Source organism: Dendropsophus ebraccatus, chromosome 1 (assembly GCF_027789765.1).
Source record: "Dendropsophus ebraccatus isolate aDenEbr1 chromosome 1, aDenEbr1.pat, whole genome shotgun sequence".
Lineage (NCBI taxonomy): Eukaryota > Metazoa > Chordata > Amphibia > Anura > Hylidae > Dendropsophus > Dendropsophus ebraccatus.
The window spans coordinates 226,070,277-226,214,455 of NC_091454.1; the positions used below are offsets into that span (position 1 = coordinate 226,070,277).

A 144,179-nucleotide genomic window follows, 5' to 3' on the forward strand; every position below is an offset into this window, starting at 1 on the left:
TGGGACGTGAAAATGAAAAAAAAATTATTTTTTATTTTCTCTGCACATGTTCTACGTAAGTGCCCGTCACCAGTGGGGTCCATATGCTCACTGCACCCCTTTTTAGATTCCTTATGGGGTTTAGTTTCCAGAATGGGGTCACTTGTGGGGGGTTTCTACTGTCCTGGCAGCACAGGAGCTTTGTAAATGCGACATGGCCTCCATCCTCCATTCCAGCCTCTAAATGGCGCTCTGTCCCTTTGGTGACTTGCCCTGTGCCCATATGGCACATTATGCCCACATGTGGGGTATTTTCGTACTCAGGGGAAACTACCCTACACGTTTTGTGTTCATTTTATTTTTTAACCCCTTGTGGAAATGGAAAAAATCAAGGCTAGAGCAACATTTAGTGTAATTTTTGTAAAATTTTTACTCTAAATCATTAATCTTGTCATGATTTTTTCATTTTCACAAGGGGCTAAAAGATAAAAAAAAACACTAAATGTGTAGCGCAATTTCCCCTGAGTACAGAAATACCCCACATGTGGACATAAAGCGCCATGCGGGTGCAGGGTAAGCCTCCGAAGGGAAGGAGCGCCATTTGGTTTTTGAAGGCTGGATTTGAATGGAATGGATTTCGAGGGGCCATGTTGCATTCAAAAGGCCCCCGTGTTGCCAAGACAGTTGAAACCCCCCACAAGTGACCCCATTATGGAAACTACACCCCTCAGTGAATGTAACAAGTGGTGTGGTGAGCATATGGACCCCACTGGTGACGGACACAAATGTGGAACAATGTGGCGTAAAAATTAAATATTACATTTTTTACACTATAATGTTGGTTTAGCCTTGAATTTATCATTTTCACAAGGGGTTAAAAGAGGAGAAAAAAAAAATGTGCAGAGCAATTTCCCCTGAGTCTGTAAATACCCCACATGTGGACATAAAGCGCCATGTGGGCGAGGACAGGCCTCCGAAGGTAAAGAGCGCCATTTGGATTTTGGAGGTTGGATTTGGCTAGAATGGATGATGAACGCCATGTCGCATTTAAAAAGCCCTCGTGCTGCCAAAACACTGGAAACCGCCCACAAGTGACCCCATTCTGGAAACTGCACCCCTCAGGGAATCTAACAAGAGGTGCAGTGAGGATATGGACCCCTTGATGACGGGCACATTTGTGCCATGAAAGTGAAAAAATGAAAATTTTCCCTTTCACGTCACATTGTTCCACATTTGTGCCCGTCACCAGTGGGGTCCATATGCTCACTGCACCCGTTTTTAGATTCCTTGAGGGGTGTAGTTTCCAGAATGGGGTCACTTGTGGGGGGTTTCAAGTGTCTTGGCAGCACGAGGGCTCTGTAAATGCTACATGGCCCTTGAAATCCTTTCCAGTGAAATTCAGCTTCCAAAAGCCAATTGGCGCTCCTTCCCTTTGGAGGCTCGTCCTGCGCCCCCTTGGCACTTTATGTCCACATGTGGAGTATTTCCGTACTCGGGAGAAACTGCGCTACTTATTTTGTGTCTTTTTTTCCTCTTATCCCTTTAACCTCTTAAGGACATAGGACGTACCGGTACGTCCTATGTCCTCACTTGCACTTCAAAGCGGGGCCGCGCGGCGGCCCCGCTTTGAAGTGCCGCGATCCCGGGTGCCGCGTGTAGCCCGGGACCGCCGCTATTAGCGGGCACGGTCTGATCGCCGTGCCCGCTAATTAGCTAATCGGAGGCAGCTGTCAAAGTTGACAGCTGCCTCCGATTACCGGAGGCAACGTTTCCCTGGTGTCTAGTGGGGGAGATCGCTCCTCCGGGACCTTGACCCGGAGGAGCGATCTCCGTTACTGATGCCGGCCGGGGACGCGTCCAAGATGGCGCCGTCCTCGGCTCGGCACTCGTTTACTTCCGGCTGCAGCAGCCGAAAGCAAACGAGTGCCGATCTCATGGATCTCTGCAGCATATCTATGCTGCAGAGATCTCAATGAGAGATCACAGTGTATATACTAGAAGTCCCCCAGGGGGAATAACCCTAATCCCAGGGGGGAATAACCCTAACCCCAGGGGGAATAACCCTAACCCCAGGGGGGGAATAACCCTAACCCCAGGGGGAATAACCCTAACCCCAGGGGGGAATAACCCTAACCCCAGGGGGGCTTCTAGTATATGTGTAAAAAAAAAAAAAAAAAGTGTTGTTAATAGTAAAAAGCCCCCTCCCCTAATAAAAGTCTGAATCACCCCCCTTTTCCCAGGTTTTAAATAAAAGTAAACAAATAAATAAATAAATAAACATGTTTGCTATCGCCGCGTGCGTAATCGCCCGAACTATTAATTAATCACATTCCTGATCTCGTACGGTAAACGGCGTCAGCGCAAAAAAATCCGAAAGTGCAAAATTGCGCATTTTTGGTCGCATCAAATCCAGAAAAAATGTAATAAAAAGCGATCAAAAAGACGTATATGCGCAATCAAGGTACCGATAGAAAGATCACATCATGGCGCAAAAAATGACACCTCGCACAGCCCCATAGACCAAAGGATAAAAGCGCTATAAGCCTGGGAATGGAGCGATTTTAAGGAACGTATATTGGTTAACAACGGTTTGAATTTTTTACAGGCCATCAGATACAATATAAGTTATACATGTTATATATCGTTTTAATCGTAACGACTTGAGGAACATGCATAACAAGTCAGTTTTACCCCAGGGTGAATGGCGTAAAAACACATTTCCCCCAAATAAAAGAAATGCGTTTTTTTTTTTTCAATTTCACCACACTTCGAATTTTTTTCTGGTTTCGCAGTGTACTTTATGCAAAAATTCAGCCTGTAATTGCAAAGTACAATTAGTGACGCAAAAAATAAGGGGTCATGGGGGTTTCTAGGTGGAAAAATGCAAGTGCTATGACCTTTTAAACACAAGGAGGAAAAACCGAAAACGTAAAAACGAAAATGGGCCATGTCCTTAAAGGGTTAAGAAAATGAAAAATTGAAGGCTAGAACAACGTTTTAGTGTAAAAAAGAAATTTTTCTTTTTTCACGCCATATTGTTCGGAAAATCTGTGAAGCACCTGTGGGGTCCAAATGCTCACCGCACCGCTTGTTACATTCCTTGAGGGGTGTAGTTTTCTAAATGGTGTCCCTTTAGGGGCGTTTTTTAGGTTTTGGCACCCCAGAGCCTCTGCCAACCTGAAGTGGTACGGTCAAAAATGACTAAATATAACGGAGGCATTGAAATTCACTAGGCGCTCCTTTATATCTGAGGCTTGTGGTTGCGTCAAATAGCGCATTAGGGCTACATATGGGGTATTTCTATAAACCGCAGAAACGGAGCAATAATTATTGGGGTGCATTTCTCTGGTAATAGGTTTATAATTATGAAAAATATTGGATTACAATAAATTCTCTGCACAGAAAATTAAAATTTTCAAATTTCTTACACACATGGCTTTTATTTCTGTGACTCCCCTAAAGGGTTAAAACACTTTCTGGATATGCTTTTGCAGAGTGTGGGGGGTGCAGTTTCTGAAATGGGGTGCTTTGTGGGGCTTTCTAACATACAGGCCCCTCAAATACACTTGGGGGCTAGGTTCACACTATGTAACTGTGCGGCTGTATTTTTTATGCGGCTGTAAATGTGCGGATGAAACTAAGGCCGTGGGAAAAAATAGACATGCGGCTCAAAACATACGGTCATTTACTTGGAAATCTGGTTCAACTAAAAATAACAAATAAAATCTTAAGAAAGTGATGGAAACACCTCTGGATGCATCTGGGAAAGCAGGGAACACAGTTTACATGAATTGCTATTACCGGGGTTTGCGATCCTCTGCAGTAATGCCGATGTCTCTCATGGTTAATCTATTAAGATAATAAAACTCATTTTCGTTGTAATAAAGTCCCTTTCGTTGTTCAATAGTTAAATTTAAACTAATCCATCATTTTGCAATTAAATATACTGTTAAAATAAATATATATATATATATATATATATATATATATATATATATATAAATAAATAAATAAATATTTATATATATATTTATTTTTTGACAGTATATTTAATTGCACAATGATGGATTCGTTAGAATTAAATTATTGAACAACGAAACTGAATTTATTTCATCGAAAATGTGTTTTATTAATTAAATATTAATTAGTACAGGAAGCTCCATAAGCCGTTAATTCATATTGCCGGCAATAGAGCTTTCTGTACTAATCATCACTTTACTTTAATGAAAACATCAAATGTTTCTTCTAATTATGTTATCACAATAGCATTATTAGAAGAAACATTTAGAATTATATGTGCGCTCAGCTGATTGGCTGATCGGCTGAGCGCACATATAAAGAGCCGGTCCGCAGCACAGTGACTTCGTTGTGCTGCGGACCAGCGAAGAGACAACATCGGGGTGAGTATAGAGCTCTCCCCACCCCCTCCCCAGCACTGCACCCCTCCCAGCAAGGAAGAGGGGGGGTCAGTTAACCACTTCCTTGCTGGGATGGGTGCAGTCTGACATCAGTCTGGCCCCCAAGGGGTTAAGGGGGATACAATACATCCTCCCTTAACCCCTTGGGGGCCAGACTGTAAGCAGCGATCTGTAAAGATGCTGCATACTGTAAGGTGCACAACACCGCTCACAATGATGGGTGTTGTACTCCTTTTTTTGTGTTTTTTGTGTGCTTCTCCCTTTTTGTTTTTCAGATATCGTTATCCTGGGGATTACGTCGGATTCCGTGGACTACGTCGATGACCAGCGTTTTTTTTTTTTAAATAAAATGGTCAATCAGGGGTGTGGGGGTGTTTTTATTTGAATAAATATTTTTTTTAACTTGTGACTTGTCTTTATTTCTTTACTTTATAGACTTAGTAGTGGAAGCCGTCTAATAGACGGAATCCATTACTAAGTTGGGGCCTAGTGTTAGGCGGTATAAAATGGCTAACACTAACCCCCTATTATTACCCCAGTACCCAATGCCACCAGAGGTACTGGGAAGAGCCGGGTGCCAGTGGTCCCGGAGCGTCAAAATTGGCGCTCCTGGACTGGGCGGCAGCAGGCTGGTAAGATTTAGGCTGGGGAGGGCCTAAACCAATGGCTCTTCCCACCCTGGTGTTACCAGGCTGCTGTCGTAGGGTTTTTAACCCGGCTGGTTATAAAAATAGGGGGGACCCTATGCTTTTTTTTAAATTATTTATTTATTTATTTAAAAAAAAACGCATAGGGTCCCCACTATTTTTATAACCAGCCAGGTTAAAAACCAAACGACAGCAGCCTGGTAAGAGCCATTGGTTTAGGCCCTCCCCAGCCTAAATCTTACCAGCCTGCTGCCGCCCGGTCCAGGAGCGACAATTTTGACGCTCCGGGACCACTGGCACCCGGCTCTTCCCAGTACACCTGGTGGCATTGGGTACTGGGGTAATAATAGGGGGTTAGTGTTAGCCATTTTATACTGGCTAACACTAGGCCCCAACTTAGTAATGGATTCTGTCTATTAGACGGCTTCCACTACTAAGTCTATAAAGTAAAGAAATAAAGACAAGACACAAGTTAAAAATTTTTTTTTATTCAAATAAAAACACCCTCACACCCCTCATTGACCATTTTATTAAAAAAAAAAAAAAAAAAAAACGCTGTCTCTTCGCTGGTCCGCAGCACAATGAAGTCACTGTGCTGCGGACCCGCTAATTATATGTGCACTGAGCCGATCAGCTGATCAGCTGAGCGCACATATAATTCTAAATGTTTCTTCTAATAATGCTACTGTGATAACATAATTAGAAGAAACATTTGATGTTTTCATTAAAGTAAAGTGATGATTAGTACAGAAAGCTCTATTGCCGGCAATATGAATTAACGGCTTATGGAGCTTCCTGTACTAATTAATATTTAATTAATAAAACACATTTTCGATGAAATAAATTCAGTTTCGTTGTTCAATAATTTAATTCTAACGAATCCATCATTGTGCAATTAAATATACTGTCAAAATATATATATATATATATATATATATATATATATATATATATATATATACATTTATTTATATATATATTTATTTTAACAGTATATTTAATTGCAAAATGATGGATTCGTTAGAATTAAATTATTGACCAACGAAAGGGACTTTATTACAAAGAAAATGTGTTTTATTAATAAATTTAATATATTAACTATTAGAGGCATCGGCATTCGGCATCATTGCCGGCTATTTTTGAAGTACTCCGTACGGACCGCCCGTCAATCCACGGCCGCGTTTCCAGCCGCAAACAATGGTCTTGTTCATTTTTTACGGGTCCGTTTACGATCGGGCCGTAGATTCAGACATAGTGTGCACTGTGCAGCCGTATATCCTATACTTTCCAGCGTACGCATGAACCACCAAAAATACCGCCGCACAATTACAGCCGCAAATACAGCCGCACAGTTACATAGTCTGAACATAGCCTAAACCTGAACAGGTCCCTAAAAATATCTGATTTTGAAATTTTACTGAAAATTTGGAAATTTGCTGCTAATGTTTTAAGCTTCCTATTGTCTAAACAAATGAAAGATCGTTTAATAAATGCTGCCAACATAGAGTAGACATGTTGCTAATGCTATTTAATATATAATTTAGGTGGCATAACCCTTTTCTGTATAAGCAAAAAAGTTTCAAAGTTGGAAAAATGCTTTTTTTCACATTATTTGTTTTTTTTTCATAAAGATTCGTTATGAGTATCGACTCCAATTTACCAGATATGTAAAGTACAATATGTCACGAGAAAACAATCTCAGAATCAGCCGGATAGGTAAAAGCATCCCGAAGGTATTAATGAATAAAGTGACACTGGTCATATTCATAAAATTTGTCTCTGTCATTAAAGAGAACCAATCACCTAAATGTAACTGTCCCTATTATGACAGTACATCTCTCCCTAAGTCTATTCATGAAGATACAGACTGCATTTGCAGTCTGTATCTTTATACTTTACCTGATCCTCTGTTCCCTGGCTGTTCCGGTGGGCGCCGCCATCTTGATGACGTCACTTGCGTTCCAGCGGTGCGTTCCAGCGTGACGTCATCAAGATGGCGCCGCCGGAACAGCCAGGGAACAGAGAATCGGGTAAAGTATAAAGATACAGACTGCAAAGGCAGTCTGTATCTTCATAGATAGACTTCATGAAGATACAGACTGTATTTGCAGTCTGTATCTTTATACTTTGCCTATCCTCTGCTTCAGTGCTGCACGGCCGGGCGCCGCCATCTTGATTACGGGCCTTGCGTTCCACCGCTGGAACGCAAGTGACGTAATCAAGATGGCGGCGCCGGCCTTGCTGCACCGAAGAAGAGGATAGGTAAAGTATAAAGATACAGACTGCAGAGGCAGTCTGTATCTTCATAAATAGATTAGAGAAGAGGGACTAGAAAATACACAGCGATCTTGCGCTGTATAGCGCAAGATCACTGTGTATTAACAAAGCGGCGGGCAAAGGATCATGGGAACCTTTCCTGCCGTTCTGCATGACGGGAGTTTCCTGTCTCGCGCCGGCTCTTTTGAAAAGAGCCGGCTCGAGACAGGAAAGTAAAAAGTGAATAATTAAAAAACGTGGCAATAAAAATAATTAATTATATTTACAAATGTCAATAAAATGATGATTTACATCTAATTAGGGAATAAAATTTTTTAACTTTCGTCCATGATTGGTTCTCTTTAAGGCCATTTCAGGCTCTGTCCTTAAGGGGTTAATATGTAATGCAGAAAACAGTAAAGTGTGTACACTCCTCAACATTAAATCTGTAACATCAAGAAGGAAAACGATTATGGAAATCACATAATGGGTAGACATGAAGAGGTTATTCATGATTGTCTAATGAATGTTCTGCCACACTGATTAACTTTGGAGCGCACATCATCAAGATTTGCTGCGGGCAGCTCCCTTTACAATTGTTGACCAATGACGTCCCATATGAGCGCCATGGGAGACACATCTGAAACTCTGCATGCCGCATGGTTGCATGTTTAGGCCACAAAGTACTATGAGCAACGGGCAGCCTCACATTGTTGTGATCAAAAAATTCTCTTGGGACACTCCAAACAATTTGTCTGTCCCACTGGTTCCATGACTAGTTGAGCTATTAGTGTATCTGGAATAAGGTTAAGAAGACCAGTGTAACGTTCTTTCTTCATGATGTTTTAATTTCAACATTGAGCTGTGTACTTGGTGTCAACCCAATATTTTTACTCAAATTGAACACAACAATAATAGAAATAAGTAAAATCCTTTAAACAGCATTTAACAAACAACTGGTAGATTATTTATATTTAATTTTTTTTAGACAACAGTCACAACAGAGAAAGTTTGTTCCTTGTTTTCTGTAAGGCATTTTTAATGTCTTTATTTCTTAAGCTGTATATGATGGGGTTAATAAATGGGGTGAATACAGTATACAGAAGAGATAGGATCTTACTGACAGTCAATTTTTGCTCCCTTGTTGGGAAAACATAAACACTGAATATAGTCCAGTAAAATATGCAGACAACGATGAGGTGGGAGCTACAGGTGGAGAAGGCTTTCTTCCTATCAATATTGGATGGAATCCTTACAATGGTGACTATAATACGTGCATACAATACTATAATTATAAGGCTTGGGAAGATGACTAGGGGCACGCTAAGTAATGTTACCTCAAGTTCAACAATGAAGGTGTCGGAACAAGCATTTTCTAGTAAAGGAACATAATCGCAGAAGAAATGGTCAATGACGTTCGGTTCACAAAACTTAAGCATGGATGTTGTTATGATGTAGGTCAATACAATGGAGAAGCCTAACACCCAACACATGGAGGCCAACCTCACACAATGCCCACTTGTCATAATAGAAGCATAGCGGAGGGGATTACAGATAGCCACATATCTGTCATAAGACATCACTGTTAGGATGAGACACTCAGACGCCTCTGTGGCTCCAAAAAAATACAACTGAGTGATACAGTCATTAAAGGTGATGGTGGCCCCATTATTCAGCAGGATACGGAGCATCTTAGGAACAACATCTGTGGTCAAGAAGATGTCATTGATGGACAGTTGTGCGAGGAAGAAATACATTGGGGTGTGGAGGTTCTTACTGATGGACACTAATAATATTATCAGGAGGTTCCCACATATTGCGGCAGTGTAGATCACCAGGAGAAGACAGAACAGAACAAGTCTTAGATGTCGGCTGCCTTGAAATCCTAACAAGAAAAACTCAGTGATCAGCGTCAGATTGTTCTGCTGGAAATGTAGAAAAAAGAAGATAAGTAAAGCAGACCTTGAAATGTAACAAACTATGCTGTAGATTAGACTAAAACAATAATTATTATCACTATTCATTGTAGTCGTAGTCGTGATGGTGGAGGAAGTAGTAGAATAATAAGAGTTGTATAAATAGAATCAGTAGAGGTTTAATATAATATAGATAGATCACGTAATGGGCCATATAGGTGCCTGTAATATCATATAGTAGTATACAGAGTTATACATGTCATGGTTCTTATATTCTGGCTCCCTTAAAAAGTTGATCAGCCGACGCAATTTCCCAGTTCTTTCCCGTGACCATGGTTTTGACTGATGTACTTAGCTGACCCAAGGATTCAGGTGCCCTTAACTGGTCCAAGGTTTTATTTGCTGAGTGACATCAAACAGATATAATGGGAATGGGTTGTGCATTGCAGTGTTGGAGTCAAGCATGGTAAGAAATGGATGATGGAGAATACAAAAAGTAGTTGGCAAAGTCAGGTCCCAATAGCTGAGGGTTTGTGTTAAGGAGAAATAATAATCACAAATGAAGCCAGAGTGGAAAAACTTCAACCTAGTGTACAAGTCTAGTATAGAGCTTGTTTGAATGGTCTATAAAAGGGTTGTCCGGGGAGCAGAAGACCACTGAAGCCTTCTTCTTCTGAGCTCTCACTTCCCACAAATCCACATCCAGGACATGAGCCTTTCTAGGCACGAGAGTGTGGGTGCATATCCGAATTTTTGGGTACCATTGATGACATTGTGCAACTATTCGACTATTGGACTATAGGGGTAGTGTATATATTCCAGGAGCAGGAGATTTCACCCGCATGACAACTCCCAGAAGGCAGAGATATCAAGTCCTAAATTCACACATAATCAATTTAATAGTGCTCAGCTTGGTTATAGAACAGCCCATGTGTAACGAAGTCAAAAAGATAATGTCTGGTGGTACGTAATCTTTATTCAATATCCAAATGACATCCACTACAGGAAAGTTTTATGGTGAGTGCCGCTGGACATTATGTTTCTTAACTTAAAAATCTATTTTAAAATCTATGGGGGGGGGGGGGGGGGGGGTATCATGCCAAGTTTACTTGCATATAAAATGTTTACTGAATAAAGTTCTCTTTGTCAGTGCTGGAGGAAAATCCTGACCGGGGCTCCAGAGTGTGGATCAGGGGGTACTTACATTGGGAGCGTTCATGGTCCAGGAGAAATGTTTTCCTACTGATGAATTGAAATGTACAGGAGGATTTCTAGAGTCGTGGAAATGAAGATCATATGGAAAAGACTGCTTGTATTTATACACAGAGTGGAGGCAAAGGGACCACGTATCACAACCCCGAGGATATTGTTATCATAGTCTCCTATGGTTTTCTCCACAAAGGAGTAAAACTAAAAAATAAATTGAATGTAAATCAAATCATGTAATATCCTCCAAAAAGAATAATGAATAAACATGAATATACATGAATATACATGCAATCCATCAGGCCCTGGAGCTTTGGTTACATTGAGTTTGTAACTATGTAACTATGTAACTATTTAAGGCCTTGCCATTTTAGTGTCCATTTCTAATGGCTCACACCCCTCTTTCTAACAAGGCATACAGTCCTTTTCTCCTTGATACTCTCGCTCCCCTCACACAGTACTTAGTCCTTTTTGTGCCTCCACCTAAGTTTTTTTCCTTGTGCCAACACACACAGCAGTTTGCCCATTTACCTTAACAAAACATAAACAAAACTAACACATTTCCCGTACCACTCCGTAACTGAGCACTAGCTCCACTTTCTACAGGTGGCCCTTTCCAAGTGCAGCCTAAACCTGCCCAAAAGCTCCAACTGAGCAATGAACAAAATTTTGTGATTTTTTTTTTTTTTTTTCATGTGATCAAACTTTAATCTCCCCCAGGCAGTTTTTCTGGTGTTCTAAATTTTTGTGAAAACCACTATAGGGAACATTTAAATAAAGCCCCGCCCCTGTTTGCCCTTTTCCCCGGCTGGATTTACAATGAGATGCCTGCCTCTTAGTAAAGCAGGCCAGCCCTGAGCCTGGCACAGGCATTGCGAGTGAAGATGAACAAACTTCAATATATGAGTTTGTGCCATACTGAACTTTAACGAACCGCAGTAAAAGAGCTAAATGCCTGCAGGTGTTAAGCTGTTTTACTGTGGCCTGTAAAAGCCGCTCATTTTTTTTTTTTTTTTTTTTTGAATAATATTTTATTCCAATAACAAATAAACAAACAATGACAGTGGGTCAGGTGATCATACACAAGGCATACAAAGATAAGACCAGAAAAATCTCAGCAGAGGCGCCATTAAGCATACCACACAGCATCAAGAAACGTACAGAAGAAGGTAAAGTAGTGTGTTCCACATTTGTCCCAGATGTGAGGACAAGGAGTGCCCGTAGGCCAAGATCAGGGAAGAGTCGTAACGACTGGATGTCAGTCCACGAGGGTATGTTGAGTCACTTGTCAACACCACCATGTATCCCACAGTCATTAACAGGTAACCACGAACTGGGGTTTCACAATTATCCCATACTCATGGGAGTAGAGAAAGAACAGACAAACAAACAAACAAAACAAAAGCAACAAAAAAAAAAAAAAAAAGAAAGATAGGAAAAGAAAGGAGTGAAGAACAGAAGAGAGAGGAAAGTACAAGACCGACCAGACTTTCGCACTCAATATACCATAGTAAGTCGTGGCTCAGACTCAAGGCGAGACGGCAAGGGGATGTCCTGAGGGACAGCGTCCGAGGGTATGAAGTATGCAGCGACACTTACGTAAGTCATATTGGATCATGTCCACCTCCCGCGGCAGACACCTGCAGTGGGTGGTGAGCACGTAGGTCAATTACAGGGTGTACGTAGGAGTAGAGGGGGGAGGAGGGGCCAATGGGCTAGGGGACCAGGGAGGCCTAATAAATTTGAAGGGTCCCAATGCCGCTTTTAAGTCTTCGGTCAGATACCAGGTAGATTGCGTAAACGGCTGCACTATATGTTGTAATTCAGGGTGCGAAAAGTACGCCGTAAGGAATCGTTTCCATTTGCGGAATAAAGGGGCCGTAAGTGTTTCTTTGTTTCGTAGGGCTAGTCGGCGCTCAACGTAAAACAAATGTTGTAGTTTGGATATCACCCGTTCTAGTGTGGGAGGAGTAGGACGGATCCACTCTTGTAGGATGCAGTGTTTTGCCATGGTCAGTATGGGGTGAGCTAGCGCCGGAAGGTAAGTGTATGTCTCCTCCGAGCCTTCCCTGGCTAGCCCTATGTGGAATAGAGCCTCCAGCGGGGTCAAATTGGACGAAATTGAGGTGACTGAATTAAGAAGAAAGGTTACATCCTTCCAGAAGGCTTTCAAACGGGGACAGTGCCATATACCATGGAATAGATCCGTTTTTGGTGTATTGCATTTCGGGCACATTGCCTTACGGTCCGGAAGCAAGATGGAAGGAGGCAGCGTGAAAGCATAAATGGCGTTGTGAGTGAGTTTAAGTTGTGTCTCCCTCCACTTTTCATTGACTATTTGTTTCCCGAAGGCTGCCAAACCTGTGTGAATGTGTTTAGAGATATCCGGAATGTTAAGGGCTTTGGCCCAGTATTTATATGGGCAGTGTGCGGATGAAGCCGCTCATTTTACTGACGTTAGCTCACTCCCCGGAAGTCTTTCTTCCTCGGTCTCTTTTTTGGTAACAGTCTGCTCAACCAATCCCTGGCCATGGGTGCTGTCCATTCCAGTCAATCAGTGAATGGGCTGTCACTCTTGTCTCTAGAGTTACAGCCAGCTCAGCCAATTACTGGCTGACTTGGACTGGACAGTGATTGGCTGAGTGGGCTGTCACTTTATAGACAAGAGTGACAAGCCGCTCAGCCAATCACTGGCCATGGTGCTGTCCCATCTCAGTCAGTGATTGACTGAATGGTCTGAAGACTCGAGGAGGACACTGGGGGAGTGTGGCAAACTTTTTTTTTCTTTTAGACTATGTTCACACAACGTATGAGACCGGCCATTCCGTGATGATCAGCGCGCGCCCGCATCAGAGCTTACCATAGCACACAGTGAAGCGAGCGGCCACTGAATTCCGTCCGCAGAAAACTGACCTGTCAGTTAATTGCGGGGTCGCACAGATCCCGGCCGGAGCGTATACCATGTGTGTACGGTCCGGCCGGGATGCCATTGCTTAATAGGCTGTGTTCCACTGCACAAAAACTATGGCCGTTGTTGCCATCGGCAATAACGGCTGTAGTTTTACGTAGTGTGAACATAGCCTTAATGTGCGAGTGCCATCTTCCCAAGCTTGTTACAAACTTTGCAAAATATGTTTGCAACTTTCGAAACTGAACCTGGGTTCGGCAGGCTCGGTTAGCCTCCCGCCTTGCTGTGGAAGGTGTGCTGGGGTTACAGCTGGCATATGCCAGGAAGTTTGGGTTATGGCTGGTATATGCCAGAGAGAAGACAAGAACTTGCACCTAGTGGCTGGCATATGTCAGGGGCGCAAGCTAAATGTATTCACATTGTCGCAGGTGACCTTATTGCCTTCTGCGCTACATTAAAAATACAAATAAAAAACCTCCTATTGCCATACGTAAAACTTACCTGACTTTGCATTAGCACCTGTCTTCTTGGCTCAGGGCACGCGGACAAGACTCCGCTGATGGTCAGATTTTATTATGCACTGGGTAGTCTGTACACTGGCCTATTTCACTGCCTCTGTTGCCTCTGAATTTATGTTTCCAAGAAATGAGCATGCAACTCCTATTGACTTCAATAGGATGTGGGTTTTGATATTCGATCAAATTTTCAAGCCTTGAATTTTGAGCTTTCAAAGTTTTTACTAATCGCTCTATCTCTAAGGCCCCCTTCACACGTCCGGAAAATCTGTCCGGATTTCCTATCAGGAAATCCGGACGGATTTCCGGACTCATAGACTAACATTAGACACGGACACCCTTCCGGATTTTTTAGATCCTGTCCTATTTTCGTCCGGAAATCCGGCACGGACGCCCCCTTAGAAGTCTATGGGAGCGCCGGAATCACGGGCATTTTCCTGATGTATATCAGGAAAGTGCCCGCGATTCCGGACTGGTAGAGAGCCAGCCCCGGCCGCCGGCCGATCACCCGCACACCCCCATCCCCCCCGCACCGCACCGCACACTCTGCCCGGCACTACAGGGCTGGCCGGCCAGAGTGCGGTGCAGATCCCCCCCCCGCCGCCTAACCCCCAGTACCCGTTAGCCCCCCCCCCCCCCCCGCCCGCCCCCCGCCGCCCCCCTCACCACTGGAGCACCGGCTCTCTTGCATCTGACCCTCTCCCCCCCGGGAACTCACCACCGGGCCGCCCGCCGGATGCTCCGCACCTCCGACCGCCGCCGCCGCCCGGACCTCAGCACTGCACTCTGACCCGGACCCCAACCTCGCGGCCCCGACAGAGCAGGATCCAGGACAGGTGAGATTACCCCTTAGGACTACTACTCCCACCATGCTGTGCTGGCAGGCCATGTTGGGAGTTGTAGTTCTGCAGCCTGTGGCCATCCAGGTTGCAGAAGTACAACTCCCATCATGGCTCTGCTGGCAGGCCATGATGGGAGTTGTAGTTCTGCAGCCTGTGGCCATCCAGGTTGCAGAAGTACAACTCCCATCATGGCTCTGCTGGCAGGCCATGATGGGAGTTGTAGTTCTGCAGTCTGTGGCCATCCAAGTTGCAGACGTACAACTCCCATCATGCCTTGCTGACAGGCCATGATGGGAGTTGTAGTTCTGCAGTCTGTGGCCATCCAGGTTGCAGTGTACAACTCCCATCATGCCTTGCTGACAGGCCATGATGGGAGTTGTAGTTCTGCAGTCTGTGGCCATCCAGGTTGCAGACGTACAACTCCCATCATGCCTTGCTGACAGGCCATGATGGGAGTTGTAGTTCTGCAGTCTGTGGCCATCCAGGTTGCAGACGTACAACTCCCATCATGCCTTGCTGACAGGCCATGATGGGAGTTGTAGTTCTGCAGCCTGTGGCCATCCAGGTACACGGGTACCTGTGATTTATGTTGGCATACTAGACCATATTATCTCATCAGGAAATCCTGAAGGTTTTTCCTGATGGTTTCCTGATGGTAAAAACGGATTACTGTCAGGAAATCCTGATACTATCCTGATGACATTTGAGGTCTCCTGATCAGGATTTCCTGTTAGTAAAAACTGACACGGACGTGTGAATGGGGCCTAATAGAATAGAATTGATTAGAATACAAAAGAATTGATTAGAATAGAATAGGATAGATTGATAGATAGATAGATAGATAGATAGATAGATAGATAGATAGATAGATAGATAGGAGATAGATAGATAGATAGATAGATAGATAGATAGATAGATAGATAGGTAGGTAGATAGATAGATAGATAGATAGATAGATAGATAGATAGATAGGAGATAGATAGATAGATAGATAGATAGATAGGAGATAGATAGATAGATAGATAGATAGATAGATAGATAGATAGATAGGAGATAGATAGATAGATAGATAGATAGATAGATAGATAGATAGATAGATAGGAGATAGATAGATAGATAGATAGATAGGAGATAGATAGATAGATAGATAGATAGATAGATAGGTAGATAGATAGATAGATAGATAGGAGATAGATAGATAGATAGATAGATAGATAGATAGATAGATAGGAGATAGATAGGAGATAGATAGATAGATAGATAGATAGATAGATAGGAGATAGATAGATAGATAGATAGATAGATAGATAGATAGATAGATAGATCAGAAGAATACCGCAGCACTCATGGGATAGAATTCAACACAACGTGTTTATTTCCCCAAACCACGACGTTTCGCTCTCCACACTGAGAGCTTTTTCAAGCAGACCACTGCTTGAAAAAGCTCTTAGTGTGGAGAGCGAAACGTCACGGTTTGGGGAAATAAACACGTTGTGTTGAACTCTATCCCATGAGTGCTGCGGTATTCTTCTGATTTATATTACCTATACCGGGTGGTCGCTGGTATATACCGCCTGGCACCACATTCATCGCTACACGAGTGCTGCATTCATTCTGAATTTCTTAGATAGATAGATAGATAGATAGATAGATAGATAGATAGATAGATAGGAGATAGATAGATAGATAGATAGATAGATAGATAGATAGATAGGAGATAGATAGGAGACAGATAGATAGATAGATAGATAGATAGATAGATAGATAGATAGATAGATAGGAGATAGATAGGAGATAGATAGATAGGAGATAGATAGATAGATAGATAGATAGATAGATAGATAGATAGATAGATAGATAGGAGATAGATAGATAGATAGGAGATAGATAGATAGGAGATAGGAGATAGATAGGAGATAGATAGATAGATAGATAGATAGATAGATAGATAGATAGATAGGAGATAGATAGATAGATAGATAGATAGATAGATAGATAGATAGGAGATAGATAGATAGATAGATAGATAGATAGATAGATAGATAGATAGGAGATAGATAGGAGATAGATAGATAGGAGATAGATAGATAGATAGATAGATAGATAGATAGATAGATAGGAGATAGATAGATAGGAGATAGATAGATAGATAGATAGATAGATAGATAGATAGATAGGAGATAGATAGATAGATAGATAGATAGATAGATAGATAGATAGATAGATAGGAGATAGATAGATAGGAGATAGATACATAGATAGATAGATAGATAGATAGATAGATAGATAGATAGATAGGAGATAGATAGATAGATAGATAGATAGATAGATAGATAGATAGATAGATAGACAAATTGAGGTGGATACTTGGCAAATGGCTCTGAGGTACAATGTATGCTTGAAGATGTAGTTTCCTGGCCAGCGCCATCTTGGATATAGACCAGCTTCTAGAAAAATATGGAACTCAGGAATGGTGGCAGCATAGAATAGTGTGTATAGAATAACGGAGTGTGTATGGCGTCCTCTGCAGCCGCACAAAATAATTGACAGGTCTATTTGTGTGGGCACTATTTAGTGAACACAGGACAAGACAAGATAGCCTGTACTTGCAGTGTAAAGTACAGCTCCTGGCCATACTTTATATTGTGGTCTATGTCTAATTGGAGTGCGGGCACACCCAAAAGTACACCCGAATGTGCCGGCATTCTAATTGATGTCTATTCGCCCGATACTGTAGTACTGTAGTATTGGCTGGGTGAACATATGAGACAACGGTTGCTGTTCTTGTCTTGTGTGAACAGGACCTAATTATGAAAACCTTTCTTCTTTGGAACATAAAGGTGGAAGCTGAAACCAGGGGATCTTTTTTCTTGTATATTGTGGCTGAAAAATATAAAAAACAAAATCTGCTTACACATAAATCAGCAGTGGATAATACCAGGTGTAGTTGCCCATGTGTCCGCCAAGTCTACAATAGTAAACATTCAACATTTTATGCTGAAACTCCGCTCTCCATCCATGAGCAGAGCGGATATTTCATGTCTGAACCAGAAGTCCCAGGGACCAGGAAGAAGCAAACAACTCCATCCAAACAAGTGGCAGAAGTTCGGGGCCAATATATTTTTAATTTAATTTCCAATGAACTTAAGGACCTGGGGTAGTGTTGTAGAGAGAGTCATTGAGGTAGACCTAATAAGAATCTGATGCATAAGCCAGAGCTATCACCCACTTGGGACACTGTGATACACCATTAGGCTGTATTCACACAACGTATATATTGTAGAAATCACAGCCGTTGCAACAATGGCCATGATTTATACAGAACACACGTTGTATGTGAAAGCATTAAATCCTGGCCGGAGTGTATACACATAGTATACACTCCGGACGGGATCCCTAGCAGCGCTGCAAGAAAGTGACATGTCAGTTTTTTGTGGTCGCTATTCAGTGAATAGCGACCACAGAAAACCCTGTCAGTGCACACAGTGGAGCGAGCGGCTCTGCAGCGGTTAAGATCATCCAACCGCTACTGCAGTACTGGCCAGGATCACCTTCTCTGACACCGCCTGTTCTGTGAATCGGCCGGGTTACAGAATGGCCGGTGTCTTACACTGTGAGAACATGGCCTTACCCATTACTCTGAAAACTATGTGCAATGGAGTGGGAAGTCACACCTAAGATCAGAACCCATGGGGGACGGGGGAGAGTCCTTATACAGAGACCCAGATCTTTGAACCCTTAGCTGTGGTTCTTCTTATAATGGAAGGAACATATATTTGGCTTTTCTTCTCAAAATTAACATTGTTTCAGCTCCCCGTCACTCATTCTGTTCCTTATGCAAAATCCAGATGAACTCATTAAAGATATTTTTTAATTAATTGAAAAAAAAAAAAAAACTATTTAATATTCCTTTTAGAGCTTTACTTATATTATAATTTTTTAGACTGTATATAATGGGATTGATGAAAGGTGTAAATACTGTATATAGTAATGATAGGAGTTTACTCATAGTCAAGGTTCGGTCTTGTGTTGGTACAGCATAAACACTGAATATAGTCCCATAGAACATGGAGACCACAATGAGGTGGGAGCTACAGGTGGAGAAGGCTTTCTGTCTACCGGTACTGGATGGGATCCTTAAGGTGACAACAATAATCTTGACATAAGATACAATTATCATGATTGTGGGGATTATTACTATAGGAGAACTTAGAATTGTGATTTCGAAATGAACAGTGAAGGTATCTGAGCAGGCAAGGTCCAGGAGAGGGTTAATGTCACAGAAAAAATGGTCAATGATATTTGGTCCACAATATTTTAACATTCCTGTTGTGATAGAAGAAATCAGTGTAATGAAAAAACTGAAACACCAACTAAAAAGAGCCAAGTTCATACAACAAGTCCGGGTCATTATAGAAGTATAACGGAGGGGATTACAGATGGCCACATATCGGTCATAGGACATCACAGCCAGGAGAAGACACTCAAACATTTCGGATGCACCGAAGAAATAATATTGAGTGATACAGCCAATAAATGTGATAGTCGCCCCATTATTCAGTAGGATGTGGAGCAGGTTGGGGACAATATCTGTAGACAATAAGATATCACTGATGGAGAGTTGTGAGATGAAGAAGTACATTGGGTTGTGGAGGATCTTGCTGGTGGACACCAGGGTGATGATCAGGAGGTTCCCACATATTGTCCCCCAATAAACAAACAGAAAAAGACAGAACAGGAAAATACGAAACTGTTTATTGACCTGAAATCCTAAGAGGAAAAAATCTGTAACGTTGGTCATATTCCTTCCCTGTCATTAGAAAAAATGAAACACCAATGGAAAAACTGGTTAAGGAGATAGGTACAGCCTGATGTATACACACACACACACACACACACACACACACTCGTCATTTTGTGTTTTAAATCCAAAAAGTGAAAGTGTCCCTTTAAAAATCAATATAACCTGGACACTTTAATACATTTTGGACACTAAATGCTGATGTCACAATCTTAGTAAATGAGGGCCATTTTAAAGGGGTTGTCCAGTGCTACAAAAAAATGGTCACTTTCTTCCACAGACAGCCCCACTCATGTCTCCAGCTTGGACAGGGTTTTCCTGCTCAGTTCCATTGAAGTGAATATAGCTTAATTGCAAACCGCACCTGAACTGGAGACTAGAGTCGTGTTGTCTCTGAAAGAAAGTGTCTATGTTTTTGTAGCACTGAATATCCCCTTTAAACAGGGCTACACATCCAAGGAGAGTTCATGTTTTGTGTGTTATCTATGCCAAAACACAGTACATACAACTGTATCCAGTCAAGTAACTGGAATGGGTAGTATTCAGCAGCTAAACAGTTGGGGATAACTCAATAGGTAGGTTGTGCCATGTATCTGAAGCAATTCTGACTGCATCCTACAGCTGCTGGAGGATCCTTAGAGGCAACACCACCTGTAGAATTAGGGGCCAGAGTACTACTTGGAAGTTTTGGTGACATTTCTAGCTATTTGACATGTCACATTATCTTGCTTCCAGCCCAGGGAAGAAAATCGGCATATACAGATATACATGATCTGCAAGAATGGATTCAATCCCATATTGGATGAGCAGAAAATATGACAGGTCGGAGAAGACAACCCTTTATCAATCAGCGCAGAAGACAAATCTTTAACAACCAGCAGAGAAGACAACCCTTTACCAACCACTAGAGAAGACAACCCTTTACCAATCATTAGAGAGGACAACCCTTTACCAATCATTGGAGAAGACAACTCCATACCAATCATTGGAGAAGACAGCCCTTTTCTAATCATTAGAGATTACAACCCTTTACCAATTATTAGAGAAGACAACCCTTTACCAGTCATCGGAGAAGACAACTCCTTACCAATCATTGCATTGAAGAAGACAGACCATTACCAATCCACGGAGAAGACAACCCTTTACCAATCATCAGAGAAGAAAACCTGTTACCAATCACCAGAGAAGACCACTCTTTACCAAACAATACAGAAGACAGCTCTTTACCAAAAAGTCCAGAAGACAGCTCTTTACCAATGAGCAGAGAAGACAACCCTTTACCATTCAATGGAGAAGGCAACCTTTACCAATCACCAGAGTAGACATCCATTTACCGATCATCAGAGAAGACGACCCTTTATTGATTAACAGAGAAGACAGACCTTTATCAATCAGCAGGGAAGACAGCCCTTTACCAATCACCAGAGAAGACAACTCTTTATTGATTAACAGAGAAGACAACTATTTACCAACCAGCAGAGAAGACAACTATTTACCAACCAGCAGAGAAGACAGCCCTTTACCGATCATCAGAGAAGACAACTATTTACCAACCAGCAGAGAAGACAGCCCTTTACCGATCATCAGAGAAGACGACCCTTTACCAATCAGTGGAGAAGACAACCCTTTATTGATTAACAGAGAAGACAGACCTTTAACAATCAGCAGGGAAGACAGACCTTTACCGATCACCGGAGAAGACAGCCCTTTACCAATCATCAGAGAAGACAACTATTTACCAACCAGCAGAGAAGACAACCCTTTACCGATCAGCAGAATCCAAATCAGACACTGCAGCAAAACATTAATCTTTTTTTGCTGAAACTACTTGGTTATCAGAGGAGCAGAGGCCACCTGTCTACTCCGGAGCCCCATGTGAAATAGAGATCACTGATCTGTTATGTTTGACACATATGTTGTAAAAATGCCATCTAGCGGGGGTCCCAAGGCCGGTCCCGCCACTAACTAACAAGAGTCAGGGAGAGTTCCTACTCGTTATCAAATCCCCCTCCCCCCAGCTGTTGGATTTTAAAAATGCTCAGACTAATCCTTTAAAGATGAGAGGTTCTCAAACCAATAGTAGTAGGGTGATGATGGATGTTTGGCCCCTGTGTATATTGTTGTTTTAGATGTAGTTCGGATTGAAAACCTATGATTAATGTAATCTGTGTCATTCATGGGCTATATCAAGTCTAACAGATGATATTCCCCTTTGTTGCTCTTCCTCCACCATCTGCAACACAAGTGACTGCTGAGGTGTCAGGAAATGATATAGATGAGCGCCTGGTCATGTGAACTGATGCCTGGTGATGAAGACGATGGCGAGTCACCCTCTAGATAAGGCTTTATTATTGCAGAACACATCACATCACTTACATGGCTGCATTAGGATAATGGAGAATACTGACTATGAACGTTGTCTACGGCAGGAAGAATCTGTAACACTACTGGACTTACATCAGGTATTTCCATCTTCTTCTACTGATGTAATTTGGCAGAATTGTCTCTATTCTGCCTGGAATATAGTTGTTGCAATGAAGAAAATTTCGGTGAATAAAACGACAAGTGCCGTGCAGTAATCAGCCATATAATGCTACACGAGGGCCTCTATATATACAGGTGACAGAAGAGACCTGGGGGATGTGCGGCTTCTCGTGTCTCCTGCGGATCATCCCAATGAGGGAATAAAAAAGATGAGGAATTATGAGATAATTGGCCCCATAATCATTTGCTACAAGAAAAAAAAAAAAAAAACAAGAAAAAAATGATTATATAATTAAAAAAAAATGAAGCCTAAAGGAAACACAGCAGCTGAAAAGAAGGTGATAGTAAAATATAATGACTTCATTCTACCCTTTAATGGATTCTTAAAATCCATCAGGCGGCAGGGGGGAATTTGATCAGAAGTAGAAACTTACCTCTGCCCCCTCTGTCCATGTCAGGAACTGTCCAGAGCAGCTTAAAATCCTCATAGAAAACCTTTCCTGCTGTGGACAGTTCCTGACATGGACAGCGGTGGCAGCAGAGAGCACTGTGTCAGACTGGAAAGAATACACCCCTTCCTGCAGGACATAAAGAAGCTGATAAGTACTGGAAGACTGGAGATTTTTTTTTTTTTTCACAAAAACAAATATTAAATCAATATAACTTTCTGATACCAGTTAATGGGAGTATATATATTCACACACCGGTCCTCAAAGGAACCTGTCAGCTGCTGACACTGTAAGATACTGGTTAGAGCTAGAAAACACATGGTACCATTCATATATCTGTCTGTGCTTCCATAACATAGAAAAAAAATATTTTATTCTTCAGTCCGAAGGCTTTTATAAGGTTATAAATGATATGGTAATCTCGCCCCTTAACACACTTCCAAAACCTATATCTATAGAATACGTCTCTGCTCAGTATACCCCCACAAACATACTTTGATCAATTCCCGCGCTGTGTGCAGATTGATGTCAGCTAGTCATCTGGGCATTTCTCCAGGGTAGTAGTCACGGTCACCAGGTCAGGTTTTGCTATAATCCCCCCTCTATGGGCCTCTGAGGCCGCCCTAGCAGAGCATAGCAACCCCAACGTCTTTATTCTGGCGGATGTGTGCAGTACAATGGTGTCCTATCCCCACTGTACTGCGCATATTACTGTAGTCCTTCTGTTATCCTGCAGCACAGAGCATCAGTGGATGAATCAGTTTGACTCTGCTGCAGGCACCAGGAAGAAGACTCCTTTAGGGTGGGTTAACATTGAGGAATTCTCGCGGATAAACTCCGCGGACTTCCACCGGCTGTACACGCTCACGGACATGTCAATTCTTTTGTCGGAATGCGGAATCAGCCGGCCCACAGAATGATGTCTATGGAGCCAGCGGAAAGGCGCGCGTCCGTGAGCGCGTACAGCCGACGGAATTCCGCAGAGCTTATCCACGAGAATTCCTCAATGTGAACCCACCCTTAGTCCCTGAGCATTTCCTGTGGTGGTGGCTTTGTTGGACATGCACAGTACAGCGGGGATAGGATGCAGCTATGCAGTGCACGTCTGCTGGAACAAAGTTGTCGGAGCGGCTATGTGCTGCTAGGCCGGCCTCACAGTGACGATTCCATGGCACAGTGATGTGGATCACACCTATTGACTGCGGTTACATCAAAACCCCAGCCCTGAAAAATTGCCCAGATGACATCAATTGGCATACACTGCAGGAAATGATCAAAGTATGTTTGCAGGGTATAGCGGCCAGAGATGTATGCTATAGATATATGTTTGGGAAGTGTGATTTTTCTGATGATTGGTTCCCTTTAAATAATGTGCCCCTCTAAGTATCAGATCTGCCCGAAGTGCACACCTCTTATGGGGGCAGATCAGTGGCTGCCCCATGGATCTCTGACTGAAATCAAAACTTTATACTTTTTGGCTTCTTTATACTGTGTTCTGACCAATTTTTATAACTTATTCTATAGTTTTAATTCTAATAGCACAAATAGGAGGAAAACATGGTGTATTAAGTAAATATAAACTAAAAGGACTTCCAGCTTTAATGTAATTGCTCTAGTGCTCCTCTTTTTAGTTTATATTTACTTAATACAGCATATTTTCCTTCTAATTCTGTTATTTTTCATTTTTTCATAGCAAAACTATAAATGAATGAATGTAAATGTCTGATGAATAATGCATTCAGAACGTGTAGTTACAATTAGTAAGAACATATATAGTATGTACTCTAGCAGTGTCGGACTGGGGTACCTTGGCCCACCAGGGAAATTGATTCTTGGGGCCCACCCGACATACACAAACAAAGGCAATGTTCACACTATGGAGGAGACCGGCTGTTCCGTGACTCCGGCCGGGTCACGGAACGGCCGGTCTCAGCCCAGATCATCACGTCCGGTACTTAAGTACCGGCCGGATGATCTTTCCTCCGTGGAGCTCTGATGCGGGCGCATCAGCGCGCGCCCGCATCAGAGCTTCCCATAGCACAGAGTGAAGCAAGCGGCCGGAGCCGCTCGCTTCACTGTGTGAACTGCCAGGTCCTTCTGCGGACCCATAGCAAACAATGTTATGTTCCACGCCGCACATTGATTGAGGATCAGCTGATTGAGGATTCTCACATCAAAGATGATAGGAGTTGTAGTAGACGTAACAGTAAGACTTTAATCAATGGATATTTTGAGAGGAACCTTCTTCGTCAGATCTATTGAGGGTTTTCTACAAAACACATTATCCATTGATTAAAGTCTTACTGTTACGTCTACTACAACTCCTATCATCTTTGATGTGAGAATCCTCAATCAGCTGATCGGCGCCTAAGCCTCACAGATCTCCTGCACAACTAGGAACCTCCAAAAGGCGAACGTCTTCTCATCACATACACATACATACATACACACAAAATGACATACTGCAGAGATACACAAACATGCAGACACAACACACCTTACATATATACATCTAATCATACTAACACACACAGACACAGGACAGACAGATACAAAAGCATGCAGATTACATATATACAATATAATATCTATAGAACTACATTACATAATATACACTATAAACATGGTAGATGCACACACACACACACACACACACACACACACACACACACAGGCACATTACATAGATATAACACTCACATGCATAAACACATGACACAGATGTACAAACACACACAGATGACAAAGACAGACAAATATACAGTAAACAAAACTCACATGTTAAGCAGGGCAGGAAGCTCCATGGAGTCCTCTGGTCTCCATCTTCACTTCCTCTTCTCCCAGCCAGACCCGGCAGCCTGCAGCCCCTCCCCCTTCTCTTCTGCACCGACAGCACACACAGTGGCAGAAGAGAAGAGATGTCACTGCAGAGGGGAGGGGGATGGAGGGGCCCTGCAGCTGCTCCTTCTCTCTGCATCTTCCTGATAACAAGCAGGAAGAGAGCAGTGCCGGGAGCTGGGCCACACTGACTGAGTGCAGGGGGAGGGGAGGGCCCATGATAAGCTCACCAGGCGGTGCTGATGCCGATCTTTACTCCCCACAGCAGTGTGGGAGCCAGCAGGGGGCCCCCTTGAGCTCCCCATACTAAACGGGATCTAAACAGGAGGCCCCTCTCCGGCTCAGGGGAAGGGCCCAGCAAGAGGGAGGAGGGGGCGGGGCCCACCGGGGAATCCCCCGGCTCCCCGGTGGCCCAGTCCGAGCCTGTACTCTAGTATATATTGGCCATTCCTTCTTCTATAGTCCGGAGCATGGAATAGCATATCTGTGTATCACATGTGGTTAGTATGCTGCTGGGTGCAGTAGTTCTACATTCAGGGATGCTGTGTGCCGAGATTCCGAGCTCCTACACACCTGCAGTCACATTCGTCCTTAGTGTCCTCTGAGGATCGCCTTGTAAACGCCAGGGATGGTACAGGACAGTATGTCTGAGTTTGGTACTGACCCCAGCAAGACAAAGCTGCAGTTTATGCCTACATATTCTGCTGTAACGCACGGCTGTTCTGTAAAGTTTCAGGATGTCTAGTCAACCTAGCAAAGGCACCTCATACTACCCTAATAGGATGGGTATCCAGACACTGTAGTACATAAGGCGGTGAGATACATGAGTTTGAGTATCTTCTTCTTCTCCTCTCTACTATGCTATTCTGGTAGAGTACACAGCTACCTTGGACAGGGCCCTCAAAGCGCTCCTCTACTCTCACTTCCACAGTTACTCCTTCTTCTACCTCTCAACTGCACCTGCAGTCATGGAAGCTTTATTTTTTGTATTGCAATGAAAAATTGAGGTAAACGAACATTATTCTGGTTAAGCTACTGGATTATCTATCATTTTGCCTACACACCAGGATACACTTGGGTTATCCAAACCTGTGGAAGCAGTGCATGTCTGACAGGGGGTGGGTAGCAATGCCTCCATAGGCTACCGTGACAATTGCCTACGTGACCCTTAACCCACCTAGCAGCCACAACACTGCCAAAGCTACTCTGACCAATGGCCACATTTGGAATGGCTGCATTAGCTGTAAAGCATGTCACTAAATGCTGTTAAAAGTGGCTCAGGCGTGATGGTTGCCCCCATAATAATGTACCTAAATTACAGTTAAAAAAGATGTTTTAGTATCTTGTTATAATCAGTAAAAAAAAGAAATCTAGGTGACACAATTACTTTAAGGACCCGAGGTAGCAATGTGAAGAGATTCATTGTAACAGCAGACGTCATGGACCTGAGGTATAACCGCTAATTGCCGCAAAAGCCGCACCAGGAAGTGGAGTCTAAGGGGCTGCTGGTCTTTTCCCGGTGCCAACTGAAAGAGGGGATGGACTTGCTGCGGCAGGCAATCCTTAGGTCGCTACCCCTGTCTTGGATTGCTAGTGGTGGCAGGCGAGGTGCAGCTGAAGACACATAAGCAGGCAGGCAGAATTACAGCACGACTCATGGATTGAACCAGAGCAACAGGCACAGGTGGCAGGAACCATGGGCAAGAACCATGGGCAGGAATTGCAGGCAGGAATCATGGCACTGGCACCACATGCAAAGGGACAGCATGCAGAGTCTACAACGGCAAGGTCAGGACGGGGTAGAAATTTATAGGAAGTGCTTTGGTGCAAACAACCAATTAAAGGCATACTGCCTCTTTAAATGAACAAGAAACACCACACGCACATCAGCACTGGGGAGACCGAGCAGGGTCAAGGACAAGTAAGGCATCTTGAGGAGCCAAATTAACCCTGCACGTGGGCTCGGGCATCAGCTAGGGACAGAGCGTGGGGGTAGCACATTCAGCAGTGGCCTGGAGTACGGTACGCCATGGTACGCCATGGTATGCCACTGCAGCCATGAGACACATTGAGGTAGACCTGGTGAGAATCTGATGCTGTAGCCATTACCGAGATACTGGAAACACACATGAGAACTTTGTCTTTACTAAAGCCAGAACCCATGGGGGGCACTTGTTATACAGAGGACCCATATCTTTATACTCTCTGCTATGCTGTGGATCTTCCATACTGAACAGTACATATATTTGGTGGACTAAACTTTTGTTTTTTGCTTCTTCCCGTTGGGTCAGTTTTAGTTTAGTATTTATCCTTAAAATAAACATTGGTGTTTCACCTCTCCACTCACTCGGTAAATATGTCAATGTTTTTAAATTTTTTTAGAGCTTTACTTATATTTTCATTTCTTAGACTGTATATAATGGGGTTGATGAAAGGTGTAAATACAGTATATAGAAGAGATAGGATCTCAATGATGATCAAGGTTTGCTCTTGTGTTGGTACAGCATAAACACCAAACAGCTTCCAATAGAATATGGATTCCACAATGAGGTGGGAGCTACAGGTGGAGAAGGCTTTCTGTCTACCAGTACTGGATGGGATCCTTAGGATGGCGAGCATAATCTTGACATAAGATACAGTTATCATGATCGTGGGGATTATTACTATAGGAGAACTTAGAAATGTGATTTCAAAATGAACAGTGAAGGTATCTGAGCAGGCAAGGTCCAGGAGAGGGTTAATGTCACAGAAAAAATGGTCAATGGTATTTGGTCCACAAAATTTCAACATTCCTGTTGTGATAGAAGAAATCAGTGTAATTAAAAAGCTGAAACACCAACTAATAAGAGCGAAGTTCATACAACAAGTCCGGGTCATTATAGAAGTATAACGGAGCGGATTACAGATGGCCACATATCGGTCATAGGACATCACAGCCAGGAGAAGACACTCAAAAGCTTCTGAGGCACAGAAAAAATAATATTGAGTCATACAGCCAATAAAAGTAATGGTGGCCCCATTATTCAGTAGGACGTGGAGCAGATTGAGGACAATATCTGTAGATAATAAGATATCACTGATGGAGAGTTGTGAGATGAAGTAGTACATTGGGGTGTGGAGGATCTTACTGGTGGACACCAGGGTGATGATCAGGAGATTCCCACATATTGTCCCCCAATAAACCACCAGGAATAGACAGAAGAGGAAAATACGAAACTGTTCATTGACCTGAAATCCTAAAAGGAAAAAATGTGTAACAATGGTCATATTCCTTCCCTGTGATTAGGAAGAAAAAAATGACAATGAAAAACCTGTTCTAGGATATAGGTGCATCCTGTGGTCCATAAACATAACTAATCTATTATTTACAGTTGTCACTCTATAACAATAGGCACCTGAGCTTTACTGCTTCAACTCCCAACTTTGTGGAACTTTTGTGTTTTTCTGCATGTTTGTGGGGTTTCATTATTTTTGTTTACGTTCACAGAATGAGGATGAAAAGCTGAGGACACTCACCGATATCATGCAGTATTCTTTATTTCAAATGCAGTTCAAATTCATCAGGGCTTATCATTTCTAGCAGCAACCGCAAGACACGTAGCAGTACAAACATGACGGTGAGTGGGTGAAATGGCTGTCATGTTTGTACTGCTAAAAAAAAACCTAAAAAAAAAACAGAGTTTGAGTCCCGGTTGTCTTGGTGCTTCAGTTACTATTCATCTTGAAAAAACATTCAGGTGACTGATGGGGCTGAAAAAGTGTGCGTTCACCGAAGCTGGTGTTCCTTCTGCCTGCTGCCCAACAAAGGACTGGGCTTTGTACTGACTTATGAACTGTCTAAATTTAACTTTGAGGTTGACTTTTATAAATTTTGCAGATCACTTGAATTAAAAATGCATTCTTCTGAGGTAAAATGGAAAGATCAGAACGAACAGTCACCCGAATGTCAAGATGAACAATAAACCAAACATGAAGACACCATAACCATGAGTCAAACTCTGGTTTGTTCATTCATTCAAAGACATAAGATGATTACCATTGAGCGCGCCAGGACAATTAGTCAGTGCAAGTTAAAACTTTTTTTAATCTGCTGATTTTATTTTGGGGCAAAAAGAATTACCTTAAAACCATCAGGAGCCTTCACAGGTAAGGCAATCTATAGATCTTATTGTCCTTTTTATATCAGTCAAGTAGATGTAGTTTGTATTTAACATTACTCTATGATTTATGTAATCGGTGTCCCTCATGGGCTACACAACGTCTATCGGATGATATTCCTTTTAATGCTCCCTGTGATAATATTGACCATGAACATTGTCTATTCCAGTAAGGGCCTGTAACACTATTGGACTTACATCCGGTATTTCCATCTTCTTCTACCGAAGAGCATGAATGTAATTTGAGTTGTCCCCAATCTGCTTGGAATATAATTGCAGCGTTAAAGAAAATCTCAGTAAATAAAACAAGGTGTGCCATGCGGTTATCAGCTGTATAATGCTACACAAGGGCCTCTATATATACGAATACAGGTGACAGAAGAGACCTGGGGGATGTGCGTCTTCTCGTGTCTCCTGCGTCTTATCCTGCTAAGAAAATAAAATACATTAATGAATAGCTAATTGTCCCATCAATAACTCGGGTCATTTGTTACAAGAAAGCAAGAAAAAAAGATAAGGATGACATAATTTAACAAATAAAGCTTAACACGAATGTACCATTAGGTGCATATATATATATTTTTTACATTAACAGCCCATCACTGGTACAGGGATGCGCCTGTCTATTACCAAGCACTGGTCCACCCCGAAATATTGGGGGTAAGCACGCTGGCCCCCAGTGTGATGACACCCTCTCCACTCTGTGATGTGGCTCCATTACAGAGGGGGGATTGTCACTCTGGGAGACGGAAGGCCTACCCCCAGTGATTCAGTGTGGCCAGGTGCTTGGGAATAGACGAGCGCTGTACAGTAAAAAAAAAAAGGACCACACCACCCACATTCCCTGAGCACTTACTTGTCTATTCTACATATTGTTAGAGATGAGCAGACTTTTCGGATTTCTGGTTCGTGAGAACCAGAACAATCGGCATTGGATTCCCACTGTCTGCTGGCTCTGTGCAGCGGGTGGATACCTCCTAAGGAACGTCTGGAAAACTGGGATACAGCCATTGCCAATGAAAGTTCGCTCATCTCTACATATTGTGCGTTAAAAAGTCAATTAGGTGGTCCTATTCAATGATTGACAGCTCTTTCTACCCATACAGATACACACAGAGAGCTGTCAACCTCTGAACAGAGAAACAGATCGCAGATCTCAGGGAGACCAGCTAAACGATAACACTGTCGTCTGCTAGTGAAAGCACTCAATGCAGTGAAATCCTAGTTCCATTGCCCCCTGGGAAACATGAATATGCAAAAGGAAAGCCTGTGGGGCCTTATTCAAGAGTCTCGCAACACAGGAATAGCCAGATATTCTACGGGGAAGGGCCCAGCCATGGGGTGGCTCCTGTAGGGAAATCACCAAAACACCATATTAAGTCCTATAAGTACTGAATGAAATGACAAGGGAATAACCAAGACCAGTCATCCATCCACATACAGCTGTTTCGGGGTGTTGCTTCTGATCAGTGTGGAGCAGGATTCTGGCTAGGTGGGAGCAATGTCTAGTAGAGCCATAAGAGACCAGCCAAACTATATCACTGCCAGCTGGGAAACATGGGGGCAATGCACCTAGGATTTCACTGCATTGAGCGCTTTTAATAGCAGCCAGCAGTGTTATCGTTTGGCTGGTCTCCCTGAGATCAGCGATCTGTTTCTCTCATGGCTCTACTATGCATTGCTCCCACCTAGCCAGAATCCTGCTCCACACTGATGAGGGGAAACACCCGAAACAGCTGTATGTAGACTGATACCTGGCCTTGGTTATTCCCTTGTCATTAAAATGACTTATAGGGCCACTTAAAATGGTGGTTTTGGGGGTTTCCCTACAGGAACCACCCCTTAGCTGGGTCCTTTCTGGTAAGATATCTGGCTAGTCCTGTGTTTTGAGACTCTTGAATGAGGCTCCACAGGCTTTTCTTTTGCATATTCAAACCTCTGAATAGGACCACCCATGTGACTACTTAGCCCAATAAGAGCAGACAATTACAAGGGTAAAAGACAAGTTATCCTGGAACATTTCCTTAAAAACTATATATTAATCTGCTCAACTCCTCCTGCTCTATAACATGCTGCCTGCAGGTTGGACAGCATTTTCAGTGGGACAGATTTTCTTTAAAGGAAATACAGTAGGTAAAGAAAGAATAAAGCATAAAATTTACTTTGTTCTCCTATTCTTCATATAAGGTCTAATGTCCATGAGCCTGCAAAGAGTAAGAAACCATAATGTGTTCCCTGCAGTGTCCCCCAATATACCTGGGGGGGGGGGGGGATTTATTAAAAGGCTAAAATGCCTTTTTAGTCGCAGATGGGCCCGATCGCTGTAAAAATATTAGAAAATAGACCATTTGGGAATATTTTATTTGCATCTGGCTGATCTGCGCCTTCTGTGCCAATGGGGCGAAGAGAGGGTGTTACGGGGGTGGAGGGTGGTGGGGGGGGGGTTGAGGCCTCTGCGTGTGCCGCATTTATAATTTTTCGGGGGGAGGGGGAATGATAATTTGTCGCATGGACGCTCTCCGCAGTGAGCCTCTACATAAATCCTCTGAGTTCCGGAGCTGCGGGGACATTTGGAAGCCTGGCGTAGAAAATGCTGGACCTAATAAATGTCCTCCCAGGTCCGTATACATTGAAAAAAAAAGTTATGCATGTTCCATCAGATGTTGCAATAGGGAAATATACTTCCCCGGAAAAGGGCATATTACATAACCTGATGAGTGGGATAAGTGAGCGCTGATCTGATACATAGTCAGGGAGATGGATGTAAGATTGGCCATTACTTACAGACTATTAGATGGCTCGATGATCGTGTGGCAAGAGCTGCGGGGATAAAGATGTCCGTGCAGCCCTTACTTTGTGTGCTCAATGTCAGTATGTAGAAAATATTGAACATGTGAGCTTATCCCTTCACGCTTCCCGGGTCTCCTCTTGCCTTGTCTCTGCATCCCAAGGTGATCGCACCCGCTGAGGACACTTTCGAACTTCAGTAACAGCCTACTTAGCCAATCAGTGGCTGCGATACTGTCCCATCTAAGGCAGTGATTGGCAGTGAGTGTTTGTGGAGGTAGGGGATACAGATACGATGCAGAAGGACTACGTGGGAGTGTAGAGAGGTTAACATAGCTTGTTTATTTTTTTCTATATGTTGAATCAGCTGCCATGACCTATTACACGGAGAGATGATCAGCTGAAGAGAGAGCGATTGCTGTCTTTATTACATGATATATGTGTCAGGAGAAGAGCCAAGTGCTCAGCTCCCTGCACTGCCAAAACACACATCCGGCTCTCTGACAGCATCGTCAGCTTCCCTGGAGGCTGGCCCAGTCGGTTGCTAGGTGCGCGCCAATGGTTTCCTTAGCAGCAGGCTGGGTTACTGGGGACGCATTAATAATTCGTTGTAATGCTGTCGCGGCCAGGGCATCACAACCCTAGTCCAATCAGTATTAGGTGTGTTATATTGTTAACTTACTGACGGCAGGCACCACCAGTCAGAAGTCTGTACTTGCCCTAGGGCCGGAGTTTTGCCTGGGACGCCTGGGACTGGAACTTTAGGCCTCATAAGTATCCTCTTCTTTCGCACTGTGTAAAAGGGCCTTTACTCAAGGATCACATTTCCTTCTTCTTCCCCCCCCCCCCCCCCCCCCCCCCCCCCCCCCCCCCCCCGCCACAGTACAGTATTGGTTAGTGTATTCACTGCTCTTACTGACAGTGTACCCCATAGAGCTAAAATTTGTGAAAATATGCCAATGGTGGACACGGAGGGAGGACTTTGGTCACACGCTACTCCATGCTAGGCCTTTTTTTGGACAGGATTGTCGTTCAGCATCCAGATAAAGATGAAACAGCCTAAAGGAGGGGTGCCTGATTTTAGCTCTATGGGGCACACAGGGAGCTGAAAAATACATACTACTACATAGTGCCAAATACGGCCATGTAATGCACATAATAACCCAGAGCAGTGCCAAATCAGCACCATGGTGCAGTAATACATACTTGTTTCTGTTGTGGCCCAGGGTGATAGACAGTAATAGCAGGTGGGCTTCTGGTGTTTCTACTGAGGCACATGTCATGGTTGCTAGAAATGGCATTACCCACCCCCGGACACAATGGCACTGGCTTTTGTAAAGGGTAGCACAGGGTATGGGTGCAGGTGCAGCAAAGTAAAAATCAGAAATAAATATGAGTCCAGCACTTAACCAGAAAATAACTTTTACTTAGAATCTTCAGTTAGGAAAGTTAGGAAGGGCAGGTGTTGGTAGTGGTTGAGGTAGTAGCTGATAGTAGGAGTAAGAGGTAGAAGAAGTATTGCTTGTCTTGTTAGGTTCTTCCTAGACTGTTTCTCCGACAGCTACAAAGGAGATTAAAGTTTGTTTTCCATTTCACGTAAGGCTTTCATTATATCCTTGTTCCTTAAACTGTATATGATGGGGTTGATGAATGGAGTGAATACAGTATACAGAAGAGATAGGATCTTACTGGCAGTCAAAGTTTGCTCCTTTGTTGGGAAAGCATACACACTGAATATAGTCCAATAGAATACACAGACAACAATGAGGTGGGAGCTACAGGTGGAGAAGGCTTTCTTCCGACCAACATTGGATGGGATCCTTACGATGGTGACAATAATACATGCATACAATACTATAATTATTAGACTTGGGGTCATGACTAGGGGCACACCTAGTAATGTTACCTCAAGTTCAACAATGAAGGTGTCGGAACAAGCATTTTCTAGTAAAGGAACATAGTCACAGTAAAAATGGTCAATGATATTCGGTTCACAAAACTTTAGCATTGACAATGTTATCATGTAGGTCAATATAATGGAGAAACCTAACACCCAACACATGGCGGCCAACCTCACACAGTACCCTCTTGTCATGATAGAAGCATAGCGGAGGGGATTACAGATGGCCACATATCTGTCATAAGACATCACTGTGAGGATGAGACAGTCAGACGCCTCTGTAGCCCCAAAAAAATACAACTGAGTGATACAGTTTTTGAAGGTAATGGTGGCCCCATTATTTATAAGAATATTAAGCATTTTGGGCGAAATATTTGTAGATAATATGATGTCACTGATGGACAGCTGTGAGATGAAGAAGTACATTGGGGTGTGGAGGATCTTGCTGGTGGACACCAGGATGATGATCAGGAGGTTCCCACATATTGTCCCCCAGTAAACCATTAGGAAGAGACAAAACAGTAAAAGTCTGATATTTTGGCTACATTGGAATCCTAAAAGGAAAAAATTTATAGTTGCATTGTTCTCCTGTAGGAAAAGCAATTAACAAGATAAAACGGAGATGTCTACTTCTACTGTATTTTACATACAGCTAAGGATTAATATATATATTAATGGCTGCTTAGTCTATGACATATTAAACCACTACCATACAAGCCAGCCCCTTAGTTGTAAGTTCTATGAGAAAACAGTCCTAGACCCCAGCAGTAATAATATCAAGTGACCCCTGAGGAAGTCTCAATGTGATACGGAACACATGGGGCTCGGTGGACCCCCAACACTTACCCTCTCCAGATGAGCAGATTGGCTGATACAACTTCATACTGTACTTTTTATTCTGATTTTGCACTTTTCACTTGCACTGTATATGGTTACATATAGGTTTTATGTGGGCTTCTCATTACACTATGTATTAGTACTGTCAGGAGGTGGTCACTTGAGGTGCTGGGATCTTGGGACTTATTTTCAACATAAATTGTTTCTCTGTAAGTTATACTCTTTTTATGTTTTTTTTTTTTTTTTACAAGGGTCGGAGTTGTGTAATATGTATATTTGTGTACCTGAATACAACTATTTCTAATGTGGTCACCGGGCCATTTGCAGCTCTACCTGCCTGCAGGCTCTAACAATTCTAAAATGTATAAATTTTTCTAATTGCAGCGATGTTGTTCAGGTTCTCTAGAGTAAAAAAAAATAAAATAATTAAGACTTTTACCATGAAAAAGTTGTAATATAATGAGTACAGGTAAAAGAATCAATGGTTCATGTACAGCCAAGGTTCCATTGGATGCAGACGTTCTGTGTGATAGTCTACATTATGGTCCATACCGAGCTCCCCGTTGTAGGACAGGTAATGGGTTTACAGTCTCTTCTGACAAGAACCCTAAGGAGGTACTGTATACTGAATTAAGTTTTTTATTGTTTTGTTGGTGTCAGTGTGGTATAGATGACCAGCATAGTTGTATATTATTCTCTAAGAAGATATAATTCGAACAAGGATGCCTGGGAAGTCTGCGAGGAAGAGGAGAAGGCAGCCTGACTGAAGAGCATGATACAACCAACATCACTAACATTTCTTATTATCAGCCACTTGTGAATGTCGATGGAGAAGGCATTGTTGTCTGTATATACAATGTCCCCATGTCCAGCATAGGGGTCTTCCTATTGATAAGTACAATGCCGGATTGATAGAATGTCCCAATGTGTACGCCAACACATCATTTATGTAAGCAGGACTAGACACTGCTTGCATCTATATATACCTAATAGGAAGCTGTGTCTATACGTCTATGGAGGTTCCTGATACTGTCTCCAGTGATCGATTCCAATTAGAGACTGTTAGCTAGAAGCATTCTGGTCTCAAGGAAGTCAAAAAAGGAAAAACAAAAAGAAGGAAAAACAGAAGGGGCCTCGCATAATGTATATTACATTCATGCATCAAAACACACAGTCAGGTTCCATTGTTAATACCACTTCCTACTTACAGCGTTAAGTTCATGGAGGAAGTGAGAGGCTTGATAGATTATTTATAACATGTAGGATATTCCGTCTGCACATATATTCCTTGTTGCTGTCTTGCGTAGTGATAAATGGACCAGTGGATATCCGAGTTTGTTCAAACTTGGGGGGGGGGGGGGAGTTTGCAGATCCGGACTTTAACACAAACTTGTCCATGAACCTGAACCTCATTGACGTCAATGGGGACCCCAACTTTGGGACACCAAAATGGCTATAAAATGGGTGTGGGAAGGAATAGAGGGCTGCAAATGGATGTTGCCAGAGACACACACATAGTGCTGTAACCAAATATTTCAACTGTTAACAAGTTAGTCAACTAAATGAGCGACAGTCTGGAGGTGACCCTCTGAAAAAAATGGTTACATTAAATAAAAAAATAATTGAATCTGACATTTAATTTTAATTTAAAATGTAATTTTGATTTTAAATTTAAGTTTAATTTTGATCTCGAAACAAAGAAATTGTAAGAGACAAATCTGAAAGTAGTCCTTGGTTGGAGCGACAAGGGCCAGGCCCGGAAGAAAACTATCCCTCCAAGAGGGTATAGGTTTTTAGGGGTAACAGAGGAGACAATGTTACAGGGAAGTGGGGATGATAACATTAAATCATCGAAATTTGTGGATGTTTTCACACCCTCCTCTTTTTTCTCATATTTTCTTTCAGCCACCAGCTCCTCAACACAGACTACCCCACTGTTATACCTTCTAATTCACTAGACTTGAACCCAAAGGAGCATCTATTGGACCACCTTGATCATGCCTGTGACACCTACCAGGACTTTTCTCTCCTGCATCTGAAAGTTACTTTGGATATTAGTTGCTGGTGGTGGATAATGGAACTTGACTGGGCATATGTACTCATTTGGGTCAAGCTCAGTGGCTCCATTATAATAGTTGGAGATTTTCACAACTGTGACCGGGTCTATAAATCAGGGGGACCAGAGGATGACTGAATCCTTCTGCTTCCCAGCACCCACTTCCTCTGAATCCAGGTGTCCAGAAGCAAGCCTTCCAAGAAGTGGCGACAGCAGACATATATCCTGACCATTGCATGGGGTCAAAACCATGTCCAATAGCAATATGGTGTTGCAGCTATTCTGCACACAATGATTGGCTTATGCACTCACCCTTCCATGTCTTAGAAGGCATACTTCCAAGATGTGAAAATGCTGGAAGTGAGCGCTTGAGAGCAGAAGGTTTCAGCCGTCTTATGCTTCTTTTCAGTGTAGAAGTGCTTTTTTATCATCAGTGGAAAGTTTCACAAGGTGGGCATTTGTGGCCTCTGTCGTGTAGCTGAGACGTAAGACGTCGCTTGCAATATATTTGTATTGGCAATGTCACACGGGGTGGGAAGGGTTTAGAGCACTAGACCAAAGCTGGGAGAGAGAGCTGAAATTCCACATAGCCCTGTTTCAGTGAAACTGTCTAGAATAGAAGAGAAGACTATTAAAAAATGTAATATTTATTAGAGGTAAGTCATGGACATGAGCAACGTTTTTAAAAATGATATTGGCAAACTGCACTAAGACAGCTTTATGTTTTATGTTTGGTGGTTTTAGTGCAGTTCTGCTGTTCGCACTACAATACTTACCCGTCTATGCTCTCCTGGGGTCCTCCTCTGTGTCTGGTGTATTCAAACGCCTCCAGCCTGTTTAGCCAATGACTAACTGAGACGACACAGTGCCCAAACAAGAGTGACAGACTGCTCAGCCAATCACTGGCCACAGCGCTGTCCTGTCTTAGTCAGTCACTGATTGGCTGAGCAAGCTGACATCTCTGGCAAATAGCGCCATCTAATTAAGTTTTCTTGTATTTTGTTTTCTGGGATGTGATGGTAACGAAATTCAACAGTTCTGATGTTCTGTATTTTATTTATTTATGGTTCACATGAAGGATCAAGAACATTTTAACTTATACAGTGGGGAAAAAAAACTATTTGGTCAGTCACCAATAGTGCAAGTTCCACCACTTAAAAAGATGAGAGAGGCGTCTGTAATTGACACCATATGTAGACCTCAACTTTGGGAGACAAAACAAATCCAGAAAATCACATTGTCTGATTTTGTAAGAATTTATTTGCAAATTATGGTGGAAAATAAGTATTTGGTCAGTAACAACATTTCATCTCAATACTTTGTTATATATCCTTTGTTGGCAATCACAGAGGTCAAACGTTTTCTGTAAGTCTTCACAAGGTTGGCACACACTGTTGTTGGTATGGTGGCCCATTCCTCCATGCAGATCTCCTCTAGAGCAGTGATGTTTTGGGGCTGTCACTTGGCAACACAGACTTTACACTCCCTCCAAAGGTTTTCTATAGGATTGAGATCTGGAGACTGGCTAGGCCACTCCAAGACCTTGAAATTCTTTTTACGAAGCCACTCCTTCATTGCCCTGGCGGTGTGCTTTGGATCATTGTCATGTTGAAAGACCCAGCCATGTTTCATCTTCAATGCCCTTGCTGATGGAAGGAGGTTTGCACTCAAAATCTCACGATACATGGCCCCATTCATTCTTTCATGTACCCGGATCAGTCGTCCTGGCCCCTTTGCAGAGAAACAGCCCCAAAGCATGATGTTTCCACCCCCATGCTTTACAGTAGGTATGGTGTTTGATGGATGCAACTCAGTATTCTTTTTCCTCCAAACACGACAAGTTGTGTTTCTACCAAACAGTTCCACTTTGGTTTCATCAGACCATAGGAAATTCTCCCAATACTCTTCTGGATCATCCAAATGCTCTCTAGCAAACTTCAGACGGGCCCGGACATGTACTGGCTTAAGCAGTGGGACACATCTGGCACTGCAGGATCTGAGTCCCTGGCGGCGTAGTGTGTTACTGATGGTAGGCTTTGTTACATTGGTCCCAGCTCTCTGCAGTTCATTCAATAGGTCCCCCCGCATTGTTCTGAGATTTTTGCTCACCGTTCTTGTGATCATTTTGACCTCACGGGGTGAGATTTTGTGTGGAGCCCCAGATCGAGGGAGATTATCAGTGATCTTGTATGTCTTCCATTTTCTAATTATTGCTCCCACAGTTGATTTTTTTACTCCAAGCTGGTTGCCTATTGCATATTCAGTCTTCCCAGCCTGGTGCAGGGCTACAATTTTATTTCTGGTGTCCTTTGACAGCTCTTTGGTCTTCACCATAGTGAAGTTTGGAGTCTGACTGTTTGAGGGTGTGCACAGGTGTCTTTTTATACTGATAAGTTTAAACAGGTGCCATTACTGCAGGTAATGTGTGGAGGAAAGAGGAGACTCTTGAAAAAGAAGTTACAGGTTTGTGAAAGTCAGAAATCTTGATTGTTTGTAGGTGACCAAATACTTATTTTCCACCATAATTTGCAAATAAATTCTTACAAAATCAGACAATGTGATTTTCGGGATTTTCATTTTGTCTCTCATAGTTGAGGTCTATCTATGATGTAAATTTCAGACGCCTCTCATCTTTTTAAGTGGGAGAACTTGCACTATTGGTGACTGACTAAATACTTTTTTTCCCCACTGTAGATGTATAGAGCAGACTCAGGTCCTGATACTTTACCATACAACCCTCTTCATTCCTGTCAGATTAATTTGCATGTGGGCTTGTGTGTAGCGAGTTTTGGATCCACTATACTGTACCACTGATAGCGATGACAAAGCTTCACCAGGGAGCAGAGTCTAAGAGACCGCTGGTCTACATCAGAGCCCATCGCAAGGTGGGATGGCCTGTCTTCAGCAGGTGACCCACAGGTCAATATCCCTGGCTTAGCTTGCTAGTAGTGGTGGGTGAGGTGCAGCTGGAGACACATAGGCATAAAGGCAGACAGAAACCCAGCAGGACTCACAGCTGGAACCCGGGCAGCAATAACTGCCTAGAACCAGGACAGCAGTCACAGACTGGAACCAGGACAGCAGTCACAGTCTGGAACCAGGACAGCAGTCACAGTCTGGAACCAGGACAGCAGTCACAGGCTGGAACTAGGACAACAGTCACAGTCTGGAACCAGCACAGCAGTCACAGTCTGGAACCAGGACAGCAGTCACAGTCTGGAACCAGCACAGCAGTCACAGTCTGGAACCAGGACAGCAGTCACAGTCTGGAACCAGGACAGCAGTCACAGTCTGGAACCAGAACAGCAGTCACAGGCTGGAACCAGGACAGCAGTCACAGTCTGGAACCAGCACAGCAGTCACAGTCTGGAACCAGGACAGCAGTCACAGTCTGGAACAGGACAGCAAACATGGGCTGGGACCACAAACAGCAGGAGCCACATGCAGGCAACAGGAACCACGTGCAGGAATCACAGGCAAAGCTGGGACCACACACTACAGGGTGGAAGGAGGCATTGTAGGGAGTGCTTGGGGTAACTACTGTAGCCTCGTTGTTGAATTTTAGTGGATGACCACCATTTAATGACAAGTACTTACCGTTATTTTAAAACAACTGCCATTGTTTTAAAATAATTGCCTTTAGTTACCGTTAAATGACGCCCATCTACTAAATTTCAACAGTGAATGAACAATGTTTCCTGAGCAGCTTTCCTAATGTCTTTATTCCTTAGACTGTATATAATGGGATTAACCAAAGGAGTAAAGACACTATAGAGCAGGGAGAGAAGTTTACTTATGGTGAGGGTCTGTCCTCTTTTTGGGACAACATAAACACTAAACATCGTCCAGTAGAATATGGAGACCACAATGAGGTGGGAGCTACAGGTGGAGAAGGCTTTCTGTCTACCGATACTGGATGAAAGCTTTAATATGGTCAATATAATTTTAGCATAGGATGAGATTATTATTATTGTTGGTATAATAACTAAAGGGAGGCTCAGAAAGAAGACTTCTAATTCAACAAGAAAAGTGTCCGAGCAGGAGATTTCCAGTAAGGGAACAAGATCACAGAAGAAATGGTCAATGATATTTAATCCACAAAATTTAAGTTTAGATATTGTTACAATGTCAATCAATATTATAAGATAACCGGCCAACCAGCAGAGAGCAGCCAGCTTCATACAACATGTACTCGTCATGATGGAGGAGTACCGGAGGGGATTACAGATGGCCACATATCTGTCATAGGACATCACTGTAAGGAGGAGACATTCTGTTGCTATTGAAACACTGAAAAAATAAAACTGAGCTATACAGCCAGTAAAAGAAATGGCCGCTCCATTATAGAGTATTATGTGAAGCATAATGGGGACGATGTCTGAGGTCACCAAGATGTCACTGATGGACAGGAGTGAGATGAAGAAGTACATTGGGGTGTGGAGGATCTTGCTGGTGGACACCAGGATGATGATCAGGAGATTCCCACATATTGTTCCCCAGTAAATCACCAGAAACAGACAGAATAGGGAAAGTCGTACATTTTGGTTACAATTAAATCCCAAGAGAAAAAAATGTGTGACCACAGTCAGGTTTGTCTCCTGTATGGGGAAGAAAAATATGTCAAATGACTATAATATATGGCAAACTTAAAAGACAACAGTTTAATGTATAGATGTATAGAGCAGACTCAGGTCCTGAGCCTTTACCATACAACCCTCTTCATTCCTGTCACATTAATTTATATGTGGACTAGTGTGTAGCGGCTAGAGTTGTGGATCCACTGTACCACCGATAGCGATGAGAAAGCCGTACCAGTAAGTGGAGTTTAAGGTCTACACCAGAGCCTACCAGGTCGCTACCCTTATCTTAGCGCTTGCTAGTGGTGGCAGGTGAGGTGCACCTGGACACATGTAGGCAGGAAGGCAGCCAGGAACAAAGAAGGACTTTCGGCTGGAACCAGGACAGCAGTCACAGGCTGAGACTTCGGTCAGGCGAGAGGAACCACGGGCAGGAATGAAGGGCAAAGCTGGGACCACACTAGGAAGCATGCAGAAGCTCCAACACAGGATCAGGGTGGAAGGAGGCCCTTTTAAATTTCAGAGACCCGGCATACCCGCACCCTAGGATATGGGAACGTGCATGCCAGCTTCGAGGAGAACAATCATGAGCATGGCGAGGTAAGAGTACACACACGGAGAACAAGCAGACCCAGCAACGCGGCGTTCGCAGAAGACAAAGAGAGAAGAGCAGGGGCGGCCGTGACATAGTGACCTAGCATCCTGGGCTATATAGTCTTAGCAGGAGGTTATATTGCTCCAAGTCGTCCAGTAATTCTCAAATTACTAACAGCATGCAAGACAGTTATAGCGCTTCTCTTCGCTTCACACTCGGCACTAGATCGAATTGAACTTCGAGTTCCTGTCAGCAGAAAGGATGGAGCAGGGCAGGCATCTCTCTTCCCTCTGGAAGGTTCTTAACAATGTGTGTGTGTTAACCTTCCGATGCTCACAGACCAAATTACCAAATCATAATGGTTTCAGCACTTCAAAAAGTATATAAAAAACGTATTTAATGTCCATGACAAAATTTTAAAGACTAAAATGACACATGACACACATTGTACGACACAGACTAAATAACATTTCTCAACAAAGTCAATGGCAATAGAAAAACTCCTTAGAAAGAAAAAGTAAAGACCAACCAAAAGTGTTTTCAAATGGGGGAAAAAAACAAAACAAAACATTTAGGGTATGTTCCCACAACGTACTAAAGATCGTAACGGCTGGAAATAATGTTCATAAACATTTCTGGCCATTGTTTAACTATATAAACAATGGGCAAATAGTCCAAAACGAGCACAAAAGCAGTCAATTTTCACTCGAAAGAAAAAACCTGAGCAGGCTTGCTTTATTACATGTGCTGTTCTAAGCCATAATGCTGTAGATTAAGTTTCTGAATGTTCCAGTACCTGCTTTAATATCCTGAATCATACAAAACACTGAGAGTAAAGTATACTTAAAAGTGAACTCCGGGCTGGAATTTTTTTTGCAATATGGCCAAGGAGGGGGTAGGTGAAAACAATAACATCCAGCCAGGGGCTGTAATAATGCACTGTGGGTGTCAGCGCTGGAGATGGGGAGGTAAGTGGATGGTCCTCACCCACACCCTTCCTGGCCATATTAAAAAGAAAATTTCTGCCCGGAGTTCTCCTTTGACAACGCATCCACAGTATGCATAGATATTGTCAGTCTATTAGCTTGCAAACTTCATCTTAAAAAAAAAAAAAAAAATATATATATATATTAGAATTTGTATTTTTACCATTTAAAAGTTATCAGCAACAGCAAATCTATGATGAATGTTACATCGGCTAAAAGATTCATCTTGTGATGCCAACAATCAGACCCAGAATATTCCCCTCCCGTAATGGTGTTTGTAAGACGTGACTGATAATCGGCCAGCCAGGGATAAAGCCTCAGAAAATCCACATCCAGATTTTTTATAGTTTTGTGTCAAAGTTTTTCTAACAAAAATATAAATGAATTTTAATTTTTTGTGAATAACTCAGCAGACAATCTCATAAGTTGAATCACTTACGACTCACATCAATATATAGCACACACTAACCCTTCTGTATCTTCTGTAAGTCTGGAGAGACTGTGATGTTGTCTCCTGTGATCCGGCCCCAGAGGGACTTATGCAAAGAAACTGTCTGTTTTTTTTTTTTTTTTTAAGATAAATACATAAATAAATACTAAGATGGTTGATATTGTACTTGTAAGTTTACAAATCTACTTTAGCTAATATACAATATCTCCCAGAAGTCAGTGCACCCTTTACATTTCGGTAAATATTTTATTATATCTTTTTATCATCAATGAAGATCAGAACGTGTGATACAATGTAGAGTAGTCAGTGTGCAGCTTGTATTACAGTATCAGGCTATGTTCACACAACGTTTTCCCAGCTCCATTTAAAGTGACGTCCGTCATTTTGAGCCTAAAATAACGGACGTCATTTAGCTTTCTGGTCTTCCCTTCCCTTCCCTGACGGGTGTTGGTACATTATTCTAGTTTAGGTGAACTAATTGGCCTTTGGGTGCGGCTTAATTGAAAAGTATATTGAATTTAATAGTAAAAATGGTGACAAAAGAAAAATTGTGTGTAAACAACTAATAAAATGTCCAATGTTTGCAAAAGACGTCCGAAAATAATGATCATGTTCATCATTTTGCTGTCCGTGGTAAAAACGTCTGTTATTCAATACATGGTGCGCATTGGACATCCGTCTTTCCATTGACTTCAATGCATCGCCATTGCAGTCAGTTAAATCGCGGCAATAACAGACTTTTTTTTACATATAAAAATCGGGTTTCTTTTCTCTATTTTTGACATCGTGTGAACATAGCCTAAATGGGTTGTGTCCTCAAAATAACTCAACACACAGCCATAAATGTCTAAACCTCGGACAACAAAAGTGAGTATGCCCCTAAGTAAAAAAGTCCAAATTGTACCAAAAGTGTCAAAATTTTGTGTAGTAGTGATGAGCAAATACTGTACGATCGAATAGATATTCGATCAAATAGTAAGGTATTCGATCGTATTGAATATTATCGAATAGTTCGCCAATATTCGATAAATATTCAATGAGCGTTCAAATCCCCCTTCTTCCCTGTTTTTCAGGTTTTTTTAGCCAATCAACATGCAGGGAGGCTGCCACAGCCCCTTGGTGTACGTAGCATCACGAGAATAACAATGATTGGATAGCATAGTCACATGACCCAACATATATACGTGTGTTCATCCAGTGCTACATGCTGCTACATCATACATAAATACAAAGGGTAGTGCAAGCACTCTGATCACCAAGTGCTTTGTGCTGCTGATACGTGCTAGACTGCTAGATCTAAAAAAAAGAGTAGTACGTGTCTTCATCCAGTGCTACGTGCTGCTACGTCATACATAAATACGAAAGCAGGCTGCTGTGCTACTATAAGGCACTCTGCTCACCAAGTGCTACGTCCTACATAATACAGCCGTCCAGCTTTACCTATAAAATATTCATACACCGTTTAATAACCATAGTCTATGTTCCCAGAGACTTTAATGGGATCGAATATTCGATCGAACAGTCGAATATCGGAGAGATATTCGAAAGAATATCGAAAATTCGAATATTTCACTGTTTGCTCATCATTAGTCGCTAGAAATCCGCTTTCACTCCTTATGACATCGGAGAGCTGGTGGATGGTGAGACCTTGGGGGACATTTATGAAGTCCTGCGTTTTTTTACGGGTTTACAAATGTCCCTGCAGCTCCAGAGCTTAGAGGTTTTATGTAGAAGCACATTGCCTCTACATAAATCCTGTGCGCACGGAGCCCGTCCATGCGAATATTTTGAATGATATTTTCAGTATAATTTTTCCACTGGACATGGGAGGGTTGAGGAGCACAAGGGGGGACATTTATTAAAAGGCGACAATGCTTTTTTAGGCGCAGAGGGGCCTGATCGGCGTAAAAAATATTCACAAATAGACCATTTGCAAATATTTTTTATGCCTATCGGGCCCATCTGCACCTAAAAAAGCATTTTTACCTTTTAACAAATGTCCCCCCTTGTGCTCCTCAACCCTCCCACAGATGCTTAATAGGTTTTAGGGTTCCAGCACCCACAGTTTCTTTAGCAACATAGTGGTGGTCTTGGAAGTTTGGTGTTGTGGTTAGGATGGGTATTATGTTGGAATACTGCCCTTTGACCCTGTTTCTGAAGGGAGGGGGTCATGTTCTGCTTCAGTATGTCACAGTACATGTTAGCATTCATGGTTTCCTCAATGATCACCTAATGAGCAGGAAAATACCTGATCCTCGCTGATCACATCTTGATTAGGCTTTAAAATTTATCGTTATCAGACGCTTATCTTGCTGTGTAAACAGGAGTTTTGCAGCCAATAGCAAAGGGAAACTGGCAGCATGAATATACACATCCCAGAACCGAATACATGCTTATATTCATGTGGTCAGTTCCCAGATCACACAAGCAGTGCGTATTTAACTTCTGCTCTGCTGTGTGATCCGGCATCCCATTCTCTGGCTCTTCATCCTTCTCTCTGGCTGTCAATCATTCTGTAGGAGGCGGGGCAATGCCTTGTAATTACAGCTGAGTGGGAGCTGACAGTGATTGATCACACAGCAGTGCTGAAGGCATGTATGCACTGGGTGTGTGATCTGGAAACTGACAGCACTGACAAATGCATATCTGTGCTGTCAATTTGTGTGCATCCGTTTTGATCTGTTTTTCCATTGACTTCTATTATTAAAAAAAAAGGATTAAAACACATCCGTTTTTCTAGTGTACATAAAAACATTTGGTTGACCACATTTTTGTGTACGCTAAAAAAACTGATGCCTTTTAATCTGTTTTTGATCCATTTTTTATAATGAAAATCAATAGAAAACGGATAAAAATGGACGGAGTTGCATCTGTTTTTTAATCCATTTTCACCCCCCCCCCCCCCATAAAATGGATGAAATAATGGATTGAACACAGAGTGAACGCAGCCTAGCACTGTATCACACTATTGTCTCACAAAATGATATGATAAAAAATTTACAAAAATATAAGGAGTCTGCTCATTTTTGTGAGATACTTATATAAAATATCACCACACAAACTTGTAGCTTTTATATGAGGACATTTACAGCCAGGTGGACAAAGGAAACATTTTCATCCATATTCTTATAACCCCCTCCCCTTCCCAAACTTTAGTTAAAAGGGAACTATCAGCAGGTTAGATGAATCTAATCCTGCTGTTCTGTCCCTATTTAGCAGGAGACACAGAGGATGAAGGTATGTCTCTTATAGTATGTCTCTTACCTTCCTCCTCGGCGCCGTTTCGGTGCAGTTAGTAGTTTTCTCTATGGTCCAGTAAGACCATTAGGATCACTGGGGCACCTGTAAGGAGCACTGCCCGCCCCCATAGTTTAGATTTGGCCTGCCCCCAACTGGTCCGCTCCATTGATTATAATTAGATGGGGCAGATTGGTGCTATGGTGGCGGGCAGTGCTCCTAGTGGTCTTACCCGACCATAGAGCAAACTACTAACTGCACCGGAACAGCACTGAGGAGGAAGGTAACAGACATACCTTCCTCAACGCCTCCTATACAATAAGGATTTATCAGCAGGTTAGATTTATCTAAACCAAAAATAGTTCCCCTTTAAGAAATCTAATTTCTTAATTTGTTCAATACAATATCAAGACTAGGTTATCAAAACACTCATAAACTTTCATTGACGTTCGTGTCCACACTTAGACAAACACAAGGAATACATTTATTGATACAGTGATGGGCCACGGCCACACACCTTTTTATGGGAACAAGAAAAGTTCTGTTTCGTTCAAACCAAAGCTGAATTTTGCATCAAAGTTTGGCCAACCTGCTGAACGAAATTTTGAAATGTTTGTTCATCTCTTCTTTTGATCTCTTTACATGTCAAAAAAGTAAAAAAATAAAATAAATTAAGATTCTGTTCCTACAGGGATATTTATTTGGTTTATATGCCCGGCTCATTGTCTTACATTCAGAAAGACCTACACTCACCGGCTACTTTATTAGGTACACCTGTTCAACTGCACGTTACCACTTAATTTCTAATCAGCCAATCCCATGGCGGCAACTCAGTGCATTTAGGCATGCAGACATGGTCAAGACAATCTCCTGCAGTTCAAACCGAGCATCAGTATGGGGAAGAAAAGTGATTTGAGGGCCTTTGAACGTGGCATGGTTGTTGGTGCCAGAAGGGCTGGTCTGAGTATTTCAGAAACTGCTGATCTACTGGGATTTTCATGCACAACCATCTCTAGGGTTTACAGAGAATGGTCTAAAAAAGAAAAACCATCCAGTGAGCGGCAGTTCTGTGGGCGGAAATGCCTTGTTGATGCCAGAGGTCAGAGGAGAATGGGCAGACTGGTTCCAGCTGATAGAAAGGCAACAGTGACTCAAATAGCCAACCGTTACAACCAAGGTAGGCAGAAGAGCATCTCTGAAGGCACAGTACGGCCAACTTTGAGGCAGATGGGCTACAGCAGCAGAAGACCACCCGTTACTAGCATGGTGTACCTAATAAAGTGGCCAGTGAGTGTATATTTCACAGTATGCACACAGATCTACAGGACATATACCTCTACTGTATTGTCTATACCAGCGACTTTATTATATCATTTTAAGAATGTTGTAATAAAAATAAGAAATATATACATTTTTTATTAGTTTCTTGTAAAGCTTTCCTTATATCTTTATTTCTCAAACTGTATATCATGGGGTTGATTAGTGGGGTGTACACAGTATACAACAGGGATAGGATCTTACTGATGATTAATGTTTGTCCTTTTGTTGGAAAAACATACACACTGAATATAGTCCAGTAGAATATGGAGACCACAATGAGGTGGGAGCTACAGGTGGAGAAGGCTTTCTGTCTACCAGTACTGGTGGGTATACGTAAAATGGTGCCGATGACTTTTCCATAGGAGACTATGATAATACAACTTGGAATGATTACTAAGGGTATGCTTAGCAAATAAATCTCTATCTGGACCATGGAGGTGTCTGAACAAGCATTTTCTAGCAGAGGAACATAATCACAGAAGAAATGGTCGATAACATAGGGTTCACAAAATTTTAGCATTGACGTTGATATGGTATAAACCAACACAAGGGAAAAGCCCAAGACCCAGCAGATACTAGCCAGCTTTACACAAGATGCACTTGTTATAACTGAGGAGTAACGGAGGGGGTTACAGATGGCCACATATCGGTCATAAGACATGACTGTGAGGAGAAAACACTCAAAGGCTTCAATGGCACCAAAAAAATAAAACTGAGTGATACAATCAATAAAAGTGATGGATCCCCCATTGTTCAGGATGATGTGGAGCATCTTGGGAGCAATATTTGAAGTCAACAAGATGTCACTGATGGAGAGTTGTGAGATAAAGAAGTACATTGGGGTGTGGAGGATCTTGCTGGTGGACACCAGGATAATGATCAGGAGGTTCCCAAATATTGTCCCAAAGTAAACCACCAGGAGGAGACAGAACAGGAACATTCTTAAAGTTTGTCCACCTTGAAATCCTAGGAGAATGAAATTAATGGCCACAGTCAGATTGTTCTGTATATATAGACAAAAAAAAAAAAAACATATAGAATTAACTTCATGTAGAAGATGACAAAGTGACAGCTTTAATTTAATATACTTTAAGCTTATGTTCCTATGACGTATTAAAGATCGATAACAATTGTTGTTAAACAAGAACCGGAAATAACGAACATGAACATTGTTTCCAGCCATTGTTTAAAGTATCTCTGTCGTTATAACTTTCAAAATCTAAATCAACAGTAGATCTGATATAAAACAAATTTGCAATTTTATCTTCATGGTTTATCTGTTGGTCCTATACAAATAAACATTATTATTATTATTATTATTATTATTATTATTATTATTTAGTAGTTATCATGTTTTCTGACTCTTCTGCGCTCACAGAGAGAAGGCTGTCATGTGATTGATGAACACATTGAGCCTTGACTCTCTGTACTGGCCAGAATTCCTCTCTTTTTTTTTTCGACCAGCACAAACCAGACAATCTGCCTTCAGGAGACTGGACCTGGATAGAGTAAGTATAGCTGTTATATAGCTGCCTTCAGGAGACTGGACCTGGATAGAGTAAGTATAGCTGTTATATAGCTGCCTTCAGGAGACTAGACCTGGATACAGTAAGTATAGCTGTTATATAGCTGCCTTCAGGAGACTAGACCTGGATACAGTAAGTATAGCTGTTATATAGCTGCCTTCAGGAGACTGGACCTGGATACAGTAAGTATAGCTGTTATATAGCTGCCTTCAGGAGACTGGACCTGGATACAGTAAGTATAGCTGTTATATAGAAACCTTCAGGAGACTAAACCTGGATACAGTAAGTATAGCTGTTATATAGAAGCCTTCAGGAGACTAGACCTGGATACAGTAAGTATAGCTGTTATATAGCAGCCTTCAGGAGACTGGACCTGGATAGAATAAGTATAGCTGTTATACAGATGCCTTCAGGAGACTGGACCTGGATGCAGTAAGTATAGCTGTTATATAGCTGCCTTGAGGAGACTGGACCTGGATACAGTAAGTATAGCTGTTATATAGCTGCCTTCAGGAGACTGGACCTGGATACAGTAAGTATAGCTGTTATATAGCTGCCTTTAGGAGACTGGACCTGGATACAGTAAGTATAGCTGTTATATAGCTGCCTTCAGGAGACTGGACCTGAATACAGTAAGTATAGCTGTTATATAGCTGTCTTCAGGAGACTGGACCTGAATACAGTAAGTATAGCTGGTCTATAGCTGCCTTCAGGAGACTGGACCTGGATACAGTAAGTATAGCTGTTATATAGCTGCCTTCAAGAGACTGGACCTGGATACAGTAAGTATAGCTGTTACATAGCTGCCTTCAGGGGACTAGACCTGGATACAGTAAGTATAGCTGTTATATAGCTGCCTTCAGGAGACTGGACCTGGATACAGTAAAGTATAGCTGTTATATAGCTGCCTTCAGGAGACTGGACCTGGATACAGTAAGTATAGCTGTTATATAGCTGCCTTCAGGAGACTGGACCTGAATACAGTAAGTATAGCTGGTCTATAGCTGCCTTTAGGAGACTGGACCAGGATACAGTAAAGTATAGCTGTTATATAGCTGCTTTTAGGAGACTGGACCTGGATTTCTGCTAGGTTCAGCTTTCTTTTACAGCATGATAACAACAACAAAAAATAAGGAATGTTATGAAAGAGACACTTGAATAACAATGTGCATTATTTTCAATCTTTAGTACATTGTGGGAAACTAGTCTAAGAAAGATCTACTGTAGTTGACATTGTTTGGTCTTTTCTTACCCTTGCCAATCAGCTGTAATCTCTAAGAAATTGCTTTCTTCCTGTGTTTTACCATGCTGTGTATTACATGGTTTTACAGTAAAGGTCATGTTCACACTATTCCTTCAATGACTGTTCACAAAGTACCTGCATAGGGCATTACGAAGGTCTCTACTGTGGGTCAAAAGTTAACTTTGGAATAGATGGTATATATTGTGGCAATTTTATTGATCTCTACTTACATCTGGCATTTCCATGTCCTGTAAAAAGATTATTATTGTAATTATAATGATTTTTCTCTGTTTTTATTTTCATTCATGTCAGTCCTGTGGTTAGTGTTCATATGGATCTGGCCCCATCTATTTGAGGTAGAGGTGGTGTAGTTATCAAACACATAAACCATGTAGAAAAAGGAGCCAACCTGTATATATACACACAATCTGTGTGATAGAACTATAAAGAGATTTCCCAGCGGTCTCCTATGGTATGGTCCACGGAGGATATGTAAGTATAATTCAATGTGGTCTTAAGAAGCCAATTAATTCTTTTTTAGAAAAAAAAAATTACATAAAAAGGATTTCAGTGCATACAAGTGGTTAAATCTACAACTACTTCTACTACTACTACTACTACTACTACTACTACTACTACTACTACTCATAATGATAATAATAATAATAATAATAATAATAATAATAGGGGTGTCATTAGGTGTGACTGTCCTACCCACAGGGAATCATCCAAAATGGAATCCGACATTTTATAGATAAGAAGAAGAAGGACCATATGACTTATGGCAGCGCCCCGCCCCAATAAACTCTCTCAATGATTGTATTATCCGGTGAATTAGAATCCGCCTGTGAGTTGTATAGTGAGGAGACATGAAGAGAATAGAAAATGTATAGATTAACTTTAAAGATATAAGAGATATAAGGGTGAGAATAGCGCCAGCAAACAAGCTGCAATTTTTTTTTTACAGCGCTGTTATACTTCAGCTTTTGTCCAAATGACAATTTTAATCTTGTTGACCTTGTTCACTACCATGATTCTTTATCCTGTTTCCTTTTAACAATTTAAATCGTCTTGATGATAGCTCCATGCACTGACTGTTTTACATATAATTGCATGTGCCACTAAAACTATGTTGTTTCGCATCAAAAAAATATTTCTGCAGTTCAATTAAATGGCAGTCTGTGTTGATACATGGACCAGACAGTTTTACCAAGAACTGTGCATGTGTTTCATGGTCCTCTTGGTGAATATTTTTCATGGTGAATTATTTTGAATGTTCAACCACAGAAATTACGCAGCCAGGTGCTAGTAGTGATATCTTCATGGCTGTGTAGGTTTGGTCTCCACCCCAAGCACATATGAACCTCCTCCATATCCTCCTTATTGAACACTGTTCCTCCCTATTTTTGTGGGAGCTGAAGCATTTTCATTCAGCTTTTTACATTTACAACGGTCCTGCCCAGAGAAGCAAGTCTCACACTGGATGTCTTTTCTCATCTACAGGCAATGCAGTCAGCCCAAATTTATCAGTCTGTCTGAGGACAGATATTTTTCAGATTTTACCATAGCAACTAGAGATGAGTGAGTAGTACTTGATTGAGTAGGTATTCAATCATATAACACTACACTATTTGAAATACTCATTTTTCATTGAGCATCTGACCAAATATGCAGTAAGAATTTGATGCTCCCCTCACCTTCCCTGGGATCGTGAGAGCAGCTTCTACGTTCATTGGCCGGCTTTCTCATGTGACCTCCAGAGTATAAGAACTTTGGATTTCCTGCTCATTGTCACATGCCATGTTTGACCTAGAGAGGTAGAGTGTATGTAGCAGGGATAGCTGGTGTGTATTCTGACAGACAGGCAGCTGGTGTGTATTCTAACAGACAGGCAGCTGGTGTGTATTCTGACAGACAGGCAGCTGGTGTGTATTCTGACAGACAGGCAGCTGGTGTGTATTCTGACAGACAGGCAGCTGATATGTATTCTGACAGACAGGCAGCTGGTGTGCATTCTGACAGACAGGCAGGTGATATGTATTTTGACAGACAGGCAGTTTGTGTGTAATCAGACAGACAGGCAGCTGGTGTGTATTCTGACAGACAGGCAGCTGGTGTGTATTCTGACAGACAGGCAGGTGATATGTATTTTGACAGACAGGCAGTTTGTGTGTAATCAGACAGACAGGCAGCTGGTGTGTATTCTGAACGTGTTGCACTGGGTTTAGTTACTCCTACAGTCTAACTGTTTCACTGTCTATTTGGGACAATAAGGATTGTCAGACATTTTACACTGGCAAGACTCCAAAACCCTTTGTTAGGGCTATAGCATATACCTATACTCATACGGCGCATAGACTACCAGGAATAAGCTACTTAGACAGGCAGGCAGTGTATAATTTTCCTGTATACACATCTGGTGGCCTATTACGTGTAACATCCAAATTGTCACAGTGCAGTGCTCTGCATATATTTAAAAAATAAAAAAAAGGCTTGGTATCTGTTGGCGTCATACGTCCATTTTTCTAACTATACCGAATACACCAGTATACGCCAATGTTTGTTAAGCTACTGTTTGCTAAAAATTGTCACAGTAAAGTAAATTATAATAAAAAATAAATAAATAAAGGGGAAAAATTGCTATGCATCTGCTAGCGGGATACATCTAATTTTTTAAATATAGTTTATAAGCCAGTATTTGCTTAGTGTTTCCTTAGCTAGTCCTACTGTTACCTAACAGTTTTTTGCAGAACATCTAAAAAAATACAGACTTATGAAATGCGTCAGGCTAGCGCAAAGGGACGAGGACGGGGCCAGGGAAATAAGGCAGGCATAAGCGACAGACATGTGCGTGGGGCAAGAATGTATAGTGCTGAGGGACAGACAAGTTTGCGCTCATTTAGTACTAGAATATATAGAATATATAAAGAAAAATTCCGTTCTAGTGTATACGCCTGTATACAGCTTGTTACAAAAAATAAATAAAAAAATGTTGCAATACTTTTTTGCGTTCCCTGTTGCCATATGTAAAAGTTGACATACAGTGTACACGCCTCTCTTGGCATTGTTGCTGCTGTCGCCTGTTGGCATAGGTAACATTTTTAACCCCTTAAGGACAGAGCCCATTTCCATTTTTACACTTTTGTTTTTATTCTCCTTGTGTTTAAAAGGTCATAGCACTTCCATTTTTTCACCTAGAGACCCACATGAGCCCTTATTTTTTTGCACCACTAATTGTACTTTGCTCTATTACCATGCTTATGGCACTTTTTATTTTTTGGTTTATGGGGCTGTGTGAGGTGTCTTTTTTGTGCCATGATCTGTACTTTCTATTGGTACCTTGATGCATTTTGGTCGCATTTTTAAATAGCATTTTGGAATTTTATTGCCCTTATGCCGTTTGCCATGTATGCCCTGTGTCCTTAAGGGGTTTATACAGTGTATCCTGCTGGATTGCCATAGTTTATCTTCTTTTTTTCTTTTTTCTTTTTGGGTGGGGTGTTTGCAAAACTTTTATAAAATCTACAAATCTCTTTTCATAAATTATAAAACATTTTTAACAAAGCATACTACAAAGCTCTTAAAAGCTACCAAAACCGCGCTAAACATCATTACACCGGGTACACTACAGAACACGCAAAGTGCAATACGCAACACTTTAAATCTGTGATAAAGGTGCCATAAAAAAGTCATATGGCATGTGACAGGGCCGGGCTAGTGATATGGTGTGTGACAGGGCTGGGCTAGTGATATGGTGTGTGACAGGGCCGGGCTAGTGATATGGTGTGTGACAGGGCCGGGCTAGTGATATGGTGTGTGACAGGGCCGGGCTAGTGATATGGTGTGTGACAGGGCCGGGCTAGTGATATGGTGTGTGACAGGGCCGGGCTAGTGATATGGTGTGTGACAGGGCCGGGCTAGTGATATGGTGTGTGACAGGGCCGGGCTAGTAATATGGTGTGTGACAGGGCCGGGCTAGTGATATGGTGTGTGACAGGGCCAGGCTAGTGATATGGCGTGTGACAGGGCCGGGCTAGTGATATGGTGTGTGACAGGGCCGGGCTAGGGATATGTTGTGTGACAGGGCCGGGCTAGGGATATGGTGTGTGACAGGGCCGGGCTAGGGATATGGTGTGTGACAGGGCCGGGCTAGGGATATGGTGTGTGACAGGGCCGGGCTAGGGATATGGTGTGTGACAGGGCTGGGCTAGGGATATGGTGTGTGACAGGGCCGGGCTAGTGATATGGTGTGTGACAGGGCCGGGCTAGTGATATGGTGTGTGACAGGGCCGGGCTAGTGATATGGTGTGTGACAGGGCCGGGCTAGGGATATGGTGTGTGACAGGGCCGGGGTAGTGATATGGTGTGTGACAGGGCCGGGCTAGTGATATGGTGTGTGACAGGGCCGGGCTAGTGATATGGTGTGTGACAGGGCCGGGCTAGGGATATGGTGTGTGACAGGGCTGGGCTAGGGATATGGTGTGTGACAGGGCCGGGCTAGTGATATGGTGTGTGACAGGGCCAGGCTAGTGATATGGTGTGTGACAGGGCCGGGCTAGTGATATGGTGTGTGACAGGGCCGGGCTAGGGATATGGTGTGTGACAGGGCTGGGCTAGGGATATGGTGTGTGACAGGGCCGGGCTAGTGAAATGGTGTGTGACAGGGCCGGGCTAGTGATATGGTGTGTGACAGGGCCGGGCTAGTGATATGGTGTGTGACAGGGCCGGGCTAGTGATGTGGTGTGTGACAGGGCCGGGCTAGTGATATGGTGTGTGACAGGGCCGGGCTAGTGATATGGTGTGTGACAGGGCTGGGCTAGTGACATGGTGTGTGACAGGGCCGGGCTAGTGATATGGTGTGTTACAGGGCTGGGCTAGTGATATGGTGTGTGACAGGGCCGGGCTAGTGATGTGGTGTGTGACAGGGCCGGGCTAGTGATATGGTGTGTGACAGGACTGGACTAGTGATATGGTGTGTTACAGGGCCAGGCTAGTGGTATGGTGTGTGACAGGGCCGGGTTAGTGATATGGTGTGTGACAGGACTGGACTAGTGATATGGTGTGTTACAGGGCCAGGCTAGTGGTATGGTGTGTGACAGGGCCGGGCTAGTGATATGGTGTGTGACAGGACTGGACTAGTAATATGGTGTGTGACAGGACTGGACTAGTAATATGGTGTGTGACAGGGCCGGGCTAGTGATCTGGCTTTTGACAGGGCTATGTAATCGGGGAAGGGGGTCATGCCACGGTCCTGATCAGTCTAGTAACTATAAAAAGACACGAGTAATTTCTGTTATCTGGTTCTCACAGGATTACGTCGCTGTCTCTTTCTGCTCCATCCTCTTTTACCTATCTCCATCAATGGCGTTTCGTCATATGGGAATTTTAAAACAAAAATTATAACCCTGGGTTGAGCCTTCCATTAATCGAAATTGAGTCCCTTTAAGTCAACTCTGTAAAAAAAATCAATTGACCACTCTGGGTTAAGTCCTGGGAAAAATCTAATTTGAGTCCTTTTAAGTCAACTCTCCAAACATTGAAATGGACACCCCTGGGTTGAGTCTTGTGTCATTTCACTTTTTTTTTTTTTTTTTTTTTTTTTTTTTTAACCCTTTGAGGACCAGACCCAAAATGACCCAGTGGACCGTGCAAATTTTGATCTTAGTGTTTTTGTTTTTCCCTCCTCCCCTTCTAAGAGTTCTAGCACTCTCAGTTTTTTATCTACAGGCCATGTAAGTGCTTATTTGTTACAGGAATAGTTGTATTTTGTAATGGCGTCATTCATTTTACCATAACATGTATGATGGAACCCAAATATATTATTTATGAAGATATAATTAGGTGAAATCGTAAAAAAAGGGGGGGTTCCTGTGTCTACGTAATGCACTATATGGTAACAGCGACATGACACTATTATTCTATAGGTCAGTCCGAACACAACCATATGCAGGTTACACAGATTCTCTAATGTTATCTATATTTTTTTTTATGAAATCCTTTTTTTTTGGCAATTAAATATTAATAAAATGGGCCTATTGTGACGCTTATAACGGTTTTATTTTTTCACCTACGGGGCTGTATGGGGCGTCATTTTTTCCGCCATGATCTCTAGTTTTTATTAATACCATATTTGTGAAGATCGGACGTTTTGATCAATTTTTATTGATTTTTTAAAATATATAATGTAACATAAAATCGGTAATCCGCGCACTTTTTTCCCTCTTTTCGTGTACGCCTTTCACCGATCACAATGACGCTTGTTATATTTTAATAGATCGGACAATTACGCACGCTACGGTATATTATATGTTTATCTATTTATTTATTTTTATATGTTTTATTTATATAATGGGAAAGGGGGGTGATTTCAACTTTTATTGGGGGAGGGGTTTTGGGGTAGTGTGTTAGTGTTTTTAACTTATTTTTTTTTTACACATTTGAAGTCCCTTTGGGGGACTTTTACATCCAGTACTTTGATTTTTACACTGATGATTGCTAAGCCATAGGCATAGCATTGATCAGTGTTATCGGCGATCTGCTCATTGAGCCTGCCTGTGCAGGCTCAGTGTAGCAGATTGCCGATCGGACCGCACGGAGGAAGGTGAGAGACCTCCGGCGGTCCTATTCAACGATCGGGACCCCCGCAGTCACACTGCGGGGGTCCCGATCGGTAAGTGACAGGGGACTCCCCCTGTCACTTACACTTAAATGCCGCGGTCGCGCCACGATGGCGGCGTTCAAGGGGTTAATGACACGCGGCAGCGCGATCGCTGCAGCGTGTCATTACCGGTGAGGTCCCGGCTGCTCACTGCAGCCGGCCCCCACCTGCTATGAAGCGCGCTCTGCTCCGGAGCGCGCTTCATAGCGGGAAAAACACCCAGGACGTAGAGTTACGTCATGGGTTGTCTGGGGACAGACTTCCATGACGTAACCCTACGTCCAGGGTCGTCTGGGGGTTAAAGCTGGTGGTTAAGGAGGAGGAAATTAGCTGAACCATGCACTTCATACTGTAAAATATACTAACTCAATTAATTATTAATCATTAGTTGGGGATAGTATGGACCATGCTAATCTGGAGCATATGTTACAAATTATAGTGTAGTTACTGTATATAGTACATTTGTACAAGCAAGACTGAGGCCATGTTGTCTCAGTATTAACCCTTAGGCGACCCTGGACGTACCCGTACGTCCAGGGCCGCCTCCCGGCGCTCAGAGCGGGGCGCTCTGAACCACCGCTGTCCCGGGTGCCAATTATAGCCCGGGACCGCAGGTATTAGCGGGCACGGTCCGATCGCTGTGCCCGCTAATACAGTAATGGGATGCAGCTGTCAAAGTTGACAGCTGCATCCGATTACCAAATGCAGCCGTTCTGCAGCAGCTGGAAGCAATCAATGTGCCTTTCTCATCGATCTGTGCTGCATATCTAGCTGTGCTGCAGTATACTGTGCTGCAGTGTACTAGAAGTCCCCCAAGGGCAATAACCCTAACCCTAGGGGAAACAACCCTAACCCCAGGGGGGGATAACCCTAATCCCAGGGGGGCTTCTAGTATATGTGTAAAAGTTAAAATAAAAGTGTTGTTATTAGTAAAAGGCCCCCTCCCCTAATAAAAGTCAGAATCACCCCCCTTTTCCCATGTTGTAAATAAAAATAAACAAATAAATAAACAAACATGTTTGCTATCGCCGCGTGCGTAATCGCCCGAACTTTTAATTTATCCCATTTCCGATCTCGCACGGTAAATGGCGTAAGCACAAAAAAAAAGAAAGTGCAAAATTGCGCATTTTTGGTCCCATCAAATCCAGAAAAAAAACGTAATAAAAAGTGATCAAAAAGTTGCATATGAACAATCAAGGTACCGATAGAAAGAAGACATCATGGCGCAAAAATAAACACCTGACACAGCCCCATAGACCAAAGGATAAAAGCGCTATAAGCCTGGGAATGGAGGAATTTTAAGGAACACATTTATGTTAACAATGGTTTGAATTTTTTACAGGCCATCAGATACAATAAAAGTTATACATGTTACATATTGTCGTAATCGTAACAACTTGAGGAACATATATAACAAGTCAGTTTTACCCCAGGGCGAACGGCGTAAAAACGAAAAAAAAAAAAAGAAAGAAAAGAAATGCATTTATTTTTTTCAATTTCACCACACTTTTAATTTTTTTCTGGATTCGCAGTGTACTTTATGGAAAAATTCGGCCTGTCATTGCAAAGTACAATTAGTGGTGCAAAAAATAAGGGCTCATATGGATTTCTAAGTGGAAAAATGTGCAATGGCCTTTTAAGCACAAGGATTAAGCACAAGGAGGAGGAGCACAAGCCAGGTCCTTTAAGGGTTAAACAAAAAGGCAAGTTAGCTACTGCTGCAGTGTAGCATGTCTAAACTTAGGAAACATGTGGTAGCCATCTATCAGGCAAGAACTTGTTTTTAAAGATGTTGAGACAGGCAGAATATTCTAGGATGCTGCTAGACAATCCCTGAAGGTTAAAGACCAAATATGTAGAGGTAAAAGAAGAGTGGACCTCTTGCATTTTGTATATAAGGAAATGATTGAACATCTGGGGGGTGGGGGGGGGGGTGAGCCATGGAACTTCTTATCATCTGAGCACCACGGTAGCAAGATCTTCCCAGGGACACAAAGCTTCCTCCTACAACTTATGAACTTTGCTGCAAACCAACTATTCTTGTAAGACAATCTCTTGCCTTGTCTATATGCTTTTTATATGTCACTCTTGTAACCTTTTTTCTCATTATTTATTATTTATTTTTTTTATATTTTGAAACGGACTACGCTTATTTTTATTCTCATCTATTGCACGCTAAGTAAAGTACGTAGGGGCCCACAGTCTAACACATACGCTTTGTTTGGTTGATAGGGGTGCATTGGAATTTGTTTGTCAAAGCTTTAGAATACTGTACATATGGCATTTCCTGTTTTGCTGCTTTCCACCCTCACAGATACAAAGTCTGGGTTAATCCAGTGGCTGTTTATTTTGCTAAACATCAGCCTGTCAGTACTGTCATTTGACAAGCGGTTCAGCTTATCCGTCATAATGCCCCCGGATGTGCTAAATAACATCTCAGAGAGAACACTAGCGGCAGGGCAGGACAGTAACTCCTAGGTGATTTAAGCTTGGACACCCAATAAGTGTAGGGCACCGAGGGATCTGGGAGGACAGGTTTACAGTTGGCCAGGTACTCCTTCGACACCCATGGATACTTGTTCCTCCTACTCACAATAGGCCCAACAGTGTTGGAAGTTTTCTGAGGGGGTGCAATGAAAGTGTCCCAGACCTTAGAGAGTGTTCCTCTGCTGGATGTTTCCAAACTTTGCCCGGAACTCTCGTCTCTGCCGCCAGCCATGTTAGATGTTTCTCCTCTCTTCTACAGGAATAAGAGAGGATATGTTATCCTTATACTGTGGTTAAAGGATTGAGAACATCCAGTCATTTTTTATCTCCATAATGTTGGAAATGTATTTGTCATGGAAAAAGCAGCCAAGCCGGAAGTCATCAATGTGTGCCAGACTGTGAATCGGCATGATTTTGCTGCCTCCACCAGAAGGCTCTCCATCTCCTCTGCCACCTCTTTTCCGTATCCACACTGATCAAATTGAAAGGACCCAACTTGAATACTACCCTCTGCAGTATATCTTACAACCACCTCCTCTTATTATGGCGTGCATCACCTCTGAGGTGCTGTGCTTCTTCTTGCTCCAGCTGATGAGATTCAGCACATCCTGTTGACACCTCATCACACCAGTGCTGCAGCAGTTCCAGCCAATGGCTGAGGGCCATGTTAAGGATGATGAGGATGATCCCTGGCCACAAGCAATTGTTCATGTGTCGGTGGTCAAGTGGACCTTTGCGCTAACCGGGTTACTCAGGGTCCGTCAGATGTCATGGCAGGGGTGGATTAAAGGTATCATTGGCCCTGGGCTGATCAGAAATTGTGGGCCCTGTGCTAACCATGTCCCTCTAGCCCTGCCCCCAAGCAAACATGAAGGGAACATACAAACTCCATGCAGATGTTGTCCTTAGTCATATTTGAACCCAGGACTGTGCCGCTATTATGCAGCGGGAAAGGCAGGGTTATAATGTAGACAATGTTCCCAAGGTCCCCTGTAGCCAAAGGCCTTGGGAGGTAGCCGGTTTGCCCTCATTATAATCAGCCTATGCGTGCTGTTGCAAGGCAAGGACGGCACAGTGGGAAAAATAGGGGGGGGGGGGGGCGAGGGACCGAATGACAGTGGCCGCCATTAGGTTGCGGAAGGCTTGCTTTTCCACAAGCCTAAATGTAAACATCTCCAGGTCCAGCAGTTTGGAGATGTGGCACCCATATGGGCTTGCCCATGTGGGTGAGTTGTTTAAAAATTTAAAGAGGACGTGTCTGACCACATCTCACACACACACAATGACAGTTAGTGGTGGGTGCTGTTTGATTTCCCCCTTGCCTACGCCATCTGCGGTTGTCATAGGCAACGTGATTTCAAGGGGTGCTGGGAAATGTTTCTAAGGCTTACAATTTGGCTTTCTGTCCATGCCAATGTAGAGAAAAGAAGGTTTCCGGTGCTAACCATGTCCCTCTAGCCCTGCCCCCAAGCAAACATGAAGGGAACATACAAACTCCATGCAGATGTTGTCCTTAGTCATATTTGAACCCAGGACTGTGCGCTATTATGTAGCGGGAAAGGCAGGGTTATAATGTAGACAATGTTCCCAAGGTCCCCTGTAGCCAAAGGCCTTGGGAGGTAGCCGGTTTGCCCTCATTATAATCAGCCTATGCGTGCTGTTGCAAGGCAAGGACGGCACAGTGGGAAAAATAGGGGGGGGGGGGGGGGGCGAGGGACCGAATGACAGTGGCCGCCATTAGGTTGCGGAAGGCTTGCTTTTCCACAAACCTAAATGTAAACATCTCCAGGTCCAGCAGTTTGGAGATGTGGCACCCATATGGGCTTGCCCATGTGGGTGAGTTGTTTAAAAATTTAAAGAGGACGTGTCTGACCACATCTCACACACACACAATGACAGTTAGTGGTGGGTGCTGTTTGATTTCCCCCTTGCCTACGCCATCTGCGGTTGTCATAGGCAACGTGATTTCAAGGGGTGCGGGGAAATGTTTCTAAGGCTTACAATTTGGCTTTCTGTCCATGCCAATGTAGAGAAAAGAAGGTTTCCGTATGTATTTTTGACTTTGCAAAGAGGTTATATTGTGTTTGGAGTGTATTATGGAGAGGCTTTGATAGTGGCATAATGCTGCGACTTTGGCATGTTAGATGCAGCCAGGCATGCTTCCCCTGCTGTCCCAGTTGCAGTCCAGAGGTGTTTGCATAAATTTCTGAGGTGCCATGGTAGACTTGGAAACCTAAATTTGACCACTTGGAGATCACCAAGTCACAAGCATTTTTCTCCCATAGACTTTAACGGGATTCGATATTCGATCGAATAGTCAAACTTTGAGGTCTGCTCGAATCGAATTTCTAACTTTTGAATATTTAACTACTTGCTCATCTCTAAAAAGAACCCTTATACAAGCTGACTTCTTTAGGCTGGATTCACACTGCGTTTCAGCATTTTTTTTTTCATCCGTTATATGCAACCACAAAAAAGGATGAAAAATCCTGGATTTTTTTAATCCATTTTTGCATTTATTTTCATTATTAAAAAGATTAAAAACAGGTCAAAACACATCAGTTTTTTTAGTGTACACAAAAACAAAAAATGTATGTTTTTTTTTTATAATAGAAGTCACGTGCACATGCATCAATTTGTCATCTGTTTTTTGCATGAATGAAAAAAATTGATATGTCTCTTACCTTCCTCGTCATTGTTCCTGTCCACACATAGACAAACATAAAGAATACACTTATAGATACAATGATGGGCCACGGCCACACACCTTTTTTTGGGGGATTAAGAAAAGTTCTGTTTCGTTCAAAACAAAAATAATATTTGCATCAAAGTTTAGCCAACCTGCTGAACCGAACTTTTAAAAAGTTTGTTCATCTCTTCTTTTAAACTCTTTACATGTCAGAAAAAGTTATACAAAAATATTGATATTGAAGTTAAACATAAATATTCAGATTCTGTTCCTACAGGGATATTTACTTTATATGCCCAGCTCATTGTCTTACAGTCATAAAGATGCACTAAGATCTACAGGACATATACCTCTACTGTATTGTCTTTACAGAAGACTTTATTATATCATTTTTAAGAAAGTTGAAAAAAATACATAATTTTTTATTAGTTTCCTGTATGGCTTTCCTGATATCTTTATTCCTCAAACTGTATATCATGGGGTTGATTAGTGGGGTGTACACAGTATACAACAGGGATAGGATCTTACTGATGATTAATGTTTCTCCTCTTGTTGGAAAAACATACACACTGAACATTGTCCAGTAGAATATGGAGACCACAATGAGGTGGGAGCTACAGGTGGAGAAGGCTTTCTGTCTACCAGTACTGGTGGGTATACGTAAAATGGTGCCGATGACTTTTCCATAGGAGGCTATGATAATACAGCTTGGAACGATTACTGAGGGTATGCTTAGCAAATAAATCTCTATCTGGACCATGGAGGTGTCTGAACAAGCATTTTCTAGCAGAGGAACATAATCACAGAAGAAATGGTCGATAACATAGGGTTCACAAAATTTTAGCATTGCCGTTGATATGGTATAAACCAACACAAGGGAAAAGCCTAAGACCCAGCAGATACTAGTCAGCTTCACGCAAGATGCACTTGTTATAACTGAGGAGTAATGGAGGGGGTTACAGATGGCCACATATCGGTCATAAGACATGACTGTGAGGAGAAAACACTCAAAGGCTTCAATGGCACCAAAAAAATAAAACTGAGTGATACAATCAATAATCCCCCATTGTTTAGGATGATATGGAGCATCTTGGGAGCGATATCTGAAGTCAACAAGATGTCACTGATGGAGAGTTGTGAGATGAAGAAGTACATTGGGGTGTGGAGGATCTTGCTGGTGGACACCAGGATGATGATCAGGAGGTTCCCGCAAAGTGTTCCACAGTAAATCACCAGGAGGAGACAGAACATGAACATTCTTAAAGTTTGTCCACCTTGAAATCCTAGGAGAATGAAACTAATGCCCACAGTCAGATTGTTCTGTATATATAGACAAAAAAAACCCATATAGAATTAACTTCATGTAGAAGATGACAACAATATAAAATACTTTAAGGCTTTGTTCCTACGACGTACTAAAGATTGAAAACAATGGCCGTTGTTAAACAACAGCCAGAAATAATGATCATGAACAACAATGTACATTATTTTTGATCTTTAGTACATTGTGGGAACCTAGCCTAAGGGCCCTATTCCACCGGACGATTATCGTTTGCATAATCGTTAACGATTAACGATCTCAAACGACCGCTATTGCGAAAGACCTAAAAACTTTCACTCATTTCTATGGAACGATAATCGTTACTTATGATCGTAATTGCGATCGTTTTTCTTCGCTATTTATTCGCTATTGCGTTCGTATCTATTGCAAAAGACCGAACGATGTCTTATTCAATGCGAACGATTTGCGAACGTTTTGCGAACGAGCAACGATAAAAATAGGTCCAGGTCTTATAAAGCGATCAACGATTTCTCGTTCGGTCGTTAATCGTTAACTACATTTCAACCAAACGATTATCGTTTAGATTCGAACGATTTAACGATAATCTGAACGATAATCGTCTGGTGGAATAGGGTCCTAAGAAAGAACTAATTGACATTGTTTTCTCTTCTCCTACTCTTGACAATCAGCTGTAATCTCTGGGAAATTGCTTTGTAAAAATGTCATTCTCCTTTCCTCCTGTGTTTTACTATGCTGTGTATTACATGGTTTTACATTACAGATTATGTACACACTTGTTCCTTCAATGACTTTTCACAAACTACCTGCATAGGGCATTACAAAGGCCTCTACTGTGGGTGAAAGTTAACTTTGGAATGAACAAACTCCTATATATGATGGTGTATATACAGTACTATGCTGGTATACTATATGATACTGTATATATTGTGGCAATTTTATTGATCCCTACTTACATCTGGCATTTCCATGTCAGTCCTGTGGTTATTGTTTACGTGGACCTGGCCCCATCTATCATTTCAGGAAGAGGCGATATAGTCATCAGACACATAAACCATGAAGCATAAAGAGCCTACCTGTATATATACACAAAATCTGTGTGATAGAACTATAAAGAGATTTCCCAGGGGTCTCCTATAGTCTGGTCCATGGAGTATCTTGGTCTTAAGAAGCCAATTAATTCCTCTTAAGAAAATAAAAAAATGACACAAAAAGGATTTCAATTTATACATTTAACCCACAGGAGGTCCCAGTTAGAGATGAGCAACACAAATTGGTTTCATCTCAAAGTTTACAAACTGTTTGAATGTGTGCAAATCCATTTTTTTTCTATTTCTGATGGAATCGTCTAAAGTGGAATCCAACATTTTACAGATTGGAAGAAGGGGGACCATATGACTTATGGCAGTGCCCCGCGAGGCTTCCCAATAAAGCCTGTCAGACAGTCCCTTCTTGTATTACAGCCAGTTATCAGGAAGTATCACATTAGTGATACAGAACACAGATTTTATAGTAGTGTTTTATAGTGAGGAGACATGAAGAGAATAGAAAATGTATAAATTCATTTTAAAGGTATAAGAGATATAAGGGGGAGAATAGTGGCAGCAAACAAGCTGTGAATCACCATCTTTTTCAATAATATATTTACCCTAATGAGGAAAGCTGCCTCATGCGTTTAATATTTTTTTTTACAGAGCTGATATACTTCATCCTTTGTCCAAATGACAATTTTAATCTTGTTGACCTTGCTCACCACCATGATTCTTTATCCTCTTTCCATTTTACAATTTAGAATGTCTTAATGACTGTTTTTCATATAATTGCATGTGCCACTAAAACTGTGTTGTTCTGCATCATGCAAATATTTCTGCAGTTCCATTAAACTTCAGTCTGTGTTGATACATGGACCAGCCATGAACACCAAGAACTGTGCATGTGTTTCATGGTCCTCTTGCTGAATATTTTTCATGGAGAATTAGTTAGAATGTTCAATCCACGGTGGGGGGAGATGAAAAATGTCCCCTCAGACCCCAGATCAGCCCCCCGATCAGACCCCAGATCACCGTACCCGGGCGGCCATCAGATCCAAGATGGCCGCCCCCATCCCTGCAAACAAACGATGTTTGTTCGCAGGGATGGAAATAAAATAATGATCAAAGCCCCATGCTCTCTGCCACCGGAGGTAGTGGAGAGCACGGGGCAGTGATCGGGGACCCCCCCGTGTGGTCCCGGAGCAGGCGATTGGCGGTATATACTATATACCGCCGATCGCCTGTTCCCAGTGCTGCCGGCACTTTTTATCCCCTGTCACCATAAATCATTGGTGACAGAGGATAAAAAGTGTTACAGTGTCGCCCCCCAAGTCGCCCCCACCCCCCCTGTCACCCCCGTCCCCCAGTCACCCCCCCTTCCCCATATACGTTACCTCATCCTGGAGTTCCTTCCTCCTCGACGTCCTGGCTGGTTGTGAAGTGCGCATGCGCTTCACAACCAGCCAACTCTGAAAATTTAAAGTGACAGAGACCAATTTGGTCTCTGTCACTGAACTATGATTACTGTAATAGAAAATATCACAGTAATCATAGTAATACAGTGAAACAAATGTGTAAAAGTACAAAAAGTGACAAACACACAAAAAAATAAAACACACACTTTTTTTTATTATAGTAATAACTGAAGTTTACTCCCAAATTACCCCTAACCCCCCAGATTACCCATAACCGCTCCAGGTTGCCTGTAACCGCCACACGTTGACTGTAACCACTGCACACTGCCTCTAACCACCCCACGTCACCTCTAACCACCGCATGTCGCCTCTAACCACCGCACACTGCCTCTGACCACCGCACGTCGCCTCTGACCACCGCACGGCGCCTCTGACCACCGCACGCTGCCTCTGACCACCGCACGCTGCCTCTGACCACCGCACGCTGCCTCTGACCACCGCACACTGCCTCTGACCACTGCACGCTGCCTCTGACAACCGCACGCGGCCTCTGACCACTGCACGCTGCCTCTGACCACCCCACGTTGCCCCTGACCACCCCACGTTGCCCCTGACCACCCCACGTTGCCCGTAACCACCGCACGTTGCCCGTAACCACCGCACGTTGCCCCTAACCACCGCATGTTGCCTCTAACCACCGCACGTTGCCTCTAACCACCCCAAATTGCCAATGAACCCCTCCAGATTGCCCGTAACCACGCCAGATTGCCGTAACCAACCCAAATTACATATAAGCACTTTAGTTTATCCGTAACCAACCCAGATTGTCCGTAACCACCTCACGTTAGCCGTAACCACAGCAGGTTGCCTGTAATCACCTCAAGATTACCCGTAAACAACACCAGGTTGCCCATCACCACCCCAGGTTGCCCGTGACCACCCCAGGTTGCCCGTAAACCACCCCGCATTACCTGTAATCTCATTTTTTTATTGTATTTTAGTAACTGCGCTGTTCTAATAACCATTACTAGCTGCGGTTTTGCTCCAGCAAATTGGCGCTCCCTTCCTTCTGAGCCCTGCTGTGTGCCCATACAGCGGTTTATGCCCACATATGGGGTACTGTTCTACTCAGGAGAACCTGTGTTACATTTTTTGGGGCGAATTTTTTCTCTTATTCTTCATGAAATTTAGAAATTTTAAACTAAACCAACATATTATTGGAAAAATTCGAGTTTTTCATTTTTAATGGCCAATTTTGAATACTTTCCTCTAATACTTGTGGGGTCAAAATGCTCACCACACCCCAAGATGAATTCTCTGAAGGGTGCACTTTCTAAAATGGGGGGACTTATGTTTTTTTTTTTACTCCGCTTGCGCTACAGGGATGCTGCAAACGCACCTGGCGCTTAGAAACTTCTTCAGCAAAATCTGCACTGAAAATGCTAATTGCCGCTTCCTTCCTTCTGAGCCCTCCTGTGTGCCCATAGAGTGGATTATGCCCACATATGGGGTACCGTTCTACTCAGGAGAACCTGCTTTACAGATTTTGGGGTGAATTTTCTCCCCTGTTCCTCGTGAAATTGAGAAATTTCAAACTAAACCAACATATTATTGGAAAAATTCGAGTTTTTCATTTGTACTGTCTACTTTTGAATACTTTCCTCTAATACCTGTGGGGTCAAAATGCTCACCACACCCCAAGATGAATTCTCTGAGGGGTGCACTTTCCAAAATGGGGTGCCTTATGGTAATACTTTACTCCGCTGACACTACAGGGGCTCTGCAAACACACCTGGCGCTCAGAAACTTCTTCAGCAAAATCTGCACTGAAAATGCTAATTGGCGCTTCCTTCCTTCTGAGCCCTCCTGTGTGCCCATACAATGGTTTATGCCCACATATGGGGTACCATTCTACTCAGGAGAACCTGCTTTACAGATTGTGGGGTGAATGTTCTCTCCTGTTCCTCGTGAAATTTAGAAATTTCTGACTAAGCAAACATATTATTGGAAAAATTAGAGTTTTTCATTTTTACTCTCTACTTTTGAATACTTTCCTCTAATACCTGTGAGGTCAAAATGCTCACCACACCCCAAAATGAATTCTTTGAGGGGTGTACTTTCCAAAATGGAGTGACTTCTGGTGAGATTTTACTCCGCTAGCACTACAGGGGCTCTGCAAACGCACCTGGCGCTCAGAAACTTCTTCAGCAAAATCTGCACTGAAAATGCTAATAGGCGCTCCTTCCCTACTGAGCCCGGCTGTGTGCCCATGCAGTGATTTATGCCCATGTATGGGGTACCGTTCTACTCAGGAGAACCTGCGTTACAGATTTTGGGGTACTTTTTTTCTCCTGTTCCTTGTGAAATTGAGAAATTTCAAACTAAACTAACATATTATTAGAAAAATTCAGGTTTTTCATATTAACTGTCTAATTCTGAATACTTTCCTCTAATACCTGTGGGGTCAAAATGGTCACCACACACCAAGATGTATTCTTCGAGCGGTGTACTTTCGAAAATGGGGTGACTTATGGGGGGGGTTTCTCTCTGCTGACACTACAGGGGCTCTGCAAACACACCTGGCGCTCGGAAACTTCTTCAGCAAAATCTACATTAAAAAAGCTAATTGGCGCTCCCTTCCTTCTGAGACCGGCTGTGTGCCCATACGGTGGTTTACGCCCACATATGGGGTACTGTTGTACTCAAGAGAACCTGCGTTACAAATTTTGGGGTGGTTTTTTTCTCATGTTCCTTTTGAAAATTAGAAACTTTAATCTAAACGTATATATTATTGGAAAATTTAAATTTTCCATTTTTTTACGGCCTAATGGTGAACACTTTCCTCCAGCCCCTGTAGGGTTAAAATGCTCATTATACCCCTAGATTAATTCTTTAAGGTGTCTAGTTTCCAAAATGGGGTCACTTATGGGGGTTTCCAGTATACAAGCCTCCTAAATCCATTTAAAAAAAGAACTGGTCCCTAAAAAAAAATCCATTTTGGAAATTTCATGAAAATTAGATATATTTCTAATAAATTTCTAAGCCCCGTAACACCTTAAAAAAGTAAAATATGTTTACCAAATTATGCCAGAATAAAGAAGACATATTGATAATGCGATTTAGTAACTAATTTATGTGCTATGACTTCCTTTTTTAAGAAGCAGAGAATTTCAAAGTTCATAAAATGCAAATTTTTCTAATTTTTCATGATATTTTGATGTTTTTCACAAAAAACACACAAAGTAGTGACCAAATTTTGCCACTAACATAAAGTGCCATATGTGACGAAAAAACAATCTCAGAATCGCTAGCATACGTTAAAGCATCACTGAGCTATAAGCGCATAAAGTGAGACAGGTCAGATTTAAAAAAATTAGCTTGGTCATTAAGGCCAAAACAGGCTTTAGAGGCAAGGGGTTAAGGAGTTACACTGCTGCCAGTTCTGATCCGCAGGTGATTCTGTTTTTCTGTTCGGAACCAGGAGCCTTGTCCAATAGGGGGCTGGAACTGTCTCCTTGTTCCTTATAAGTATTTGGCTAAGGCTCATTCTAGTGCTGGATATTGAGCTTGTCTCTGCCTGGTTCTGTTTCTCTTGATCTATTTATTCTGACCCCTTTGCCTGTATTTCTGACCATTCCTGCTAGCTGCCTGCCCCTGACCATACTGCTTGTTTATTGACCTTGCTTTTGGATTGTGATTTTGTACTGTGCTGCCCGATTGTTGTGACCCGGACTGTGGACTACTCTCTATTGTGTTTTGTCTGTCTGTCTTGTCTTTGTGTCCCACCTAGCCAGTGCAGGGACCGCCGCCAAGTTGCCCGCCGCCATCTTAGGGCGGATTGCGGCAAGCAGGTAGGGACAGTGGGCGGGGTTCAGCGTCAGGGCTCACTGTCTTGGGTTGTCCTGCTGTCCGGTTCCTGACAATTTTCTAATGGATTTACTGTAAAAAGACTAGTGTGATATAGGTAACCAAATCATAGTGATCTGCCTTTAGCTGAACAGTCCCTTCATAGATGTACACCACTGTATGTCATTGACACTTTATATAATTCTACACAAATGAAGTGTTCCCTTTAAGGCTTTCTTAATGTCTTTATTCCTCAGACTGTATATAATGGGGTTGACCAATGGAGTAAACACAGTAAATAGCAGAGAGAGGATTTTACTCATGGTGAGGGTTAGACCTTTTGTTGGGACAACATAGACACTGCCAATAGTTGTGTAAAATATAGAGACCACAATGAGGTGGGAGCTACAGGTGGAGAAGGCTTTCTGTCTACTTATATTTGATGGAATTCTTAAAATTGTTAAAATAATATAAGTATAAGACATTATGATAATTAGAGTTGGAATAAACACAATAGGACCACCTAGTAAATAAATCTCTAAGTGGACAATGAAGGCGTCAGAACAGGAAAGCTCTAGTAATGGAACAATGTCACAGTATAAATGGTCAATGACATTTGGGCCACAAAAGTTGAGCTTTGTCATTGATGTGCTGGAAATAAAAGTAGTACAAAATCCAATCAACCATGAAACAGTGGCCAATATCACACAATGTCCACTTGTCATGATGGAGGAGTATCGGAGGGGATTACAGATGGCCACATACCTGTCATAAGACATTACAGCCAGTAGAAGACATTCAAATGTTTCAGAGGTACAGAAGAAATAAAGCTGAGTAATACAACCAATAAAAGTCATGGTCGCCCCATTATTCAATAGCATTTGGAGCATGTTGGGGACAATATTTGTGGTTAACAGGATGTCACTGATGGAGAGTTGTGAGATGAAAAAGTACATTGGGGTGTGGAGGATCTTGCTGGTGGACACCAGGATGATGATCAGGAGGTTCCCACATATTGTCCCCCAATAAACCATCAAGAAAACATAGAACATGCAAATTCTTAAACTTTTGCTGACTTGAAATCCTAAGAGGTAAAACTCAGTGACCGCTGTCAGATTTTCTTTCTGTGTGTAGAACAGAGAGCAGACAAAACAAACAAAAAAGTTATTTTTTTTTTTTCTACACTAAAGCTGTAGAGTGCTATCACATCCATTGGTCTACCATTAGAACCAGTAACCTACACAGCACATGCAGCATTGGGATAAATTACAGCTGAAATTAGTATGTTTATTTCCCATCTAATGGGCAAATGTTTATTCAGACCCCTTTAAATTTTTTACTTTGTTTCATTGCAGAGATTTGGTAAGTTCAAGAAGTTCATTTTTTACCCATTAATGTACACTTTGCACTCCATTTTGACAGAACAAACGTTTGAGTTAGTACAGCCATGATTCTTCGGAGGAATGATGCAACAAGTTCTTTTTACACATGAATTCTGGGATCCTCTGCCATTCTAATGTTGGGTTGGGACTCTAAGACACAGGACAGGTGAGGCCCTGCACTGGCACCCACACCGCTGTCCCTGCCTACTTACCACTATCTGCCCTAGGCTGGCAGCGGATAAACACGGAGACAAAGACAGATTGAACAAACACAATATACTCAAGGTAAACAATCTGGGTCAAGAACTATCTGTCAATGCAGTACAAAATCAGAAGTCGGAGAGAATCGACAAGAAGCCTAAGCCAAAGTCAGAGAAACAAGGAAATTTGTAACCAGGAAATAACATTAGCTTCACTGTTAGGATGTTATTAGGCAGGTGATGAGAATTTCTCCATACATAACGCTTAGAATTAACACCAAAAATTTCAATATTCATCTCATCAGACCAATCTTATTTCTCATACTCTGGGAGTCCTTCTTGTAAGCGGGCTTTCATATTTCTTGCACTGAGGAGAAGCTTCTGTCGGCACACTCTGCCATAAAGCCCCGACTGGAGGTGGGTTGCAGTGAAAGTTGACTTTATGGAACTTTCTCCCATCTCCCTACTGCATCTCTGGAGCTCTGCCACAGTGATCTTAGGGTTCATCTTCTCATCAAGGTAAAGATGAATGTGGTTAAAGAGAACCAATCACGGAAGATTTTTTTTTTTTTTTATTCCTTAATTCTATTTAAATTACTTTTTTATTAATATTTGTAAATAGAATTAAGGAATTTTCTGTCCGCGTTTTTAATTTATTCATGTCTCTCTTCACTGTCACGCGCCGGCTCTTTTCAAAAGAGTCGGCGCGTGACAGGAAGCTCCCGGCATGCAGAGCGGCAGGAAGAGCTCCCATGAGCCTTTGCCCGCCGCTCTGTAAATACACAGCGATCTCGCGCTATACAGCGCGAGATCGCTGTGTATATCTGTCCTAATTAAACCTATTAGTTTTCTCATGAAGATACAGACTGCATTTGCAGTCTGTATCTTATACTTTACCTAATCCTATGTAGCAGTGTAGTAAGCCGGGCGCCATCTTGATGACTGGAACGCACCGCTGGAACGCAAATGACGTCATCAAGATGGCGCCCGGCATTACTGCACCGCTACATAGGAGTAGGTAAAGTATAAGATACAGACTGCAAAGGCAGTCTGTATCTCCATAAGGTCTACTTATAAAGATACAGACTGCCTTTGCAGTCTGTATCTTATACTTTACCTACTCCTTTGTAGCGGTGCAGTAATGCCGGGCGCCATCTTGATGACGTCATTTGCGTTCCAGCGGTGCGTTCCAGTCATCAAGATGGCGCCCGGCTCACTACACTGCTACATAGGATTAGGTAAAGTATAAGATACAGACTGCACAGGCAGTCTGTATCTTTATAAGTAGACCTTATGGAGATACAGACTGCCTTTGCAGTCTGTATCTTATACTTTACCTAATCCTGTATAGCGGTGCAGTATTCCCGGGCACCGCCATCTTCATGACGTCAGTTGCGTTCCACTGCTGGAACGCACCGCTGGAACGCAAGTGACGTCATCAAGATGGCGGCGCCCAGCAATACTTTTACTACTATACAGGATTGGGTACAGTATAAGATACAGACTGTAAATGCAGTCTGTATCTTCAGGAATAGACTTAGGGAGAGAGAAACTTTTATTATAGGGACAGTTAATTTTAGGTGATTGGTTCTCTTTAAGTACAGAGAAATCCTGGATTAAAACCTCTGTCCACTAACGTTCACCATCCAACCTGAGTGGCCTGAAGAGGATCTGCAAAGAAGAATGGCAGAGGATCGCTAAATCCATGAGTGAAAAACTTGTTGTATCATTCCCAAGAAGACTTATGGCTTTACTAGCTCAAAAGGGTGCTTATGTTATTGAGATATTTCAGTTTTTCTTGTTTTATAAATTTGCAAAAATATCTACATTTCTGTTTGTTTTTCTGCCAAGATTGGGTGCAAGTTGCAGCGCTGCAGAATCTGTGTGAGCTATACAAATAAAAACTTTATTTTATTTAAAGTGTACAATAATGGTGTGTGTGTGTGTGTGTGTGTGTGCAGAGTATAAAATATTGGCGGGGGGGTTGTGCAGAGTGTACAATAATGGGGGGGGGGGTGCAGAGTGTACAATAATGGGGGGGGTGCAGAGTGTACAATAATGGAAGTGCATAGTGCACATTATTGAGCAAAAAAAAAATGGAACTTACTAAATGGCTGCAATGAAACAAAGAGTGAAAAATTTAACCTTCGTCAGGCTGCATAATTTTACAACTTTAACAGGCTGCAGAGGTACAATTGTACCTTCATATAAATCCACTGTGGGAAGACTTTCTCCTTAACTTGGTTTCAGAAACTAAAGTTCATTCAGCTACAAATGTGCTGTTCTTCCCAGATATTATCAATATTTTGTTCATGTGCATATTTTACCCAGTATATACCAGTATAAATTTACCCAGTATATATATTCAGAACTAGCTAAATATGGCAAAAGATTTTCTGGGCTTGTGACTCGTCAAATGCCTACCCATTACCAGGTCAGCTCTACACTGGGAAACCAACTGATGGTCCTCGATAAGTAAACATTGGTGAACGAACAGTATTGGACCTAGTGAGCTCGTATAAAGGCTCTGGAAGAAATGTCTCCACCGATAACTTCTCTACAACCATGGAACTAGCTAAGGTATTTAACGCCTGAAACATGACACTAGTTGGTACAGTAAGAAAAAACAAAAGGTTCCTACCTAGCAACATGCAGCCTGCCAAAGAAAGGCCTGTAAACTCGACAAATTTTGCCTACAATCATGATGCAACAGTCTGTTCATATGTACCAAAGAATAACAAATCAGTCATGCTTCTATCATCTATACACATGACGGGAGAAGTTGAAGAGACACTATCAGCCAAGCCAGAGATAATAAAATACTACAACTAAACAAAAGGCGGAGTTGATGTTATGGATAAAACGTTGGGAGAGTACACTGTGAAACGACGAACATTACCTTGGCCTCTGGCATTTTTCTACAATATGATTGACGTCACTGGGTTAGCATCCTACATCGTCTACAGAGAACACAATCCAAGCTTCAGGACAAAGGATCAACGAAGAAAGTTCCTGAAAGATCTTGCAAATCAGCAGTGTATGCCTGCAATTGAAGATCGTAGAACAAAACGAATGATGAAGAAACCATTTTCTTCGAGGTGCAGTAAAATTGGTGCTTGGACGATGCATTGTGGTAGCATCGCAAGCAGCAGCTGGCCTCCAAATACCTCATGGTAGTCGTGGACCCTCCCCTGTTGTTGGTAGTTGCTATGTCTGCTGAGACCTGAGGCGAAAACTACGTAAGATTAGAAAGTCTTGTGTGGTTTGTGTGAAACCCATTTGCAATGAACACTCGGTAGCAAAGACAACATGCATTACTTGCGAAGAAAATCAATTAAAAAAAGTTTCTTACATTTTCTTTTATAATTTAAATGAACAGTTTTTTTAACTTGTTTATAATAATGAAATAGCATTATCATTTAAAAAAATATATATTCTTTTTTCCTTGCATTATCTTCATTCAAAATATATGGGGGTACATTTGTACCTATGCAGCTTGTTATGGATGCAAAAGTATCTCGACCCCTTATCTCGGAAGGGGGTGGAGATATTTTATTGAAATTTGGCCAATATATTCTGGACCGAAACTTGTCCAGAAATTTCAGTCCTCTAAAAAAATTATTGCAATTTTAAAACGGAATAGGTACAATTGTACCTTGTCAGCCGGATGAAGGTTAAAGAGGTAAGAAAACCTTCCTTACCCATTGTATTACCTTGGTTTAGCCAAAGTGTACCTGATATTTGTGCTGTGGTGTTTTGCCTTTTGCTGTGACTGACATTAAAATTTATAGCTATTTGTCGCTTAGCACAAACACTTTTAGAAAGGTTAGTAAGTTAAAAAGGTTGAAAAAAGACAATGAAGTCCAACAAGTTCAACGTACAGAAACCCTACTGTGTTGATCCAGAGAAAGGCAAAAACCCTAGGTAGATAATTGTTAATTGTTTTTTTTTTTCCCTTCCTAAAATTGCAATCAGAATAATCCCTGGATGAAAGAATCACCAGAAATCTAATGCCCATAACTTGTAATATTATATTTTTCAAGAAAAAAAACATCATTTCATATTGATTAGTGTTGTCATGTCCACAACTGATGTGCTGGGGAAACAAGTCTGATCCATGTGGGCCACACTGCACAGCTTTCAGATGATAGAGCCAGAGTCCTAGTTCTACATGCCGAAGGACACCGTCAGACATATTGTGCAGTCTATACCTGAATGGATGAAATGTGGCAAAAGGGAGACCCCAAACAGTATAAGGCAGATGGTTCTAATGTCATGACTGATCCATATATAAAGATAATCAAATACAATGATGTTCATATGTTATTCTTTACAGCATCCTAGAGTTTCCTCAGATCATCAGGAGTTTAATACATTTAATCATTTTATCATAAGATTCTTAAACTTGAATGAATCCATAGTTAAAACATTAGAACATTGAACACATTTTGTCCATATAAATAATCTCAGACATATATAAGTGATATGTATACAATGGTGTACCCCACATTACTCACACCAGATAGCTGCTCAGTCTCTGCATTCATCTTCACGTTCTTGTTCCTTGGATTTTCCTTCAGTTCTGTCCTCAAGATAAACAGAGGTGATGGGTGACAATGATACACAGCGGCTGCGTCAGCTTCTATGACCACCAGACCCCTGAATGTGAGACATTACCTGCCGATATTTATCTACAAGATGAAGACAAGGGAGCAGGTAGAAGAACTCCCCGGAGATATCTCTGCTCCTGTCTGATCAGTCTCCAGTGTGACGGTCAGCGGAGGATTATAGAAAAATATTATTTCACGTCAATTCTAAATTATATATATATTACAAACTTTAGTTATACAGAACATCATTGTGGAGGCGAAAGAATGAAAAGGGTTGTCCAGGCCTATAAAACATGGTCGCTTTCAAAGATGCTTCAGCATTTGTATACATTACCTCTGTACCCAGGATGCCAATTTTTTTATTATTTAGAACCTAAAAAAGTTGTTTGTTTTTAAAGATTCCTTGTTGAACTACACATTTTTTTTGTTTTGTTTGGAGCCATGATCATCAGGAGAAAACAGGAAGAGGTGTGGTCAGTATATCAGCATTAGCTATTCACATTATATGTATATGATGGATGATATGGACAGGATTGATCTATGCAGTCTAATTCGTATGTAAAGTATTGGAGAGAGGTGAGGTCAGAGTGTAGCCAATGGACATCTGGCATACCCAACTTGCCCCCCTTGTTCAGACATGTATTTAGAGTTCATGATATACCAGGCACTTTGACTGCTCATTCTCCAAATCGATGTCTCGAGGAACATGGAGGGGTAAGTGTTGGGCTGTATTACCACATTAGCCATAATGTAGGAACTCAGCCATTTCGCACTTACCTGATGCTCCAGCCACCCAGCTTGCACACTGCAAGCAAGACCTGGACTTGACTCTGACTTAAGGTTCCTTTGCAGAAAGCCGTCAATAAGACAAGAAAGCTACTCTGCCCACCCCAAGAGGGTAAAGGAGGAGTATACAAGGGGGGAAGGGGAAAAGGGGTGCCTAGTGAAAAATAAGTCCTACCCAAAGGGTGCGTTTACACAGAAAGATATATCTGACAGATTTTAGAAGCCAAAGCCAGGAATGGATTTGAAAAGAGGGAAAATCCCAGTCTTTCCTTTATGACCTGACCCCTGTTTATAGTCCATTCCTGGATTTGGCTTCAAAGATCTGTCAGATAAATCTGTCTGTGTAAACGCACCATTAGCCTCTATTGACCACACTTTGTCAGCAGGGTGACAGTCATGCTACAACAATAAAGGGTACATCTACTATTTTATTTATGTCTTTCATAACCTTATCATCCAGTAGCGTAATGGAGCCAACCGTTTCCCCCCAAAAAAGATTTATACAATTATGCCTCCTCTATATTACAGTAGGCATAAGGCCTTCTGGTACTAATAAAATCAGAGGGTGGGATTTAACAAGTTCTTTCCAATTCTCTGTTAATTGTAGTTCACATAAAAGGTAGTATGGCTGAATCAGAGAGAAGAAGGATCTGTTTCATTGTATTTAATTCTAAGTTTATAGCTGAGAAATCAGCAGCCAGCAGTGTAAGGAAACCTTTGGCTCGCTGTACGCAGCCCTCCTGGTAGGTGCATAACTACATAATCACAATGACTACGTTCCCTTCCTTAGCACCAGGCCTATCAGGCAGAGACCAGAGCAGCATCTAGTGATTATAGGAATGGAACAGGGCAGGCCGGTATCAAGTTCTGCTCAGGAGTAATTAAAGGGGTTATCCAGCCATACAAAAACATGGCGACTTTTCCCCTACTGTTGTCTCCAGTTTGGGTGGGGTTTTGAAACTCAGTTCCATTGAAGTGAATGGAGCTTAATTGCAAACCGCACCTGAACTGGAGACAACAGTGGGGGGAAAAGTGGCCATGTTTTTGTAGCGCTGGATAACCCCTTTAATATCAAGGATTATAGTCTTACCTATTCTTATTATAAAAAAGGTACAGTGTGCATTATACTTCCAATGAAGGGAGTACAGTTTGCCAGGGCTGTAGCTAGGAGTCATGGGGCCCCATAGAAAAACTTGAGGACAGCAGCGGTACCAAATGAGAGTCAAATAGGAGAGTGGGGTCACTGGGCCAAAAGGATAGGGCAGGCGGAAAACCAGGATACAGATGCAGAGGTCAGAAAAGCCAAAAAAACAACACAGGATAAATGCAGGGACTTCCAAGCTTGCAAGAGATGTGGACTAAATAGCCAAGCATTGACTTTAAAACACTTTATAGGAGGTCAGAGGTCTGGTCCAGAAGATTATTGGACCGGCCCTCTGATTCTCTATGACAACACATAGAGAGGACTAGTACCGACCACTGCCAGTCAAACTCCATGAGATGAAGCACAGCTTCTGCTTTGCCTTGCTTCGTGGCTGATGACATACTGTATACCTCCAGCATCAATGGTAACAAGGGATTCTATCAGGTACCTGTGATGTTACCCAGCAGTCTGAGCTGGGGCTAAGAGCTGGGGCGTGCTCCTATAGTGTGATGCTGTTGTGGTGCCCCCCTGAGAATCTGGGGCGGTACTTCGGGGAGGCATTCGGCAGACTGCAGGTAGCAATCCAGGAATGCGCAGACGTAAGTTTCTGACAGATACCTGACCTGTTGCCATGGCCGTATTTACCACTAGGCACCCGTGGTCTGGTGCCTAGGGCAGCACCTTGCAGGGGGGCAGCACCAGGGAGCAGGGGGAAAGAAAAAAACATTTTTTTTTTTGTTTTTATTTTTTTAGTCTCTCACCTCCTGTTCAGACTTGCTAGTAAATCTGGTGTCTTTTCCAGGGGGGTGGGGGGTATGGTGGTATTGGTCAGACCTGGTATGGCCAATTGGTGCGTGAAGATGGGGCAGCAGCAAGCATTAATATGGGTCTGCCTGTTGCCCCACAAGAGAACGCTGGAGAAGTATATCTTTTGAACAGACTCTTATGCAACACTGGGTGAATTTTAAGAGAACAAAGTAATTGTAATCTGAAGGAAACTGGATTTTTGATTTCAGTGATGGAAAAGGGTCCTATATAATGAGGAGAAAGCTTAGCAGAGAGTACTCAGAGATGTAGGTTCTTTGTGGACAACCAGACTTTATCAACCACTGCGTAATCTAGGCCGGGACAACGTTTATGGTTGGCGTATCTTGCTTGTTTCTGTTGATCATTTCGCAATAGTCTGAGCCCAAACCGTGCACAGTTTTTTTTGTTAAATCACTAACCAATGAAAATTGCGCTTCTTGGTTAGGTACTGCAGAGAATTTGGGATGAGAAAAGTAACTGCAAAAAAAGGGGGACAATTTTGTCAAGGCATTGACATGATTATTGAGGGTGAATTTTGCCATGGACAAGAATTCAGACCACCTCTCCTGGTTGTCGGCAACATAACTCCTTAAATACTGCTCCAGAGATTGATTTAAACATTTGGTTTGCCAGTTGGTCTCGGGGTGAAAAGCAGAGGAAAAAGACAACAAGGTGCCCAATAGGCTGCAGAACGCCCTCCAGAACCTTGACACAAACTGAATTCTTCTGTTCGACACAATATTCGTGGGTATGCCATAGAGGTGACAGACATGTAGAATAAACAAACTTGTTAGGGCCTTAGCGTTGGGCCGTTTTTTCAATGCTACTAGGTTTTAGCACATTTTCCTAAACCTGTCCAAAACAACCCAGACCACAATCTTCCCCTGGGAGGAGGGAAGGTCGGTAATAAAATCCATGGATATGTGAGACCAGGGTCTGCTAGGAAGAGGGAGAGGTTGGAGAAGACTCTCTGGCAATGACCTAGGAGTCTCACAGGCTTTTACAAACTCCTGCTCATCTTTCTGCCAGGAAGGCCAATAACATGAACCAGACAACAAATAACCAGTACCTGCTATGCCAGGGTGACCAGCCAAAGCACAGGAGTGAATTTCATCTCACACCTTTAACCTGAGATGCACCGGTTAAAAACAGTTTTTCAGGAGGTAAATTCACAGGCGCAGTATTTTGAGATCTCAAAATTAAGGACTTTAAGTCAACGGACATACTAGCTAACATTACGCCTGGTGGAAGAACACTCTTGGGTTCCACCTCTGGTACTTTATTGACCCCAAAGCTTCAGGACAAGGCTTTGGCTTTAACATGCTTAGCCCCTGGCGATAGGTAACAATAAAATGAAACCTAGTAAAAAAAACAGGTAGGACATTCCATCATAATATTAAAAGAGCCTTTCTGATCATGCAAATTAGGGATGTTTTATGGTGTATGTTATGGATGTTATGTATTTAATTTTGTAGTCTTTTTAATCTGGTACGACTACTTATTGTAATTGTTGTAATGCATACTTTCCTTTTTGCAACTTTGGACATGTAATTTGTAATTGAGATATATATATATATATTTTAAATAAATAAAGAATAATAAAAAAAAACCTAATAAAATACAATGCCCAACTTGCTCGGCGAGGATTTAGTCGTTTTGCCTTGTCCAAATACAAGAGGTTATTATGGTCCATCAGAACCATAAACTGATGTCTGTCTCCCTCCAGAAAGTGTCTTCACTCCTCAAAAGCCAACTTTATGGCCAGCAGCTCTCCGTTCCCAATATTATAATTAACCCCCAAGGTGGAGAACTTTCTGGAGTAATATGCCACTGGTCTTAAATTGGTATAGGGTTCTTTACCTTGAGACAACACTGCCCCAACACCGGCCTCAGAAGCATTGACCTTGGGTGTACCAATACAGGAATGTAAGAAAAACTTTTTTTTTTTTTTTTTTAACTGTACAAAGGGCTGTTTCTGACCTTTTCAGTCAGTTCAGTAAGAGGTTTGACAATCAAGGAGAAATTCCTGATAAATCCCCAAAAATCTTTAGGTTTCTTTTGGGTCTAACTTACTCAAGCAACGCCAATATTTTTTTGGGTCCATCTGCACTGAATTGGGGGGCAGAATGCACCCAAGAAACCCAACCTCTTTGATGCCAAACAAAATTTAGCACACAAAGATTTTTTTTTATAACCTGGACAACACCTCACATACATGTTTTTGATGAGACTCCCAGTCCGAGGCGAAAATGAGGATGTTGTCCAGGTAAATAACCACATACCAGCCAAACAGATCCCGAAAAATATAATTCACAAAACGTTGGACGACGGCGGGAGCATTATTTAGACCGATGGGCATTACCAAATACTGAAATACCCTTCGGGAGTATTAAAAGCTTCCACTCATCCCCCTCTTTAATCCAGATCTGATTGTAGGCACCCTGAACGTCGATTTTTCAGAACCATCGGTCACCTACTACCTTGTTTAGGACATCTGGGATTATAGGAAGTGAGTGCTGGTCCTTGGTGGTGATTTTGTTGAGTTCACAGTAGTCTATACAGAGTCGTAGACCGCCATCTTTTTTATTTAACAAAAAAAAATCCAGCACCCAAATTATTGGTTCTTTTAGAGGCTTTTTAATTTATTTGTATTGGTTCGGTATTATTGTCAATAGTGTGGCTGTTTTCTAAAATATTTTTGCAGAAATCAATAGTACAAGCAATTTAAAGAAATTCTGTAATAGTTTATTAGACAAAAAAAAACCTTTCTGTACTCAAAAAGCTGTTTTCCCAGCCTCCCCATCCCCCCCTATGGAGGGGGAAGGAGCCGAGGGGGATGAGGTATTGGGAAGAGGCAACAAGGAGCTGTACAGTTTAGAGACTGCCTGGGCAGGGACAACAGGGTGGATGCCAGCATCAGGGCTGAGCCTGCCTTGTGTCATTTGGTCGCCTCCTCTAACAATGTTGTTATTTAAGCACAAACAGCTCTCCTTTTGTCACCTGCTCACATGGAAATTTAAATTGGCCAGAAATGTAAGCATGACTGTTCTCCTCTGTGTAAACATTCTAACTGCAGGGCTGCTTGGTCACTATTATAACCTTTACCTCCACCATCATCTTCTGTTTCTCCGACATTGACTTTAAGATGGCAATAGAGTGGCAAACTTTTTATAGCCCTGCTTAAAGAAGATGCAAATAATCAGTAGGATATGCACCAAGACTATAGATCTTGTCACACCCATTGCACTTAGTGTTTTCTAACTAATTCAGTTTCCCCCCAAAAATGTAATTTTCTTCATCAATCAAACATTTTTTTGATAATGGTAAAATTCAGCCTGTGTCCAAATAAAAATAATATTCTTTCACTAGTTCAGAGACTTTATTTCAGTGTCGACCAAAAAATGTGTTCTGTATCAAGCAAATGTTTATATTGCATTATTGCAATTTTGTCTATATTAAAGTCTATATTAATTATTCTATTAATAATAATTTCTTTATAAATAACCACTATATTCCACAGCACTGCAAAGAGACTATTGGGACAAACAATCTACATTTCGAATGAATCTTTTTAGTTGATTTCATAAATTTTATTGAACTTCAAAATTGTGGCAAACTTTTTGAAATGGATGCAGTTTGGTATATTGGTACAAGGCTTAAATTTGTTCTAGGCGTGGAAGCCTTCTGGCAGCTGAAATTCAACATGTTCAATGCTTCATTCCTCTGACATCATCTGCTGTGGGAAAATCGGGAGGCCCAAAAACACATCAAATAGCTTGTCCTAATAAAATGACAGATAAGTGAACATATCTCTTATGTTTATGAGAATCTATAAGGCCATAATGCACAGCACAATATTAAAGGGGGAAGCATGTGCCAACCTGTCAGCTCAATGCTATGACAAAAATATGTGGACTATGCACCAGCAATGTTACAGGGTGCTCAGAAGATGACAGGGATATGAATAGTACCAAACAAACAAAAAGAAAGGCCTGTCATACATACTCTCTGGCACGCCGAACAAATAAGAAAAACAATATATGTATCTTTATTTCACATAAATCAAAGTATCAATCATCACACAGGGACATAAAGAGTTAAAAATATCTAAAAACACAGAAAATACATCAAGGGGGCCCCACAATATATAGGGAAAGGTTTCCAGGACACTCAAGCAAAAATGGCAAGCACCATACCTAACGAATAAATCTGAGGTGATAACTGTGCCCCACTATTGTAAACAATGATGGTGAGGTAGAAAAACTACCAAGAGATGTGTAAAACAAGTAAGGGCAGGTAAACCAGAAAGTTACCAAAATATCAACAAATAATCAGAAGGTCCATGTCGGGGTCCACTGCTCCCCACGTGTTCCATTCTTTACTGGGAACTTCCTCAGGGGTTAATCAGGGGTTGTGAGCTCAATGCTCACTCCTCCCTTGTCCCTCACTCGCTGTCTAAGCTATTACATGCACAGACAGTGAGCAAGAAGGATTAGAGATGCAGGAAGGGCTGTCCGGACGATCTATCGATGCAGGTTTAGGTGGCCCATTGAAGTCAATGGCGGTCTACAGCAATGAACAGCAGACCTGCATGTTGAATGACCACAATCAGCCGACATCAGCTTATCATGGTCTTTTAACATGTCACATGACACAAAGCATTTATCGGCCAGAACAGCCAGTATTCAACGAAGTACAGCCAGTAATTGCAAACACACAAAAACACAGAGAAATGCAACAGCTCACCGCAATGGCAAGATACAGACCCAATACCGATGTGAAGATCGCTAAAGAGTCAGCCCCCCCAACTGCCAAAAAAAAAAAAAATCTCCATAAAAGTAATAAGGCTCTTGGTTACCATTTGCAAATAGTGTAAACAACCCCACCATGATAAAGTGGCCTCATGCTGGAATGTACCTACACTGTACTAGCCTCTCCATGGCATATAATATGGCTATGCTCTCGGCATGCAGGATCCATCTTATACTGGCAAAAGTAATTACACACCTGGGTGGGATGGATGGAGTGCACAACCAAGTAGAGGCAGCGGCTCCCCCCATCTGGAACACAGAAAAAAAAAAGACAAATTTGGTCAGCTCTCCTAGAACACAGACTAGGCAGAAGCACGTTGCTATGGCTGAAATTGCAAACACAGAGAAATGCAACAGCTCACCTCAATGGCAAGATCCTTGCTTGTGCACTCCACCCATCCCACCCAGGTGTGTTATTATTTTTGCGAGAGCATAGGCTTTTTATATGCCATGGAGAGGCCATAGTACAGTGTAGGTCCATCCCGGCATGAGACCACCTTATCGTTGGTGGGATAGTTTACATTGTTTGCAAATGGTAACCAAGAGCCTCATTATTTTTATGGAGGTTTTTTTTTTTTTTTTCAGTTGGGGGGGCTGCTTTTAGTGATTTTCATATTTGTATTAGGTCTCTATCTTGCCATAGCTGTGAGCTGTTGCATTTCTCCGTGTTTTTGTATGTTTGCAATTTCAGCCATAGCAACATGCTCCTGCCTAGTGTGAATAGTGTTCTAGGAGAGCTGACCAAATTTGTATTTTTTTTCTACAGCCTGAATTTGTTTGGTGTAATAGGACTTTAGTCACATTGCACACAGGAAGTGATCCCTGGAAAAAGAAATGACCCCAAATGTTTTATGACCATAGTGGGAAAACTATATTTTTGTATCTTTTAAGTTGAAAATAATAATAATAATAATAATAATAATAATAATAATAATAATAATAATAATAATAATAATAATAATAATAATAATAATTAAACAAATAAAATTGACACACACATATATTCCTTTTTAACACATTAATTTATGTTTTTGTTGCTAAAGTTTTCCTAATATCTTTATTTCTTAGACTATATATCACTGGATTGATCAAAGGGGTAAATACAGTGTATAGCAGTGAGAGGACTTTACTGATAGTTAAGGTTTTCCCTTTCATTGGAAAGGCATACACACAGAAGAGAGCACAGTAGAATATACAGACCACGGTGAGGTGGGAGCCGCAGGTGGAGAAGGTTTTCTGTCTACCACTTCTGGATGGGATCCTTAAGATTGTAGTAATAATCTTGATATAAGATATTATTATAATTATACATGGAGATAGAACTACTAATACAACTATTGCATAGGTGTTTAATGTAACTATGAAAGTATCAGAACAGGAAATATCTAGCAAAGGCGTGAGATCACAGAAAAAGTGATCAATGATATTTGGTCCACAGAAAGTCAGCCTGGATGTGATTACGGTGTCACTCAATGTAACAGAACAGCCAACCAACCAACAGAAGATGGTCAACTTCACACAATGGGTCCTGGTCATGATGGAGGTATAATGGAGGGGATTACAGATGGCCACATATCTGTCATAGGACATCACCGTGAGGAAGAAACATTGAACTGCTTCAAAGGCACTGAAGAAATAAAGCTGAGCGATGCAAGCCATATGAGTAATGGCCGCCCCATTATTCAGTAGGATGTGGAGCAGGTTGGGGACAATGTCTGTAGATAATAAGATGTCAGTAATGGAGAGTTGTGAGATGAAGAAGTACATTGGGGTGTGGAGGGTCTTACTGATAGACACCAGGATGATGATCAGGAGGTTCCCACATATTGTTACATTGTATGCCACAAGGAGAAGACAAAACAAGACATTTCTCTGATTACGGCTGCCTTGGAATCCTAAGAGAAAGAATTCTGTGTTCATCATACTCAAGTTCTTTCCCTATAAAACAGAGAATAAAAATGAAATGACTATAAGATGATAGTAAAATTAACTACAAATAATAAAATAGCAGGGTTGAAAGTCCTGGTAGGAATGAGGAAAATGACTCCTTACTAGAGATGAACGAGGAGTAAAATATCCGAAAGCTCGAAATTTGTATTGAACAGACAGCCCTGTTTAACTATTCAATCAAATTTTGAACCCCATTAAAGTCTATGGGAGAAAAATTGTACTTTCTTGGAAAACTAAATTCGACCACTAGGAGGTCACCAAGTCCACAATGACACCTCTGGAAATTATGCCAACAGATGATGCCTGGGTGCAACTAACACGCCAAAGACACATCATTACGCCACTATCACAGCCTATAAACTATACACTCCAAACACAATATAACCTCTGTCAGGGCCCGGGGAACAAAGACACAGGAGAAGTGGGCCCTATGGCTTACACCCCCCACACTGTCCCGCCCTACTTGCCACAACAGCTCTAAATAACTGCGGACAACTGGGCGGCGTTCCCTACGCTGCAGTAAGGGCAAACACAAAACAAGACAAACAAACAAACAAACACAATAAAGAATAGTCAGCGAGCAAGGTTGGCAACAAACGGGCAGCAGAAGTACGAAGTCAGAGTCCACAAGCAAGGTCGAGGTCACAAAATCCAGAGGTCAGAATCACGAATACAGACGGTAAGGAGATACAAGGAAAGAGCACAAGGAACTAGGCGCAATACAAGACAATAAACAAGGTAAATGGTGAAACATAAACCAGAGACAGAAACAATGTGAACTGAGGACAGAGCAAGGAACACTGAGGACTAAACGAGGCACACTGTAAACTAAAGACTAAACAAGATACACTAAGGACAAAGCAAAACACAGAACCAAAAGACAAAGAATAGCAAGAAGCAAGCAAAGGGATCAAGAAAACCAGGAATACAGACTGAAGGCAACAAGGCTGGACCTAGCTGAACAGACAAGCTGGACAAAGCTATCAGGAGCCCAGACTGAAGGGAGAGACAAAGCTATAAGGGAACAGAAGTTCCGGACTCCAAGCTGATAGGTAGAGCAGGAGAAAAACACAAGAGAATCACAGAAAGACAGCGGTGAAGAGACAATCAGAACACAGCAGATACAATTAGTGAGTGAGTCACTGCAAGGAAAGTGCAGGGAAAACTAAGAAAACATGGACCGAATCACAGAAGACATAAGCAAAAGAAAATAATAAAACCAGGATTGGACTTAAGGCGAAAAGCACAGTCTTCGGCGCAGCGGTCGGATTTTCACCGCAGAGGGTGGCACTGATGCCTTTTCTGTCACGATCATGACATTACCCCCCCATTTTATGAGGGGCCTCTGGACCCTCACCAGACGAACCAGACCTAGAAGGAAAAGGACCTCTTACAATATATGTCTCAACATCACTAGAAACATCATCGTCCGTCTCCCACTCATCAGAGTCAGAATCCAGGTGACGGACAGCTGGTCTCCTGACAGACCTCTCATCACCCCTCAAATCTGTACCAGTCGCAGAGCAAAGTTCTACTTTACATGAACATACAGATATGGCACAATCACCCGGATATACAGAACCATTTTCTAGAACACACAAATTCACAGGTATGGCATTAGTGGGACATTCAGGGCCAATTTCCAAATCACATGAATTCTCGGACATGCCATCTTCGGCGGGACACACAGAGCCAACTTCCACATTACATGAATGTACAGACATGATATCATCAGCGGCAAAATGGACGCCAACTCCACCCACCTATGTGCCCAGTTGACCCTCCTGGTAGTCATCTGGACGCTAATAATCTTAAAGGACGCTTGGCACAAAAGCTAATGTAGTGTCCACTTTCGCCACAATAGAAACAAAGTCCCTTCCTTCTTCTGAGTTCCTTACGGGCCAGAGATCTTTTAATTTTGTCAAGATCTGAAGGTTCCTCCATAGTGACCAGAGGACGAGACATAGAAGGCAAAGGTTTAGAGAGGACAGAGGAAGAACTTTAATGACACAGGGGTGGTTTTGGCTTGGTCTATTTTTATTATGATCCCTTAGTGTGCGATCGATAATAATCACCAGGGAAATGGCCTCTTCAAGGGAGCTAAGGGTGTGGTGACTAACCCAAGCTTCCTTAAAATGTCACATATGTGTTCAGGTCCCCTGAACACTTGTCAGACTCCTTGAGTGTGACCACTGGGGTGGCAGGAGTGGTAGCTGGTAGCTGCTGGGCCAACAGCTGGACCTGCTTGGCCAGTTAAGAAACGAGGGTAGCAAGACCCTCAAAGCGGACAGATAACTCCTGTGCTGAGTCCATACAAGCCTCAGGTAAGGAGTAAAATGTTTTAAGGCCCTTGATAATGTCAGGGCCCCGGGGAACAAAGACACAGGACAAGTGGGCCCTATGGCTAACACCCCCCACGCTGTCCCTACCTACTTGCCACAACAGCGCTAAACAATTGCGGACAACTGGGTGGCGTTCCCTACGCTGCAGTAAGTGCAAACACAAAACAAGACAAGACAAGACAAACAAAAACAATAAAAATAGTCAGCGGGCAAAGTTGGCAACAAACAAGCAGCAGAAGTACAAAGTCAGAATACACAAGCAAGGTCGAGGTCACGAAATCCAGAGGTCAGAATCACCAATACAGAATGTAAGGAGATACAAGGAAAGAGCACTAGGAACTAGGCGCAATACCAGACAATAGACAAGGTGAAACAGAAACCAGAGACAGAAACAATATGAACTGAGGACAGAGCAAGGAACACTGAGGACTAAACGAGGCACACTGAGGACTAAGAGAGGTAAACTAAAGACTAGGCAAGATACACTGAGGACAAAGCAAGACACAGAACCAATAGACAAAGAATGGCAAGAAGCAATCAAAGGGATCAGAAAAAATCCAGAGGTCAGAATCACGAATACAGACGGTAAGGAGATACAAGGAAAGAGCACAAGGAACTAGGCGCAATACAAGACAATAAACAAGGTAAATGGTGAAACATAAACCAGAGACAGAAACAATGTGAACTGAGGACAGAGCAAGGAACACTGAGGACTAAACGAGGCACACTGTAAACTAAAGACTAAACAAGATACACTAAGGACAAAGCAAAACACAGAACCAAAAGACAAAGAATAGCAAGAAGCAAGCAAAGGGATCAAGAAAACCAGGAATACAGACTGAAGGCAACAAGGCTGGACCTAGCTGAACAGACAAGCTGGACAAAGCTATCAAGAGCCCAGACTTAAGGGAGAGACAAAGCTATAAGGGAACAGAAGTCCCGGGCTCCAAGCTGATAGGTAGAGCAGGAGAAACACACAAGAGGGTCACAGAAAGACAGCGGTGAAAAGATCTTTCACTCAGAACACAGCAGAGACTATTAGTGAGTGAGTCACAGCAAGGAAAGTGCAGGGAGAACTAAAAAAACATGGACCGGATCACAGAAGACATAAGCAAAGAACAGAACAAAACCAGGAAAGGACTTAAGGCCAAAAGCGCAGTTGTTTGGCGCGGCGGTCAGATTTTCACCGCAGAGCGTGGCACTGATGTCTTTTCACGCACGATCATGACAACCTCTATGTAAAGTGGAATAAATACATGGAAAACTTCATTCCTTTATATTAGCATGGACAGAAAGCCAAATATTGAGCAAAATAAACATTTTAATGCACCCCTTTAAATGATTTTGTCTATGACCACTACACATCCTTCTCTTAAATCGTGTGCAGCGCCTAATAAAGTGTAGTGCACTGAGACAACTTTTAGCTAACAGGAATCAAGCAAACACTGTCCTATACAGTATATTTTTAAAGATTGATGGATGGCACCAGTCTTTTATTTTTTATCTCACCGGATTTTGGACACACCTTCTCATTCAAAGACTTTTCTGTATTTTCATGACTATGAAAATTGTAGCGGCATGCTATTCCATCCGGTTTGCGTTTAGTTGGACCATCATTTATTTTTCAACAGGACAATGAGCCCAAACACCTCCAGGCTGTGTAAGGGCTATGTGACCAAGAAGAAAGTGATGGGGGGCTACACCAGATGACCTGGCCTCCATAGTCACCAAACCTGAACCCAATCAAGATGGTTTGGGGTGAGCTGGACCTCAGAGTGATGACAAAAGGGCCAACAAGTGCTAAGCATCTCTGGGAACTCCTTCCAGACTGTTGGAGCTCATCATGGGAATGCCAAGTGTATGCAAAGGAGTAATAAAAGCAAAAGGGGGCTACTTTAAAGAACCTAGAATATAAGACACATTTTCATTTGTTGCACACTTTTTTTGTTAAGTATATACAGTAATTCCACACGTGTAGTTCATAGTTTTGATGCCTTGAGTGTAAATCTACAATTTTCATAGTCATGAAAATACAGACAACTCTTTGAATGAGAAGGTCTATCCTAACTTTTGTTGGTCTGTGATATATATGTGTGTGTGTGTGTGTGTGTGTGTGTGCGTGTGTGTGTGTGTGTGTGTGTGTGTGCGTGTGTGTGTGTGTGAGAAATTTTACGTATGCCAGTTGGCTATATGTGCGAGTTTTTTTTTTTTTAAACCTGGGTGAGGGCCAAATAAAATACTACAACCATTTCTATCACACCAGAACTAGGCCAAGCCTGGCACAAATTGTATATTTGTGGAATTTTACGTATGCCAGACACCAATACGTGTGAGGTTTTTTTTTTTTTTTTTTTTTTTTATTTACTATCTAACCATTGTAGAAACAAAGTTACCCTCCTTTAAGGTTTAAGGCAGCAGTCAGCAGAATAATGAATAATGCCGCCAGATTCTCCAGGTCTCAATCGATCGTTTTTGGGATCGGCTGGAGAAACAAGACCCGTTCATGGAGGCCATATCTCACATCTTACAGGTCACAGAGCGTCTTGGTGCCAGATGCTGAAGGACACCATCAGAGGACTTGTGGAGTCTGTGCCTGGATGGGTGAGAACTGACAGGAGGGAGCCCCCACACAGTAGTAGGCAGAGGGTTCTAGAATTATGTCTGATACGATTTATACACAATGATGATCTTACGAACACAAATTCAAGATTAATCTCAGATCACCAGGAGTTATACATTAAAAGTTTTGTAATAAGATTCTTAAACTTGGATAAATAAATAAGAAAAAGATAAAAACAATGAACACATTTTTTCCATATAAATAACCTCAGAGATATATGAGCGATGTGTATGCAATAGTGTAGCCCACATTACTCACATCAGATAGCTGCTTAGTCTCAGCATTCATCTTCATGTTCCTGTTCCTTGGCTTTTCCTTCGTTCTAAGTCCAGAGGTGACGGGTGACAATGTTACACAGCAGCAGCGGAGTCAGCTTCTATGACCACCAGACCCCTGAATGTGAGACATTACCTGCCGATATTTATCTACAAGATGAAGACAAGGGAGCAGGTAGAAGAACTCCCCGGAGATATCTCTGCTCCTGTCTGATGAGTCTCCGGAGTCTATGGAGGGATAAAGAAAAATATAAATTCAAGTCAATTATAAAAAGAAACAAACAAACAAACAAACAAATTATTTTGAAGACGTAAAAGTTAAAGGGTTATCCAGATAAAAAAAAAGAAAAATGTCCTTTCTCAAGCAACAACTTAAAAAAACCAATATGTTTCTGAAATGCAATGGTAGTTGTGCAGAGATGATAGTGAGGGGTATTGAATAGGGACTTTTCATAATATAGAAGACAGATGATCAGCAGTTCATTTCCTTTCTAAGATATTGGACAGAGTTGAGGTCAAAGTTCTGTGCAGCCAGAGCTGTTATGCTGTATACCAAGCCCTATGTCTCTTTGCTTACTGTCCCCCCACTCGTTATGCAGAGCGTGCAGCATCTGGTCTAGAGGAGTCCCTTTATTCCTTCCTCATTTGCTAAACTAAGAGTGCTACAAACCACACAGCAATGACTGAGCTTGGGGAAATCAGTGACAAAAATCCAATGAAGTACTCACTCAAGAGTCTCCATTGATAAAGTGTCCCTCAAAAATTTAAGATCACTACACCCTGCCTTCAAAGAAAGGAGTTAGGTAACTTTAATTAGAGATGCATACTTTTCAATTTTGGCGTAAGACGAAAACCCAAAAATCCATCAAAACCAGTACCAGAAAGGTCTACTTAACACCATTTGAGCAATGCACCCCCCCCCCCTTATGCCGCACGCCGGTGGAGCTGTGCCTGCCCCATTTTTTCTGGCCCTGCATCACAGTGAAACCACAGGTGCCAGGTTGGCAGCAAAGTGCAGGTGGTCGTGAGCAACATGCTCATGCAGAGTCCGGCCATCTATGGGGAGGCCTGAGGAGGATAAGGAGCCTGGGCGTCAGCCAGTGCATCAAGGATGAGAGAAGGATGAGCTCAGACGTTTACCAGTCCTTATGAGGTGGCCCATGGAGGAAAAGGATATGCAACCATGTCCCTTTCCACTACCGCTCAGCTACTGGGAAGCTATTGAGTTATGCTGGGATAAGGAGCCACTTTGATGCACTCCACCACCATACTTCTGGGAGGCCATATCAGGCAAATTCAAGTGAGTGACTGAAGTGTAGAATTCCCATAGAGAAGCCATAAAGCTGTGTGATGCAGCAGTCCCAGAGAGGATGTCAGAGGAATGTGCCCGAGTGGAATATCGAGACGTTTATTAAACCCAGACCCAGGAAGAAAACTGTGTAGGTGTTCAACAAACCTATAGGGTATGGCTTTGTAAAGACCAATTACATGGCCAAGTACAGAAACCTGTTGTGGAGTACATTTCCATGTGAGGGCCATGGGAATGGTGGGCTGTTGCCATAACCTGACTAAGTGTTTTGCCACCTTCTTCCTTTACATCCACAGGTGTCTGACAGTGAGAGGATGCCCAGATGTCTTATGGGCCAAAGGTTGAGTTTATCTCTTGGCCCTACATCTCTATCTCTTGGCTGTTTGTGTTGTCTATGTATGTCCAGTTGGGCAAATTATTTAAGTTGTGCCATGTAACATTTAAGAAATATACCTGGTCATTACATAATCTATGTGGCAGGAAAACTATTGTTATCTTGTGTGGGGGTAGTTTTGTTGGAGTTTAGTTGTGTTAAAACACGCTAGTATACTACCACAGTGATTGCTACTGCCATCTGTTATAAAGGATGATGTTTGGTGACTGTGAGTAGACCCTAATGGACACTTAAGGGCACTAGACAGATTTACAGTGTGTCACGGCCGCGGTGGCGTCCCGTGTTCCGGGCCGCCGCCGCGACCTCCTCCTGCTCCATGCAGCCGCCGGGGTCCTTGTGCAGGGACCCGGCGCTGCTGCTAGTTCGGCCCCTGGGGGCACCTCACCTCTCCTCCGCTCCTGTCTCCGTCTGTGCCGTCCGGCGCGCGCGTCCCCGCCTCCTAGGGCGCGCGCGCGCCGGCTGTCTCAGGTTTAAAGGGCCAGTCCGCCCTTAATTTACTAGTTGCACCAATCACTCCCTATAAGTTCCAGCCCTGCCCCACTACAGGTGTTGGAGCCTCTACATGCTTCCCATAGCGTTTGGCCCAGCCCCCCGTTGTTCCTGTTTCCTATCCGCTACCTGGTCCCAAGTCCTTGTTCCTGATTGCTATCCGCTACCTGGTCCCAAGTCCTTGTTCCTGGTTCCTGCTCCCCTGTCACTTCATTGCTCCTGTGTTCAGCCTGTCACCTGCGGTTACGCCTGCAGACCTCTGCCAGGACCATCTCCTGCCTACTGCTCCTGCCATGCCTCGCCTGCCGTCACTAGCAACCAAGCCAGGGGTAGCGACCTGGGGGTCGCCTGCCGCAGCAAGTCCATCCCGCCTTGCGGCGGGCTCTGGTGAAAACCAGCGGCCCCTTAGACTCCGCTCCCTGGTGAGGTTAGTGCCATCGCTGGTGACGGTCCAGTGGATCCACTACTCCAGGCGTTACACAGTGCCAGAAGTCTTATGTTATTTCCTCACTCTTTTGTTGACAGGTGTATATAGAATAACTGCTATGAAGGCACTGTGTCAAGTGACTCTTAAAGTTAAAGGGGTACACCGTACAATAATGAAGGGTGATTACAAGCGCTGTTTACAAGTGCCTTATCAATTACTTTGAATGTTTCCCATTGGGAAAAGACCATCCCACTTAACAATTTTTGTTTCTATTTATTGTGATATTGATGCTTATTGCACTTTATTTGTGAATATTCACCTGTGCTGCTGTTAAATTACATACAAAGTACATCTGTTACCCATTGTACTTGATATTTGAGTAATGCCTCCCTGTTGGCTAATCTCTACTGCACCTCACCGCACAAATAAGTATCCCTATGATTTGACTGGTGACTCAATGGTTTAACTTCACCAAGGAGAGCTGTGGACAGTGGTGGTTCAATTGCTTACAATATCTCATTCTATGTCCACCAATGTCCACAGCTCTCCTGGGTGGAGATAAATCTGTCAGTCAGAATACCTCAGGTGACATGTTGTAAAACTGTTTATGGCAGCATAATAAGTGTAATTGTCAATGACATTGATTCTGACGCAAAACACAGATTTAGAACAGGCCACTTGACGTAACTGACTCACTAGCTTGAACTTCACACAGGAGAGCTGTGGAAAGTGTGTACTAACACACAAAGTGACAGGAAAGGGAACAGTTACACAGCCTCTCTAACACTGCCTCTCTAACCTCCTTGAACCAGCGCTTTGGCTGTACTGTAATATGCGGTCGCCATTTTGGGAAAACTTCATCATGAATTTTTGAAACATTCAAAAACCAGGATGAGAATAGATGAATTTTTAGTAGATTTATTCATTTTCAAATAAGTTTACATTTTTTTTTATGTCTTTAAAAGGCATATTTGATGTCACCAGAATAAGACCCCATATGGGTGAAAAAAATAAAGAGCAAAACAAAGGAAAAATAAAAGTGCATATTGGTTCAGTCAGCAAGGGGTTAATGATAATTTATTTCTTCATATAGCACAATTATATTCCACAGCACTGTGCAGAGACTGTCACTCCAATAGTCACAATTGTACAAGTTGGGCTCACAATTTAGGTTTCAAAGGAATTTTAATTAATTTTTTCACATTTGGTTGAACTTGCGGCAAACTTAATACAAATTCAAAGGTTTGGGGATTTCAGTCGATTTTTTTTAACGCTGCAGAATCTTTTGGCACTATAAAAATAAATATTATTATTTTTATTATTTATTTATTTTTTTATTTTTTTATTCATGGTGCAATGTGCTACTATTAGCCTTGTACAAAGCTATAAATTTACTTTTATCCAAAATGCTTTATACTGTAATTCCGCTGCTACCAGCACTCAAGCCACTACTATTACCTCTACTATTGCTACTAGCATCATCTAAAATCCCTACAATAAGAAATGTCCCAAAATGTTTTGTAACCATAGAAAACAGTAGCTTTTACGTATCCGTAGTATTTTTAACATGAACTCTAAATGCCAAAAATGAATAAATAAAAAAGAAATTAGTAAATAGATAACATTTATAATAACAAATAATATTAAGTTAAATATTTATTAACAATAATAATAATAATAATAATAATAATAATAATAATAATAATAACAACAACAACAGTTATTATTATTAATATTGTTTATTTATTTATTTATTTATTTATTTATTGTTTCTAAAGCTTTTCTAATATCTTTATTTCTAAGACTATATATCACAGGATTGATCAAAGGGGTAAATACAGTGTATAGCAGTGAGAGGACTTTACTGATATTTAAGATCTTCCCTTTCATTGGAAACACATACACACAGAAGAGAGCGCAGTAGAATATACAGACCACGATGAGGTGGGAGCCGCAGGTGGAGAAGGTTTTCTGTCTACCGCTTCTGGATGGGATCCTTAAGATTGTAGTAATAATCTTGATATAAGATATTATTATAATTATACATGGAGTAAGAACTACAGGTACAGCCATTACATAGATATCTAATGTAACTATGAAAGTATCAGAACAGGAAATATCTAGCAAAGGCATGAGATCACAGAAAAAGTGATCAATGATATTTGGTCCACAGAAAGTTAGACTGGATGCAGTTAAGGTGTCACTCAATGTAACAGAACAGCCGACCAACCAACAGAAGATGGTCAACTTCACACAATGGGTCCTGGTCATGATGGAGGTATAATGGAGCGGATTACAGATGGCCACATATCTGTCATAGGACATCACCGTGAGGAAGAAACATTGAACTGCTTCAAAGGCACTGAAGAAATAAAGCTGAGCGATGCAAGCCATATGAGTAATGGCCGCCCCATTATTCAGTAGGATGTGGAGCATGTTGGGAGCAATGTTGGTGGATAACAAGATGTCACTGATGGAGAGTTGTGAGATGAAGAAGTACATTGGGGTGTGGAGGATCTTGCTGGTGGACACCAGGGTGATGATCAAGAGGTTCCCACATATTGTTACATTGTAAACCACAATGAGAAGACTGAACAAGACATTTCTCTGATTTCGGCTGCCTTGGAATCCTAAGAGAAAGAATTCTGTGTTCATCATACTCAAGTTCTTTCCCTATAAAAACAAAAAATTAAATGAATTTAAAATAAAAAGTAAAGTTATCTACAAATAATCAAAATAGGATTTAAGGTACTGGTAGTTAGTGTCTTTAACCCCTTAAGGACCGGGCCTAAAATGGCCTTAAGAACTGAGGGAAATTTTATGAATATGACCAGTGTAAATTTTTTCATTAATAACATCGGGATGCTTTTACCTATCCGGCTGATTCTGAGGTTGTTTTCTCGTGACATATGTTAGTTTACATTTCTGGTAAATTGAAGTCGATACGAATCATTATGAAAAAAAAAACAAAATAACGTGAAACATTTGTGAAAAATTGCATTTTTCAAACTTTTCTGCTTATACAGAAAATGGTTATGCCACATAAATTATTTATTAAATAGCATTAGCAACATGTCTACTTTATGTTGGCAGCATTTATTAAACTATCTTTTTTTTTTTTTTTTAGACAATAGGAAGCTTAAAATATTAACAGCAATTTTCCAAATTTTCAGTAAAATTTCAAAATAAGATTTTTTTAGGGACCTGTTCAGGTTTAAAGTGTATTTGAGGGGACTGCATGTTAGAAAGCCCCACAAAGCTCCTCATTTCCGAAACTGCACCCCCTAAACTCTGCAAAATCACATCCAGAAAGGTTTTTAACCCTTTAGTTGAGTCACAGAAATAAAAGCTAAGTGTGTAAGAAATTTTAAAATTTAGATTTTTTTTGGGCAGAGATTTTATTGTAATCCAATATCTTTAATAATTATAAATTTATTATGAAAGAAATTTTTTTTAAACAAACAAACAAAAACACTCTTTTTACCCCAAAGCAACTGATCAGTGTATAATATGCACTGATCAGCCGCTAGAGGGCAGTAGAGCGAAGCTGGCGAAGATTGCCGAAGATAGACGACGGGAGCCAACAGGGGCCGAAGTTAGATGACGGGGAGAAGAAGACGCTGTGGGACCGCCAGATCTTCGCTCGGGACGCCAGGATGAGATGAGTTTAGTGCACCTACACTATACACACCTGTTCTGCATCCCTCAGCTAGGTGCAGAACCAGGTAAAAGTTTATTTTATACACTTTAATCACTGTGATGGGCCGGCCGGTACTGGCAGGCCAATCACTGCGATCGTGGGGGTGGCACCGTTGCCACCCCCTTACAGGACACTAATGGCAATTGGTGCTGTCTCGGGCGGTTTAATGTGTCCATCAATTTCATGACTGCCTTTCTCTGAGCGTTCAGATGGCCTGGGATACACAGGATTTCCTGTTTTCTGACTGTTTCCAGATCTTTTAACCCCTTAGTGACCGCCGATACGGCTTTCTACGGCGGTCACTAATGGTCCTTATTCTGCTGCCATCAGCTTTTTACGGCGATGGCAGAGAATAAGGCTGCGGGGCCGGGACGGCCCCCACCCCATCCCCCCGGCTACCGGAGGTAGCCGGGGCCCCCACCCCTTACCGACGATCGCCGCTATTAACGTTATAGCGGCGGCCGTCGGTAAAGGGGATTACCGGTGCTGCCGCCGCCTTTCATCTCCCCCCGCCGTGAATCTACGGCGGGGGGAGATGAAATAAGTGTATATCAGACCCCAGATCAGACCCCCCTAGTGCCCCGATAACTAACCCCCCTCCCCCGGCGGCCATCATTTCCAAGATGGCCGCCGCCATCGCTGTGAACCGACTAACGTCGGTTCACAGCGATGAAAAAGTTAAAATGAATGAAAGCCCCATGCTCTCCGCCACCGGAGGTAGCGGAGAGCATGGGGCAGTCATCGGGGACCCCCCTGTTTGGTCCCGGTACAAGCGATCAGCGGTATATACTATATACCGCTAATCGCTTGTACCATGTGCTCCCGGCACTTTTTATCCCCTGTCACCATGAATGATTGGTGGCAGGGGATAAAAAGTGATGTCCCCCCACCCCCCAAGTCGCCCCCCACCCCCCCTGTCACCCCCATCCCCCAGTCACCCCCCCTTCCCCATATACTCACCGGATCCACGGAGCTCCTTCCTCCTCGACGTCCTGGCTGGTTATGAAGTGCGCATGCGCTTCACAACCAGCCAACTCTGAAAATTTAAAGTGACAGAGACCAATTTGGTCTCTGTCACTGAACTATGATTACTGTGATAGAAAATATCACAGTAATCATAGTAATACAGTGAAAATGAATATGTAAAGTACAAAAAGTGACAAACATACAAAAAAATAAAACACACTTTTTATTATAGTAATAATTGCAGTTTACTCCCAAATTACCCCTAACCCCTCCCCAGATTACCCGTAACCACCGCACATTGCCCGTAACCATCGCACGTTGCCCGTAACCACCGCACGTTGCCCGTAACCACCGCACGTTGTCCGTAACCACCGCACGTTGCCCGTAACCACCGCACGTTGCCCGTAACCACCGTACGTTGCCCGTAACCACCGCAAATTGCCAATGACCCCCTCCAGATTGCCCGTAACCACCCCAAATTACATGTACCCACCCCAGATTACCTATAAGCACTTCAGTTTATCAGTAACAATCCCAGATTGTCTGTAACCCCTCCAGGTTGCACATAACCGCCCAGGTTCCCCGTAATCATGCCAGATTACATGTAACCCCCCCCCCAGATTGCACGTAACCACCGCGCGTTGCCTCTGACCACGCCACTATGCCTCTGCCCACGCCACAATGCCTCTGACCACGCCACGATGCCTCTGACCACGTCACGATGCCTCTGACCACCGCACGTCGCCTCTGACCACCACACGTCGCCTCTGACCACCACACGTCGCCTCTGACCACCACACGTCGCCTCTGACCACCCCAAATTGCCAATGACCCCCTCCAGATTGCGGTGCCCATGTCAGATTACAGGTACCCACCCCAGATTGAGTATAAGAACTTCAGTTTATCCGTAACCACCCCACATTGCCCGTAAACACCCCACGTTGCCCGTAACCACCCCAGATTGTCAGTAAGCACTGCAGGTTGCGCGTAACCACCCCACGTTGCCCGTATCCAACTCAGATTGTCTGTAAGCACTGCAGGTTGCCCGTAACCAGCCCACGTTGCCTGTAACCACCCCAGATTGTCTGTAAGCATTGCAGGTTGCCCGTAACCACCCCACGTTGCCCGTATCCACCCCAGATTGTCTGTAAGCACTGCAGGTTGCCCGTAACCACCCCACGTTGCCCGTATCCAACTCAGATTGTCTGTAAGCACTGCAGGTTGCCCGTAACCAGCCCACGTTGCCTGTAACCACCCCAGATTGTCTGTAAGCATTGCAGGTTGCCCGTAACCACCCCACGTTGCCCGTATCCACCCCAGATTGTCTGTAAGCACTGCAGGTTGCCCGTAACCACCCCACGTTTCCCGTAACCATCCCAGATTGTCTGTAGGCACAGCAGGTTGCCCGTAACCAGCCCACGTTGCCCGTTACCAGCCCACATTGCCTGTAACCAGCCCACGTTGCCTGTAACCAGCCCACGTTGCCTGTAACCACCCCACATTGCCGTAACCACAGCAGGTTGCCCGTGACCACCACACGTTGCCCATAACCACCACACGTTGCCCGTAACCACCCCGCGTTGCCTGTAACCACAGCAGGTTGCCCGTGACCACCCCATGTTGTCCGTAACCACCCCAGATTACCTGTAACCACCTCAGGTTGCCCATAACCACCCCAGGTTGTTCGTAACCACCCCAGATTACCCGTAACCACCTCAGACTGCCCGTAACCACCTCTAGATTACCCAGAACCACCCCAGACTGTCCGTAACCACCCCACATTACCTGTAATCTAATTTTTTTTATTTTATTTTAGTAACTGCGCTATTCTAATAACCATTACTAGCTGCGGTTTTGCTCCTGTAAATTGGCGCTCCTTCCCTTCTGAGCCCTGCTGTGTGCCCATACAGTGGTTTATGCCCACATATGAGGTACCGTTTTACTCAGGAGAACCTGCGTTACAGATTTTGTGGTACGTTTTCTCTCCTGTTCCTCGTCAAATTGAGAAATTTCAAACTAAACCAACATATTATTGGAAAAATTCGAGTTTTTCATTTTTACTGGCCAATTTTGAATACTTTCCTCTAATACCTGTGGGGTAAAAATGGTCACCACACCCCAAGATGAATTCTTTGAGGGGTGCTCTTTCCAAAATGTGGTGACTTTTGGGGGGAATCTATTCAGCTGACACTACAGGGGCTCAGCAAACGCACCTGGCGCTCAGAAACTTCTTCAGAAAAATCTGCACTGAAAATGCTAATTGGCGCTCCTTCCTTTCTGAGCCCCGCTGTGTGCCCATACAGTGGTTTATGCCCACATATGGGGTACCGTTCTACTCAGGAGAACCTGCTTTACATATATTGGGGTGACATTTCTCTCCTGTTCCTCGTGAAATTGAGAAATTTCAAACTAAAGGGACATATTATTGGAAAAATTCGAGTTTTTCATTTTTACTGTCTACTTTTGAATACTTTCCTCAAATACCTGTGGGGTCAAAATGCTCACCACACCCCAAAAAAAATTCTATGAGGGGTGCACTTTCCAAAATGGAGTGACTTATTGGGAGATTTTACTCTGCGGACACTACAGGGGCTCTGCAAACGCACCTGGCACTCGGAAACTTCTTCAGCAAAATCTGCATTGAAAAAGCTAATTGGCGCTCCTTCCCTTTTGAGCCCTCCTGTGTGCCCATACAGTGGTTTACGCCCACATATGGGGTACCATTGTACTCAGGAGAACCTGCATTACAAATTTTGTGGTACTTTTTTCCTCTTGTTCCTCGTGAAATTGAGAAATTTCAAACTAAAAGAACATAATATTGGAAAAATTTGAGTTTTTCATTTTTACTGTCTACTTTTGAATACTTTCCTCTAATACCTGTGGGGTCAAAATGGTCACCACACACCAAGATGAATACTTTGAGGGGTGCAATTTCCAAAATGGAGTGACTTATGGCGAGATTTTACTCCGCTGGCACTACAGGGGCACTGCAAACGCACCTGGCGCTCGGAAACTTCTGCAGCAAAATCTGCATTGAAAAAGCTAATTGGCTCTCCTTCCCTTCTGAGCCCTTCTGTGTGCCCATGCAGTGGTTTATGCCCACATATGGGGTACCATTGTACTCAGGAGAACCTGCGTTACAAATTTTGGGGTACTTTTTTCCTCTTGTTCCTCGTGAAATTGAGACATTTCAAACTAAACAAACATATTATTGGAAGAATTCGAGTTTTTCATTTTTACTGTCTGCTTTTGAATACTTTCCTGTAATACCTGTGGGGTCAAAATGGTCACCACACACCAAGATGAATTCTTTGAGGGGTGTACTTTCCAAAATGGGGTGACTTATGGGGGGTTTTCTCTCTGCTGACACTACAGGGGCTCTGCAAACGCACCTGGCGCTCAGAAACTTCTTCAGCAAAATTTGCATTGGAAAAGCTAATTGGTGCTCCCTTCCTTCTGAGCCCTGCTGTGTGCCCATACAGTGGTTTACGCCCACATATGGGGTACCGTTGTACTCAAGAGAACCTGCATTACAAATTTTGGGGTGCTTTTTGTCTCATATTCCTTTTGAAAATGAGAAACTTTAATCTAAACGTATATATTATTGGAAAATTTAAATTTTCAATTTTTTTTACTGCCTAATTGTGAATACTTTCCTCCAGCCCCTGTAGGGTTAAAATGCTCATTATACCCCTAGATTAATTCTTTAAGGTGTGTAGTTTCCAAAATGGGGTCACTTATGGGGTTTTTCAGGATACCAGACTTCTAAATTTATTTAAAAAAAGAACTGGTCCCTAAAAAAATCAGTTTCACGAAAATGTGATAATTTGCTGATAAATTTCTAAGCCCCATAACACCCTAAAAAAGTAAAATATGTTTACCAAATTATGCCAGAATAAAGAGGACATATTGGTAATGTGACTTAGTAACTAATTTATGTGCTACAACTTTCTTTTTTTAGAAGCAGAGAATTTCAAAGTTCATAAAATGCAAATTTTTTTAATTTTTCATGATATTTTGATGTTTTTCACAAAAAACACACAAAGTAGTGACCAAATTTTGCCACTAACATAAAGTGCCATATGTCACGAAAAAACAATCTCAGAATCGCTAGCATACGTTAAAGCATCACTGAGCTATAAGAGCATAAAGTGAGACAGGTCAGATTTTGAAAAATTAGCCTGGTCATTAAGGCCCAAACTAGCTGCAGCACGAAGGGGTTAAAGAAAAAAACAGTAAAAAAAAAACAGAAAGTGCCGTGTTTTCCATGATTAAAAAATAAAAATAAAAAAATAATAATAATAATCTTAAATGTAAATTGCAAACTTGCTTTATATCACATCTACTGATGATATAGATTTTGAAAGTTATAACGACACTTTAAGTCTGCTTTCCAATTCAACAGGAAATAAGTAAAGACAAGGTGTAAATGTGGACTAGCCCCTGTTGGATTCAAATCTCCATTTAATCCATTCTTGTTTTTCTAATTCTTTAATATTGTACTAAGAATGGTTACATTTCACATTTCTTACAAAATAAGAAATACATCTAGTTTTATCATACCTCTTCCAGACATTCTACACTTATTGACAACAATTACACACTAAGATTAACACCTCTAGTCTGGATACAAGATGAAATACTATTGGGCCGAGAGGATACAGGTCCCATTTGGCACCCTGCATCACATTCAAATGTTATAGCTAGGCCTGCAGATTCTGCACACTCATATCTGGCAATAGATTAGTAAATAAGTCCGGTGACCGGCAGACAGGGAAGTGTTACAATCTTAAGGCGACATTCCTAGAAACCCTTGGTGTGTATGGGTAATCATTATCCCGCAGGTGGAAGCCATTAGAGGCAACAATGTGATCTGGGGAAGGGGGTGTTATTTCAAGGCTTTTTTTTTCTTTTTGTCCATAACCATCCAGATACATACAAAGTAGTAGCAGCCTGGCACTACCAGGTGGGTAGGGAGATTTAGTTTTGCCCTCCCAAGCCAAATTATGCCTGCCCGCTACAATGTAAAGTAAAGTATAAAGTAAAGCGCATGATTTTTGTCTGTGACAGCAGGTACTGTAGTAATAAGATGCAGCTCAGTAATGTTGTCTAACCGATGGCTTCAACCACTACTAAGCCACATTTAAGTAATCACAAACTTTATTGAAATAAAAAAGCACAAAAAAGTTTTATTTAAAAAAAATATATATATTTTATGTTACCTGACCAAAAAAAAAAAAAAAAAAGCAGCACATCTTCTCCCCTTCCCACCCTATCCAGTTTCCACAGATTTAAATACAAAACTTAGCTCTGGAAGCAGAGCCTTGCATATAAATTACGCAGGTTGTTTGAGGTAGGAGTAAAAGCGCTTCAACCCTAGGGCACTTTAGGCTCCTATTCCACAAAGTGATTTTTCAACCATTAACGATAATCGATTTCAAATGACGGCTATGGCGAACGACCTGAAATTGTTTACCCAATTACACAGAAAGATGATCATTACTTATGATCGTCTTTTGTGGTCCTCCTGTCGTCTCTACTGCAAACTAGTGATGAGCGAATAGTGAGATATTAGAATATTCGATATTCGTACGAGTATCCCGCAAATATTCGAATATTCAATCGAATATTCGATCCCATTAAAGTCTATGAGAACAAGGATTCGATTAGTTAAAAACATCTATTTGACCATTTGGAGGGTGAAACCGGAAGCTGGGGGATTTGAACGCTTATCGAATATTTGCCGAATATTTGCGGGATATTCGTACGAATATCGAATATTCAAATATCTCACTATTCGATCGAATATCTATTTGATCGAACAGTATTCGCTCATGACTACAAACAACCGAATAACGTCTTATTACATGCGAACAATTTCCATGTGCAAATTCTATGAAACGACCAGCAGTTTATCATTGGTGGTTTATTCGTTGTCTGTTGTTACACTAAGCGATTATCGTTCAAACCCTTACGACCTAATCGTTAATCCTTCTGTGTAATACTACCCTAACCCTTTGTGACCATCCATGAAGATAAAGGTAAGACTAAATTGTTTTCTCTCCCTAATAGCTGCCTACGGGTGTCATCAGTTCTGTACCTAATATGGAATTGACGGATTCGGAATCTCTACCACGTATCTCAGAGTGTTGAAATGCGGCAAATACATGAAACAAATACAAATAAAGAAAATTAATTAATTAGAACTTCAAATGATTTGTAAGTTAAAGTATTTGTAAAATAGAGAATAAATGATAATCATTGATAGAATTCCAGCAGATGCAATTAAGTAAGATGTATCCAACGTCATTCTCTAAAGGGGCCGTGAAGACAGACAAACTTTGTACTCAGCTATTTTTGGCAGATCCGAGAAACAATGAAAGGAGTGGAGGCGTGTATGTCCGACCCACCACTTCATTGTAATAGGGGACTCTGGCCACCATTTTTAAGAGTTTATGGGACACCATCGGCCAAACCCCTTGCAACTGTATAACTACGGCCGTTGTTGCCTATTATATGAAAACCAATGTGCTGTTGCCGCATATGGAATCCCTGCTGGAGCGTATACACAGGTCACGGAACGGGCGGTCTCTTATGTTGTGTGAACATAGCCTTATACTGTGACTTAGGTAGAACTTTGCATGTTGGTAAAATAGCTAAAATAAAAATTGAAGGCAGCATATAAAAGAACAATACAACAATACAGTAAAAGCGAAAAGAAAGTCTGATCATAGGTAATCAGGGTTAGCCACTATGAAGCTCTAGTGGTGAATAAATAAGCCAGTATCTATGTTCCTAGTTAAAATATTATACACACTTAAGCCCTCTCTGGAGAGTCAGGGGTCCCTTAATACGAATAAACTCCAAACCCACAGGCCGTAGCCCGGGGTAAAAAACCCCTTTAATTATTATCACCCCCCTAGTAAAAGTTAACTTTTATTACGTATCTTTAAAATAAATATGTGAACTTCTTTAAAACCACAACACACCCAGTACTCCTATCACTAGCTAATACTAGATGATATATAGGGATATAACTATCCTCTCTAACTAACTATATCAATCACTATCACAGTCTGCAGTCCTGTATAGAAGGTAACTAGGAGATACTGGATGTCTGCTATTTAAAACCACAAATAGTGCCCCCTCTCTACATGTTTCGTTGCCACAGCAACGTCATCAGGAGAAAAATTAGGCAACACTTGCTGCTGGTACTGGCCGATATTTATATCCACATCCAATTAGCTAGTATCATAGTACCGCCCCAAACACTCACCATGGTACACCAATAAGATCTTATTTTATTATAAAGAGACTCGCCCCCTCTATCAGATTGGTGGGCTAAAATGGACACACACGCCCACCTACTCACCCTCCAATCATCTCCATATGACACAACCCTGCATCATCTGAGTATCAGCGTCACGTGATCCATTGCGGTCACATGACTGCTACTATCGCGGAATCACTTCCGGGTTCCCAGTGTCATGTGATTACGCTGTGTCATCTGAGTCTCAGCGTCACATGATCTAATACACTCACATGACTGCTACTATCACGGAATCACTTCCGGGTTCCCAGTGTCATGTGATTACGCTGTGTCATCTGAGTCTCAGCGTCACATGATCTAATACACTCACATGACTGCTACTATCACGGAATCACTTCCGGGTTCCCAGTGTCATGTGATTACGCTGTGTCATCTGAGTCTCAGCGTCACATGATCTAACACACTCACATGACCGCTACTATCGCGGAATCACTTCCGGGTTCCCAGTGTCATGTGATTACGCTGTGTCATCGTGCATGTCACTGCACTTAGACTATATCCAATGCGCATGACACCTGACTTGGTGCTAAATTACACTCCATAGTCAGTGCGCTTGACACAAACTCCATTGGCAACCCCGTTCTATGTATATAATAATGGTTATAAAAGGTGGATCAGCTAAATAAAATCAAAGATCCGTAATGTTCACAGGGTTAGGAATTCATGCAATATTATAAATATATGCCAATGGTACACAAAATTAATGCATGACAGTGAACAACGCTAATAGTATATATAAATAAATGTATAAGGGTAAGTATCAAAGTGTATAAGGGTAAGTATCAAATAGTGGATATAAATCAAGCTGTTACACTGATAGTATATATAAATATATGTATAAGGGTAAGTATCAAATAGTGTATAAAGGTAAGTATCAAATGGTGGATATAAAACAAACTGTTATTCTAGGGTCTAAAAACCCAAAAATCTTAGCCAGCCAGCAGTCACTTATCGTTCATCATCATTATTTGAAAGTATTAAGTCTATAACACACTTAGAGGAAAGCAGCAAATGAAAAGCCCTCATTTAATCCAAGAGGTGCTTGACTCTGGAGGCGAAAAATCCATCTCGCCTCCTCTTTTAATAATAATCTGTCAATGTCCCCTTTTCTCGGTCCTAATTTCAGCTGGCAGAGTCCCCAAAATTTGATATCCTCAATTCTCCCACTGTGTCGGTGGCGAATATGTCTAGCCAAAGGCATGTCCGATTCAGTTCTAATGGTACTTATGTGTTTGGACACTCTACGTCTTAATTCCTGAGTCGTCTTACCCACATATAGGCGCGGGCATGTGCATTGCGCTATGTAGATAACATTACTGCTACTGCAGTTCAAAAATTGTCTAACTTCATAGGTTCTCTGGTCTACTGGATTCTCAAATGTTTTGATCTTAATCATGTACTTGCATAGACCGCAATGGCCACATGGAAAGAAACCTTTTACTGCACTTGTTAGCCAAGTACGTGGGACAGATGGCATCTGTAAATGGCTGTGCACTAGCATATCCCTAAGGTTAGGACCCCTACGGAATGTCACCCTAGGATGTCTACTGATCACTGGGGCTAGATCAGAGTCTGCCTCCAATAAATGCCAGTGACGTCTCAAAATTGCCATTATTTGATCAGTGTGTCCATCATAATTGCCAATGCATCTTATCTCTTTCTTGTTGGTCACAGGTCGAGTGTTGTGTAGGAGATGGGTCCTATCTCTATCACATGCTCTACGGTATGCCCTTCGTAGATGTTTACTAGGATAGCCCCTGTTCTTAAATCTCCTATACAAATTCTTACATTCCAACTGGAATTTGGATTCTTCAGAGCAGTTTCGACGGGCCCTGAGATACTGGCCAATCGGAATACTGCGTCGTAAAGAGTTCGGGTGCCAACTTTGCCACTGAAGGAGAGAATTTGTCGATGTAGGTTTGCGATAAATGTCAGTCTGGATCTGGAGGTCATCGTCAATGTATATCTGTAAATCTAAAAAATTAATAGTGCGGCCACCAAATTCATATGTGAAAAGCATCCCAATGTGATTAGTGTTTAATGTGTCAACAAATTCCTGTAGTAAGGACGCATCCCCATCCCAAAGGATGAGGATGTCGTCGATATATCGTGCCCAAAGTAAAATATGTGATGTAAAACAACTCAAGGTCTCATCTCCAAAAACAATCGTGTGTTCCCACCACCCCAAAAACAAATTTGCGTAATTTGGCGCACAAGAAGACCCCATTGCGGTGCCCTGTGTTTGGTGATAGAATTGTCCATTAAACAAAAAATAGTTGTGTGTCAAAATAAATTTTAACAAATCAACAACAAAATCATTATGTGCTTGAAAGTGTCTACTCTTGGTGCTCAAAAAGAACGAGGTGGCATGAAGACCTAAGTCGTGTCTTATATTGCTATATAGACTCTCCACATCCAGACTGGCGAGTACAGTGTTCTCATTTACTGTCAGATCCATAAGTTTCGCAACCATATCCTTCGTATCTTTTATATATGAGGGTAATGCCGAGACCAGAGGTGCGAGAATTTCATCGACATATTTACTTGCTCCTTGTGTCAGACAGTTGTTTCCGGACACAATAGGTCTGCCCCTAATAGGGGTGGTGGACTTATGAGTTTTGGGAAGCGCGTAAAAAGTCGCGATGGTGGGATGTGGATCAAACAAATATTTCTTCTCCTCTTCTGATACCAGACCCCGCTCTCTTGCTGCCATTAATATGGACTTATACTCTACGAGGTAACGGGGTGTGGGATCAGAGTCCAGTTTTTCATACTTGGTATCATCATTCAACAGTGCCAACACCATCCTCACATAGTCCTCACGGTCCATCAAAACAATGTTCCCCCCCTTATCGGAGGGTTTAATTATAATCCCCTCATTCTCCTTTAAGCTAGTCAAAGCCTGTTGTTCTGCCGGTGTGATATTAGAGTGTATTACATCTCTACTCCAGTGAATGCCTGCAATGTCCCTACTCACAAGTTTTACAAAGGCATCTATATATGTATACTGCCCAAAATGTGGTGTCAGTGTTGATCTGGGTTTAAAATTAGTGAATGGTGCTTGTAGGTTCACATCCCCTCCTTCATTTTCCTGTAATAGATCAGTAAGTGCCCTAATGCCCTCCTCTTCTCTTTGTTGTATACCTCTCAGATGAATCTCCCGCTGCAGATGCCACTTATGTAGCGCCAACTTGCGCGCAAACAAATTTATGTCCTTCACCCAGTCAAACGACTGGAATCTCGGTGTCGGAGTGAAGGACAAGCCTCTACTTAGTAAGATGATCTCATCATTGCTGAGGGAATATGAGGACAAGTTTACTATTTGTAAACTACTCACATTAGGGTCCCCTAGATTCTCAAATTCTTGGGTTGCATTTATGTTGGTTGCATCCCCAAAGGGGGCAACCCTAAAAAAGAAGGTAGGGTCATAGTCGGGGCAGTGATACTGGGAGTAGGAGGTATCAAACCACTTATCTGTGGGCGAGCCAATCCAGCATTGTAAGTTATTGGTGTATGTTGAGTATGGGATGCTGCATTTGGTTGGGTCCCCAACCTGGACACAGAGGCTACAAAGGAGCCAGAAGATCCGGAGGTACCACCCGACATCATACCGTTGTTGGGACATGTCTGGTTATTAGGAGTGAAACCTGCTGACCTAACTTGGTAAGGTTGTCTCCTATTATATGATGTTTTACCCTTATAATATTTGGTTTTACGCTTGGTTCCTTGTCTAACTGAGTTACTGTCTGAAATAGAGCCCTCTGTCCCCGATGTCTCAGACTCAGAAAATTCTCGTTGGCTTCTAGAATAGTTATTAGGCTGTGGCTGTCCCTGCCTTTTTCCACGATAATTATATACTTGACCAGTGGAAAAATCAGTACAATCCCTCACGTACTTGTTGTGTTTCTTTTCTTTTATCTCGTTTTTGTAGGTCTCAAGATTTCTCTGTAATTTGACCTCCAGATTATTGTACTCAGAATGATTTGAGAAGGACTGTATTTCTCTGACCTCTGTTTCCAATTTCTGACCCACTCTTTGTAGATGTCCTCTTTCGTACTCTAATAGATAATTTATCATGCGCAATGAGCTTTCCGTGAGAACTTGTTCCCAACCCTGGAGAAAACTAGCGTCCTCCTGATGAGAGTTAGGGACAATAGGTATTCTCAGTCCTCTATACACAATTTTCTGTTTATAGTAAGTATCCAAACTTGTAACTTCCCACCAAGTCTTTATGTACTGTTTATAGGTTTTATGTATATTACGAAAGGCTTGGTTAATTTCAGTCTGCCCTAAGGGTAAATTACTTGTAGTGAAGACCTGAGTTGCTTCAGCTGCTAAATCCTCTAAATTAAATCTTTGTGACAAAAAGCCCGCCATATCGCGGTGCACATCAATATGAGGGAAAGAAACTTGGGGAATAGTCCCCCTTTAACAATTTTATACACACTTAAGCCCTCTCTGGAGAGTCAGGGGTCCCTTAATACGAATAAACTCCAAACCCACAGGCCGTAGCCCGGGGTAAAAAACCCCTTTAATTATTATCACCCCCCTAGTAAAAGTTAACTTTTATTACGTATCTTTAAAATAAATATGTGAACTTCTTTAAAACCACAACACACCCAGTACTCCTATCACTAGCTAATACTAGATGATATATAGGGATATAACTATCCTCTCTAACTAACTATATCAATCACTATCACAGTCTGCAGTCCTGTATAGAAGGTAACTAGGAGATACTGGATGTCTGCTATTTAAAACCACAAATAGTGCCCCCTCTCTACATGTTTCGTTGCCACAGCAACGTCATCAGGAGAAAAATTAGGCAACACTTGCTGCTGGTACTGGCCGATATTTATATCCACATCCAATTAGCTAGTATCATAGTACCGCCCCAAACACTCACCATGGTACACCAATAAGATCTTATTTTATTATAAAGAGACTCGCCCCCTCTATCAGATTGGTGGGCTAAAATGGACACACACGCCCACCTACTCACCCTCCAATCATCTCCATATGACACAACCCTGCATCATCTGAGTATCAGCGTCACGTGATCCATTGCGGTCACATGACTGCTACTATCGCGGAATCACTTCCGGGTTCCCAGTGTCATGTGATTACGCTGTGTCATCTGAGTCTCAGCGTCACATGATCTAATACACTCACATGACTGCTACTATCACGGAATCACTTCCGGGTTCCCAGTGTCATGTGATTACGCTGTGTCATCTGAGTCTCAGCGTCACATGATCTAATACACTCACATGACTGCTACTATCACGGAATCACTTCCGGGTTCCCAGTGTCATGTGATTACGCTGTGTCATCTGAGTCTCAGCGTCACATGATCTAACACACTCACATGACCGCTACTATCGCGGAATCACTTCCGGGTTCCCAGTGTCATGTGATTACGCTGTGTCATCGTGCATGTCACTGCACTTAGACTATATCCAATGCGCATGACACCTGACTTGGTGCTAAATTACACTCCATAGTCAGTGCGCTTGACACAAACTCCATTGGCAACCCCGTTCTATGTATATAATAATGGTTATAAAAGGTGGATCAGCTAAATAAAATCAAAGATCCGTAATGTTCACAGGGTTAGGAATTCATGCAATATTATAAATATATGCCAATGGTACACAAAATTAATGCATGACAGTGAACAACGCTAATAGTATATATAAATAAATGTATAAGGGTAAGTATCAAAGTGTATAAGGGTAAGTATCAAATAGTGGATATAAATCAAGCTGTTACACTGATAGTATATATAAATATATGTATAAGGGTAAGTATCAAATAGTGTATAAAGGTAAGTATCAAATGGTGGATATAAAACAAACTGTTATTCTAGGGTCTAAAAACCCAAAAATCTTAGCCAGCCAGCAGTCACTTATCGTTCATCATCATTATTTGAAAGTATTAAGTCTATAACACACTTAGAGGAAAGCAGCAAATGAAAAGCCCTCATTTAATCCAAGAGGTGCTTGACTCTGGAGGCGAAAAATCCATCTCGCCTCCTCTTTTAATAATAATCTGTCAATGTCCCCTTTTCTCGGTCCTAATTTCAGCTGGCAGAGTCCCCAAAATTTGATATCCTCAATTCTCCCACTGTGTCGGTGGCGAATATGTCTAGCCAAAGGCATGTCCGATTCAGTTCTAATGGTACTTATGTGTTTGGACACTCTACGTCTTAATTCCTGAGTCGTCTTACCCACATATAGGCGCGGGCATGTGCATTGCGCTATGTAGATAACATTACTGCTACTGCAGTTCAAAAATTGTCTAACTTCATAGGTTCTCTGGTCTACTGGATTCTCAAATGTTTTGATCTTAATCATGTACTTGCATAGACCGCAATGGCCACATGGAAAGAAACCTTTTACTGCACTTGTTAGCCAAGTACGTGGGACAGATGGCATCTGTAAATGGCTGTGCACTAGCATATCCCTAAGGTTAGGACCCCTACGGAATGTCACCCTAGGATGTCTACTGATCACTGGGGCTAGATCAGAGTCTGCCTCCAATAAATGCCAGTGACGTCTCAAAATTGCCATTATTTGATCAGTGTGTCCATCATAATTGCCAATGCATCTTATCTCTTTCTTGTTGGTCACAGGTCGAGTGTTGTGTAGGAGATGGGTCCTATCTCTATCACATGCTCTACGGTATGCCCTTCGTAGATGTTTACTAGGATAGCCCCTGTTCTTAAATCTCCTATACAAATTCTTACATTCCAACTGGAATTTGGATTCTTCAGAGCAGTTTCGACGGGCCCTGAGATACTGGCCAATCGGAATACTGCGTCGTAAAGAGTTCGGGTGCCAACTTTGCCACTGAAGGAGAGAATTTGTCGATGTAGGTTTGCGATAAATGTCAGTCTGGATCTGGAGGTCATCGTCAATGTATATCTGTAAATCTAAAAAATTAATAGTGCGGCCACCAAATTCATATGTGAAAAGCATCCCAATGTGATTAGTGTTTAATGTGTCAACAAATTCCTGTAGTAAGGACGCATCCCCATCCCAAAGGATGAGGATGTCGTCGATATATCGTGCCCAAAGTAAAATATGTGATGTAAAACAACTCAAGGTCTCATCTCCAAAAACAATCGTGTGTTCCCACCACCCCAAAAACAAATTTGCGTAATTTGGCGCACAAGAAGACCCCATTGCGGTGCCCTGTGTTTGGTGATAGAATTGTCCATTAAACAAAAAATAGTTGTGTGTCAAAATAAATTTTAACAAATCAACAACAAAATCATTATGTGCTTGAAAGTGTCTACTCTTGGTGCTCAAAAAGAACGAGGTGGCATGAAGACCTAAGTCGTGTCTTATATTGCTATATAGACTCTCCACATCCAGACTGGCGAGTACAGTGTTCTCATTTACTGTCAGATCCATAAGTTTCGCAACCATATCCTTCGTATCTTTTATATATGAGGGTAATGCCGAGACCAGAGGTGCGAGAATTTCATCGACATATTTACTTGCTCCTTGTGTCAGACAGTTGTTTCCGGACACAATAGGTCTGCCCCTAATAGGGGTGGTGGACTTATGAGTTTTGGGAAGCGCGTAAAAAGTCGCGATGGTGGGATGTGGATCAAACAAATATTTCTTCTCCTCTTCTGATACCAGACCCCGCTCTCTTGCTGCCATTAATATGGACTTATACTCTACGAGGTAACGGGGTGTGGGATCAGAGTCCAGTTTTTCATACTTGGTATCATCATTCAACAGTGCCAACACCATCCTCACATAGTCCTCACGGTCCATCAAAACAATGTTCCCCCCCTTATCGGAGGGTTTAATTATAATCCCCTCATTCTCCTTTAAGCTAGTCAAAGCCTGTTGTTCTGCCGGTGTGATATTAGAGTGTATTACATCTCTACTCCAGTGAATGCCTGCAATGTCCCTACTCACAAGTTTTACAAAGGCATCTATATATGTATACTGCCCAAAATGTGGTGTCAGTGTTGATCTGGGTACATAGAACGGGGTTGCCAATGGAGTTTGTGTCAAGCGCACTGACTATGGAGTGTAATTTAGCACCAAGTCAGGTGTCATGCGCATTGGATATAGTCTAAGTGCAGTGACATGCACGATGACACAGCGTAATCACATGACACTGGGAACCCGGAAGTGATTCCGCGATAGTAGCGGTCATGTGAGTGTGTTAGATCATGTGACGCTGAGACTCAGATGACACAGCGTAATCACATGACACTGGGAACCCGGAAGTGATTCCGTGATAGTAGCAGTCATGTGAGTGTATTAGATCATGTGACGCTGAGACTCAGATGACACAGCGTAATCACATGACACTGGGAACCCGGAAGTGATTCCGTGATAGTAGCAGTCATGTGAGTGTATTAGATCATGTGACGCTGAGACTCAGATGACACAGCGTAATCACATGACACTGGGAACCCGGAAGTGATTCCGCGATAGTAGCAGTCATGTGACCGCAATGGATCACGTGACGCTGATACTCAGATGATGCAGGGTTGTGTCATATGGAGATGATTGGAGGGTGAGTAGGTGGGCGTGTGTGTCCATTTTAGCCCACCAATCTGATAGAGGGGGCGAGTCTCTTTATAATAAAATAAGATCTTATTGGTGTACCATGGTGAGTGTTTGGGGCGGTACTATGATACTAGCTAATTGGATGTGGATATAAATATCGGCCAGTACCAGCAGCAAGTGTTGCCTAATTTTTCTCCTGATGACGTTGCTGTGGCAACGAAACATGTAGAGAGGGGGCACTATTTGTGGTTTTAAATAGCAGACATCCAGTATCTCCTAGTTACCTTCTATACAGGACTGCAGACTGTGATAGTGATTGATATAGTTAGTTAGAGAGGATAGTTATATCCCTATATATCATCTAGTATTAGCTAGTGATAGGAGTACTGGGTGTGTTGTGGTTTTAAAGAAGTTCACATATTTATTTTAAAGATACGTAATAAAAGTTAACTTTTACTAGGGGGGTGATAATAATTAAAGGGGTTTTTTACCCCGGGCTACGGCCTGTGGGTTTGGAGTTTATTCCTAGTTAAAATAAGGACAAAAAAAAGAAAATATCTAATAATTAGAAATATTTTAACATAGAAGTTTGTATGCAAAAAACATCCCCCTTGTTACGGCATACCTTACACCTCATTATGTGGACACTGTCATATAATATCCTGTTTCATCATGGATGCAATTGTCCATATAACTGGAAGGCTAAATTTAACAGCCATAAGAATCATAAAAATACAAAATGGACATCAAATTGAAAAAAAAAATAAAAAATAAAAAATTGCGTGGTCGTGATCTGTGTTTTTAACCCTCTCCTGGCTTTGGTTGAGAAAATACTGATCAGAAGACTGATGGAAATACTATGTGTGAACATAGCCTAAATTCTGGAACTTCTTTAAGGTTGGTTGTCTGTACATAAGGACTTTTGAGGTATTCCTGCATTAGTGTGTGATATTCTTGCACTTTTTGCATTTATCTGACAACCTTCAGTCTTGTACTATTTGTATCTTGTTGTGCGGTGTTGAACCAGTCAGTAATGAGTATATATTTAGTCAGTGAATAAGGCAGTGATTATGGCAGTGATGCTTTTGGCAATGTTCTGGTGGAGACCTCATGACCTGACACCATGTGGATGATAAAGTAACATGTTCTATCTAACTAACCATTGTAGAAACCAAGTTCTCTTCCTCCTCCTAAAAGGCAGCGGAACCCACTTCAACTTGGATAAATTAATAAGAAAAAGATAAAAACAATGAACACGCTTTGCCCATATAATCTCAGAGATATATGAGCGATATGTATACAATGGTGTACCCCACATTACTCACACCAGCTAGCTGCTCAGCTGTCTCAGCATTCATCTTCTTGTTCCTGTTTCTTGGCTTTTCCTTAGTTCTTAGTCCAGAGGTGATGAGTGACAATGTTACACAGAAACAGCAGCGGCGTCAGCTTCTATGACCACCAGACCCCTGAATGTGAGACATTACCTGCCGATATTTATCTACAAGATGAAGACAAGGGAGCAGGTAGAAGAACTCCCCGGAGATAGCTCTGCTCCTGTCTAATGAGTCTCCAGAGTGATGGTCTTTAGAGGAATAAAGAAAACTATAAACTAAACTCTATTCTAAAAACTTATTTTACTTATATATAAACTTTAGTTATAGAGGATATAATCTTGAAGATGTAAAAGTTAAAGGGTTATCCACATTTAAAAACATGGCCGCCATTCTCCAGGAACTAGAGATGGACGAGTACTAAAATGCTCAGGTCCGCGTTATTCGAGTCAAATATTTCCCTGTTTTCGGGTGCTCGTTTTGAATAATGAACCCCATTAAAGTCAATGAGAGACTCCAGCATTTTTTCAGGGGACCAAATCTCGGCAGAGGGAAGGTTGTGTAAAAACCTGGAAACCTCAGAAAATGATGGAAACACCACGGAAATGGACAGAAAACAGCGAGAGCAGCATGCCTCTGGGGCTGCCTAATCGCACCATTACGCCAAATTCTTGACAACAGCCTGGTGGTCAACCTCAAGACAATTTTAGTGTCAAGCCTGCAAAAAATTATGTGTGAGAGCCTGGAGGTCACCCTCAGAAACAATTGGTTTGAAAAAGCACCCCTGAATGACAGTCTGTGACTGTGGTCAACCCCTGAAATACATAGTTTGACTGAGATTGCAGTTTACAGCATGGGGATGAATCCCAGGATGACTGATATTGAGATTGTAGTTTACGGTATGGCGGTTAACCCCAGAGTGGCTTGGTTAGACTGAGATAGCAGCTAAACCACCCAGAAATTCAGCCTGACACAGCATGGCGGTGACAACAGAGTGACCAAGTTCAACTGAGGTAGCAGGTGAACCACCCAAAAATTTTGCCAGACACAGCATGGCGGTGACAACTGAGTCACCAATGAGATTCCAGTTAAAAGGCTGTAGTTAACCTTCCTAAAAAAAAATTGATTGATAGGTATAGCTGAACTACAGATTCCAGCCAGCCAATAGAATTTCAGCAACAGGACAAATTAACTACTGCACTACAAACCAGCAGCCAAGAGTATCCCAAAAAATTTTTTAAGCCATTAGAAGGACTGTTGGGTTCTTCGTGTCGGGTTCCTGCCTAACCGCACACTAATTCCCTGCCTAACACTCTCCCTGACAGACAACAGCTCTCTCCCTAATCGCTTCCAGCCTGCGTCTGAAGCGAGCACCGTGGGACCTGATTCTTATTTGTCCAGGTCATCTGATCTGGCCAGCCAATCACTGCAATCGACATGTAGGGTTCCCGAGTATCGCAAGATGCTCGTCCGAGTATCGAGCACATTCGAGTACACTAAAACTGTTCACCCAGAGTCCATCCATCTACAAATCCTTATAAGGTGAGTCTGAGTAGGATGAGGAGCCCTGACATCCATTTGTGCTTTGGGTATGGCCTTAGCAGGATGAGGAGCCCAGAGTCCTTATGGGGTGGCCTATGGAGGAGGAGGATTGCCACCCTGTCCCTTTCCACCACCCCTGAGAAACAGGGAGACTATCGAGTCTGGTGGGGGCGAGGAACCACTTTAATGCAGTCCACCACCTTCCATCTAGAAGGCTGTATTAGGCATGGAAGCTCAAATAAGTCACTGGAGTCTAGAAGTCCCAGAGAGGCCATCAAGCTTGCTAGAGTCCCAGAGAAACCATCAAACTGTACATGTGCAACAGAGAGGTCATCAAGCTGTGCACATGCAACAGTCCCAGAGAGGTCTGTGTGTTAAAAGCAAGCTACTACAGTGATTACTACTGCTGTCTTTGATAAAGAATGGTGTTTGGTGACTTTTATGCAGATACTCTAATGGTCAATACTTGCTGTGTGCTAGAGGATCTCTATCTACAAAAAGAGACTTCCTATTCAAAGGACACTATACAGATTTACAGTGCCAGAAGTCTAATGTATTTCATCACCACTAAGGCAGTCACCAGACTCTTTTGTTCACAGGTGTCTAAAGGATAACTGCAATAAGGTGCATCAAGTGACTCTAAAAAGTTAAATAGGTAATCTGTACCATACAGACAAGTGTTGAAGATGCCTCTCCCACTCAAAGTGTCCATTAATAGTCTCTTACTGGAATCAACTCTATTACCCCTTCCAATCTAGTTCTTTAATTGGATCAAACTGCTTTGGGTAGGCCTTCTATGACCTTTAATCCATTTAAATGTTATCTGACTACTCACTTGTTGGTGGCTGCTAAGTCTCTCATTCCAATGAAAGAGAAGTCTGTCCCTGTCTGAGTGGGTAACCAAAGTTGTCATTTCAAAGAACTATCCAGTTGGTCAAACAGGACTTACAATTCTTTTTTGAAAAGTTTAAATATCCTTTTGCCTGGTCTCTATTCATCATCTCTCCTAATGAGCCCTTAACGCTTATCACATAACGGAACGTGAACTTAATCTCAAAGTTAGCATCAGTCTGAAGCAAAAAAAAAACAGGAAAGACTTAAAGAGAATTTCAAGGTAGGACATTTATTCCAAAAGAACAGGGGAGGAGGCGGCTGAACACAACACGTGATGGGAAGTGATGTTTCGTCCCCGCTCAGGCAGTTAGCGGCCGTAGCAGGGTCCCGCCTCAGCCGCTGATTGGATGAGTGGGGATGATACATTACAACCCAGGCCCCAATCAGACCAGGAAAAGGCTGAGGAACCAGAAACCGTTGTGGGGACCCCCTGAGCTGGAGGCGGGGAGGTAGGTGCATGTTGTTGTATTCAGTCACCTCCTCCCTGGCTCTTTTTATTAAAAAAAAAGTCCAACCCCGAACTTCTCCTTAAAGGATTTGAATCAGTATAGTCTGGAGAAAGGAAGGGCATATGGGATATGATTACAACCTTTAAATATGTTACAGGACTAAATAAGGGTTCAAGAGGAAAGTGTTTATTATTTTAAAAAAAAGTGAACTTAAAAACAAGAGGACACAGAGAGAGGTTGGTGAATGATCGAAGTGAATCCAGCAAAGCTGTCAAATCACTTCATTCTGTGAATCGAATTTGTAGTGATTCGCTAAACATGGCGGTGGCACATGTTAGCTTACTGTATAGTCGCTCGGAGGGAGCAAGGGATTATCCATACTCCATTGCTCCTATCCAAACACAAGCCCCACTGTGATTTCAGCACCTCCCCCTCCCCCTCTATGTAAGGTGATTCACTTCCTGAAGGCGGTCAGTCTGTGTGTTTAGTAGAGATTAGGTGGAAGCAGAGAGTTAAGGCCCTATTCCACGGGTCGTTTAGAGGAGCAATATCGTTCGTATTCGGCCGATAACGGCCGCTACGAACGATATTCGTCCCGTGGAATAGAGTGCAACGATCAGCCGACATCGTTCATGTCGGCTGATCGCTGCAGTCGCTTGTTTTTCAACATGTTGAAAAACAAGCGACTGATATAGCAGCGATCTGCTGCCGTCGCTCCGTTGAATAGGACCGTCGGCAGCAGATGCTGCTATATTCTATGGGCTGCCCGGACGATCAGCGATCCCCCGGGCAGCCCCCCTGCAGCTCCCCGCCGCCCCTCCCGCACTCACCCGCTCGCTGACGCCGCGTTGAATAGCGGCTGCAGCGAGCGGGGAACGAGGAGCAAACGAGCGCTAATAGCGCTCGTTTGCTCCTCCAAACGACTCGTGGAATAGGGGCATTAGTGCAGGGGAAGAAGAATAGAAAGATAGCAACAGAGAGGAGAGTGGATTGTAGGTTGATTTGGGGTAGATTCTGGGTGATTTTTATTGGAAGCTGTCAACTCAGTATCCAGTTTACCAAGTAACTGGGTGCCTGTTGTACATTAAACAAAGTCACTGGAAGCATTGAAGACAAAGCCCATATTATAAACTCACTGAGCGCTGTAAACTTATAGTGTATTATACCAATTCACTGGCAGCAGTAAAGACCATATGTTACGTGTTATAGGGTATATGTTATCAATGGAATCAGTCAAGAAAGCGTCTGCCTTAATAACTCAGTGGGCGCTGTAAAAACAGTTTCCATCAGTCGAACAATCCACAATGCAATAAAATTTCATTTTCTTCTTCTAAAATTCAGAAGACAAGAAAGGAAAGGAAGGCCAGCACGTGGCCACTGTCAGTGTGTGGCCGCAAGCTCTGCCTCCTCCCCTTTCTCCCCTGTCACTGTTACAGGCTTCTAACAGTCGCAGGGGGCAGAGGAAAGGAGACAGAGCTACGGACTTTAGCTCTTGGGATCATTATAAAGTCCAAAAACGACCTGGACATTGAGGTATCAATAACCCATGGTCGTGAAGGGGTTAAGTTGTGGAACCAGTGGTCCAGCTATTTCTACATGACGACACCAGGTGGCCGCATATTGCTTGTGCTACTGCCAGCAGCCAGTCTTAATGTACTACTATGACCTAGATCATCACTGGTCTCCCATCAAGCACATGTGGGATGTCTTTGGTTGGTAATTATGTCAGCAGAGGATCTTGATGATTTATGTGTCCAAATGCTTTCAGCGAAGCAAAACATTTCTCATAACCCCACCCACCATTGATAACCATTGATAACCCCCCACCCACCATTGACAACCATTGATAACCCCCACCCACCATTGATAACCCCCACCCACCATTGATAATCATTGATAACCCCCACCCACCATTGACAACCATTGATAACCCCCACCCACCATTGATAACCCCCACCCACCATTGATAATCATTGATAACCCCCACCCACCATTGATAACCATTGATAACCCCCCACCCACCATTGATAACCAGTGATAACCATTGATAACCCCCACCCAACCATACAATTCGGTGATCATGTTTGACAACAATATTAACTAGGGGTTAATTGCTGAGAGTCTGAGCTTTCTCTGATTCTGGCAGTAGCAGCAGAGATGGCCATCAAGATCAGCATAAAGAAAATAGATAGCACAAATGTCATATATTTTCATCATTGGTCGGGAATTTCTTGGTGAACACTTTGATGACCCATCAATAGTGTCCAGTTTACCAAGTAACTGGGTGCCTTTTGTACATTAAACAAAGTCACTGGGAGAAGTGAAGACAAAGCCCATATTATAAACTCACTGAGCACTGTAAACTTATAGGGGGAGATTTATCAAAGGGTGTAAAATTTAGACTGGTGCAAACTGCCCACAGCAGCCAATCACAGCTCAGCTCTGGTAAAATAAATGATGATCTGTGATTGTTTGCTGTGGGCAGTTTGCACCAGTCTAAATTTTACACCTTTTGATAAATCTCCCCCATAGTGTGTTATACCAATTCACTGGCAGCAGTAAAGACCATATGTTACATGTTATAGGGTATATGTTATACTTTTTCACTGGGATCAGTCAAGAAAGGGTCTACCTTAATAACTTAATAAGTGGGCGCTGTAAAAACAGTTTCCATTGTGTTCTTAAATCAGTTGGACAATTCACAATACAATAAAATTTCATTTTCTTCTTCTAAAATTCACAAGAAATATGTCCAAGTTTCTAAAAAAAAAATCATGCCCTTCTCAGGGTATGGGCAGTGTCAGCAGCCAAGGTGGCACACAGGGTGGTGCCAGTGCAGGACAGAGTTATGAGGGTGGTGATTGGGTGTCTGAGACCCAACTGACTGAAACTACATATTCCCCAAAGTCTACATAGCACTGACCGGCATAATCATCCGCTGATGGATTTACACAACAGCGACTCTCAGCTAATAAAGCTCACTGTGTTAGAACAGATTCCATTGGATAAATCTAATCGCTTTAGAGTACTGATCAATTGAGAATCGTATTGGATTTTTAAATAACGTAATTTAACCCCAGAAGGCTTGAATGAGGTCATAGAGAGTGTGAAATGAACTTGTGGTCGTTGTCTCCTAGGGGTTAATGTGCTCATAAATATGTATTAGTTTGAAGGAGGTGATGTCATTGTCTGGAGGCGGGGCTTTTACTTGTTATTTAACATGCTTTTACTGTGTATTTTGTATCACACTTGATAAAGAAACCAGCCCAGTTTCGAAACGTGTTGTGTGTTTTAATAAATAGTTTTTTATATTTGATACCTGGTGTGACCTGCGCTCTACTTTACCTATGATTTGGAGTGGAGTGAAGTATAACAGAAGCAATACCTGGTGTTGATGCGCATGAATGTCTTGGATAAAGCCAGAGGCATAAATTCAGCACATTTTTTTAACACAAATTTTCTGTCATATTTTTTTTCTCACACTTAAAGTTGTTACTTTGGCACTTTTTTTTATTCAGTATAGCCAATGCAAACCTTTTTCTAATCTGGACTTTTTTCTGTTCCATTCTCCATTACATGTAACATGCTTTTGTGGATGGGCTTTTTCAGTCTATCCCAATCGACTAGGTGTTCATTTCCATTTTTTTGCAGTTGGATGGCCCATTCAGCCCAACTCTCAGATTACAGTAATTGAGGTTCTGTGTGTGTCTTTATTGGGGGGTTTCTTTTTCTTTTTTTTTCTTTTTAAAGAAAAAAAGGAAAGTCCCACAACAGTTACCACCCTCAAATGTCTGTTCTGGGCCTCACAGCGTCAAAGAGAGTTAGAGCACTGCCCCTACCACCTCCTGGGGTCTGTTCCAGGCACCTCAGGGCCGAATAGAGTAAGGGCTCTATTACATAGAGTAATGTGTAATAGAGAGAACGATCAGCTGATGAAACGATCATTTATTTAAATCCTGAACTAAAATCAATAGGCGTCGGGTGCACATCGATACGTGTAATAGTGATGCAAGGCCAATGGCTGATGGTTGCAGTATAAAATAATAAAGTATTTTTTCCCTTAACACATTCCTTACCACACCGTACCACATTTTCACCTTACTACATTACCACATTAACATCGCTGCAGCTTATCCCTGAGTCTGCAGCAATGTTAATTTATGATGCAGGATGACACAGGAGCTGCATCTGTGTTATCCGCGATGGGTCCCGGCTGTAAGTGATTGCCAGGGACCCACTTCAACTGTCAGCCATGGAGCTATGCTCCGTTGCTGTCAGTTAACCCTATAGATGCTGAGGTTGGAACGGCCGCAGCAACCATAGGGTTTCAGATAACCATCAGGCTTCTAAAGAAAGGAAGGCTAGCACATGGCCTTCAGTGCCTCCATAGTCAGTCAGTGCCTCCCCCCTTTTTCCCCTGCCACTGTTACAGGCTTTTAACCGTGGCAGGGGACAGAGTAGAGGGGGCAGAGCTACAGACTTCAGCTTATGGCATCATTATGAAGTCCCAAATTGACCTGGGCATTGAGGTATTATTGACTCTTCTACATAATGACACCAGGTGGCTGCATAATGTTTGTGCTGATACCAGCAGCCAGTCTTAATGTACTACTATGACCTAGATCATCGTTGGTCTTCCATCAAGCACATATGGGATGTCATTGGTTGGTAATTGTTATGTCAGCAGAGGATTTTGATGATTTATGTGTCCAAACGCTTTTAGCGGAGCGAAAAATTTCTCATAACCCCCACCCACCATTGATAACTCCCACCTACCATTGATAACTATTGATAACCCCCACCCACCATTGATAAAGAGTGATAACCATTGATAACCCCCACCTACCCATACCATTCTGTTATCATGTTTGACAACAACACTATTAACTAAGGGTTAATTGCTGAGAGTCTGAGCTTTCTCTGATTCTGGCAGTAACAGCAGAGATGGCAATTAAGATCAGCATAAAGAAAATAGATAGCACAAATGTCATATATTTTCCTGGAATATCTTGGCGAACACTTTTATGGCCTATCAGTACCAGTAAACCAGATACATTGTGATTTTGTAACTTCCGGATTTTTTAAAAAAGTTTGGTTTGACCGAATTTCTGATTTCTTCAAATTTCATAGTTCAAAGCATCTATATGATACGGGGGTAGTGTATTTGGTTGAATTTAGGTCTCTAAATGTCAGTAGCATCATTATATTTTCGATATCTCAAAGTCAATTTTTTTTTTTTAGACTTTAATATTCACCATTACAGGGTCTATGCAGGAAACTCACCATTACAGGGTCTATGCAGGAAACTCACCATTACAGGGTCTATGCAGGAAACTCACCATTACAGGGTCTATGCAAGAAACTCACCATTACAGGGTCTATGAAGGAAACTCACCATTACAGCGTCTATGCAGGAAACTCACCATTACAGGGTCTATGCAGGAAACTCACCATTACAGGGTCTATGCAGGAAACTCACCATTACAGGGTCTATGGGGGAAACTCACCATTACAGGGTCTATGCAGGAAATTCAACATTACAGGGTCTATGCAGGAAACTCACCATTACAGGGTCTATGCAGGAAACTCACCATTACAGGGTCTATGCAGGAAACTCACCATTACAGGGTCTATGCAGGAAACCCACCATTACAGAGTCTATGCAGGAAACTCACCATTACAGAGTCTATGCAGGAAACTCATCATTACAGGGTCTATGCAGGAAACTCACCATTACAGGGTCTATGCAAGAAACTCACCATTACAGGGTCTATGCAGGAAACTCACCATTACAGGGTCTATGGGGGAAACTCACCATTACAGGGTCTATGCAGGAAATTCAACATTACAGGGTCTATGCAGGAAACTCATCATTACAGGGTCTATGCAGGAAAAAGGTCACAAATGCAGTGAAGGAGCAGCAGTAGTCATTGGAGGCCAATGGAGGTCAAGCAATAGTCATTTGAGGCCAGTACAGGAGCAACAGTAGTCAACATGGAGGCCAGGCATCAGCAACAGTAGTCAACATGGAGGCCAGGCAGGAGCAACAGTAGTCAAAATGGAGGCCAGGCAGGAGCAACAGTAGTCAACATGGAGGCCAGACAGGATCAACAGTAGTCAACATGGAGGCCAGGCAGGAGCAACAGTAGTCAACATGGAGGCCAGACAGGATCAACACTAGTCAACATGGAGGCCAGGCAGGAGCAACAGTAGTCAACATGGAGGCCAGGCAGGATCAACAGTAGTCAACATGGAGGCCAGGATGGAGCAACAGTAGTCAAAATGGAGGCCAGGCAGGAGCAGCAGTAGTCATTGGAGGCCAGTGGAGGTCCAGCAGTAGTCAACATGGAGGCCAGGCAGGAGCAACAGTAGTCAACATGGAGGCCAGGCAGGAGCAACAGTATTCAACATGGAGGCCAGGCAGGATCAACAGTAGTCAAGATGGAGGCAAGGCAGGATAAACAGTAGTCAACATGGAGGCCAGGCGGGATAAACAGTAGTCCAGTAGTCCTTTGTGAGGTTTCCTGCTGCCGCTGTGCCATGACTTTATATTTAAATTAGGATTTCTACACTGGGTAGATGAGAACAGTATTTTCTGTAATACAGTCTAGCAGGCGTCCCACTTTAGTACTTGTATATCTGTATAGAAGTTTTTTTTTTTTCTTTTATTCTATAAACATGCACAAGATAGATATATATATATATATATATATACAGTGTATATATATATATATATATATATATATATATATATATATATATATATATATTTGTGTCTCAGGAAAACACATATGTCATATACACTCTCGCAAGGGTGCCACTATAGTACTCGGATATCTGTATAGCACTTTTTTGTTCTGTGCACCCTTTGCACTCCTATGCCTAATCTATCTACCTATCTATCTTTGGCCCTCTCTATTTTTCTCTCTCAATCACTATATGTTTCTCCTCTCCACTTTCCTAATAATATTTTTGTCTTTGTTGGTTGAATATCTTCTCGGCTCAGTACAGCAGCATGCAGCAACAGAGTTTTGTCACTGACGAGCTGTGTGCACTGGTAACAGTCTCCTTACTCTCACTCTCAGCATACTGCCTCATGCGGTCATGTGACCGCTCCTCTTAAAGCTATACCGACGTCACAGGGGGTGGGCTAGTGCAACATCCCTGCTGATTGGATGTGTTCCAGGCATCATGGGAAAGCGCTTTTCCCGCCCGATACACTTCCTGTTTTCTAAAATGGCGGCTGCCATTTTAGAAAGCAAGGGGGGAAAAAATCGGAGCGGACTTCCAAAAATCTGTATCCGATCGGACTCATCTCGGTTTTCTCCTCTCTAATTGTGATGGGTCCCAGTGGAGTTTGTGATAAATTTTTTAACAAGGATTTGCTTTATTATCATGGTCCCTGCTCCTGTAGGTACTTTCTACAGTGCTTTATATTGGTAGTGGATTGGCACCCTGGATATAAGCAATAATCCTGTATGCACTGCTTCTTATACCCAATGGTACATTCACTGGGCCTGACCATCTGCACCTGCCCCAGATAGTGCATGGCCAAATCTGAATCAAGTCTAACTCTAAAAATTGTCATTTTTAGAATATAAAATTAGTATGAAAAAAACAAAACAAAAATATATATATTATTTATGTATTCTTTATTGCTCTTCGAACAAACAATACCTGTGGTGAAAAGAGAAATAAACTTGTACAACTTATCATCTTAAAGGGAACCAATCCCCTCCCCGGGGGAATGTGACTTGGCCCCAGTACCTTATAGTTGCAGAAGCTGGCATATGGCAATTTCAGTTTAGTTCCAGTTCAGGTGCGGTTTGCAATTAAGCTCCATTCACTTCAATGAAACTGAGTTGTAAAACCTGCACCAAAACTGGAGACAAGAGTGGTGCTGTCTCTGAAAGAAAGTGGCCATGTTTTTCTAACCCCTTTAATGCAAAGTCCAGCACTCAGGCTGTCAGTCAAGCATGAGTGGCTCAGAAGAGGGCAGAGTGACTGTATACCGTTGCGGCTCTGGCCCAGTGCCTACTCACTGGGAGCTGGAGCTAAGGATTAAATAACAACAGATGAGAGTGACAACCTGCTCAACCAATCATTGAGTGACTGAGACAGCATAGTTCACTGCCCACAATGCTGTCCCATGAAAGTCTGTACTTGGCTGAGCGGGCTGGAGGTAACTGAGACAAGAGGAGGACACTAGGGAGAACAGACATGAGAATATATATATATATATATATATATATTTTTTTTTTTTTTTTTTGCACAATTTTTTTAAATAAACCTTGAAAAAATGTGCTTTGTTACAGAAGCAAAGATATACAAATGTCATTGGATTTGCTTCACTTCTCCCTAGTAACATTTTACTTTACTTTTTTAAAATATATTTAAAAGAAATGTGAAAAGAAAATTACACAATTTGGTGATCACTAAGAGGAACTAATTTTTCTGTTGCTTTGAGCCCCCACCCTAAGAATAATATAAAATAAGTATAGAATTGTTGCTACCAGATCACCCTCTTAAGAAGTGTTCCCTCTATGGCTTTCCTAATATCATTATTCCTCAGACTGTATATAATGGGATTGACCAAAGGAATAAACACAGAATACAGCAGGGAGAGGATTTTACTCATGGTGAGGGTGAGACCTTTTGTTGGCACTACATAAACCCCAAACATCGTCCAGTATAAGATGGAGACCACAATGAGGTTGGAGCTACAGGTGGAGAAGGCTTTCTGTCTACCAGTGCTGGATGGGATCCTTAATACTGCTGAAACTATATACGTATAAGACACCACAATGATTGCAGTTGGGAATATTACAAGTAGAATACCTAGTAAATACATTTCCAAGTGAACAATAAAGGTGTCAGAACAGGCACGTTCTTGCAACGGAAGAAGATCACAAAACAAATGGTCACTGGTTCACTGCTTTTTTTTTTTACGAGTTAGACTTACAGTATCCAATAATTCCTAACCATTTGTTCTACTTCCTATTACATGATAATCTTGATAATTAATTCTGTATTTTCTGCTTTTAAACATTATTTATAAAAATGAATTAATACATTTAATAATAGTGTCAATAGCCAAAATGTGATGGTTAGACAACTGGGTAAGAGCATTTCCAAAAACGCAGGTCTTGTGGGGTGTTCCCGGCAGTGGTTAGTACCTATAAAATGTGGTGTTTGACAATGTTTTACTCAACATTACTCACATCAGATATATTTCTGGCTTCAGCGTTCATGTTCACGTTTTCAGTCCTGGAGGTTAATGATGATAACATGACACAGCAGCGGCGTCAGCTTCTATGACCACCAGACCCCTGAATGTGAGACATTACCTGCCGATATTTATCTACAAGATGAAGACAAGGGAGCAGGTAGAAGATCTCCCCGGAGATATCTCTGCTCCTGTCTGATCAGTCTCTGATGTTCAGATTAATTGGGGAATATTAAATTATTAACAGCTCAGCCAAGGAATAAATTATTTAAAGTTTAGGAATGTGTTTTTATGATCAAGAAAATAATGTAAATTTGATGATAAAGTAATAAAACATACTACACAGAGACAGTTGTATTGCATCATCTCTTCATATATAAACTATATGGACAACAGTACAGATGTTTTCCTAATTCATCACTAAGCTGAATATATTTTGAGATGTAGGGTGTGAGATGATCTTTTCACAACAATTTCATTTGGTATCTGTTAGGTCCTTACCCCATCGTGTTCCAGCCTTCATCTTCGGAAGCTGCCCCAGACCTTCAAGAACGCACTCCGGCAGCTGCATAATGCGAGCACTACAAGAGCCCGCTCCATGTCTTCTTTGTGCCCTGGGTGACATTATGGATACCCGCATATGTGTACCTTGTTACATTGAGAGCAATTGGTTCGCATTACCAGAAAAAAACTGGGATCATCCTACCAGTTTAATAGCACACCAATGATTCTTAGGTTTCTCCAACTATTACCCAACGTTATTAGGGTGGTCATTGATTGATTCTCGGATCTATGTGATCTGATTCTTTTTAAATACTTCCTAGTGTACGACTACTGGCATCTTTGTTCATAAATCATATGCTCTGTTTACATGGCGGACCTTAAAAATATTGTCTTGGATGGGCGTACAGTTTGTATCTAAAGTCTGGAGGGAGTTCTATGGTCGTCTAGGAGTTTATCTGTCATTATTCTGTCATCAAAATATCATCCTTCTTCTGCAATTATGGTTTCCATCCCAGAAACTTGTCTACACGTAACGCCAACTCTGTAAACCCAGCGGAATCCATCTATCAATGACACAGCCTGGTCCCAAGCTCTGCAGAGTTTGGTTATAGCCCAGGGGTCCTATAAACCGAAGACTAATAAGTAACCCATACTGTATCTGGCCTGAATAATAAAGTGAGAGGACAGGTCTGGCTTTCCACTAAAAAAATGTCCATCTTATAGTTCAGTCAAATGTGCATTAAAATATAGGGGTTCCGATTGTATTACAGAGGTTATCAATCCTGTCTCCCACAGATTACAGTTGACAAGGTTTATGTACTTACATGATGTTAAAGTACATAACACCCATACATTTTCTTCTGAGCCGACGACGCTCATTGTTGTCCAGGGGAGCTGTTCAAATGAAAATACTCCAGCAGGATAAAACATTATTTATTATTCTTGTTTGAGACAGTACAGAGCTAAGATTAGCACCTAGGTTTACATGTTTCGGCTATCCGATAGCCGAAACACGTAAACCTGTGCGCTTTTCCTAGCTCTGTACTGTCTCGGAAGAAAAAAATAATGTTTTATCCTGCTGGAGGTGCTGGAGTATTTCCATTTGAATATTCCATTATTTAAGCTCCGTTCCAAGCTATCCGTGCACCACAGGAGAAATGCTAAGCTGGTGAGCTGACCTGGCTGTTTGTTTTGGTCTAACTACTCTTTGGATTCTGACTCTGTACCACATTGTCAGTTAGGTTTGACCCCTGCCCGTACGACAATCCCTTAGTGTTTTGTCCATCTTTTCTCCGCTTTGTGCTTTACAACTTAGGCGCAGGTTAGGGGATGTCACCCAGTTGCCGACAGTCTTTGCTAGCTATTAATCTCACCTGACTAAGGACCCTATTCCACCGGACGATTATCGTTTGTATAATCGTTAACGATTAACGATCTCAAACGACCGCTATTGCGAAAGACCTGAAAACTTTTACTCATTTCCATGGAACGATAATCGTTACTTACGATCGTAATTGCGATAGTATTTATTCGCTATTGCGTTCGTATCTATTGCAAATGACCGAACAATTTCTTATTCAATGCGAACGATTTGCGAAAGAGCAACGATAAAAATAGGTCCAGGTCTTATAAAGCGATCAACAATTTCTCGTTCGGTCGTTAATCGTTAACTGCATTTCAACCGAACGATTATCGTTTAGATTCTAACGATTTAACGATAAACTGAACGATAATCGGAATAGGGCCCTAAGCTAAGTGTACCCTGTATCTTTGTCTTTGTATCACTTTATCTGGTCATCTGATCTAGGCTCTTGTACCTCTGACTACTCTTTGGAGTCTGATCCCTCATTCACACATCAGTATATTTTTGCTGGCTGAAATTTGTGTCCGCAATCTGCTAAGAACCATCCGTAGCATCCTTGTTTTTTTGTTTTTTTTCAGTATCAGTATTTTTTGCGGACAGTTTGCGGATCGTAGAGACCCTAATAGATTTCTAAAGGGAAATGTGCTGCTATTGCGGTCCCCACTACAACATGTCCATTTTTTTTTTAGCAGAACACAAAGGCAAATGCGACAAATGTGCATGTGTGAACAGCCCTAACGAAAGCAATGTAATCTATTTTTGCCAACCATTGTGGATTCGGAAATATGGACACTTTTTGCGGACGTGTGAATGGGGCCTTACTCTGTACCTTATGGTCCGTTAGGTTTGACCTTTGTCTGTATAAATATACCTTGGTGTTTTGTCCATCTTGTCCCCGTTTTGTGTTTTGCACCATAGGGCACAGGTTAGGGGACAGCCTAGCTGACAGTATAAAGCCTTTGGAGTGTTCTGATAACTGATGTGCTAATATTGTCTTGAACTGGTTTCATAAGAAATGTATGTCCTTAACTAAATTAAGCTAAAAAGAAGAGTCGGGGTAAACACTTCTGTATTTGCTCATTCAATTAATATGAATCATAGGAGTTAATACAGATATGTCCATCTTTAAATGATCTCAATATGTTTAGGTTATGCGTACAAGAATCCCATTTACACGCTTGATTCCCTAAAGTTAAAACAAACATAACAGTTGATAGCAGGCATTGCCCACACTATTTGTATCTAATATAGTGCTTATAAGAATTGTATTGTTCTGTGTCAAGAAAACCTTTACAGACCATTTAAATTTTAGAAAATTTCATAAAAATGTTCACTTTTCTTCTTTCTCACAGACCCCATACGCCACATTTTATGTAGATAAAATTCTTTTGCGTGAACCAAATGTTTTCACACTATGTTCACACTATGTAAAAAACACGGCCGTATTTCATAACAGCAGCCGTAGTTACGCAACATTTTTTACGTAGTATGAACCTGGCCCTAACATGTAGTCTCATTAAATACAGGTAAAATCATATTTTTCTGCATCAATTAAATGACTTCAAAATTCAACCTGTGTTCATATAAAAAAATGAACATTTTTGTTTCCAGAGATCCACACAACTACCCAGTTAATACAACTAAAATTGTATTGTTCTGCATCAAATGTTTGAACATTCATATTGTGTCCTACTGAAAACTAAACTCTTCTTCCTAATAGCTAAAGATGAGCAACCTCTTTTTCAGAGACCCGCACACATACAGCTAAAATTTCATTGTCCTGCATGAAGTGTTTGAAAATTCAGCCTGTGTTCAAAAGAAAATTGAACTCTTCTTGCTGATTGCTGGACATGAGCTAAGCGAATCTTGCAAACTTCATTTCCAAATTCAAAAACAAACAAACATATTTGTGTTTCAGTTTTGCTTTTGTTTACAAGAAAGAAAATATGCTGTATTAAGTAAATATAAACTAAAATGAATGGCAGCTTTAATGTAAGGGGATCCTGTCTAATGCATTAGCCTCCAGTTATTTTAGCAAACAGTTACTTGATACAGTATATTTTCGGTCTAATTTTGCTATTTTTCATTTACAATAGAAAAACTTAAAACAAAAATATACTACAAATATAAAAATAGTATATGAGTTTATTGATAAATTTACCGGTGTTTGGGAATTATCAGTAAATTGATTAAAGATTACCCATGGAACAGCAAAACACACCGGGAAAAAATACATAAAAAATGTGGGTGAGAAAAAATACTAAATATCGGGTCAGTATAATAGTCTCAGAGTCTGTCAAAATCACTGAAATACCAGATAATCCAAGACCAAGAGGAGACATGTCAGGGGATGCGGCATTAGAGGCGACAGCTGCAATCATGTAGTTCCTGTGGTGCAGGTTCCCCTCTGCTCTCCCCCCTCGCACTTCTCTTCTCTTCACTCCTTTCCTTTTCCCCCATACCTCTCCCCTTTACCCCTGCCCCTCTCTCTCCTCTGCCCCCTCATTTCCTGCCCTCCCCTTCATCACTCACCACACAACCCAAAATGTTCCGTATCCTATGGGCCACTTGGGCTCCCGGTGTAGTGTAGGGGCTCCCTGATGTTGGGGCATGGTGGTCACTGCTCCTTCCCCATTGGTTGCTTGCTTGTGACAGTAAAACTTGGTTTATTCCCACGATGTCAGAGGCAGGGGAGGACTCTAACTGGCTCAATGAGGTTTTTTCTTTATTTACTAACTATAGCTGTATTACCCTCAGGGCTTTCTCAGCGGAGAAGTCTAGTAGGATGTTCTAATTGTATCATTGAATAATTGATTGTTTCTGTTTGTAGCATCCTACAACTTGTTAACCTGCTTCCTTTGTTACTGCAGCTTCATTCATCATTTTTCCAACTAGTCTTTCAGTGATTTCGACTATTATACTGATCCGATATTTAGTATTTTTTTCTCATCCACATTTTTAATTTTTTTTTTTTTTGTATTCATTGATCAATTTATTGTTAATTACTAAACGCCTATAAATGTATCTATAAAAATCCTATGATTCTTTTTTTAATATTTGTAGTATTTTTTTTTTTAGATTAAGTTTTAGTATTGTAAACAAAAAATAGCAAAATTAGAACAAAAATATGCTATATTAAGTAACTATATGGTAAAATAACTGGAACTTAACGCATTAGATGGGATTCCCTTACAATAAAGCCGCTAGTCATTTTAGTTTATATTTACTTAATATGTTGTTTTATGTTAATTAATTTTGCTTCCTGTCGGTTTTAGTACAGTTTGTTTAAGTTCGAATATTCCTGAATTTCCGAGTGTTTCACTTATTTCTACTGATAGCATTGTGAATTAACTAATATAATTTATTGCCAACCAAAAAGTCTTATTATTTTACATCAAGCGGATTTTAATATAAAATGTAGTCATTGCCAATATTATTTTTTTTTTGGCTAATTTTACTAAAATGTATAAAAATAGTAAAATAATCCAACAAATGAAAAATACACTGAAATCTATAAGATATTTTACCACATCATCCACTTATGGGCTGGGTTCACACTATGTATATTTGAGGCTGTATTTGTGAGGCTGTATAGCAACCAAAACCAGGAGTGGATTGAAAACACAGAAAGGCTATGTTCACATAATGTTGTAATTGAGTGGATGGCCATCATTTAATGGCAAATATTGGCTGTTATTTTAAAACAACGGCTGTGGTATTGAAATAATGGCCGTTATTTACTGTTATATGGCGGCCATCCACTCAATTTCAACATTGTGTGAACAGATCCTTTCTGTGTTTTCAATCCACTCCTGGTTTTGGTTGCTATGAGGACCTGACATGAGGACCAAATACAGCCTCAAATATACATAGTGTGAACCCAGCCATGTAGTGTATAATGTACAGCTTTCCTAATATCTTTATTCCTCAGACTGTATATAATTGGGTTGATTAAAGGTATGAACACAGTATATAGCAGGGAGAGGATTTTACTCATGGTGAGGGTTAGGCCCTTAGTTGGGAAAACATACACACCGAACAAAGTCCAGAAAAATATGGAGACCACAATGAGGTGGGAGCTACAGTTGGAGAAGGCTTTCTGTCTACCAGTAGTGGATGGGATCCTTAGGATTGCTGAAACTATATAAGTTTAAGAAACCACAATGATTATGGTTGGAATAAACACAACTGGAATACCTAGAAAATACATCTCCATGTTGACAACAAATGTGTCAGAACAGGCAAATTTTAGTAAGGGGCCAATATCACAGAATAAATGATCAATATAATTTGGTCCGCAAAACTGTAAATTTATTGTGGAAATAAAAATAATAAAAAATCCAGACGACCAACAAAGAAAGGTCAATATCACACAATGTCCGCTTGTCATGATGGAGGAGTACCGGAGAGGATTACAGATGGCCACATATCTGTCATAGGACATCACAGCCAGGAGGAGACACTCAGATGATTCTGAGGTACCAAAAAAATAAAGCTGAGTAATACAGCCAATAAAAGTCATGGTCGCCCCATTATTCAGTAGGATGTGGAGCAAGTTAGGGACAATATCTGTAGTCAGAAGGATGTCACAGATGGACAGGTGTAAGATGAAGAAGTACATTGGGGTGTGGAGGATCTTGCTGGTGGACACCAGGATGGTGATTAGGAGGTTCCCACATATTGTCCCACAATAAATCACCAGGAGAAGACAGAAGAGGAGAATTCTAAAATCTTGACCGATTTCAAATCCTAAAAGAAAAAACTCAGTGACGACCGTCAGATTTTTTTCCTGTTGCAGGTGGCAGGAAAGAACTTTTACTGCATTTAGAGTGATAGAAATTCAGATTTTGTAATATATTTTATAATACTGATATTCAATCCCTCTCATATTGAAAATGTAAGTAGCAGAACTGATCCAACAGACTTTTAAAGAAGAAATACAGTGTAACCATACAAAATATGCTCTCTGAATCTACAACTTGGCCTGTCTTCTCAGCATTTAAACAAAAATAGTAAAGAGGTAAATCTTAACATGTTAAATCCGCCTGATGAAGGTATCGACATGCAGGAGTCTGACTCCCAGCAAGATAGCTACAGAATTTGATTGGGCACCACAGGCTATTCAATTTTTCCAGCCATACAGTACCTTGTGAAATTACCTGCTCATTATATCACGTACCGTACTAATTGTAACAGCTGCACTAGGTGGATTGACTAAGTAGATGAATAGGCAAGCATAAAGACAAAGGACAACTTTTGATTAAGCCAACTGGATAATTCCCAGTAGGTAGTTGTATTTAATAATAAAGGTGGTCCTGGAAAGGAGAACTAGTGAACTGATGTTGGGGTTTTGGAAATGGAGGATAGCCTATCTGGTCTGATGTTGTACAGTGCATTGTGTCTTGCTGAGTAGCTGCACATAGGCTTCATAACCAGATCATGAAGGAATGGAATTGTATGGAGCATAGGCTTCATAACTAGAAGCAATGGGGTAAAATGGAACATGGGCTTCATAACTAGACCATGGAGCAATGGAAGAAAATAAAGCATGGGCTTCATAACTAGACCATGGAGCAATGGAAGAAGATGCCTTGGTCTAATAAATTACTGTATAAAAGTAGAGTAGAGAAGACGCTTCCCTAATTCTCTTCTATTCCATCCATCCTCCTGTCCATTTTTCTGCATCTTCTTCCCTCCCTTGGTACCATAAAGCAATGGGAGAAAATGGAGCATAGGCTTCATAACTAGGACCATGGAGCAATGGAAGAAATGGTGCATGGGCTTCATAACTAGGACCATGGAGCAATGGAAGAAAATGGACCATGGGCTTCAGAACTAAACCAGGAAGCAATGGAAGAAATGGAGCATGGGATTCATAACTAGGACCATGGATCAATGGAATAAAATGGAGCATGGGCTTCATAACTAGGACCATGGAGCAATGTAAGAAATGGAGCATGGGATTCATAACTAGGACCATGGAGCAATGGAAGAAATGGAGCATGGGCTTCATAACTAGGACCATGGAGCAATGGAATAAAATGGAGCATGGGATTCATAACTAGGACCATGGAACAATGGAATAATAAGGAGCATGGGCTTCATAACTAGGACCATTGAGCAATGGAAGAAAATGGAGCATGGGCTTCATAACTAAACCAGGGAGCAATGGAAGAAAAGGAGCATGGGCTTCATAACTAGGACCATGGAGCAATGGAATAAAATGGAGCATGGGCTTCATAACTAGGACCATGGAGCAATGGAATAAAATGGAGCATGGGCTTCATAACTAGGACCATGGAGCAATGGAAGAAAACTGATCATGGGCTTCATAACTAGACCATGGAGCAATGGAAGAAAACTGATCATGGGCTTCATAACTAGAAGATGGCTTGGTCTGATAAATCACATTTTTATTTTTTTATTAGATGGCACTAGGATGTCTTGTAAGAAGACAAGCTGGCAGGGGCAATGTGAAGGGCAATGTTCTGCCTAAAACATTGGGGATGATACTGTGGCATGTACCACTTACTCAATCATTGTCCTGACGTAACAGGTTGAATTAAAGAAGCACTTCCGTGTACCCTACCTGACGGATCCACTCCTCGTTTCGGCTCAAAAACTGCAGGGGCAGTTTTCCACAATACTGCCATGTGTTCTATCAAGACTACAGGCCTCAATAGGTCAGAGCTATTTCAAGTGAGACCTATATAATATTAGGCAGGCAATTTTTATGTTAAGACTAATGTCTATATACAGTATATAGGTATGTATGAGCAATGGTGTCCATATGTTTTTATTATAGAAAATACAGAATTTGCTAAAATTATCAAGTAAGCTCAACACATGTTGTACATTAAATACTGAATTTTCAAAATGAATTTCTTAAACCAAGAAAAAATACCTACTTTATCATAACTATATCTCAGACACTTGAGATAACCTTTAGAATTGGTATGTATTTTTCCTGGTAACATTACTCACTTGAGACATTTGTTTGGTCCCAGCATGCATTTTTGTGTTCCTTTTCTTGGCTGATCAATGTTACACAGCAGCAGCAGCGTCAGCTTCTATGACCACCAGACCCCTGAATGACATTACCTGCCGATATTTATCTACAAGATGAAGACAAGGGAGAAGGTAGAAGAACTCCCCGCAGATATCTCTGCTCCTGTCTGATGGGTCGTCAGAGTGATGGTCATTGGGGGAATATGAATTATAGATTAATCACAGTCTATTTTTTTATTTACAGAAAGCAAATGTTAAACAATTATACATGACATCATTATGGAGATGAAAAAAAAGTTTAATATAAAGAAGCAGATATATAAAACTTACTTCTAATAAAATACATTAAAGACTGTTAGTATTTATGTATTGAATTCTTTAAAAATAAGTTCATGTATTAAATTAGAGTAGAGAAGTAGAAGATTATTTTTTAAAGTTCCCCTAATTCACTTCTATTCATCCATTTCATCCACCCATCCCCCTTTCTGCTCATCCGCACCTTCTTCTCTCCTTTGGTAGAACTTGGTGGACATGTCTTTTTTTTTAACCTCACTTTGTAACTATATGGCCAAAAATATGAGGATATCTGAGCCTAACACCTATGTCAGTTCGTTGGTCCTTACAGAAACCATTGTTGCTTGTAGGAACTTGTTCTCCCATTGGAGCTATAAAATCCCCCGCTCCTCTGGAAAGGCTTTCAAGAATAATTTTTGGTGTTCTGGTTGCCTATCCAGCCGAAAGACAATTTGTGAGGCCAGGTACTAATGGTAGATGGGTATGTCTGGATGGTAACCAGTGTTCTTAGTGTTAATAACAAGAGTGTTGGACAGAGTTTAAAGTGGCACTGTTACACACAAAATAAAAAAATATTTTAACATGTCAGAGAGACATGTCAAAAAGTTTGATCGGACTGTGTTCAGACCAAGACTGATCAAGAGAACAATCCAAGAGGAGTCATGCTCAGCGCAGTCCTCTCCCATCTCTGTATCATACAAGGAGATGGACGCATAATAAAAGTCTAAGGGACATGTCTTTTCTCACTGTGGAAAACAATAAACACAGGACATATTTTGGCAAAGCTTTGAGTAAGGAGTTGCTGAAAAAGCTCTAATTTGAGGACTATGCCAATCATTGATTGGGTCTTCTATTAGGTCTGGTTCTGTTAATTCGTAGTCTTATCTAATGTTAAAATCTTAAAATTTAACTAATAGATCGGTTATATAGACAAATGCCTTCTGATCCACCGTCACTGTTAACCTTCAGCTGGGTTCACACTACGTATATTTCAGTCAGTATTGTGGTCCTCATATTGCAACCAAAACTAGGAGTGGATTAAAACACAGAAAGGATCTGTTCATACAATGGTGAAATTGAGTGGATGGCCACCATATAACAGTAAATAACGGCCATTTTTTCAATACAACAGCCGTTGTTTTAAAATACCAGCAAATATTTGCCATTAAATAGCGGCCATCCACTCAATTTCAGCATTGTGTAAACAGAGCCTTTCTGTGTATTCAATCCACTCCTGGTTTTGGTTGCAATATGAGGACCACAATACTGACTGAAATAAGCGTAGTGTGAACCCAGCCTCAGAATGTATCTATATTGTCAAATGCCCTCCTGCATCAATTACAAATGCAGAAAGGGAAAAATTGGCGCATGTAGGTGACCCATAAACCAATCATCCAAGATCCAACCTTGACTCTCGGGGCATCTGAATCATCATTCTTGCAGCAGACTCCACCAATTCTTACACTTCCCCCTCTCCCGAAAGTATGTATGCACAGTAATACTAGCGATAATTTATTACAACACACAATTACATTGTGTTTTCTGTACAACTTTTATAATGTCTTTATTCCTCAGACTGTATATAAGAGGGTTCACTAAAGGTGTAAACACAGTATATAGCAATGAGAGGATTTTACTCATAAATAGGGTTAAACCTTGTGTTGGGACGACATAAACACTGAACAGAGTCCAGTAGAATATGGAGACCACAATGAGGTGAGAGCTACAGGTGGAGAAGGCTTTCTGTCTACCAGTAGTAGTTGGGATCCTTAAGATGGCTGATACTATATAAGTATAAGATACTACAATGATTGTGGTTGGAATGAAGACAAATGGCATGCCTATTATATAAATCTCCAAGTGAACCATAAAGGTATCAGAGCAGGCAAGATCTAGTAAGGGGACAATGTCACAGAATACATGGTCAATGATATTGGGACCACAGAAGTGTAATGTTGCTGTTGTTACTGTGTAAATTAAATTAACAGAAAGTCCACAAAACCAACAGATGGCGGCAAGTACTACACATGATGTACTAGTCATGATGGAGGAGTACCGGAGGGGATTACAGATGGCCACATATCTGTCATAGGACATCACAGCCAGGAGAAGACATTCTAAAGTTTCTACAGCACCCATAAAATAAAACTGAGTCATACAATCAATAAAACCTATGGTCTCTCCATTATTTAACAGGATGTAGAGCAGGTTTGGGACAATATCAATTGTTAACAAGATGTCACTGATAGAGAGTTGTTGGATGAAGAAGTACATTGGGGTGTGGAGGATCTTGCTGGTGGAGACCAGGATGATGATCAGGAGGTTCCCACATATTGTCCCAAAATAAATCACCAGGAAAAGACAGAAGAGGGAAAGTCTTAAATCTTGAGTAATTCGAAAACCTACAAGAAAAAACTCAGTGATCACCGTCAGATTATTCTCCTGTGTGTAGAAGAGATAACAGATGTGAGAGGAAAAAAAGTTAGAAAGCCATTTTTACAACTTGGACAACATATTTGTAAGATACTCTTGGTAGAGCCGATATGAGTCAATAAGATACCTGCCCTTTAGACCAGATACCTTCCTTATTAATCTCCTTCTCTCCCGTCACTCAGAACTGGCAGTGAAACAAAATCCAATCTTATATACTGTTTTAAGAACCCGGACCCAGAGCAGACGTGTCCTCTCCCTTAACCCTCACCATTCATTACGACTCATACTCAAGAATAATAATAACTTCCACCAAAGTAAATTGGCCCCTAATTTTCTGATATGGCAGTCAGGGGGGTCTGCATTGCTTATAAACTCTAGTTGATACTTGCAGAAAACATCAATACACCTTCAACGAACCTAGACATGTAAAGCCATGGTTCCCTTTCCCGTTCTATTACCATTGATCTTACAGCAATATCAGCAAAATCTTGCAGAATTTCTAAGAAAAAGCTGAATACCACCACACAGCTAGAAGATAAACAAATCACTAAGTACTACCGATGGCTGACCTTCATATTTCCCTATGAAACTATAAAATCTGGCATCTCATACTGGACATCAGCCATACCCAATTACAATTACAATAGCTTACACAACAATAGATGATCTCCTAAAGACCCTGTAAATGTAGCTTCCCTCAGCATTTGATTGGGAAATGTATAAAAGTGCTCATAAAGCCTTTATCTCACCCCACAAATTATACCTGCAAGACACCCCCCCCCCCCCCAATCTACTCCACTGCCTGTGGCCAGGCACACATATCCAAACCATCTGGAATCTGGTCAAAACGTTCATCTCTACTCTACCCAATGACCACCATACAACTAGTAAGGGAGAAGAAGATGCAGTCTGATGTATCTGCTGCTGCAAGCAAAACCACCTGGAATTGTTGGATTTCTGACAGCCCACCTACCAAGCAACTGTTTCTGGGGAAAATAGTATACTTATTGCATATGGACTGGGTAGAATTATCCCTTAGGTTACAAACCCACTTGCCGGATCTGCAGCGAGTCTCCTTGCTGCATTTTTGCAGGGAGACTCGCTGCAGATCCCGGCCCTATACTTTCAATAGCAGAGAAACTCGTAGCAGGGATGTACATACAGCAGGGATGTACAGCAGCGATTTTGTCTGCAGCCCGCCCCATTAACCCCCCGGCCGCCGGACATTATACATTACCCGGTCCCCGTTCCTGCTTGCTTCGGGGCTCCCGGTGTCGTCACGGGCCACCCGGCCAATCAGTGTGTTGCGGCGGGGCAGCGCACTGATTGGCCGGGCGGAACATGCCGGGAGCCGCTGAAGCAAGCAGGAGCCGGGATTAGGTAATGTATATCCTGCCCGCCCCCCTGCAGCCCGGATCGCCCCCAGCCCCCGGCCGCACGATCGCCCCCAGCCCCGCAGCCTCCGGCCGCACGATCGCCCCCCAGCCCCGCAGCCCCTGGCCGCACGATCGCCCCCAGCCCCCGGCCACACGATCGCCCGCAGCCCCCGGCCGCACGATCGCCCCCAGCCCCGCAGCCCCCGGTCGCACGATCGCCCCCAGCCCCGCAGCCCCCGGCCGCACGATAGCCCCCAGTCCCGCAGCCCCCGGCCGCACGATCGCCCCGCAGCCCCCGGCCGCACGATCGCCTGCAGCCCCCAGCCCCGCAGCCCCCGGCTGCACGATCGCCAGCTGGGGGCGATCGTGCGGTCGGGGGCTGCAGGGCTGCAGGCGATCGTGCGGCCGGGGGCTGCGGGGCGATCGTGCGGCCGGGGGCTGCGGGACTGGGGGCGAACGTGCGGCCGGGGGCTGCGGGGCTGGGGGCGATCGTGCGGCCGGGGGCTGCGGGCGATCGTGCGGCCGGGGGCTGGGGGCGATCGTGCGGCCGGGGGCTGCGGGGCTGGGGGCGATCGTGCGGCTGGGGGCTGCGGGGCTGGGGGCGATCGTGCGGCCGGGGGCTACGGGGCTGGGGGCGATCGGGGCTGCAGGGGGGCGGGCAGAATATACATTACCTGATCCCGGCTCCTGCTTGCTTCAGCGGCTCCTGGCACGTTCCGCCCGGCCAATCAGTGCGCTGCCCCGCCGCAGCGCACTGATTGGCCGGGCGGGCCGTGAAGACACCGGGAGCCCCGAAGCAAGCAGGAACGGGGACCGGGTAATGTATAATGTCCGGCGGCCGGGGGGTTAATGGGGCGGGCTGCAGACAAAAGTTTCTCTGTTATTGAAAGTATAGGGCCGGGATCTGCAGCGAGTCTCCCTGCAAAAACGCAGCAAGGAGACTCGCTGCAGATCCGGCAAGAGGGTTTGTAACCTTATAAAGGAAAATAAAAGTTTTACAGATGAGCGAACCGGGCCGAGGTTTGGATTCGTACTAACCTGATCCATCACATTTGAATTCCGCTGTCTTCCCATTCTGCGGAGAAGGTGGAGATACAGTAGCTCAAGTCCCACCTGGAAAACAGGGATACAGCCTAGGTCATAGACTCTATCCCTGTTTTCTAGACGAGACTCTGGTTTTCTCCACCTTCTCCACGGAACGGGAACACAGCAGGATTCAAATGCGGATGGTTCGGGTTCGTACAAACCTGAACCTTGGCCCAGTTTTTTCATCTCTAGAAGACCCTTCTCTATGTATATAGCAGACCCTTCTCTATGTATATAATGTAGCAGACCCTTCTCTGTGTATATAGCAGACCATTCTCTATGTATATAGCAGACCCTTCTCTGTTTATAGCAGTCCCTTCTCTGTGTATATAACAGACCCTTCTCTGTGTATATAGCAGAACCTTCTCTGTGTATATAGCGGACCCTTCTCTGTGTATATAGCAGACCCTTCTCTATGTATATAGCAGACCCTTCTCTATGTATATAGCAGAACCTTCTCTGTGTATATAGCGGACCCTTCTCTGTGTATATAGCAGACCCTTCCCTATGTATATAGCAGACCCTTCTCTATGTATATAGCAGACCCTTCTCTATGTATATAGCAGACCCTTCTCTGTGTATATAGCAGACCCTTCTCTGTGTATATAGCAGACCCTTCCCTATGTATATAGCGGACCCTTCTCTATGTATATAGCAGACCCTTCTCTGTGTATATAGCAGACCCTTCTCTATGTATATAGCAGACCCTTCTCTGTGTATATAGCAGACCCTTCTCTATGTATATAGCAGACCCTTCTCTATGTATATACTGTAGCAGACCCTTCTCTATGTATATAGCAGACCCTTCTCAGTGTATATAGCAGACCCTTCTCTTTGTATATAGCAGACCCTTCTCAGTGTATATAGCAGACCCTTCTCTGTGTATATAGCAGACCCTTCTCTGTGTATATAGCAGACCTTTCTCTGTGTATATAGCAGACCCTTCTCTGTGTATATAGCAGACCCTTCTCTATGTATATACTGTAGCAGACCCTTCTCTGTGTATATAGCAGACCCTTCTCTTTGTATATAGCAGACCCTTTTCTATGTATATAGCAGACCTTTCTCTGTGTATATAGCAGACCCTTCTCTATGTATATAGCGGACCCTTCTCTGTGTATATAGCAGACCTTTCTCTGTGTATATAGCAGACCCTTCTCTATGTATATAGGGGACCCTTCTCTGTGTATATAACAGACCCTTCTCTGTGTATATAGCAGACCCTTCTCTGTGTATATAACAGACCCTTCTCTGTGTATATAGCAGACCCTTCTCTATGTATATAGCAGACCCTTCTCTATGTATATACTGTAGCAGACCCTTCTCTATGTATATAGCAGACCCTTCTCTGTGTATATAGCAGACCCTTCTCTATGTATATAGCAGACCCTTCTCTATGTATATAGCAGACCCTTCTCTGTGTATATAGCAGACCCTTCTATATGTATATAGCAGACCCTTCTCTGTGTATATAGAAGACCCTTCTCTGTGTATATAGCAGACCCTTCTCTGTGTATATAGCAGACCCTTCTCTGTGTATATAGCAGATCCTTCTCTATGTATATAGCAGACCTTTCTCTGTGTATATAGCAGACCCTTCTCTATGTATATAGCAGACCCTTCTCTGTGTATATAGCAGATCCTTCTCTATGTATATAGCAGACCCTTCTCTGTGTATATAGCAGACCCTTCTCTGTGTATATAGCAGACCCTTCTCTGTGTATATAGCGGACCCTTCTCTGTGTATATAGCAGACCCTTCTCTGTGTATATAGCAGACCCTTCTCTGTGTATATAGCAGACCCTTCTCTGTGTATATAGCAGATCCTTCTCTGTGTATATAGCAGACCTTTCTCTGTGTATATAGCAGACCCTTCTCTATGTATATAGCAGACCCTTCTCTGTGTATATAGCAGATCCTTCTCTATGTATATAGCAGACCCTTCTCTGTGTATATAGAAGACCCTTCTCTGTGTATATAGAAGACCTTTCTCTGTGTATATAGCAGACCCTTCTCTGTGTATATAGCAGACCCTTCCCTATGTATATAGCGGACCCTTCTCTGTGTATATAGCAGACCCTTCTCTATGTATATAGCAGACCCTTCTCTGTGTATATAGCAGACCCTTCTCTGTGTATATAGGGGACCCTTCTCTATGTATATAGCAGACCCTTCTCTGTGTATATAGCAGACCCTTCTCTATGTATATAGCAGACCCTTCTCTGTGTATATAG

The 144,179-nt window shown here is 42.2% G+C and overlaps 9 protein-coding genes and 2 pseudogenes across 9 annotated transcripts; all 11 read right to left on the reverse strand.

Annotated features, from left to right (window-relative positions):
* Positions 1 to 8,295: 8,295 nt before the first annotated feature.
* On the reverse strand, positions 8,296 to 10,435 carry LOC138785629 (olfactory receptor 6N1-like). Its single transcript, XM_069961777.1, has 2 exons — positions 10,421 to 10,435; positions 8,296 to 9,225 (listed from the first exon to the last, which is right to left on the reverse strand). The coding sequence occupies exons 1-2, from the start codon at positions 10,433 to 10,435 to the stop codon at positions 8,296 to 8,298; spliced, it is 945 nt and encodes a 314-aa protein (XP_069817878.1).
* Positions 10,436 to 10,455: 20 nt separating this feature from the next.
* On the reverse strand, positions 10,456 to 27,422 carry LOC138785636 (olfactory receptor 5G3-like). Its single transcript, XM_069961790.1, has 5 exons — positions 27,369 to 27,422; positions 18,585 to 19,497; positions 12,667 to 12,783; positions 12,374 to 12,552; positions 10,456 to 10,626 (listed from the first exon to the last, which is right to left on the reverse strand). The coding sequence occupies exons 1-5, from the start codon at positions 27,420 to 27,422 to the stop codon at positions 10,456 to 10,458; spliced, it is 1,434 nt and encodes a 477-aa protein (XP_069817891.1).
* A 180-nt stretch (positions 27,423 to 27,602) lies between these two features.
* Positions 27,603 to 28,784, reverse strand: LOC138785643 (olfactory receptor 5G3-like). Its single transcript, XM_069961803.1, has 2 exons — positions 28,776 to 28,784; positions 27,603 to 28,535 (listed from the first exon to the last, which is right to left on the reverse strand). Exons 1-2 carry the CDS (start codon positions 28,782 to 28,784, stop codon positions 27,603 to 27,605), a joined length of 942 nt encoding a protein of 313 aa, XP_069817904.1.
* A 4,992-nt stretch (positions 28,785 to 33,776) lies between these two features.
* LOC138785649 (olfactory receptor 6N1-like) lies at positions 33,777 to 37,330 on the reverse strand. The gene is made up of 3 exons (XM_069961816.1): positions 37,309 to 37,330; positions 36,955 to 37,103; positions 33,777 to 34,691 (listed from the first exon to the last, which is right to left on the reverse strand). Exons 1-3 carry the CDS (start codon positions 37,328 to 37,330, stop codon positions 33,777 to 33,779), a joined length of 1,086 nt encoding a protein of 361 aa, XP_069817917.1.
* Positions 37,331 to 40,670: 3,340 nt separating this feature from the next.
* Positions 40,671 to 42,044, reverse strand: LOC138785654 (olfactory receptor 6N2-like). Its single transcript, XM_069961827.1, has 2 exons — positions 41,856 to 42,044; positions 40,671 to 41,594 (listed from the first exon to the last, which is right to left on the reverse strand). Exons 1-2 carry the CDS (start codon positions 42,042 to 42,044, stop codon positions 40,671 to 40,673), a joined length of 1,113 nt encoding a protein of 370 aa, XP_069817928.1.
* A 3,023-nt stretch (positions 42,045 to 45,067) lies between these two features.
* On the reverse strand, positions 45,068 to 62,772 carry LOC138785659 (olfactory receptor 6F1-like). Its single transcript, XM_069961841.1, has 4 exons — positions 62,761 to 62,772; positions 60,183 to 60,329; positions 48,253 to 49,165; positions 45,068 to 45,252 (listed from the first exon to the last, which is right to left on the reverse strand). Exons 1-4 carry the CDS (start codon positions 62,770 to 62,772, stop codon positions 45,068 to 45,070), a joined length of 1,257 nt encoding a protein of 418 aa, XP_069817942.1.
* Positions 62,773 to 63,117: 345 nt separating this feature from the next.
* LOC138785667 (olfactory receptor 1E5-like) lies at positions 63,118 to 64,022 on the reverse strand (annotated as a pseudogene).
* A 6,529-nt stretch (positions 64,023 to 70,551) lies between these two features.
* Positions 70,552 to 74,853, reverse strand: LOC138785674 (olfactory receptor 5P55-like). Its single transcript, XM_069961860.1, has 2 exons — positions 74,839 to 74,853; positions 70,552 to 71,481 (listed from the first exon to the last, which is right to left on the reverse strand). Exons 1-2 carry the CDS (start codon positions 74,851 to 74,853, stop codon positions 70,552 to 70,554), a joined length of 945 nt encoding a protein of 314 aa, XP_069817961.1.
* A 10,267-nt stretch (positions 74,854 to 85,120) lies between these two features.
* On the reverse strand, positions 85,121 to 87,771 carry LOC138785680 (olfactory receptor 1J2-like). The gene is made up of 2 exons (XM_069961869.1): positions 87,442 to 87,771; positions 85,121 to 86,035 (listed from the first exon to the last, which is right to left on the reverse strand). The coding sequence occupies exons 1-2, from the start codon at positions 87,769 to 87,771 to the stop codon at positions 85,121 to 85,123; spliced, it is 1,245 nt and encodes a 414-aa protein (XP_069817970.1).
* A 7,887-nt stretch (positions 87,772 to 95,658) lies between these two features.
* LOC138785687 (olfactory receptor 11L1-like) lies at positions 95,659 to 96,561 on the reverse strand. Its single transcript, XM_069961882.1, has one exon. The coding sequence runs from the start codon at positions 96,559 to 96,561 to the stop codon at positions 95,659 to 95,661; it is 903 nt and encodes a 300-aa protein (XP_069817983.1).
* Positions 96,562 to 115,075: 18,514 nt separating this feature from the next.
* On the reverse strand, positions 115,076 to 136,401 carry LOC138785693 (olfactory receptor 5G9-like; annotated as a pseudogene).
* Positions 136,402 to 144,179: the final 7,778 nt, after the last annotated feature.

Excerpts from the sequence above, each read along its gene's own strand:
- LOC138785636 (XM_069961790.1), bottom strand. The coding sequence starts at position 27,422 with ATGGGTTCTGGCTTTAGTAAAGACAAAGTTCTCATGTGTGTTTCCAGT. Across the intron at positions 12,553-12,666 it reads TTCCATCTTGCTTCCGGACC|TCACCTCAATTTCGTCCAAT; the intron begins GTAAGGCAATGT and ends TTCTTAATTCAG. Across the intron at positions 10,627-12,373 it reads CTCCTCCCACACTAGAACGG|TTTTACTCCTTTGTGGAGAA; the intron begins GTGATATCCAAA and ends TTTATTTTTTAG.
- LOC138785649 (XM_069961816.1), bottom strand. The coding sequence starts at position 37,330 with ATGCCTTCTAAGACATGGAAGG. Across the intron at positions 37,104-37,308 it reads GCCTTCTAAGACATGGAAGG|ACCCGGTCACAGTTGTGAAA; the intron begins GTGAGTGCATAA and ends CCTGATTTATAG. Across the intron at positions 34,692-36,954 it reads TGCAGGAGAGAAAAGTCCTG|GAGAACAATGCAACTATAAA; the intron begins GTAGGTGTCACA and ends CTTTTCCTACAG.
- LOC138785654 (XM_069961827.1), bottom strand. The coding sequence starts at position 42,044 with ATGCTTCCTAGTGTGGTCCCAGCTTTGCCCTTCATTCCTGCCCGTGGT. Across the intron at positions 41,595-41,855 it reads TAGCAAGCGCTAAGATAAGG|GAGACAAACCTGACTGTGGT; the intron begins GTAGCGACCTGG and ends TTCCCCATACAG.
- LOC138785659 (XM_069961841.1), bottom strand. Across the intron at positions 49,166-60,182 it reads CCAACACTGTTGGGCCTATT|AACAATCTGACTGTGGCCAT; the intron begins GTGAGTAGGAGG and ends CTATATATACAG. Across the intron at positions 45,253-48,252 it reads ACAAGAAACTAATAAAAAAT|GTCTCACCATCCACCAGCTC; the intron begins GTATATATTTCT and ends ATGTCCCCCAAG.
- LOC138785680 (XM_069961869.1), bottom strand. The coding sequence starts at position 87,771 with ATGTCTGTACATTCATGTAATGTGGAAGTTGGCTCTGTGTGTCCCGCC. Across the intron at positions 86,036-87,441 it reads GTGATGTTGAGACATATATT|GGAAAGAACTTGAGTATGAT; the intron begins GTAAGAGGTCCT and ends TCTGTTTTATAG.
- LOC138785687 (XM_069961882.1), bottom strand. The coding sequence starts at position 96,561 with ATGATGAACACAGAATTCTTTCTCTTAGGATTCCAAGGCAGCCGAAAT.